Below are 144,179 nucleotides of genomic sequence, written 5' to 3'. Positions count from 1 at the left end.
GTTCAATTTTACTATTTAATGTTCTTCTGATTCACTCAATATCTCAATCAACCATTGATAACTACAGACAATCTTACTACTTTCAAGCGTGGAAGGTGTGATCCCTCAGTTCTTGGTAAATTCTATGAATGGAATGTAAATGTGTGAGTAGCTACTAGACAGCTACTATTGAACTAATGGCCTACTGTACTTGTAATCTTCTCAATGAACCAAGATCTTTGACTGCTCATTAATCATAGAGGAGCTAGGAGAGTCATCTATCATCAATTTACTAACGCTCACTCTATCTTAATTTTCGTCTATTGCTATTCTAATCTTTATACAAGATCACTAGCTGCGATGTATTTCAAATTTCAACATTTTTCGAGTACTAGAGTACTATTTTTATCACTTTTTGCTATTAGAAAAAACGAATAGCAGTCAGATATATGACTATATATAACGACTGCTAGTCGTTTTTTCTAACAGCAAAAAGTGATTTAATAATAAGCAGTTCGTGATGGAAAACAACATTGAAGAGTACTATTTTTATCGTTCACACGCAAAAATAGTACAAAAAATTTGTTTCACATAGTGCTATATTTCATAATGGACATTCTAGAATAAAAATGAAAAGTTATTCAGTTCTAAATTGAATTCACTCCTCCTATTTTTTGGTTTGTTACTATTTTCCTCTGATATATTATAAAGGTTTGAATAAAATACTTCAAAAAACAAGTCCCGTTGCGAACTGAAATGCATTTATAATGGTAGAGGTATGGAGCTTATTTTAGAAATATGAGTTTGTATTGATTGTTCTAAAGAAACCACTCTATCATTATCATAGTAATATAAGAGAAAACAAATTGATGGGTTCTCTCACACAATTGCACTCTATCAAGCAATCAAGACAAATTCATTATCCACCATCCAATGCTCATTGTTGAGCAATATTTTTAGCCACTGTCAACTCAACTTCAATAAAGAGAAGCCAAAAACAATAAACTCAATTAACAAAATTAATTCATGTGAATTATAAGTGCCCTTTGAAAGCACCATTCCTATTATCAATTATTCGACCCCCCTAATGATTTGGGGATTAAGCTCAACATAAATGAAAATGCCTACATATTGCAGTCTACTGAGATACCATTCCTTTGACAACGTTTGTAATTGAACATAAATTGATCAGAATAATTGATAAGAATGTTGTCGAATAGTAATTTTAATTACAAGTCCATTAACCAGCGTAGTTAATGAGAATATCAATATTAGTGATTGGCCAATTTTATAAAGGTACAAGATTGTAGTAAGTTTAGAAAGTGATTTCCAATGAACAGCTCTATTGAAGCAATGTCAACCGTACACCCAGTTCTCTAAATCAATTTGATTGCAACTCCAATATTCGATTGCACTATTTCAATGCTTTTCAAGTGACTGTTGCTATGAAGGTAGCAATTATAATTGTACTTTTATCTCCTATCTCCAGAGGAATAATATCCTACTTGAAATGTGTATTGACAGTGTAGCCTGTACATTAGAAGAGCCTGTATACTGTACCATGCAAGAGCATCAGTCATGACCAGCAATTTATAAAACCAATCTTATGGTGACTATAAAAAAATTCACAACTTTATATAACTATATCAAATCGTTGAATCGAAACAATCTGTCGAACTTATGTAAAAAAATTAATAATAAATTATTTAAGTACCTTTATGCAAATAGTTTGTCATGGAATGGAGGGGAGATTAAGAAATTGCTCTTTGAGTCAAGGATTGATTTTTTCAATTGTTGACTGAAGAGAATATGAATAACTTTGCCAATCCAACTGATAGGTCCTATGATAGAGTAGATGATGGTTTCGAAATGTGCTATCAAGATTATTTGCAATATTGCGTGGAGTGAACTGTAGTAGAAAAGCTCGTTGTGTTACGATCAAATCTTTATTGTCCAGTTTTTGTAATAACGGCGAAAGACGAAACCCAACATGAACCCCGGTCCAAATCGTGTTGCCTAAACAAATGTGCATGCATGATATTCACCATTAGCAAAATTCCAATTTTTAATATAGAACAGAATTCAATATTAAATGGGGTAAGAATAGAATGTGAATTGCGAAGGAAAATTAATCATACACAATTCATAAACAATAATTAAATGTTGAATATATAACAAATATGTATTTACCATAGCCTAGATACTATCAAGTTACTTGATTATTACAATACTGATGATTCATTGTCACCTAAAATAGAGAGTCACCTAAAGATGAGTGATAAATGTAATAGATTCTTCATAGAAGTGGAATGAAAATTGTAAAGTGTAATAGAAATAAAGAAAACACATTTTAGTGGGAGAGTGAAATGGACATATTCAAATATTTTCTCCCTCATATCCCACGCTGCTAGGTCAACGCTGGAGGGTGCTAGAGAGTTTGAGAAACAGAGAGAGGGAAAAAGAGTGAAAATTCCATTGTGTGTTTATGTTGTGACAAGCAGTCTCGAAACGCGAAATGTCATTAACAAAGTTTGAGTAACTGGCGGCTGTAATTGGAACAAATCATTGTACAATAATACTTTCCCAACGCTGTAGATAATACATTGAATTTGTAGACAGGTATAATATAAATATAGATGGATGTGCTTTTTGAAACATCAGTCGTCCTCTTCACGTTTTCTATTGTTTTTCTACCCAATTATTCGTCTGTTTGATGCAGGTGACTTTTCGAATCAGAACAGTGGGAGCAGAAGGAGAGAGCCAAAAATGAAAATGGAAGTATGTGAGGGAAAGTGAGAAAGATAATGGAAAGAGAGATGAGATTGCCTAACTACAGCTAACCGGGGAGCCTCCTCCGGTAACACCATAAATATAAGATACTCACTACAGCTATATTGATAACGCATAGGAAGCACTATTTTATCTGTTCTTGCATTCTTATGTGTACTACTGCATAGAACTATGCTCTACACTGCTCAAGGATGTGGGAAAGGAAAATGAACAAGAACAGCGCAATCCAAGATCGAGATTATTACGAATGCACTAAGGAGGGATAGAGAATAGAAGAAGAATGGAGGGTAAAGGATGCAGTTTCAGAAAAGGATAAAGACTAAGAAATGGAACATTGTAGAGAGAGAAAGAATAATAGGTTTCCGAGTCCGCGCTATTTCAATAATTGTTTATAAGAGACATCAGAAATTGAATTTTAACATGGCACAGATTGAGCCAGAAGAGCGGAAGGTCAAATTGCCTCAGATAGTGTGTAATGAGGATTATGCATTTATACACCCACGTTTACAGCGGGCTCTGATGCTTCTTCAATTAAAGGCGTAGTACAGTAAGTAATTACGTTATCACATTTTTGCCATATTCAAAATAAGATTTAAAAAGCTAGAAGATTTTGTAATTCTCAACTTTTTTGTGAAAAATATGAGATTCACACAAAAAGTAAGTAATTTTTTGAGACATGAAAAGAAAGTCTTCATTTAAATATTTGGTATTATTGTTTATTGTTTATTGTTTTTGAAGGGACGGATTCAAGAATCCAAAAGTTCAATGAACCCCACACGTCAACCGAAGCTTATTGTGTTCCCTGTTCCCAAGTAGTATGTTAGTTAGGTAAACCAATACCTGTGTTCTTTACATAAACCAGGAGTTTTCCCTATACTAACATCCCATTCATCACCCGGTTGCTTGTTGCAATCCAGTGTGATATGCTTGGCAGTCTCTTCAGACTGATTAGTCCTCGTGACCTACGTGAGTTCCACTCCTGGCCTACTTTGAAGGTCCTACCGCTGAGGAAGGGGTGGCCAAGTTGCTTCTGGGGCGCCGAGCCACCCTTGACTCAGCCTCTTGTCCCACATTTGTGCCTGGAGTTTCACCCATCTCTGGTTTCTTAGGTTCTCTCTTTTTGTCCCTCCGAAACTTCGCAGGGTCAGAAGCCTCACCTTTCCCAAGAAGTTTCGCCTAAATGGCCGTCCTTCTTTGAGCAGTGGTGAGGTTCGGTCACTCCACCCAAAACTCGTGACTCACGTGAGTTCCACTCCTGGTCTTTTTGTAGGTCCTTCCGCTGAGAAAGGGGACGCCGAACTGCCTCTAGGGCGTCCGGCGCCCGGCCACTCTCGACTCAGCCTCTTGAGCCACATTTGTGCCTGGAGTTTCACCCATCTCTGGTCTCTTGGGTTCTTCTTTTTGCCCCACCTGAACTCTACAGGGTCAGAAGCCTCACCTTTCCCAAGAAGTTTTGCCTGAATGGCCGCCCTTCTCTGTGCAATGGTGAGTTTTGGTCTCTCCACACACAAACTCGTGACCAACGTGAGTTCCACTCCTGGCTTCTTTGCTAGTCCTTCCGCTGAAGGAGGGGTCGACAAATTGCCTCCAGGGCACCTGGCCGCCCTCGACTTAGCCTCTTGACCTACATTTGTGCCTGGAGTTTAACCCATCTCTGGTCTCTTGGGTTTTTCTTTTTGCCCCTCCGAAACTGCCCTGATGGGGCAAATCCCGTGGGTTTGAAGGCAAGGCAACTTCTGGAGTTGCCTTGAGGCCCATTTTAGTCGCCTCCTACGACAAGCTTGGATACTGTGGGTGAATTCTGGTTTTCAACACATTCTTGAGTACGATGATCGATTCAAAGCTTCCCCAACCCACAGGGGGCAATATTTGGTCGTTACCAAGGCCAAGGACTTAAGGCAACTGAAAAATGACAATCTTTCTACAGCATAACTCTGGTCAGTATGTTTTGTGATTGTTCAAGATATGTCCCCGTGAGAGGATCCCCGAAATGGCCTATCTCCAAATATATTCTTAAGCTATGCTACGCTATTTGATTTGCTAATACTATAAATGTTTTGTGAAAATACTTATATAATAGTCTCACATTATATAGTGTTTTATAAATAACTACCAAAATCAATAAGCCTTTTGTTCGTGAGACTACTCTTCTCAATGAAGAGATCGTGAACAATCTTCCACTATTTTAGGTGAGCTAATGAAACACTAATTGAAATGGTATGACAAATGTTTATCCACATACAAATACCTCCCCACTAACTCTCTACCAAAACGTTAATTTCGTTATTTAAACTAAGGATTTATTTATTAATGGAAATATTGTAAAAGTTTTAATCAATATGAATATTGAAGAGAAAAAAACAGAAAATTGATAAAGTAAAATAATTATATAGGTAGATAAGATCAAATAATTGATTAATAAAATGAAGTAGGCTGAAAGTAGATCAGGGTTATCAAATTTCAGTAATATACAGCAGTATGCAGTGGATAATTGAAATAACATGAGTTTATATAATATATATATATATATATATATATATATATATATATATATTATATATATATATATATATATATATATATACAATTCGTTCTATAACATGGTTTAAAGGTTTATATTGGTGGAATGGGTGAGGGATGGTTGTCATGTGATCGTTCTAGGGCCGGACAGTTTCAGTCATTTGTTCCAAAATATGTTTTTTTAAAGTCAGGTTGAAGCTCGCTCGGCTCTCGATAGACCTGATAGAAACAGGAAGTGTATTCCATGCACGACAGGCACTGACTAAGAAGGATTTTGTGAAAATAGTAGTTCGATGATTGGGTATCCTTAAAGTACTTTCTCCGGTTCTAGTATGTGAAGCATCTATCCTCCTACCTTCAGAGACAAATTTGAAATCATCTTTAAAATAGTTCGGATTACCGTATTTCAAGATATCTCTAACAAGCTTGACTATTCGAAAAAGCCTCTGATCGGGAAGCTTCAATGTTGAACTAGCAATGTGGGCTGGGGTGATATGATCATGGCGTTGGAGAGAGTAGACGAAACGTAGACAATAATTTTGGCAACGCTGTAGTTTATCATTCAGAGTGACTTGCATATCATTAAGAACAGAATTACAATACATTAAATGTGGGAAGATGAGAGATTGAACCAATAATAATTTAATGTTTCTAGGGAGGATATCGTGCATTTTCTTCAATGCATGCATGGCTGAGAATACCTTTTTACAAGTTTTGTTCACTTGTTCTGACCAGTCAAGAGTATTATTCATAATAATGCCTAAATTTTTAACTGAGCTACAGTAAGGAATGTCATTACCGTCTACACTAACTTTGTGAATCGATTCAAGGTCAATATTGTTTATAAGACGAGAATATCCATTATAATGGGTTGTGTTTTGATGGGATTAAGCTTAAGGCCATTTTTCTTGTCCATTCCACTATCGAATTGATATCCTGATTCATTATTCCAACTGTTTCATTAATTTTTGTTATGGGACAGCTTAAATAGATTTGAAGGTCGTCTGCATAAGTATGGAAACTGGAGAATTTGATAATGGAAGAAAGGTCATTAGCATACAAAGTGAAGAGGAGAGGGCCTAAAATTGAACCTGTGGTACTCCATGCATAACGTTTTTCCAAGTTGACTTTTTGTCACCGACAGATACACATTGTTTCCTACCTAATAGATAGGATTTAAACCAAACTAACGAGTTGTGACTGAAACCAAGAATAGCCAACTTATTCAGAAGGACTGTATGATCAACAGTATCGAATGCTTTAGAAAAATCAAATAGGGTGAGGATGGTGCATTTTCTTTGGTCCATAGCTAACCTTATATCATCAGTGACACGAAGCAGAGCTGTCTCAGTTGAATGGAATTTTCTAAAGCCTGATTGAAAGTTATGAAGCTTACTATTGTTGTCTAGAAATTTTACAACTTGAGCATGAATGAGTCTTTCTAGCACTTTGGACAATGCAGGTAAAATACTGATTGGTCTAAAATCCTCAACTTTATTGGGTGATGGAACTTTATTTAGAGGGCGAACCAGAGCAAACTTCCAGTTTTCAGGGAAAATGCCTTCTTCAAGTGACTTGTTGAAAATGTATGTAATGGTTGGTAAAACAGCAAATAACATCTTCTTGATAAATTTAATAGGAATTTTGTCTACACCCGTAGCATCACTATGAATACGTTGAATTGCTCTGAAAGTGTCTTCTTCTGAGATTGGATGGAAATGAAATTGATCAGTGATTGGTAAATCTAAGTTTGTAACCTGCTCTTCAAGATCATCTATATGATTAGCAATGACAACTTCGTCGCGTTGGTTAGAGTGTGAAACGAAATGGTCATTTATATTATTCAATGGTAAGTCAATTTGTGGATTCGATTTCTGTTTGCCAAGCCCGAATTCTTTTATTCCCTGCCAAAGTGATTTAGAGTCTTGTCTATTGTTTGTCATAAACGAATTCAAGTACCTAATCTTTGAGTTCCGTAATTCCTGTTTAACCCTATTTCTAAGGCTCCTATACTCTATCAAACTGTCCAAGTCAAATGTCTTTTTAAATTTTCTATGTGCTTTGTCTCTACGTCCCATCATCTTAAGTATGTCTTCAGTCATCCACGGTACTCGTCGTTTTCTATTAATCCTCCTTGTCACATAAGGTGCATGTTTGTCATACAAAGTCAAAGTCCAATTCTCGAAAGTCTTGACCATGTCATCAACTGAGGGTAATGCTTCAATTTGATGCCATGGAGTCTGAGCCACATCAGTCAGGAAGGCGGCTTCATCAAAGTTTTTGAAGTCTCTATAAGTGATAATTTTCTGTTCTGGCTTGGGTATCTTATGGGAAAGTACACAGTAGATCAAATCATGTCTAGAAATAGCTGGGACTGAGATTTGGCCTGCTTGAACAACCTCATTGGGATCACTAACAATGAGAAGGTCAATGAGTGTGTCTGATTCATTAGTATGATGAGTTGGATCGAGGGGTAAAATAGTCATGTTTAGGCATTGGAAAATTGTAGTCAGTTGAAAGTAGTCAAAGTTACGATTCGTCATGTTCAAGTCGGTGTTCATATCCCCCATAACTAGTATACGGTTATAACAAGGCATAAGAGAAACCAAGGCATTTTCGAAATCTGTGAAATGACCTATTTTTGGTGGGCGATAACAGATACCAACGAGTAATTTATCATTACTAGATAAGGATAATTCAAGTAGCATAAACTCTGGTCTGGAACAATACTCTTGTTTAGATGTGATTAAAACTTTTGTTTTGATACCATCTTTCACATAAATTGCTACACCCCCACAAGCTTTATTTAATCTATCATTCCGGAAAAGATTATATCCAGGCAATGCAACAAAATTTGATGAAATACTAGGCTTCAAAAATGATTCGGAAATTCCGATTATATTGAAGTCCTGAAAACGGAAGATTGCTCTGAGTTCATCAATGTGGCAACTGTGGCAATGTGGCAATGTGGCAATGAGTGAGGGAGAAACAGATTCCGATCAAATAAAGTGATGGAAACCTGTTCGAATGATAGTGCGAGTACTTATCAAGTACATTTGTGTGAGTTTAGTATGGTTGATTCACTGTTCTTCATACTTGTAGCAGCAACACAACACAACACAACACAACACAACACGACTCCAGAGGATGATCACACTGTTGAACCGATCATCGAATAATAAATCAAGTGGCAGCGGATATTTCCTTATCTGGTCATTGGAATCCATCTTGATTTACTGTTGCAAAAGCTGAAGACGAAGTCTTGTGTTCAGTTGAGTTGGTCCATTTGTGAGTGAATTCTAACTCTCTTCTATTGGTGACGCAGTTGTCAGTGATTTCCCAATAATCTTATTCCCCTACTGATCTATGATCAACTCCGACCCATGAGAGAATCAAATGGAATAATCCAATGGGATTTATTTGGTCCATTCTATAAAGTTTATTGAATTCTGTAACAATGTTCTCACTGTTTTCCAATTTAACAACTTTATTTTCAATTACTCTCGAAGAGATCAAGATACCAGAAATTAGATTTCTCACTTAATCTCCTAACATACCCAAAATAACAATAAACTTTTTCACCCATATGAGGAATGCATTTAACTCATACTTTGACATTTAAAAGCAAAACTGCGCTATAGAAACATCGGAATTTTGCATTCACATTCAATAGAACCTTTTTTTCCCAGTAGAATCTCTAAGAAACATGCACTTGGAACAGTTTCAATTTCTTTCATTCCCCACACAAAACTTCACCAGAAATCAATGATCTTTTTGGAACAGTTTTACATTGAACAGTTTTATTTTACAATAACAAGTTTACATTATAATGTTGAAATTTGTTAAGCTCAGTGAGAATATTCCTTGTCAAATGATTTTAACATTTCTTCAAAATGAGAGTCAAGTTAGCGGTACAACCAACATTTTCCTTAGCTGGTCCAAAATACCATCTAAGCATGCTTATCTACGTTTGTATGTAGCTATAAAATTTGTATGAAATTTATTATAATGTGTTTCATTCCGAGTTAAAAGCGTCAGCCTCTTTCATACTGAGATAGTGTATGGTCCAAGTGTGTTGTTCTAGAAATACTAAACCAAAGAAGTTGAGATAGAATTATTGATATTTACTTATTGGTCTACTTTACTTTTAACGGTGTGCCCTGCCACTTGTTGGCTGCCTACCGCAGTCCCAATACTGATATAAATCTTTTCACTGTCGCTCTCCGGAATTATCTCTTAAATTTGAATAATGATAGAAAAACCTTACAATTTTTTTGTGGCGATATTAATATTAATATTCTGGGTGTTGCATTGAGCTCCGTGCAGGAGGGCTACCTGGATATGATGTATGAGTTGGGTTTTCATCAGCTTTATGAATCAGGTAAACACGTTCTGCGGGGAGTTCATGTATCGATCACTTTTTTGTAAAAAATGATAAAAATATGGAAGTGAAATCTGCAATCATGGAAACAGCTATAACTGACCATTATCCGACATTTATTGAATTAGCTTCCGGGGTGCCTGTAGACTCGAACAATTGTCGGCCAAACATACCTACAAATAGAGTAAAAAAGTAAATTCGTATGGCTTTTGTTGGTGGGGAGTCCCTTGCGGGAAGGTCCCACCGCCTGAATATATAATTTAAGCCGTCAATGGGCCTTACGAATGTCATACTTCAGCCGGGACCGACAGTTTAACGTGCCCATCCGATAACACGGGAGTGATCTGGTTAAAAAACTTTTGGTATTGAGAGGGTTTGTACCCGGGATCTCTATGCTGCTACGCAGGCACTCTATCCACTAGACCACGGATCACTCCACGGTACATATAGAGTTACCCAGTGGAATAATGTTGCGGCCGATCTGTTAGAAAAAGATTGGGGTGGTATCACTGCTGTTACAGACAACGTTGATTACTGTGCTGATACTTTCATAAATGAAATTACATCAACAATCGAACTGAACGATTTACTCAAATTAAATTAGTTTCAGCCAGGAATAGAAAGATTAAACCATGGATTACACAGGGGCTCATATTACTTACTCATATGACTTATTAATTCAATAAGACATAGAGACAAGTTGAGCAAAAAGGTGTTGAGGCAGCCGTTTAATGTAGGATGAAAGAGGAGTACAGGATATATAAGAACGCACTCAATGTTGCTATAAAGAATGCTAAAATACATTATTATAAGGATAAGGTGGATAAGTGTTGGGGGTGATTGTAGAAAATTTTGGTCTATAGTTAATGAGCTGGCTTGTAGGCCAGGTTCAGCTGAGCGATTCCCCTTGGCGCAGTTTCATCAGGGGGGCGCACCTTCTGATTTAGAAATAAAAAAATAGGTAACTCCTTTAATACATTTTTTTCAAAATGTAGGTGCTGAATTGGCTGATGCAATTCCTGAAAGTGGCCCTGAAGTGGTGAATGATGATGATTACATTGTTAATTCCACTTCAGGCTGCAACCACTTGACGAACAGGACATCCGGGAGATCTTGAAGGGGATGCGAGGTGGCTCTGCTCCGGGGCTTGATAACATTGATTCAAAATTCATAAAAGAACACATTGACGTGGTGATTGAGCCTCTTCTTCACATTATTAATGTCAGTATCCGAACAGGCCAGTTTCCAAATGCTTTTAAAATGACAAAAGTCATTCCTATTTTTAAATCTGGTACTAAAAATCTTATAAGTAATTACAGACCTATTTCTATGCTAAGCATATTTCCAAAGATCCTCGAAAAAGTAGTAAAAAACCAATTACAGAATTATTCAGAAACAAATAACATTATAGCAAATAATCAATATGGCTTTAGAAAGGATGAAAATACATCACATGCTCTGTTTTATATAACAAAAGAGATCACGCAGAGGGTGGAAGATCGGAAACATGTTTTAATTACATTTCTAGATCTTGCAAAAGCATTTGACTCTATGGATAGACTGAAGCTTTTGAGAAAAATGGAGCTCTATGGAATCAGAGATGGTTCATTGAGGTGGTTTGAGAGTTACTTCCAGAGCAGGAAACAGTCAGTTTATATAAATGGAATTGGTAGTGACTCTATGCCCGTTGATTATGGAGTTATACAAGGAAGCACACTAGGTCCTATACTCTTCCTAATTTATATAAATAATATAAGTAAATTGCAGTTGAATGGCAAACTGTTCCTGTTTGCCGACGATACTGCATTGGGTCCTGTGACGTACTTGGCGGACGCTTTCAGTGAGGCCTCAATAGACCTTTTTCATATGAAGAAGTGACTCGATCAAAATAAACTCACACTCAATGTTGTTAAAACCAAATATTTGCCAATATATTTTATGAAAATAGTATGCCAGTTCAAGAATGTCTCAAGCTTCACTCATGTAATGACCACCTGTCACTTACCTGTAATTGTGAGATGCTTGAAACTGTTGCAAAAGCCGAAGACGAAGTCTTGTGTTCAGTTCAGTTGGTCCAAGATATGAGTGAATTCGAATGCCTGCTTCTCTTCTATTGGTGATGACGTAGTTGTCAGTGATTTCCCAATAATCTTATTCCTTTACTGGTCTACGATCAAATCCGTCCCATGAGAGAATCAAATGGAATTATCCAATGGGATTTATTTGGTCCATTCTATAAAGTTTATTGAATTCTGTAACAATCTTCTCACTGTTTTCCAATTTAACAACTTTATTTTCAATTACTCTCGAAGAGATCAAGTTACCAGAAATTAAGTTTCTCACTTAATCTCCTAACTAACAATAATAACAATCTCCAATCTCCAAAATAACAATAAACATTTTCACCTATATGAGAAATGCATTTAACTCATACTTTGACATTTAAAAACAAAACTGCGCTATAAAAACATCGAAATTTTGCAGTCACATTCAATAGAACCTTTTTTTCTCAGTGGAGTCTCTATAGGTGCGTACAGATATACGCGCCGCGAACATGAGCAATTCACTTTTAATCAACTGACTATATCTGTATTTTTACAGAAACGGCAAGATACAGATATAGAAAGCTTGGCATCAGCTGATTAAAAGTGAATTGCTCATGTTCGCGGCGCATATATCTGTACGCACCTTAAGAAACGTGCACTTGAAACAGTTTCAATTTCTTTCATTCCCCACACAAGACTTTACCAGAAATCAATGATCTTTCTCGAACAGTTTTATATTATAATAACAAGTTTACATTATAATGTTGAAATTTGGTAAGCTCAGTTGAGAATATTCCTTGTCGAATGATTTTCACATTTCTTCAAAATGAGAGTTAAGTTAGCGGTACAACCAACATTTTCCTTAGCTGGTCCAAAATACCATCTAAGCATGCTTATCTACGTTTGTATGTAGCTATGATGAAATTTATTATAATGTGTTACATTCCGAGTTGAAAGCGCCAGCTTCTTTCATACTGAGATAGTGTACAGTCCAAGTGTGTTGTTCTAGAAATACTAAACCAAAAACCAAAGAAGTTGAGATAGAATTATTGATATTTTCTTATTGGTCTACTGTGGGTCCCAAATCCGAGTGGCAAAGATCACTAAGGTGTTACGCGTTACGGCGAGCGAAGTGAGTCTACCGACTACTAGTATAGAACTTTGAATTTGAAGAACGGAATGTCTGATAATTATTAGCTTATGTGGTCCGCCACAAATTGAGAATGGAGAAAACACGATTGAGTGGAACAGTCGAAGGAATAAAAGCCGAATGCAATCTAATTGAACAAGAGTGCAGTAACAGACGTCTCTCCTCCTACTTCTTGCTTGCTGCAAACAGTGCATCCTTATTTTGATCCATCTTATTGCTTCAGAGCACAGAGAACAGAATGAGTAGAGAGAACAGAGTTCATAAGAGAGATAAAAGAGTAAAAAGCAATTTACAGCTAATTGCCGACCGATATTATTCGGCTGCAGCAACGCAAGAACATTGCGATGGTCAGTAATAAACTTCTTGGAGAACAGAGAGAAAGAACACAGGTTCTTGGTTTGTTTCAACTTATATCAACTTCAGTAATGTATGATACCTTGAATGATGAGGTCAATCAACAAAATAAATGAAGATATGAAAACTATTATTGTCTCAACTTTTATTTCTATTTTCTTCCTTCATCTCACATATTCTCATTTCAATATTTTTCTGTCACATTACTTCCACTGAAACGTTTTGTCTTCCTTCTATCTTGTCTCTACTCTTTTGTCTTTCATTATAGTCAACATACATTTTAATGTTGCCTATTCATGATTTCTTATGTATCTACTGTTTCTCATTGATTCTTCTTTCATGCTCCCTATTCTCATCAAGTCGCTTGTTCTTTCCTCTTTGCCATGGATATTATTTTCCTTATTCATTGATTCTTCTTCACATCCCAATTCACTGTCCCTACTTCCTTACTTCTTCATTCTGTATACTCTTTTCTCCTCATATGCTTATTTTTTCTCTCCCATCATTTTCCTGACTCATTCGTCTCTTTTCCACTATCCTTCTCATTTTTCTCAATATTCCTCCTCATTTCTATTTTCTCCCACTTCTTTTTAATCTACTCCCATGTTTCTTCTCTCATTATTTTACCGACTCATACTTCCTCTTTTATCAAGATTCTCCTATTTCTTCAACCTTCTCTTTCCTCATATAAACTTTTCTCTCTTTTTATTCTACTTCTTAATTTTCCCTTCATTATTTTTGAGACTTCTCCCTCTCTATCTATAAATCCATCTTATACTCGCCCGGTGTACGTATTTATATCATACTCTCTCAATGAATTACAGTAGCTTATCACAAGATATCAACTTTAACTCGAGTTCAGTGCCTTGAAACAGCTCGGGAAACAACGCCTCCACGCACGAGAAAGCATTGATTGCATTATTTCATTGCAACGGTACTCACATGCGTGGCGTGGCTATCTACAACAAATAACACATCTGTCATCAATTCAATTTCGCACATCATTACTGTACCTCCAGCCAATCGAGGCAACCGTAATGATAACTAGACTTTTTGTGGTTTCTAATCACCAAAGGCTACTTTACAGACTCGATATAACTACTAGGCTCATGCGTCTTAGTACAGTAGTTTCATATTAGTTGTTTCAATCATCAAGTACCGTTCTGGATGCCTATTGAGATGCTGTAGCACCAGGCCTCGTCTATATATATCTGATAGGAACTATATAACTGTATTATTTATTTTGAATATATAATAAAAGTCCCCACCAATAAAAGTCATACGAATTTACTTTTTCGCAATCAAATTCTTTACGTATTTTTAATAAAATCTTTTTGAATGAAAAAGACTAAGAAATTGTCAAAAACCACAGATTTATTGATACTTAGAAAGACCGGCTTCGGTTATTACACCATTGTCAATCTCTGATAAACTAAAACTAAATACAAGAGCAGCAGAATTCATACTAGTAGTGAGTACTGCTATTGGTCAAGGGCATGAACGCCTGCCATTGGCCCAGCTAGACAGAGTCCTCCCACTCAACGGTGTGACAAAATGGCGGCTTAATCAACAGAATCGCCATGATAACAAAATTTACTTTCAGTACAAAATAAAAACCAAGAAAACAAGTGTGGAAGATAATAAAACAAATATGTAAATGGAAAAACTATTGACTAATGTATGCTTACAATTTTATGATAAAACTAAATTCGTAGTGTTGTATTGGTTGGAATGAATCTGGTCATTTAAACCATACTGGGAATTTTCCATAATTACTCTTGTTATTTCTAAAGCCTCTAGAATATTCGAAGATCTGCCTTTGTTATTAACATGCAGAAACTCAACATTCTCCTTAACTGTGAACTTGTGATTATTTGTTATCAAATGTTCTGCAAAGTTAGATTCCCCATTTTGTTTATTCCAATCTCTGGTGTGTTCTTTAATTCTACTTTTGAAACTTCTACCAGTTTGACCCACATAACAAGTATTATAATCACCACATTTAAGTTTGTACACCCCACTTTTATCCCAAATATCAATTTTGTCTTTACTCCAGCTAAATAGACTATTTAAAATCGGTTTGGTCTTGAAAGCAACATGAAATCCATTCCTCTTCAATTCCCTACCTATCTTATCAGATACAAGGCCTAAAGATGGGATTGTTATACAAGTCTTCTCCTCACAGTTTGAGCCTACAAAGCTAGAGTTGGTTGAAATTTGTCTATTAATTTAACTCAATAATCTGTCCACCATACTTTCTACCCATTTGTGACAGCTATCTGTTTAATTTTAGTGATCTCAATATCAAAATCATGATGGCTCATAGGTATTGTTAGTGCTCTATAGACCATGCTATTGAAAGCAGCAAGTTTGTGAGAAATAGGATGACAAGAATGAAGAGGAATGATAACATCAGTATGGGTTGGTTTTCTGAAAATAGAAAACTTGTGAAAACCAGTGCTATGATCTATTCTTAAATCTAGAAAATACAATACACAATCCTGTTCTACCTCTACAGTGGATTTTGACAATACTTAGTCTTTTTCATTCAATATGGATAATTACCACAATATCAACTTCTCAACTACACAAAAAGTATTATTTATTTGACAGATCGAAAGTTGTAGAGTATTTTTCCTAAGACTTAGTGTTTTGGTCCATGTGAGCTAAGTTGTATTCAATTACGATGATTGAACTTAAACTACATTATATAATAATATTTTATAGTAATTCACTTGTGTCTTTGACATCGATATTTTTTTAATTCGAATTCAACTAATAAGATATTGTTGCCTGATTACAAATAATATTCATAGAATGAATTTTCAACATGGTGACAACTGAGACGCAATGTGAATTTATGAAGTAAGAGAGCCAAATTCACTGAATTCTTTTTTGGTTGGGAATCTGATGATTGCTGATGGATTATTGATGATAGAATAGGAAGATTTTTCATCTCCAATTTAATATTGCGATAATTTAGAATGAATGTCAGGTTGGAATAAATTAATGTTAAACAGTATTAGACAACTATCATTGTATTAGCTTTGGCTAATCACTATTTTTATCGAACTCCTAATGCTGCATTTCTTTATCTCATCAAAATCAAATTTGAAAAATTGTACATTTTTATTAATTGAGAATATAAATATAAATAAAATATTTTATAACTCTTCGAAATGCATGGTTCACATAAATAAATGATCTCTCTGTTCACATAAATAAATGATTTCTCTATTCTAGTAAAACTATACTGTTACTCTTACTCTGATGAACATTGTCCTTAACAATGAAAATTGTGTCTACATTATTGGTATAGATTTGGAACCCCTTTACGGGAGCAAAGTCCCTGGAATCCCAATTCACACGAATCATATTTGATCAATAAATTTGATGCCCGAATGAACACAGATTAGTCCACGTGTTGGCAAGGAGTAAATCCCGTTGCTAGGCTACCATGCCTAGCGTATGTCAACAAATACGATCTTCAAATATTTGTTGTTTATTGGACCCAAAATTTAAACAGGATATTCACATGATACATAATATTCCATAATTATTGCAATATTTATATAACAATTCAGTATTTCCCTGTATATCACCATGTTATCAAGATATCAAATTAATCATCAAAATAGGTATACATTTTTACAATGGTCAAACTGCAACGGAATTTTAAACTCAATAAAATTATGTTTGTAATTCGAACTATAAAGCTGCGTTTACACCAAAGTTATAAACAGAATGTTAATAACTTAATACTTGTATATTCTATTAGATTGAACGGAGCTTGACATACACATATGTTCATCATTTGTATGATAAGTTATGTTCAATCTAATAGAATCTGTGAAGATTGAGTTATTAACATTTTGTTAATAACTTTGGTGTAAACGCAGCTTAATGGGATATGAACAACTCTGGAACATTCAAGCAATTTAACGTTTACAGATCTTATAAAAAAGTTATTACGGTACATGTTGATGTTGAAGACTCCTCAATTTTTTCAAAAATCAATAACTTGATCTAGAGCGAAACCTGTATACGTGATTTTTTGTGTCTTGATAGTAGAATAAAGGATCTTCTATGAAATCCTTGATTTATTTATATTCCAATATTATTTTGGTCACTACTGATTTATTTCAGTGGACTGAAATCTGACATCCTCATTATTTTGTTCTCATGTTTCTATGTGTGAATGGGAATAATTTGATAGTAGCTTACCAAGCTGATTCGGTGATGAATGAAGGAAATATAATAAATTCATGACAGAAGCATTCTTCTATAGTAAACTTATCAATATTGCAAACGTCATGAGGTCAAGCTAAGTTTATTATTACCAACTTATGCATCAATGTGAAAACACTATGCACTCCAAGCATAGATGGAGAGAGAAGCTGATAAGACGCTTGAGTACCAAAAGAGAGCTGAGTTTGCCAGATTGTACGATAAATTATTGATAACTCCACGACACGCTCATGATTTCCCACAGAAATCATTCATGAGTTTTGACATGGCTTGAACTATAATAATGAGTCATATAGTGTGACCGTGAAAAAGTGAAGCTACTTGATTAGACTCATGAGAAAACATAGAATATTGGTAAACATTTACTCGATTCGAATTGATATTGCCATTTCATATTGATTCTTCATTCTTTATTGATTAATACAATAAGTGCATCAATGATAGGGAGAGAAAAATAAGGTAACCTTGTGCTATTCCTCTCGCAAATTCAGATAAGGTTACACATACTCCGAAATAGGTTAAGTCTTGTTGTTCACAAAATTTTCTGTCCTTATTTTCACAAAGTATATTTTCAAAATTTAGATGCTTCAAAACCAAACATAAAAGGAATATTTCACATTATTATCACTAAAATAGGAAATATTCATATTCATCTATATAAATAAGAATGAATGGTGTTAACGTTCCCAACAATACTGAAAATACTTGACCAATTAGGATGCTGCTTCAATTTCTGTGAAGATTTTTGATAGGAAAATTTGGTAATATTTGAAAAAAAATCAAGGATGAATGCTCACTCTTTCTGTTAAAACAAACTGTGATGCGAGATAAACAGAAAATTGTGTGATAGAAAGTCATAAGAGCAATGAGAATTGATAACTTGGGTTTAGTGTAACCGGCTAACCGGATTTATTGATATAACATTGAAATTTCAATTGGAAATATGCTACACACTCATATTAGATTTGGCAGTTTCATTTTCAAGATCTATTGATTCAACCAGAATAAATAGGATAAGAGAAAAAATGATTCTATACTCTATGGGTAGAACCAACACCTAGAGAAAATAGAACAAAATTATGTCATTATTTACTAAATCTGTTCTATTCTCTGGTTTTAACTAATCATTCTGATGATGATGGATTGATAAATTAGTCAATAATATCAATACACATCATACTATGAATAATTACTTCTCAATACATTAAAATCAAAACTACAATTCGATTCGACAGGAAGTTGTTAAATCTCCCCTGAAAATGCCGCAATCGAATGCAGTACAGTGGGCCTACGTTGAATAGGCGCAGTTTTCTTGGGCGGAAGTAGAGTGCATGTGTATGTGTGTGAGTGTCAGTGTTTTCTCGGCCAAATAATCAATAGGAGCGGCCGAAATCTAGCGATGGGCGCGTCTGTCTTGTAAGTGAGGGTGCCAGAGTCACCATGCTAGGCTTACGTGCTAGAACTAGAACTCCTGCTGCACTGCTAAATTGCTTCGAGTCGTTCCCACTGCCTGTGAGTGTGTGTGTGTGTGTTTGCGAATTGAGCGTGTGAATGCGTGTTGTTGTAGACCGAATGCAGCGATGCAGAACACTGTCTGGCTGGAGGACAATAATGTTTTCTGCAGTGTAGGGACAAGAAAACTGTGGGGAGAGGTTGGGTTGAAGGGAGACGTGGGAGGAAAGAGATTGGAGAAAGATGATGAGAGAAAACGTTGGAGAAAAATTATGGGATAGGAATGGAAGTGGAAAAGTGTGGATAGGTTAAAAAAATAAATCAGAAAGAGATGAAGAAAATAAGGGTAAACAATAAGGGATTGGAGAAAGATGATGAGAGAAAACGTTGGAGAAAAATTATGGGATAGGAATGGAAGTGGAAAAGTGTGGATAGGTTAAAAAAATAAATCAGAAAGAGAGGAAGAAAATAAGGGTAAGCAAGAATATGGGAGAAATGAAAAAGAAGTGATTATTAAAGAAAAGAGGTATTATATATATGGAATAAATATGTTCGCGAGGGGGGTAGAAAGAGAAAAAAAGTAGGAGAGTCAGAGGAGAAATTCAAAAGAGCAAGTAAGAAAGTTAGGGTGTAAGAAAAACCAATGAAAAAAGGAAGTGAGAGAACTGAATTGAATTGAAGTGCTACCTTTATTAAAATCCTACAAGGAAGGAGCTAAGGCGCAGTCGGCCCTCTCTTACACTTATTCCTCCATTACAATTCTAAGTTGAAAACGAATTTTACTTTAAATAGAGATATTGAGAGAGATACAATTACACTTAATGAAAAATGGTAAACGAGTGGAAGAGGTTGATAAAGCTATGTAATGTATATAATATATAATTATTTGGATGATATTGTTGTGAATGAGAAGAAATGAACGAAAATCTACTTGAACAGAGAAGGGATAAGCCTAATAGGGAAAATGTGTAGATCATTACTTCGAGAAAAGAAAGAGGAAATGAGAGAGAATGACACCGCAAAGGAGAGCAAATTTTAGCAGGAGTCTTGCGAGAAAGACTCCTCAAACCTCTACAATCTTGACGTCATGAATTGGTGGCGCATGCGCAGAAGGTCCAATGGCTCTCACTCCACCTTTCCAAGATGCAACTGCAGCTGGATTGCATCTTGAATTGCAACTGCATTCGAACCGCGTTATCCGTTCAGGATGCAGCTGCACTTAAACTGCATACTGCAGTTGAATGCATCCTAGTGCACCTTCAACCTTGTACTAGTAGTTTCCCGCTGCAACGCCTGGCGTGATGCTTTTAATTTCTAGAGTTTGTTTACAGCTATATTTTCACGGATTAAGGGATTGTAATTATTGGTTGCGGATTAAGACAGTCTCTGAAATAGATGAACTAGGCTAGCAAGGATGGAACACTGGAATAAGAGATTAAGTTAATTTCATACTTGCAATTGTGGCAATATTGAAGATCTGAGTGGAGTAAAGGTTTCTTTTCGGACATTGTAAACCCTCAGAAACAATATTGATTGTGTTGAAAATTGATGGTTCAAATATGTTATATCCTATTTAATTCTATTGTAATTCTTCACACCAAATAGTTTCGCCTTATCACCTTATCAAAGTATTATTGTTTTCCATGTTCCAGGTTAAGTCAGCGCAGAATCTATTCTTAGATCCATCTCCATTGTAAGAGAGCAGCAGAAAATCTCATATGGTTTGATACTAATAATAAGAAAACAAAGATACTGTTGATACTGTTGGTTTGATACTAATAAAAATAAAACAAAGATACTGTTGATACTGTTGGTTTGATACTGTTGGTACCTGATTAAAATAAACTACAAATAGCAAAATAATTAGGCGGGGTGCACAACGGAGAAACGCATTTCGTGAAGCCCTTTCCATGAAACTTGTTTCATGCAATCCGTTTCACTCGCGCATGCATATAAAAGAAACGTTATCAGTCGATTGCGAGCAACTTTCGTTTCACGTTTCCTGAAACTTGTTTCATGAAACGCGTTTCTCCGGTGTGCACCCCGCCTCAGAATAGGAATTTTGAACGATAGTTCATGAAGATAATGTGGCATAGGCACGCCTAACTTACTTGGACTGTTGTATAAATTGGAATAGGAACAGTGTTTGGCTTGAAGCCATCAGTTGTGTCATTTTGAGATTTTTCTTATATTGCAGATTATTTCAATGAAATAACATTGCAGACAAAATTGTTATAATAATTTTTCTATACAGTATTTCCACTATTCTCTTTCATCTTTTGCAGACAATTTTTGTACTGAACGGTCTGGCTGTGTAGGTAGGCTTCATGTCTGAAACGACAGAGGCTTAGAATTTTTCTTTTTATTACGGCGTCGACCGTGCTTACGCAACGCAACGCAAAATCGTAATGAACTGAAGCCGAGGTTAACAATGCCGATGACGCTTCATTGAGGACACTAATAACTTCAGTCAACTATTATAACTCCAGCTATAAATTCTTTCAGCAGACAGAAATTTTAAGAGAATGACTGTTCCAAGCTACACTGTAGGCACTCGATTAGTTCTCAAGCTAGTGCAGGAAGAAAAAAATGCATTAACAGTTTCCTTATTTGTTTGATAACTATCGCGACATTAACATTTTATTCGGCATGATCTGTAGTATCTGAACAGGTACCTAGATGGGAAATCTCAGTTTATCCATCAATAATATACATGGATTTCTAGTACCTACATTTCTTTGAAGAATCATGTGATTACAAATAAATTGATGTTCATTATTATAATAATCATTTTATGGACTCATATCAAATCAGCTTATTGAATTGTAATACATTTTCTTATTTATTTATTATTTATTTATTTATTAAAAACACACATAACAAGACAAAACAAAATTAGAAAGAATTTGAAGCAAATAAAACACAATAAAATGTTACAAATATAAAAAAACCATGGGCTTTGTGGTTGGGTGTGTTGGAGAAGAGAAAAAAAAGAGAGGAAGATACCTAGCCAACTATGGTTTCCCATGTAATAGGCAGGCAAAGAAGAGAAGAGAAGTAATGAGGGAAAAAGGTAAGGGAGAAATGGGGGGAAGGAAGAAAACAGAGGAATAGGTACTCAAAATAAAGGTAAGCGAGTCCACTGAAAAATGAAAAAACAATGCTGGAGCAGAAATCTCGAGTCATATATCTAAATGGAAGAAGAAATTACTGTATGTCCAGTTTTTTATATCCAGTTTAATTTTTCCGCTGATCTTACTGTCCATGAGAAAGTGATTTGGAATGAGGTTTATTATTTTAGTACCTATGTAAATTAACTGCCTCCTTATACATTCAATATTAGTGTTATAGGTTACATATTTGTTAGCAGTGGCCCTTAGATTATAATAATTAAGTGTAGAGTTTATTGTGAGAGGAAAATCGGATCTATATTTTATTAAGTACTCAATTACGGTTTTTATGTATAATTGACGTATAGTCATGACCTCAAAATCACTAAAAACCATATCCGTTGGATAGAGCCTGGGTTTGCTTAATATAGTTTTAATTATCAGTTTTTGTGCTACAAATAATTCAGCAATATGACAGTTGAAACAGCCTCCCCAAACAACTATGCCATACTGCAGAATTGACTTGACTAGAGCATGATACATCATTTTCAGGTGGTTCTTATTAAGAATTCTGTTAACTTGGTAAAATTTAAAAGATAAATATCTAATTTTTCTACATATGTATTTAATATGAACATCCCATTTAAGGTTTTCATCAATTATGATTCTCAAGTACTTAGTATTATTGACTTTTTTAATGGTGGGACAATCACAATTACCCAAGTTTAAATTGCACTGAGAATGGAGTCTCAAATCTTGATTCTCGTTGGGCTGTCCTACTCTATTTGCAGAGAAAGTTATGTAATTCGTTTTTTCAATATTTAAACTCAAGGTATTCTTATCTAACCACTTCTTGATTAAAAGCATATTATTTTCAGCTATGGTATGAACTTCATTCCATGAATTACCGTGAAAAATAGCTGCAGTATCATCTGCAAAGGATATCACAGTTGAGTTTAGAAGTCTTAAATTTAAAAAGTCATTTACATAGAGTATGAAAAGGATGGGAGAAAGTACAGTACCTTGAGGAAGACCATAAGAAGTTAAGTTAGTTACACTAGATTGATCATTTATGGTTAGGGACTGGGTTCTATTACTCAGATAGCTTTTGAACAATTTAAGCGAGACTCCTCTGAAACCATAGGACTCCAGTTTATTGAACAAAGTATTCATATAAAGTATTCAGTATTTTATGTATTCATATAAAGTTAGCTTTTTTATTGTAATACACTCTCCATAAATTTTCTTGAAAGAGTTACATATATTTTTTGATTTTATTATAAGGATCGATTCATACGTAGCCTGGTTTTTATCAGTTAAAATGAATTATATTGAAATATAAATAAATGTGACTCTCTTAATTCATTTTTTTTTGTGATTTCATACATACTCGTGGTATCCCTATCACGGTTCAACCTCGGTAAACTTGGTTAGCTAGCAATATTATTTATTTTCAAATTTCAACTGGAAAAATAATTATTTTCCAATTTGGGCTTCCCAGAGCAGTAAAAATAAGACGGTTGTTTTTTGAAAAGTATACCTTGCAAAGCATGTGACAATATGCGCACTTCCACTTAGCGAACAATGAATTTCAATCATTCTTGAGGGGTGAATATGGATCTTGAAGAAATTTTAAATCCCCAATTCTGACTTCCCATAGCACGGCCCAAGTGGGAAGATTGCTTCCTCAAGGGGGAGACCACTCAAGATTGCTTCCCTGTGTATATATGACTTAAAAGTAATCGAAGATATATAGAAGTATGGCCTTTGTTCCTTGGAAAGCAATGGAATTCGCAGAGTCGCATAGTTCAAATAACTCTAAACGACCGCAATAATAGTTGAATGGTTGCCGACACTCTTTTCATTAAAAACAACGAGCAGCAACTAAACCAGCTTCGGCCAGCGGCAACCGGCAAACCATTGCAAAATGTTGTCAAGCGACTGAAAAACAGCCGAAACGTTATAAACCGGTAGCAACTTACAAGTTCAAACAGTTGGTGGAAAACTTATCTAAACTTTGAAAACCTCAAGTTCCAACAACATTACTTGTTTTGATATTTTATTATTTGTTCTAGTTCATAATATTAGATACAGTTTTATGACTTTATCATTTTATTTTATTCCATCCTTAATAGATATTATAAATTCAAAATCCACAATTTATTCCCAGATAGCTCCTATAATTTTATTAAAAATCTTAATAAGCTGGTTCTTATAATATATATCCAGCTTTTTTAATATCCAAAAATATAATTCAATTATGAATGTAATTGCTTGTACCTTCCACTTCTACTTTATGTGCTTTTTTCAATTAGATGTACCAAAATTGTGAATGATTCCATTATTTCGATTCATTGCGAATGCAAGATTCATCATCCATGAGTAACATGCAAATCATCATATTTTTGTAACTCAAAGGTTATAGTCTCGTTTGGGAATCATACTAAACTTGCGAAAAATTACACTTGGCCTAATATACTTCTCATCAATCAAGTGTGCGTTCAGAATTTCACTTCCGATATCTTGAATCTTTATAGAAATTATCTTTTGATAGATACTTTATTTTTCACTTCAACTAAGGTTTCCTATGAAGTTTGAATGAGGTATCAATGAGGGTTTGACATTGCTGATATTAATTTAATTGTGTATTTAATAATATTTATAGAAAAAACTGAGCCCAAAGAAAACATAATTTGGGGAAAAGTGAATTTGATGATATTTTCAGCATAAATTCAAAATCCAAAATTTATTCCCACATTTAAAGCTTCTGTAAGATCATTAAAAATAGAAATAACCTGGTTCTTATAATGTATATCCTAATTTTTCAATATCCAAAAAATATCATTCATTGTGAATGTAATTGCTTGTCCTATGAATATTCAAAATACACAATGGAATAATCATCAGTAATGTCAAACCCTCATTGATACCACATTCAAATCTCATAGGAAACCTTAGTTAGAGTAAAAGTATCGTAGCTCCTACGTCTACTCGAACAACTTACATCAATGCTTTACAACAGAGATTTCTTCAATTTGTGCTGCTTCCTGGGCAATATAGAACTGACAACAGTATGAAGTATTGCTGTCATATAATGATTTTATAAATTTGTCATAGGCTATGCCTGTTGTCTTCTCCCATTCATATTATATTTATTATAAATATGATTTGTAATTGTCAATGAAATGAATGAATAAATATATATGCTTTCCAAATAGTTCTAGTCAACTGAGAAAATGTGGATTGGGTATACTAGCATCAAAGTGTTGGGAACCAGTCATTTATTTTTCCGATTACGCGTTTCAGTGAGAGATTGATTCCAGCTATGAAGTGTTACAGTTGCTCAATGATTTACTTCAATGTGTATGTTGATGAAGTACAGTTAGATGTGATGAGGATGGAAAAATAATTGTCAGGGACAGTTGGAAATGGTGAGCAGCCGGTCAGGGTCAGGTACCACGGTGAGTACTCACTCTAAACTGTCAGCATCCCTTATGAACAGCTCCAATATGCTTCCCATTCAAACAATGCTGACAATTTAAAGTGGTTCTGACCGCATTGTAGTGTTCTAGTAGGACTGCACGGCTGAAGGAGCATGGCCCCGCTTCAATGCACCCACAGCAAGGACAATGCAGATTCCATAGATTGAATTATGCAATTTTTGTATCCAATGTAGTCTCCATAGGCTGGATAATGCATTTTTGGAGTAAAATGCAACATTAAGAATATATTGAATATATGCAGTTTCCATACAATTATTAATTGAATTATGCAATTTTCGAATCTAATGTAGTTTCCATAGGCTGGATAATGCATTTTTGGAGTGAATTGCAACAGTTGAGAATATTGAATAAAGAAGTTTTGAATACGACTATGGTTTATCTGTAGTTCACGAAACGATGTTTTCGACGTAGGCCTAAACCTACACGACTAGAGCACATGATACATGGTAGGACATCTTTTCCAAGTTGACAATGTACGGTACTTTGAGTATGAAAAGCCCTATGGCTTTCCTACGCCATGGGAGAATAGATGGATCTATACCTATTTTAAAGAGAAAAATTCAGTGACAGGTGGACATTTTCAAAGCATAGAATAAAAAGTCTAGAATTATTGATTGATGAGAGTATCTATGCTATAATTACTCATCAATAAAATCAATACTATAAGAAATATCAATGTCGATAGAGAGTATCAATACTCTCTCGTATCAGTCAAGCTGCTTAGAATATTATGAACTGAAAGAATTGAGAAGTAAAATGATTTTGTTATGGCCTTTGATATCTGAAGACTCTAGAATAAGACATTATTATTTGAACATGGGCGTCAATTCCGACCGATTGCAGCGTGCAAGCTGCAAGTGAGCGATTCACTATTTTACTACGTTATTCATAATCAGTATTCATTCAGCAGTGCAGAATTATTGTAAGCGATTACAACGTGATTACAACGAGCGAAATGAATATGTTCAATTTTATTCTGGGTCATCAATCAACTTTGTCACTAGTGGCTCCATTGTATGCGCAATGAGTGTGCATGTAACTGGGATTACTGTACTACATATATCTTACCTACACATATTGGGCTCGATGCTAGGTGAAAGAAGGAGGAGCAAGAAGAAGGAGCAAGAGAAAGAGAGAAGACGGTGGAAGAAGAAATAACGACAGCAGAGGAGGAGAAGGAAAAGAAGAAAAAGTAGAGATAAGAACCTAAGAGAAGAAGGGGAGAATCAGAAGTAAATTGCTATACAATGTAAGTTTGAAGAAAACGAAGAACAAGCACAAAAATGCGGAAGAAGGAAAATGAGTAAAATAAAGGAAGAATAACAATACAAAGAAAAAATTCGCTTGGAGAAGTATGAAAGAGGATAAAGAGAAATAACTACGATGGAATAGAGAAGTTAGGATGAATGGAGAAAAAATGAAATGATGAATACATGAACAGAAATGAGTGGAATGTCAAGAAGAATCAGATGAAAAGCGAAAAATCTAAGAGATGTGGAAAGGTAAAATGAAAGGAAATGGAGAAGAGAAGAGGAAACATGAGAAAAAGTAGCAAACGGAGAAATGAAAGGAATGAATAAAAAGTAATAAGAGAGAAGCAAAGAGAAGAATTTAATCTTGAGGAAGAGTAAGCAGTTTATGGGAGGGAAACAGAAGATTGAGTAGATGAAGAAGACGTTGTGAGGAAGGAGGTGGATGAGGAGAAGGAGGAGTTCTAGAACTAGTAGATAGATTCATAGACAAAGAAAACTATGTAGCTGTTGAGACCTTCCTTAGCTAGTCTCTCACCTATTAGCTATTATTACATGGTGGTGGTTTCAATTGAACTACGATCAAGGCCAAACTAGAACAAAAACAAAAATTGTCGAACCTAGTTTTAGACTTATTATTGTTGGTGTGAGTGACAGATGCATTGACTCGCACACTAATCTGAGAGAGAAAGACATGCTTGGCTCCAGTATAAATTATTGGAAGAAATAAAATTGCAGTTGGACGGAGATAGATATATGGATTGAGAGAAAGAGTGTAAGAGAGGGAAAGAGAGCAGTGCATAGTGATGCATTTCAAGGCTGCATCTCAACTGCACTTTGAATGCATTTCGTTCGTCGTAATTGCAATCTTGGACTGAGAATAATTTCGATGGTTTGGCTTTCGTTGTTTGTAATCGCAGCTCGATAATGTGCTCTTTTGCAATTTGGCTGCTTCAGATTCAGTTGGCCGAATAAGAGAATTATTCTTTGACTGGAGATCTACTGCAATAAAATATAAAATAACGGAATAAGACTGATTTTTGGCCACGAGAATGAGCTGCCTCCTGAAAATGCTATCTATAGAAAATATTGATTTATTCATATTCAGAGAAATCGGTCTGTTGGAAAATTATCGTGGTATCCAACGTTTTCAAAGATAAATTTTAGATTCGTGTAGACATTCGTTCGAAATTCATTATACCAATTTGATCCGTTAAATTATGAATTTATCTTTTAATGCATGCAACGTCAATCAACATTTTGCATTTGGTTGTGTATATAAATCAATTTGATCTTTATGGTACTGTACTCAATATCAAAATTCAATCCAATGCCAAATTCATTCCATTTATGTATTCCATATAACATTTAAATGCATGAATTCATTGCGAATCCGTTGTGATGTGAATTGTGAACACTTGAGTATAGAATAATTGAACTCAATTCCGCAGTAATGTGGATTAGACGCAACAAGATATTATCATTCTCGATAAAACTGACTAAATCCCCAAGTGACAAAACCGTTCTACATAGAATTTGACGACTAATCATGAGCCCTCATAATATGACTTCAGGTTTCCTGTTGAGAGTCTTTCCACTTACAAAAGCTATAGAAATCTTACATTTCTACGCATGTCTCTGAATATCTGATTCCTGTGAATATATTATGTATTCAAGTTATAAAATGAATTATTCAATATTATCATATACAAAACTCAACATAAGATACTCAAACTGATCTTAGAAAAAGAAAATTGGACATAGGATCAAATATGTGATACATCAATCTCACAGGCAAGACTTGTATCTGAGATCCTGAGATACAATATCGTCTGGAGTTTGAAACCTGTACTAGCAATATAATTTAGCAATGTATGGTAGAGGATCTATGTGCTCTCGTGTATATGTCCTTAATAAGAAATCGATGCTGTGTTTTTGGAGGGTTTACGCCGATAACAAATTGGGTGGGGCTCAAGGGAGAAAGGTAGAAAAAATAAGAAGTGAGAAGTGGAGAGTGTGCGTATGTGTGGAAGAGATTGTTGGAGAGAAAAAGTCCCCATGACAGAGAGAGGGAAGGGTGAGATGATATATACATCATGAATAGAGAGGAGATGACTGGGGATTGGTTGAGTGAGAGAGAGAGAGAGAGAGAGAGAGAGAGAGAGAGTGAGAGAGTCAGAAGGTTTGATGGAGTAAGATCATTGTCATTTTAAGCTGAGGTTGTACTAAAGGGGTATATAGTTGAGGAAAGTCAAAAGGAAAAAACAAAGAAATGAGGTCGATGGGAGAGGAGGAAGAGGAGGAAGAGGAGGAAGAGGAGGAAGAGGAGGAAGAGAAGGAAGAGGAGGATGAGGAGGGAGAAAAGGATGAGAAAGAAGGGAGAGCGAAGGAAAAGGAGGAGGAAGTAGTGGAAGAGAAGGAAAAAGAGAATGAAGACGAGGAAAATGTGTAATTTGTGAAAAGAGAATAAAACTTCACAAGAAATCACAGAACACGTAGAAAACATTCTGATAGAAAGCAGAAGAAGGACAAGAAAAATAGAAAACTGTGAAAAATTAAAAGAAATTTCCAGAGATGAACGAAAATGAGGGCAGTAAAAGCAGTTATAGGAGATGCCTAGATGTTCAAATAGGAAAACAGATTGATGAACATCGAAGGAGGACGAAGGAAGATGAATAGGTGTGTGACAGAGTAGGGAAAAGGATTGTTTGGTTAAGGGTGGAGGATGTGGTTGGTTGGAGAGAGAGAGACAGAACTGGGAGAAAACTGTAAAGACACAATGATACTGATGCTGCTGCTTCAATGACGGCAATGATGAAGATGATGATGATGATGGTGCAAGGAAAATACTTCCACTTCTACTTCCACTTCTACTTCCACTTCTACTTCCACTTCTACTTCCACTTCTACTTCCACTTCTACTTCCACTTCTACTTCCACTTCTACTTCCACTTCTACTTCCACTTCTACTTCCACTTCTACTTCCACTTCTACTTCCACTTCTTCTTCTTCTTCTTCTTCTTCTTCTTCTTCTTCTTCTCCTGCTGCTCAGCAACAGCGTTCTCCTTCCTCCTCCTTCACCTACTTCTTCTGCAAAAAAATGCCTGTTGGAAAAAATTGGGAGGGGCCGAGGGCCGAGCTGAGAATGTGTGTCAGTGTGCTACTGTTGTACGCGCACGTTCGCCCATGCGCCCGATCTATAAAAACCGAAAAGGTCATTAGTGCGAGAAAGAAGGCGACAGATTTTTTGGGTGTGAGAAAGACAAGTGCGGCGGCTTTTCCACTGGAGAAAAACCACCCTACTACTAAAGCCGCTGCAGACTATCTTGCCCTTCACAGTAACCCCCATCTTTTTTAGGGTTCCCCCACTTTTAGGACCCCCGGAAGAAAATCCCCCTCCGTTTTCGGACGTTGGAAAACACGTAGCGGGAAAGCTTCGTTCACACTGCCGCGCCGAAAGCTCATTCCCTTCTCCTCTCGTCTTTCTTTTTTCTCGCCTTTTTTGCCCCTTGTCTCAACCTTTTCCCTCTCCTCCTTCTCCTCTTACACTCCCCACACTTCCGCTTGCCCTTCTTTCTGCTTCTCATTCTACTCCCCCCTCCTCCTCAACCTCTCACTTTTCCTCATGCTCCTCATCTTTTTCTTCTTCTTCTTCCTTCTTCTTCTTCTTCTTCTCTTCTTCTTCTTCTTTCTTCTTCTTCTTCTCTTCTTCTTCTTCTCTTCTTCTTCTTCTTCTTCTTCTTCTTCCTTCTTCTTCTTCTTCTTCTTCTTCTTCTTCTTCTTCTTCTTCTTCTTCTTCTTCTTCTTCTTCTTCTTTCTTCTTCTTCTTCTTCTTCTTCTTCTTCTTCTTCTTCTTCTTCTCTTCTTCTTCTTCTTCTTCTTCTTCTTCTCTTCTTCTTCTTCTCTTCTTCTTCTTCTCTTCTTCTTCTTCTTCTTCTTCTCTTCTTCTTCTTCTTCTTCTTCTTCTTCTTCTTCTTCTTCTCTTCTTCTTCTTCTTCTTCTTCTTCTTCTCTTCTTCTTCTTCTTCTTCTTCTTCTTCTTCTTCTTCTTCTTCTTCTTCTTCTTCTTCTTCTTCTTCTTCTTCTTCTTCTTCTTCTTCTTCTCTTCTTCTTCTTCTTCTTCTTCTTCTTCTTCTTCTTCTTCTTCTTCTTCTTCTCCTGCTGCTCAGCAACAGCGTTCTCCTTCCTCCTTCTTCACCTACTTCTCCTGCAAAAAAATGCCTGTTGGAAAAAATTGGGAGGGGCCGAGGGCCGAGCTGAGAATGTGTGTCAGTGTGCTACTGTTGTACGCGCACGTTCGCCCATGCGCCCGATCTATAAAAACCGAAAAGGTCATTAGTGCGAGAAAGAAGGCGACAGATTTTTTGGGTGTGAGAAAGACAAGTGCGGCGGCTTTTCCACTGGAGAAAAACCACCCTACTACTAAAGCCCGCTGCAGACTATCTTGCCCTTCACAGTAACCCCCATCTTTTTTAGGGTTCCCCCACTTTTAGGACCCCCGGAAGAAAATCCCCCTCCGTTTTCGGACGTTGGAAAACACGTAGCGGGAAAGCTTCGTTCACACTGCCGCGCCGAAAGCTCATTCCCTTCTCCTCTCGTCTTTCTTTTTTCTCGCCTTTTTTGCCCCTTGTCTCAACCTTTTCCCTCTCCTCCTTCTCCTCTTACACTCCCCACACTTCCGCTTGCCCTTCTTTCTGCTTCTCATTCTACTCCCCCCTCCTCCTCAACCTCTCACTTTTCCTCATGCTCCTCATCTTTTTCTTCTTCTTTTCTTCCCCTCCTTATTATTCTTGCTTCGTTCGTCGTTCAGCAACACTTAAAAATACACACACCCTTTCGCCGTGCGCCAGTCGCTACCCGAAGTGTTGTCGTTCGCGAATTGCTGAGTTCACAACTCAAATGTGCGCCACTAATGAATATCAACATCACTCTCTAATGGTACTAGTTGCCAGGTGCACCCTCAACACGTGTCAGTGTTTACAAGTGGCATCTTGCAGCCAACATCTCCAATGTTGTCCGCACAACAGATCTGTGCAAATGTTTCACCGGTTAGCGGTTCAAGTGTAGGTTATTCGGAACAAATCGGGTGGAGTTGATTTTGGACTCGCAAGTACTTACCACGACCGGTGCGGTCGAAGTAGAGGCCTACAGATATTGACAAGGTGGGTATTCGAAAGCAGTGCACATAAACATTGTACATTGTTATGCTTCATGTCTATTTCTTCATGGAAAGTTGTTCCCACATCCACAAATTTTCCTGGAATCTGCTACTCACTTGCACCATCTTAGAAGCCGCAATTAGGTATTTCAGCTTGTCTCAGAGGTTAGGAGATGGAAACCTGTGTCTATTCCTTTGTGAAGATGATGCGAAAATTTCGGTGTGATAGCCAACAGTATTGTTTCTAACATCAATAATTAAATAATATTCGTTATTTAAATTTGAATTTGAAATATATTACGTTTCGAATAAGAACAAGCTTGAGTTTTCCACCAAGTTGTCTTTCATATTTTACTCATTGAAAGTGAAAAGAAAAGACATCTTAATAATCGGGAAATATTGATAATTTTCTGTTGGAATAAGGTTCTGGAAATTCAACTGAGGTGAATGGACAGGATGAAGATATAGAAGTTAGTTTTCCAAAGCACAACATGATTGTCTACAATCAACGAAAAAAATCATCTCGTTGATAATCTTCACCAATGCAGATGTCATGAATGACATTAACACTCGCCTTTCTTTATGCTTTGATCTAGAGCATCCACCAAATGAAAATAATTTCATTCATCATGATTGGAAAGAATATTATCAAAACACAAACTTGATGTTGTTCGTTGAAATAACATCATATCATTGAACAATCTCAACTTGATAGGAGTGTAGAAAAACTAGTAATAAACATTTTCTCACTCTCCAAATGAACTGATATATCTATCAAAAAGAGTCTCAGTATGGGAAATTTATAGTAAATTATGTAGCTCGTCAATATGAATGGATATTTGATGATCTTGAATCTTGTTTTTAATTAGAGAGCTGATAGTGAGAGACTAAAATGTGAAACTTCTTGCAAATCAATTTCAATACTGATTGATACTCTGAATATCCCAGATTCTTGAACGAGAGATGTCCAAATAATGTGATAAAATTTTCAATAATGCTTCATTTGAGAAGCACAACACATATACTCTCATTTGACCAAACAAACGATATGTAAATAATACTGTGATCACTATCACAATCAAAACTACTCCATCACTGATAACACAATTATTGTAGAGAACACAGGATTTGATCCGAGCACATATGTGCAAAATAAACACGGTCACATGCGTTGTGAATCCCAAATAGTGGCCGAATTTGACGCGGTTGGTGTGATAATGCTGGCGTGAGGGTGGGTCTGAAGGGGAGGGACCACGTCCAACAAGTGTTGCTGATCTGTTTTCCTTGTGCACAAACTACTCTATTTATCTACCCTGTCATTCTGTCTCGCTCCATCACATACAGTAACAGTACTACTTTACTAATCTCATCCCTGATCTGTTATCAACTATTGAATTTTGTATCTCCATCATACTATCCTTCTCCTATTTATATAAAATTCATTATATTCATTGTTGCTTACATCGTTGAGAGCACCGTGTATTAATTTAAAATGTTGAAAGGGGTCTTTGATTTTCACACAATTTTTGTAGCCCTAAACAAGAAAGTGAACATTATTTTTTCACAATAACTATTGACTACTGAAGAGTATCAACTCTCAATTCCTTATAATATACGAATCTGAAGGTGAAGTGATCAACAGACACTTTTGTAAGTTGAATTTGTTCTTCTAAATAATGTGTGTTATTGTTATACAGTTTTATTAGTCTGAATTTGGAGGGGAATAGTAATGAGTCCAACATTCCGCCTGTTTTTCTTCTCAATATCATTTCAAAGACACAGTAGCAGACAGACTTATGCAGACTTAACTCACACTCAACGCGACTCAGGTCGAGGTGACGTCGTGGAGACTAGAATCGACTGGTCGGTCCTGTGTCACCATTTGGAAACACATGCTCTCGACTAGAGTCGAGTCTCTTCTCGACCTGAGTCGCGTTAAGTGTGAGTTGAGCCTAAGGAGACAAAACAAACGATGCAGAAGTGAGCAGACATATGAAGTCGCGGACAGACGAATGTCGGTGTGCGTTGCAATATTCGAACACCTAGGGAAGTATTTTTCCTCCGTCTGTCTGCATTCGTCTGTCTGCTGCTGTGTGCGTTCGTTTAATGATGAGTGGCTTCTGTACGAATGAAAGAAGAAAATTATGTTATAAACAGTGGTATAGACAAAAATAATAGAATTCAAGGGATGCGGCTATCAAGGGATGCGGCTATGAGGAAGGAAGAATATCACCACAAGACAAATTTCATACTTGAACATTCTATTAGTTTATTTATGGAGACATCAAGTTACCCCTTATGTGTCTTCTTCACAAATTCAGCGATAAAAGTTTTTCATACAATGAAAATACAAAAACAATGAAAACTTTGCAAATATTATTGGAAAGAAATTTATAGAAATACAAACAAATAGAAAAATACAATTAAATAGGCTATATGAAATTATAATAGAATAGGATATAGTAATGGTACTTATACAAATTTTCACGCTGATGTTCTAGGTTTTATAACTAAAATTCCATAACCGATAATGGGCAGGAATCTGAGAGATTGAAATAATAATTAGACATCGCTTATAGATTTACAACAGCTACAGTCTAATTATACATACTACATAAGATTAATATAGAAAAAATTCTTGAACTGTTTTCATCAAACTTCATTCATTTATATTCTTCTCTCATGAATTATTATAAATTAATTTGGATTCCATCAAGTGTGTTGATGGTAATTTGGATCTTCTCCAATATCAGTACCCGATATTCTTATTTATCTGACTGTGCCTGGGTGTGACATCTCAAGGTATAATATACAGTAACATTCTTTAGACATATTCATGAAAATTGAACATCTCATTATTATTTGTATTATATTGATCCATTTGTAATTAGAAGAAACTTTCTAGTTAACTTTGATACGTTAACTTATCAAGTTAACGATTCCAATCGACAAAAGACCAAAATCACTCACAAATTACTATGAAGATTTTAGTTTCCCTGTACTAGATTGTTCTTTAATTAGATCTGCATTTTTAACTGAACATATACACTGTTCAATGAGTAAACACAGTTCAAAGTATGTGTGATTTATCGATACACGCCAGTCAACAATGTGTGTTTGGAGGGCTGTTTTGGTGTGTGACAGAATGTGTAAATGGTTCAACAGTCTCCACTCTCTATTGATCTTCGGGGCGGTGGGCAACAAGTGGCAACAACCCTCTCCCTCTCCAATCATCCCCTCACATCATGACCCCTTCCCTTAGCTCGGACTCCTCCTTATTTTCCTCCTCGATCCTACGGCATTTTCCACTTCTTTCCTCCTTCCGCCCTCCTCATCACATGCATCTTCCACTCAACCCCCACCCTCCTCCAACACCCTCAAGCTCTTGTTTTCCAGACAGCCAACTTTTCCCCTTTTTTCCCCGTTTCTGCTAACTCTCCCAACACCCGCTCGCTGTATTCCTTATCCGGCCACCTTTGCACTCTTAGCTCACCCATAAAAATCCTAACTCCTTTCCAAGGATAACCCTTCTTTATTATATCCTCCCACTTTTCCGATATCTCTCACCATACTCTCCTCCTCTCCCTATATCTCCTTCTCTTCCATGCTGTTTTTCCAGAACTTCTTCTTGTCCACTATGATCTTCAATATCTTCTACTCTACTATCATATTTTTTCTCAACCTTCCTTTGTCTCATCTTCCTTTTTTCCCAATTCCCACAATTGTGATGTCCTTAAAATCCCATAATGTATTCTTTATGCATTGAGTAAAAACTATTATGTCCTTCATTTGCCAAATTCAATATTCAATGTTTGATTTAATATCCAACTGTAATGTTTTTGTGATGGATGCGTTACATATCTCACTCTCCATCATATAAAAGTAATTGTATTCAAATTAATTGAAAATTAATCCTGAGTGGTGCACGTCGAAATCTATTAAATTTCAAATTAATTTGAAGTTGTATTCCAATCTATGCTTATTGTACGGTTCGGTATCTTGCATAGCGCTCTAGGTTGGTTAGCATTTTGATCACATTATTAAACATTACGATTATATCCCTTGTAATGATTCTCATATCTTCCCTCTTCACCATTAAGTCCCAGTGCTCTTATGATTACAATATACTTACTTTACTTACTTTACTTACTTTCGCTGGCTCTACAGTCCGGTGTGGACCTTGGCCTCCCTCACGATTTGCCTCCATGTTTCTCTGTCTTCTGCCTTCTCCTTCACGACCGCACTACCATATGATATGCAAGTCCTCCTCCACATCCCGTAGCCACCTCTTCCTTGGTCTTCCATGCTTTCTAATCCCCATCATTTGTGCGTTCATCAAGTTGTTGGGTAACCTGTCTATTCCCATTCTTGTCACGTGACCAAGCCACCTTATTCTTTGTGCTTTGATGAAACGCACAATATCTCCTCCATTCAGGAACACGGTTCACCTCTGCGTTACTCCTTGCTCGCCAACCTTCCGCTGTTCTCACTGGTCCCAGCACTCTCCTTATAATCTTCCTTTCGAAGATGCGCAGCGCATTTATTTCTTTAACATTTAATGTCCATGCTTCTGCGCCGTAGGTCACTACTGGTCTAATAAGGGTTTTGTAGATTTCAATTTCGTTCCTCGAGAAAGGATCTTGGACTTCATTAGTCTTAAGTTGGCGAAATACGCTCTATTTCCAGCTAAGATTCTGCTATGAATATCCTCTTGTATCAAATTCTCATTATTTATCATAGTGCCTAGATATTTAAATTCCCACACACCAATTAGCTTTTGACTCAGATTTGTAATGTCAGTTATTTGTCTGCGTCTATCTTCTGCCGTCATTTTGAGGTAGATTTTTCTGTCTTAATATCCATGCCTATCTTCTTTCCTTCTTCTTTTAATACTCCCAACATATCCAGTAGGTTTTGTTTTGACCGTGAAATGAGTACATCATCTGCGTAGGCACATACTTGGTCCGATTTAAATGTAATGTTGCCGTTTATCTTTAGAGCTTGGAGAACCGTATTCAACGCCAGATTTAATAACACTGCTGACAAGGCATCTCCTTGTCTCACACCACTTGTTACAGCATAGGGTCTACTTCATCTGTTCTCTATATTGACACAGGAATGAGCACCATCCATTGTAATAAGAATCAACTTTATCAGTTTGTGTGGTATTCCGACTTTCATAAGAATTTTTGGCAGTAGGCCTATATTTCTACTGATAGAATCAAAGGCTTGCCGGGAGTCTAAAAACATTCAGTGTAGATCAACATTATATTCGTAGCACTTTTCCAACATTTGTCTCATTACAAAAATTTGATCCATGGTTCCTCTGTTACTACGAAATCCACACTGCGCTTCACACATTACCTCCTCATAATATACTGATATCCTTTCCAATACCACAGTGGAAAAAAATTTGTAGGCAATATTGAGCAGCGTATATTAAATACAATATATCTTCCATAAAAAAATACGTTGTTTCCAATAATTATAGCTTAATAAACTTGTCCTATTGGATCCATACTTCCTCCCCCCCTTATTTATCATAACACAATTACGTACCCCACATTGATCAAATATTCCGTTTGTCACATTACTACTCGGAGCTTGAAATGACTATTAAATAATATTAACATATTAAATCTGGGTAGACAAAAAGCCCTAACAGAAACAGTAATAGGTCTGAAATAAAGTAACTGGCTAATATCGCCAAATAGATAATAACTAAGATTAGATAGCATCAGCTTATTCTGGCTAAATGGTACAAGAACCTAAAAAGGATTTGAAGGAAGTTTATTGCTCATAAATAGATTATTATATAAAATATTTGAAGATTGAGGTTATGTACATGTATTCACGGATCGGTGACCTAGAGATCGATCAAACCGAGGAACGTAGAATCTGACCAAAACCCCTTGGCAGAGCTTTATTGCAATCAGATGGTGTGCAATATGAAAAAACACCCGTCCACGTGGCTAATTATTAGGTAGCATGGAATTAATATTAATGTATAGAATATTAACTAGCATGCAAAGAGCATAAATAAAAAACCAAATAAAAATAATTTAATGTATTCAGGAAATAAGAGTTACCAGGCGCATGAATACCGAATAAAATTTGCATGCACCAATAGTAAAACGGCAGTTAATAGGCGGCAACTGTAGGCCAGTTCAAAAATATTTCTATATATTTATATAAATGTACTAGATTTTGTGTTAAAATTTTGTATAATCTATGTTATCGATATGGCTCGAATGCAAAGAAATTATTAATCATATAATCTAAGCAATATTTTGGTATTTTTTGTAAGATCTATTTGAACCTAATGGCGGAGGACTAAGATATTTAAATTTTATGCTAATTTGAAAGTCGGAAAGAGGATCTGTAAAACTTGAGAAGGAAGAACCAGCACTCGCCAGCCAAATGCCACCATAAGAGGACCCCAAATATTTTAGAGCGAAGTACCTTACTAATGATTTTGTAAAAGTTAAAGTTAAAGTAAATTATTAAATTTCTTAAAAGACTTCGTGATGCTATTGTGAAGCAGAAGTCATTTTCATTTTTAATTAAATTTATAACCCCTTGGAGGAGACGATTCCGGCTACCATATTCCCGGACCACATGGAGTTGGATCGACATCGGCGGCTTACAAGAAGATTTTCGACACGTGAGTGATTAAATTTGAATTAGTGATGGGCGCCCTAGTGCTTCGAATTAATCTGATGATCAAAGCTAGCTCGCCGAAAGGGTTATTATAAATTGAGAAATTAATAAGAGTAATACTTGCGCAAGTAAAATTAGTATTAAAGGTATTTAATTGAAAGAAAAATATAGATCAATATTTTAGAAATTTCTATTTAATCAAAGAAGTACGAAATCTAGGCTATTAAAACATATGCATATAATATTTAATTTTTTGCAATACAATTTGCGATAATTTATTATAGTTCTAATTCACTAGATGAATGGCTCTACCTATTCCGTCAGGTGCCGAATCTTGCACCCTGAGATAAAAATATATATTCGATACAAATAAATCTACTAAATACTAGAGATTTTAATATATATATATATTTGGATTATTAGTGGCTAATTTATCAAGCTGATCTTAGAGCACATATTTTTTGATTGAATTATCCAAGTCGACAAGTATTAGCAAGCGCATATCGCAGCTACATGCAACAGAATGCATATGATTTTAAGATAAAGGCACATGGTAATGATTCGTGCCATAAATCTAGAATATAAAGTTAGCCTGTGATATTTTTATTGATTTCAATTATTGTTCTATTTTTATATTATATTTTTATCGCTCTATATATATTTTTTGCCTCGATTGATCTTTGCATTATTTATGTAATATATGTATGAAACTTTCATGGTGTGCAATTTATTTTTTATTCCTCAACTCTATAGTATAAGTATCATTTATATATATATTTATTATTTATTGAATTACAAGAGTTATAGGAGAAGCCCATATCTAGGCCTATCAAGATTTTTTAAGACTGAATACTATTAGAAAACCACGACCTAATTATATCAAATCTCATGCTTTACCGACTGATGCCAAGCAGGAGGCTAATCGTTATTTAAATATAAATAATAACGTGACATAAAGACATGTCGCCAACGTGATAGGCCACGGATACGGCATAAAGACATGTCGTACCAACGTGGGACTGATGATGAGAGCCAAGCTCATTGAATAATTATTTGAAATTAAGTCAATAACCATATTGAAAATTATAGATAACTTATACGAGTTGTGAGGAAAACTGGCGAAGGAAAATTTGTATTACTTTTTGGGGAAACAATAGCTTTAAATAGAGAGAAATTATATGTTTTAAAGAAAATTTTATATTATTAGTACTGTGAAAAATTACATGTTTATAAAGAGAGATTATATTTTATAAGCCTAAACTGCTATTACTTTCTAGTCAAAAATATATTAGGTGTTTAAGCCGGTTGGAAAATAAGTCGCAGCCTGTAAACTAGCCAAGAATAAATCAACAAAACATTGGGGGCGCTAGAGCATTGTAAAAAACTTAAGTATAAATACCTTGTTGTAAGAGTATCCAAACACTTTACACATCACTGTTCACTGTAAGTCCCGGTTTGTGTCTCTTTTTTAAGCATCTTCGCTTATCATTTTTGTCACTGTTTAATTAGCATTTATCATATTTGACATAATGAATCACACTCCCGCAAACTCTGAAGTTTCATATATGTACGGCGGTTGCACAGATCCCACTTTGTCGACTCCAAGCACATCAAACCCCACCACGGTAGATGCCAATACGCCACGAGAAAGGGAACCAGGAAGCGTCGGGTCGATAGTCTTCGATCCACCAGGTCTGCAACCTCTATCATCCACTCGAATCGACGCCGCTGACACACCATTGAATCAACGGATAGTAGAGATCAACTTTGAAGGGGGCGAGGAGCAGCCTGCCGAACCCGCATCTCCAGAGGCCGAGTCACATCTGAGCAAACAAAGTCTATTTTCAGTCACAGAGCTAGATCCTTTTCAAAAGGTAATGATGGAACAAACTAGCAGTATGTTCAATATTATGCTACAAAACACAATGGACAAAATGATGCAGGAGATTAAAAAAGAGAATGTGGAAATGAAAGAGGCAAATAAGCAAACAATGGAACAGGGCATGAAAGAGACAGCGGGCGCTATAAAATCAGTAGAACGACGGTTGGATACTATTGAGGCTAAAGTAGAGAATCATAGGGAAGAATTAAAAGCAATGATAAATCTACAGAAAGAAAGTCAGGATAAAGTTACGGCAGGATTATCGGAAAGGTTGGATACGGTTACATGTGAGCTCAACGAAAGGATAGATAACCTAACCATACAAATCACTACACCCATTCAGGATATAACCAATAACATTAAGGCCGATTGCCACCAAGAAATCCACAAACAAATTACCGTTGCCAATCAAGCCTTAACCACTACAGTTGACAAAAATATTAACAGTATTAAAGAAATACAAAACAAACAGATTAATATGTCCACAAAAATGAACCAACTGCAAGGTAGCATCAACAAAATACAGAAACCTGTAAAGCTTTAAACGGAACTCTACTAATTCAAAAATCCACTCTGACTCAATTAAATCAAGAATAAACGCAAATAAAATTACACATAATAGTCAATGGCAGATAACACAGGAAAAAATAATAGCATTGGAAAATCATATTCAACAACAACCTCAAGGGACTCAAACAGACAACCTCAACGTACATAGTATATTACAAGGACTAGGAAAATTTGATAATACTGATCGCCATTTGCAACCTCAACCATTCATTGATCAGATAAAATTAGTACAAACTCTTGCACCTACCTCTTGGAATTTTTGGCGTCTCGTTTGACTAATTTATTGATTGGCGAACCCCTGATGTTCTTTCGGAGTAGAGCCCATGAATTTACATCATTGGATGAGTTTGTAGCTGTCTTCCTGGAACAGTATTGGAGCAGAAGTAAACAGTTGGATGTGCTAGCGGACATTATATCATGCGATTTCAACCCTAACTTAGACGGTGCATGTACCACTTTCGTCACTGCCCTACAGTTTAAAAATTCTCAATTGAGCGAGCCCATTAATGAATCGGCATTAGCAAGTATTATTTTAAAGAAGCTACCGTATCAAGTTAGAATGGCACTCGCCACACAACCCATTACTGATTGTAAGCAGCTGATAAATCATTTATATGGCATACAGTCTGCAATGGCAATATCAAACCACCGCTCAGACCAGAGATACGCACCAAATCAACATAATTCAAAATTTAATCAGTATAACAGCCAAAATTATGAACCGGTATCATATGATCGCTACCGATCTGCTCCTCAATTTGAACGCCGCTATGAGCACAGGCAAAATGGTAACTGGAATAATGAAAAATTTCAAAATCGCACAACCAACCACTATGCCCAGCAGAGCAATCGTAAGAATCACTATGATGGCCGTGATCGATTAAACTCACATAATAATCACACACAAAACAATTACAATAGAAATTATAAACCGCCACCTCAACAAGTAAGTACAAATTACACATTAGCACATGCAATAGGAATGAATCAACAAAAAACCCGGAACCCAACACCCAACGACCCGCCACCAGATATACAGGAAACTACAGCTAATAAACCAGGACTATATGATACCCCCGATATAACAAGCACAAGCTCAAATGAAACAAACCAAGAAAAGCAGGATATTTCAACGTCATACACCACATTCAGAAGTGTTTTACCGAAAACATTATTAGAAGAACCGAAAATATTAGAAAAACAGAAGTCAATACAAGACAGCCTACCATCAAAAACCGCCGCCCACCATGAAATTAAAACAACCCGCAAACATCAACCCATATTAAGTATCCTGTTTCCCACCGAAGTCCAATCACCGCAGGAAGAGCAGCCCGCATATCCAGAGACCGCCACCATACTACCTGTTTTGACCGCCACCATGCACCCGCGCACAGAATCCATGCACCCGCACCAATCGACCCCACCAAGGCACCCCAATGAACCCAAAATTTTTGACAAAGAGGCTGACACCAGGGAGGACGGACTACCGGATAAGAGGAGCGACCACCGCAAGGCCCGGAGACGGAGGCGCCCGAGGACACCCGACCGGCATCAGGACGAGGAGGACGGCATTCGGGAGAACATGCATCGCAAGGCCCGGAGGCGGAAGAAGCGACGAAGGAGGAACCGCGCGCGCGCATACCGGCCGCATGCACGCTTCAAAAGGCAAAGGAGGACATCGAACCAACACCGAGGAGAACAGGAACAGAGCATGCATCCGCGGCACATACGCTTCAAGAGGGCAAACCAGCTATGTGACCGGCAAAACGGACCAAATGAATGGAATAAAAACGGAGCTACTACAAGAACAAATATGGATTCGTGCATGGGCAACAATAATGGAATGGATTACTTGTGGATATTGATGGACAGAAAGTGGTCAATAAAATTAAGAGCAATAAGGAATTATATTAAGAAAGAGAAAGTACCTGGATATTATATGATGAGAGATAATACTATTAAAGAGATGATAAATGTTTTGTTATGGTGTTTGATGTTTGTAATAATGGCTGTGATATTAATAAAAGACTGTGTTGCAGATATAATGGAAAATATTGTATTATTATTGATAAATGAATCTATTATTGATGATTGGAAATTTAATATTATAAAAATGTTTATTGTTGTAAGCCTAATGAATTATAGTGAACCGAAAACAAGAATATTAGATGAAAATAAGAGGAATGATGAGTTAAGAGCGCAGGATGAATCGGAAAAGAACAGATTAAAAGAAATTATTATTAAAGGAACAAGGAGTTATTTGAAAGAATACACGAGATACAAGGGCTTTAAATTTATGATGAAAAAATTATCAATAGGACAGCCTCACAAATCAACAGCAAATAACCTAGCCAGCCTACAACAGCTACAAGCAGAAAACCAAAAGATACGGGAAAGCCACGAAATTTCTACAAACCACATCACAGAATTTGAAATAAATATGATAAGAAATCAAGGAAAACATTATTATCAAACCGATTACTAACCTTCCTTAATAATTTTAATCTTGGCATAGGACCGCGTGGCAACAATCCAATGTTTTAATTCCTTCCAGCCGTTAGAAGCCTGCAATAAGGAAAAGAACAATTTTTAAATATGTAATTAAATTATATACATCAGATAAAAAAGGACACAAGCGGGGATAATAAAATTAAAATTTGTTAATTACCTTTTTAAGAGAAAAAATTGAGCAGTTAGGTTAATAATTATGAAATTCAACAGCAAATTATGTAGAACCAGTGACCAGCTGGGCAAGGCCACCTGAATCAAATATGTAATGCCTGCAAACATATGATTATGAAAAAGTATGGTAACCCAAAATTGTTATTTATTATTGTTATTTATTATATTTATTAATGTCGGTATATTTATTTATATGTTTTATATTTATTACTTTTAATTATGCCACGTTTGTTACCTGAAAAAGACTTAAAGTGAATACCAGCTACCAAAACCAAAGAGCCATTAGCAAAAGAAAAGTATTGTACCTGATGTATAGAAAATTATTTATATTAAGACCTAAGAAATACTATAAGATATAAGCCCAGAAGTTTTGTGAATCGAAATTATTGTCTAAAAGGAATCATTTGTGAGAATTATGAAATGTGTGTAGTTAGGTTGGCGGCCCTGCAAGCGGCGAATTTAAAAATTACTATATGTTAAGTGTTGTCAGGAGGAGTACGTTTAGAAGTTTATATTTATGATATTTTATGTGTGTTGAGGAGGAGAATTTGTTATTGTATTTGATAAAGGTATAAAGGAGATGCAGCAAATATGTCTGCGAACTGTGATAGAAGTATGAGAGTATAATTTATAAATAAAGTATAGTGTATATCGATGTATTGAAGGGTGGGTTTTCATTAAAAACATTGCGATTCTCAAATATTTTGAATTCAAACCCAGGGGCGCGTGTAACATATTAAATCTGGGTAGACAAAAAGCCCTAACAGAAACAGTAATAGGTCTGAAATAAAGAAACTGGCTAATATCGCCAAATAGATAATAACTAAGATTAGATAGCATCAGCTTATTCTGGCTAAATGGTACAAGAACCTAAAAAGGATTTGAAGGAAGTTTATTGCTCATAAATAGATTATTATATAAAATATTTGAAGATTGAGGTTATGTACATGTATTCACGGATCGGTGACCTAGAGATCGATCAAACCGAGGAACGTAGAATCTGACCAAAACCCCTTGGCAGAGCTTTATTGCAATCAGATGGTGTGCAATATGAAAAAACACCCGTCCACGTGGCTAATTATTAGGTAGCATGGAATTAATATTAATGTATAGAATATTAACTAGCATGCAAAGAGCATAAATAAAAAACCAAATAAAAATAATTTAATGTATTCAGGAAATAAGAGTTACCAGGCGCATGAATACCGAATAAAATTTGCATGCACCAATAGTAAAACGGCAGTTAATAGGCGGCAACTGTAGGCCAGTTCAAAAATATTTCTATATATTTATATAAATGTACTAGTTTTCGTGTTAAAATTTTGTATAATCTATGTTATCGATATGGCTCGAATGCAAAGAAATTATTAATCATACAATCTAAGCAATATTTTGGAATTTTTTGTAAGATCTATTTGAACCTAATGGCGGAGGACTAAGATATTTAAATTTTATGCTAATTTGAAAGTCGGAAAGAGGATCTGTAAAACTTGAGAAGGAAGAACCAGCACTCGCCAGCCAAATGCCACCATAAGAGGACCCCAAATATTTTAGAGCGAAGTACCTTACTAATGATTTTGTAAAAATTAAAGTTAAAGTAAATTATTAAATTTCTTAAAGGACTTCGTGATGCTATTGTGAAGCAGAAGTCATTTTTCATTTTTAATTAAACTTATAATCCCTTGGAGGAGACGATTCCGGCTACCATATTCCCGGACCACATGGAGTTGGATCGACATCGGCGGCTTACAAGAAGATTTTCGACACGTGAGTGATTAAATTTGAATTAGTGATGGGCGCCCTAGTGCTTCGAATTAATCTGATGATCAAAGCTAGCTCGCCGAAAGGGTTATTATAAATTGAGAAATTGATAAGAGTAATACTTGCGCAAGTAAAAATTAGTATTAAAGGTATTTAATTGAAAGAAAAATATAGATCAATATTTTAGAAATTTCTATTTAATCAAAGAAGTACGAAATCTAGGCTATCAAAACATATGCATATAATATTTAATTTTTTTGCAATACAATTTGCGATAATTTATTATAGTTCTAATTCACTAGATGAATGGCTCTACCTATTCCGTCAGGTGCCGAATCTTGCACCCTGAGATAAAAATATATATTCGATACAAATAAATCTACTAAATACTAGAGATTTTAATATATATATATTTGGATTATTAGTGGCTAATTTATCAAGCTGATCTTAGAGCACATATTTTTTGATTGAATTATCCAAGTCGACAAGTATTAGCAAGCGCATATCGCAGCTACATGCAACAGAATGCATATGATTTTAAGATAAAGGCACATGGTAATGATTCGTGCCATAAATCTAGAATATAAAGTTAGCCTGTGTTATTTTTGATTTCAATTATTGTTCTATTTTTATATTATATTTTTTATCGCTCTATATATATTTTTTGCCTCGATTGATCTTTGCATTATTTATGTAATATATGTGTGAAACTTTCATGGTGTGCAATTTATTTTTTATTCCTCAACTCTATAGTATAAGTATCATTTACATATATATTTATTATCTATTGAATTACAAGAGTTATAGGAGAAGCCCATATCTAGGCCTATCAAGATTTTTTTGAGACTGAATACTATTAGAAAACCACGACCTAATTATATCAAATCTCATGCTTTACCGACTGATGCCAAGCAGGAGGCTAATCGTTATTTAAATATAAATAATAACGTGACAGCTAGTGACTGGATTTCTAGAATAGTTCCAAGAATCTTAGCTATTGTGACTCATTTGGAATGACCCGTGATGGAAACCATAAAATTTGAATCAAATAATTATTACAAAACTGTGCGGTGGTGAACTGGTAAATAATTTTGAGATAAGGTTTTGACAGAGACGTTTGACTCACAAGTAATAATTGATCATATTTGTGTTGTATGTATTGTACCAACAAGAAAGTTTGGACAATATTTTCACAAACGTTGATAAGGAGTTTGTTTTCACCTTTCTAACTGAAGAAGGAATAATCTCAGACCATGCAGCCGTTTGGGCAGTTATTTCATACAAGAAAACTGAAGAAAATTTATTATGATAGCTCTGGAACCAGTTTTTTCAAAAAATTCCTCCTCTCCCCCAATAGGCTTGATAATTTGAACTTCTATCTGATGTATTACGACTGGTCACCCCTGTATTTATTGGATGACATAAACACGGCCTTCAATTTTTTCCTGGATGTCATTGAGTTCTCGTTCAATATGAATTGTCCTGTAGTGAAAGTACGGAATCGGAATAATGAATCAGCAAGGCCTAAGAAAAAAGGCTAGTTCACTCCTGAACTTGCTGTCATGAAAACGTGGTTGTTGTGTCTCTATGACAGATGGAAACTTACCTCAAATATAGAAGATAAAATCAGATTCAACAAATTCAAAACGAAATATAATTTAGCAATCAGACAAGCAAAAATTTGTGCAAATGACAAGGCAATCATTGAGTCATCAAACAAATGTAAGGCAGCCTGGCGAGTTATTAGGGCTGAGACTGGCCAAAGAAAGGTCAGTGCAGATATCCCGATTTCCCCTGATATCCTAAACCAGTGCTTTGTTGATGCCGCTGATGCCAATTTAGATTTAGACTCTGGCACTTCGCATGCTGACTTGCTGGAAAACTTTCCATTCAATGAGCACCATAAAATTGACAGGGCCTTCAAATGGAGAGAGGTCAGTGTTCAAACAGTTACTGCAATTGTTACAGGACTTAGTAATTCTCATAGTGAAGATGTCTATGGTCTCAGCAATTATGCAGTGAAAAAACTCTTACCAGCCTCAATTCTACCTCTGACATATCTGATAAATTTTATCATGAGAAGCAGTACTTTTCCTGAATGTCTTAAACTATCAAAAATCACACCCATTTACAAAAGAGGTGATAAGAGCTGCCCAAAGAATTATCGTCCCATAGCTATTGTGCCTATTTTGAGCAAAATCATTGAAGCATGTCTTTTTGAACAGCTCTATGAATACTTCACATCAAATGGTCTACTCTACCAACATCAATATGGATTCAGACACAAGCACTCTACTGTTATGGCAGTGGAAAAGATAGTTGATGTAATACTAGAAAGTTTTGAAAAGAAGCATGTAGTCGGGACCTGTCTAGTAGATTTGAGTAGAGCTTTTGACACTATCTCTCATGACTTTCTCCTAGATAAATTGGCTTTTCATGGGATTTGCAATACTGAGCTACAATTGCTGAAGTCATATCTCCAAAACAGGAAACAAATGGTTGTGATCGGTAACTCCTCTTCCTAAATTATGAATGTAGCTGCGGGGGTACCACAGGGCTCAGTTTTGGGGCCTTTTCTGTTTCTTGTCTTCGTAAACGACTTCAGCTATAATGTTCCATATTTAAGTGTATTATATGCTGATGACACGACTATTGTTGCTACAGACCCATTGCTAGAAAGAGTACAGAATAAACTTGACAATGCTCTGTCTACGGCCAGGACTTGGTATGTGGCCAATGGACTGAAATTGAATGAAGATAAAACTGAGATATTGTTTTTCTCCCTCAAAGACAAGCTGAGTAATGTCCTGATTAAACCGGTCAAACTTCTTGGACTTTATATGGACTACAAGCTGAACTGGGATACACATATTGAGCACCTTTCAAAAAAATCATCTCGAATAGTCTATTTATTGAGAAAACTGAGAGGCTGCGTGAATTTGGATACACTCATATTGACCTATTTTGGGCTTTTCCACTCACATTTGAGTTATGGTGTGCGTCTATGGGGTAGTTCTGTTCATGCTAAAACAGTGTTCTTATGGCAAAAAAAGGCTCTTAGAGCTATCCTAGGACTAACACAGCGAGATTCATGCAGGCCACATTTCCCTAATTTGGGTATACTAACCCTTCCATCTCTCTTCATTTATTCCAATTTAATTCACGTCAAGGAAAAGGAACATTGTAGCACCACAAGAAAGACTCACTAAAACTATGAGAAGTCATACTTTCCAACAGTGTATATTGTATAATAAACTGCCTCAAACAACCAGGAATCTGCCTCCAAACAAATTTAAGAAAACTGTATACAGTTATCTAAAAAATAATGCCTTTTACTCACTTGAGGAATACCTGAGTACCTGAATTGAGTGTAATGTAGATATGCTTTATCTGTTCAATTTGTATCGATTTTCTGTTCAATTGTGTGTAGCCTACTTTTTAAAAGTATGTATTATGACTTGCCTAATGCTATAAGTGTAGCCTGATGGTTAATAAAACGAATCTTGAATCTTGAATCTACCAGTACAAGTTTTTCAATTATTTCTTTGAAAAATTGTGCTGTACATTTGGGAACAACCTATATAAATATTTTTTTATTCCAAGCGTTAAGCTGTCGGTCCCGGCAGCCTGAAAACAGTCCTTAGGTCAAGTCAGTGGCCTGAAATTAATCTGGTGTGACCTGAAAACTCTGACACCAGACCTGAGCCAGCCAGGCTACTCGATATTATTCTAATTCAACCATAATAGAATACTGTTAGTTAGCTTCCATAACTTTCATCACAGATTAAATAAAGACTTTTCTTACTTTATGCTTTCATTGACATGGATCAAAGATGCACACCATCAATAAATAATATCAAAATAACCTTCTCTCTCATGAAAAGTTTTCAATCAACATCTTCTCATTACAATTTCAATGATAAACTTAAATTTCCAGTTACTTCTGTATTTGTACCTAAGATCCAAGAATATTCTTTGAATCTTCCATTTTTTATGTGCATTGATTGATATATGAATAAGTTCATTCCGAATCCACTCATGCTACTATTGGTATGATAAAATTCAATGTATTTCCAATTATGAGCGATTGGAATGAGAAATTTTGAATTAGATTCATCTTCAAGTGCAACAGTATGCCGGTTTGAGGCTAGACGAAAGTTTAAAACGCAGACAGCATTTCATGTGCTGTGATGGTGGGGGTGGAGGTGGTTTTCACTGCACATTTTCGGCAGAGAATTGGGCGCAAGTGGTGCGGCGGGGGGTATGAGTAAGAGGGGTGGGCCAGACGCTTTTATCGACATATTTCGGAATAAGATCAGGGGTGCCAAACAGAGAGGAGGGATGTGATGAGGGAAGGGGATTCCAAGAGTGCTGAGGAGGAGTAGAAGGAGTAGGAGGAGGAGGAGGAGGAGAAGGAGTGAGAGAGAGCGGAGTGAGGAAGTCAGAGCTGGTAGGCCTAGGCCATTCCGCGTTATTTCGTTTTTCGACCGCCGCGCTTGAAAAAAAGGGATGAAAATCAAAGTAATGATGGCGGAAGAATAGGAGGATAACTGAGAAGATAAATTTATCAGAGGTTAACGGAGAATATATGATGGTGTGTAATTGAGAAGGACCAGAAGAATAGGGAAGAGAAATGATGAAGAGAGAGAATAGAGGGAAGAAGTCTGAAGAGGAGGTGAGTAGATGTAAGAGGAGGGATGAAGGGTAAAGAGTGCAAATAGAAGGGAAGAAGAGGTATAAAGAAGGAAGAAAAGATATAAAGAGGGAAGAAAAGAGAAAAAGTGGGAGAGAGAAAGAGAGCAGAATAGGAATATAGAGAAAGGAGGAGAGAAGAGGGAAGAGAAGGGAAGAAGGGGCAAGAGTAACGAAGGAGAGGGAAGAGGAAAAAATGAAAGGGAATAAGAGAGGAAGATAAGGAAGAAGAGAGAGGGAACAGAAGAGTGATTTCCGGAGGAAAGTACTACTACCCAAAGAAGACATACTTGGGTGAGACAAAATGTGGATTGAGAAGCTTGTTTGATAATACAATAAGAGAAAAAGATGAAATAAAAAAGAGAGATGTGAAGTGTAAGATGGTACACAAAAGAGAATAATGTAAACAAGAAGAAGGAAGAGAAAAAAAAGAAAGTAGGATGAGGGGAAGTGGTAATCTTAAATATTAAAAGGAAAGAACTGGCTTATACACGGAGGGGATAGGAAGTTCACACATCAAAACGTCTGAACTACTGGACTGATAAGCATGAAATTCTGCATATTGATTCTTAATTTACCGAGGATGGTTATAGGCCTATTTTTAATTCTTCAATAGCTCAGTAAGTCAAGTTTCCAGTTTGTCAAGTTTTTAATTGGACCCATGCCGAGCACGGGTTACCTGCTAGTAAGAAGTAAATCAAGAAGTTATTGCTAACGAAGCAGTGCAGTGGAAACCAGAAAGGAAGAAAGGTTGGGTTGGGGGTGAACGCAGGGAAGAGTTCTCCAAAAAATATTTGGAAGCAGGCTACGAGGTGACTAGGGACAGTGGAAGGGATGTCGAACGGAAGCAAAGGGTGAGAGAGGGAAAGAGAGGGTGTGAAGAGGGAAAGAACGGTTCAATTGGATAGTAGAGTAGCACAGAGTGTAGTGTGTAGTGTGAGAGAGATAAGAAGTGAGTGAGTGCCGTCGCTAAGGTGTGAATGTAGGTTGGTGAGTGCAGTCTGCTTCCAGGGTGAGTAAAAAGATGGCAGGGATGAAAGGGGAGGAACGTAAGAGGAAGAAGAGGTATAAAGAAGGAAGAAAAGATATAAAGAGGGATAAAAAGAGAAAAAGTGGGAGAGAGAAAGAGAGCAGAATAGGAATATAGAGAAAGGAGGAGAGAAGAGGGAAGAGAAGGGAAGAAGGGGCAAGAGTAACGAAGGAGAGGGAAGAGGAAAAAATGAAAGGGAATAAGAGAGGAAAATAAGGAAGAAGAGAGAGGGAACAGAAGAGTGATTTTCGGAGGAAAGTACTACTACCCAAAGAAGACATACTTGGGTGAGACAAAATGTGGATTGAGAAGCTTGTTTGATAATACAATAAGAGAAAAAGATGAAATAAAAAAGAGAGATGTGAAGTGTAAGATGGTACACAAAAGAGAATAATGTAAACAAGAAGAAGGAAGAGAAAAAAAGAAAGTAGGATGAGGGGAAGTGGTAATCTTAAATATAAAAAGGAAAGAACTGGCTTATACACGGAGGGGATAGGAAATTCACACATCAAAACATCATATTGATTCTTAATTTACCGAGGATGGTTATAGGCCTATTTTTAATTCTTCAATAGCTCAGTAAGTCAAGTTTCCAGTTTGTCAAGTTTTTAATTGGACCCATGCCGAGCACGGGTTACCTGCTAGTAAGAAGTAAATCAAGAAGTTATTGCTAACGAAGCAGTGCAGTGGAAACCAGAAAGGAAGAAAGGTTGGGTTGGGGGTGAACGCAGGGAAGAGTTCTCCAAAAAAATATTTGGAAGCAGGCTACGAGGTGACTAGGGACAGTGGAAGGGATGTCGAACGGAAGCAAAGGGTGAGAGAGGGAAAGAGAGGGTGTGAAGAGGGAAAGAACGGTTCAATTGGATAGTAGAGTAGCACAGAGTGTAGTGTGTAGTGTGAGAGAGATAAGAAGTGAGTGAGTGCCGTCGCTAAGGTGTGAATGTAGGTTGGTGAGTGCAGTCTGCTTCCAGGGTGAGTAAAAAGATGGCAGGGATGAAAGGGGAGGAACGTAAGAGGAAGAACAGGATGGACAAGATGAGAAGAATATGATAATGATAGGGAGGATGAATCGCTTAAGAGAGTGGAGAAGAAAGTAGAAGAATAGTAAGAACAATGAAAAGGATGTGATGAAGGAGAGATTGGAAGATGAGGATGAAAGGATTGGAGGTGGAAGAAGCTAGAAAAGATAGCGGTTGGTGTAAGAGGTAGATCGTGGAAGACGAAGAGAATGAGTAAGGAAAGGAAGAAGAAAATTAAGTAAAAGTATAAGAAGAAGATGTAAATGAGGAAATGTAAATGATGATAAGAAAGGATGATGAATAATATAGGAAGCAGTATTGAGGTTTGAGTGGTGGAAGAAGAATAAACATTTCAAGTAAGGGAAATGGGGAAATAATCGGATAATCGAGAAGAGAAAGAGGTTCAATAAGGAACAATGATAGGAATATTATAAGAAGGGCAATACCGTGATAAAATTTGAGGTGACATGAAAAAGGAAGAAATAGAACGAGAACAGAAGGAATCAATGAAAAGAAGAAGAGAAGCAGGAGTAAGGTGTTGCTAAAGATTAAAGAAGGAGGAATGATAAGAGGAGGAAGTGTAAGAATAAGGCGAGGAAGTAATGTGGAAAAGGCGTGGCAGCTCCCCCGCACCCCCTTTCCAGCCGGCGGCGGCAACGTATTGATTATCTTTTCTTTTTTTGGTTGCTAAGTGATTATAACATTTTTCGGGGGAGGTTTTCTGGCCCCTCTGTTGCCCCCTCCCGCCCACCTTACACCTACAGGGTGCTACATGCAACAAGGCGACGTTGCGTCACCGTAAGAGTGTGTGCGTGTGCATGTGACGTCACACAGATGGCGCCACCGCGGCGTTGGAAAAACTGAGTGAAAATTCACTGCTCTCGTCTGGCCCGAAAAAACAAAAATGGCCGACGTCCAAAGCAAAGTCTAGCATCAAGCTCAACATCAGACGTCGTCAGTCGGCGTTTCGGGTGAGCAGAAGTACCCTTCCCCTACTCACAGTATCCCCAAATTTTGAAAAGGGGGGAATAAAAATCACCCGCACTCCATGAGGAAACTGCAACCAGGAAGTGCAGCGCTCCGCTCTAACCTGTTGCCTGTACTCTCGCGATGCATCGCACTGCAATCTGCAATTGCACTTCCCACCCTCCCATCATCCTCCTCAACCACCCCCTCGACTATTACCACCTCATTTCATCCTCCTCCATCATCCGATTCTCATCCCACTCGTTATTCTTCCATACTCTTCCAGCGATAGTATCACGCGCAAGCGCACCAATCGAGGACACACAACACACAAACACACACACACACACACACACACACACACACACACACACACACACACACACACACACACAGCTGCAACGCGCGATTCTCGATATCTCACGTCTCACTCGCATCCATCAATTCCCACAAAGCACTCGTTCCCCGCGTTCACTCTATACATACCCTGAAGTAATTGGGCCAAGTTCTGACACAAACGTCAGTACTTGTTTGAGCATTTGTTGGACGTTCAGTTGGGCTCTAGTTAGATTCGAGCTTAGAGTAAAGATAATGTTTAATAAGATACTTGTATCAGTTGTCTCTGGTTCGAGTGAATTAAGATAGGTTATTTTGTTTACATATTATTCCATTATAGTGTGATAAGGAACTGCCTATTTTATCACCAATATTTCAAAGTGGATTTGTAGAGCAACATTATACTATGGATGCAGTGTAGAATGCTGGGATTACATGTTTTAAAAATTCTATTATTCTATTATTGGTTACGAAATTTTTGTTGTTGAAATATGCGTTGAATTTGTAATTTTTGTAATGTTAAGGAAGCACATTTGAGGTTTACCTGCTGCTTCCATTGAAAATTGTACCTTAATAGCCTAAATACATAGAAATTCGAAATTTCAATATCTAATATTCCAAACTTTGTTATCTCATTGACAATTATAATAAAGAAGGAGAAATAAGACATCTAATGCAGCATAATATGTCTAGTATACGCTGAATTCGAAGTCGCATGCAATGTATTACATTTTTATCTAATAATCCTTGCTGATAAGTTATAACTGCAAACCAACTGAATGGTTACTCTACTTAAAATTACTATCGTATTCCGTTTTGCTTCTCGATTTCAAAATACTGAGTCAATGAGGCCATTGGGTCAAGTGACTATATTAAAACAAGGGCCAGCTGTCCTATGTGTAGGTTTCATTAATATTGATCGAAGAACCCATTTATTTAACACATCTAAAATTTAATCTAGTGTATGAACTTCTTGGACTAACTCATTCAGCAGATGTATGAAATTTATTGGAACATAGCACAGACGGGGGCGCACATTATTAAAGGTAATATCATTATTTGGCTCATTGATTCTTCATAACTCTTTTATCAGGAAAACACCATTCATTTTGTGCAAATGATAATCATGTACGAAGCTCATTAAAACTACAATATTGGTAGGATGAAGCATATTGAATATTATTATGTATCCAACCCCGCTGAGATAAAGCACTCCCCTTGTATAACAAACTCTGTAAGCTCAAGTAATCTTTTGAAGTTGAGGTGATCTTTGATTTAATTCAAGAGTGCTGAGAAATTACATAATGATTTGTTGAGAGTTGCATCATAATTGTTTATTGCAGCTGTAATAATGTAACCGAATTTCTTCCGGTGCATTTTCGTTCCACTGCTCTACTTTTATATCTTTCTGGGTCAAAAAATGCAATATTTTATCTCATATTTGTCTCGAATTGGCCCCGAAATTCGCAGCTCAATTTCTAGCAAGCAGTAATGATAATAATAGTTATTGGAATACAACTGCTTGTTTAATCAATAATACCATAGAATGAACAATCTATATTCTTTATTCTATGATAATGCTCTAGCCTAATTAATGCTAGAAAATCTTATTTCCTGTCCAAAATGAATTTGTCCTATCAGGAGAAATCCTCTTCATTATATATGACTAAAATACACATTTATCTTTCTGGCCTTGACTTTTCAAGCACATTACATTCCATAAATCATTCTTATTTCTTGTGGGGGGGGGGGTTACAAGTTAAGTTTTTGTGGTTAGGTAAATTTCAAAATATATAAAATGTATATGCAACTTGAGTAACTACGTAAATATAACTAATAGATTAGATACATAAAACATTCTAGATAAATGGAACATATCCTTGTATAATTAACTCAGTTAATTGAAGTGCATTCTCATGGTCACAAGCTTTTTAATGTGAGACGAACATTTTCTACAGGATTTGTAAATGGTTGTTGATTGCCATAGCATAGTCACTTTTCATTTCCTTTTCGATAGCTGATGACTCACTGTCTCTCAAAATGCCGTTATTTCAAGACAGCGAACGGGAAATTTCGTATTTCAAGGTCTAAAAGTTATTACTTTTGAAATCATAAAACACAATGACTGGTAATATTGGTAGGAACTTAGTGAATTGCAGTTAAAAGTCTAGAATGCGCTTTGCCCTTTTCTTCTGAACGTTTTGAAGCATTTTTATTTAATTATTGGATCACGGGCATCCATTTTACTGTTTGATTTGTTCCAATCTTATATTTGCCTGACAGTACAAGGAATTGTTCATTATATTATCCAGTACAGAAATGCTTCATCTCAATAAAAATAAAGTATTCCCATAGTATTTTTTTATTAAAATCAAATCTACAATAGATTCATACTAGTATATTTATACACTCTTCTTTTTACAGTAATGCCCTGTCACACATTCACAATACTATTTAGCAGACAATTTGAAATAATGGAAAGTGATTCTGTTAGTAATTTTTCATGGAGGAAAAAATCTTCTCAGTTCCAATTTTCATGGTTTTTTAAGGAACAACTTTGACAAGGACATGCCACAGTTATGAAACCTTCAATTACTATCATTGGGGTAATTTCAACGTTATCTATTTCCCAGAAGAATTCTTTTAATAACTTAGTTTATCAATTATTATTTTGATTGTGCATTCAGGATATGCAACGAGCATCAACTGCATAATTTAATAATATTTAATTACTTTGACATGTGAATTACCTTGTTTGAAAGTTGGGAAGTGCAATAAACAATAGCTCACCAATCCGTTGAAGCCAATTAAAAGATTCAGCCAGTAACTTATGTGTTGATTTCCATATTATAATAATTGATAGAGATAAGCAACAACTCTGAACAATCGTTAAGGCTATGGGTTTGAAAACCGTGTTCCTATTCGACAGTAGGATGATTGTGAGAATTCGGTCAAGAAAATAACTTTTCCCAATACTTACCTATTTTTATTCCTCGTTCAAGGATTTTTCGATATTATTTCCTTCGCTCCTGAATGTAGAAGAAGCAAAATGTTCTATTTGATAATATTAAGTTTTTTATCGTTATTCCTGCAAATATATTACTATCTTGAAGCTACTTCAGCTTCTCAAAATGAAAGGAACTAATGAGATGCTAAATAACCACGCTTTTCCATCTATGGAATATGCTTATAAGGATTTGGTCCAAGTATTTATAACTTTCGTCTCACTTCAATGTAATTGTGATAGGAGTGGTTTAAAAATTGAAATGACGACCGATGAAAAATCAACTATGCTTTGCACTCATAGAATCAAACATCTCATAAATAATGTGGTAACTGTTTGAACGTGTGAGTACATAAAAGTTTCAATTTTATGTTTATTTCATCCTATGTTTCAAGTCAATCAGCGTTTGTCTGTCTGTTTGTTTGTTTGTAGCGCAGTTACAGTCGCAGTTATGGTCCGATTTGGATGAAATTTGGTATTGAAACAAGGCGTAGAAAGGTATATATTTAAATTTTTTCTATTCATCCCCGTTTCAAGATGGCGGCCCTTTATTCGGAAATTTCACCCTAAAAATCAAGCCAAATTATGAATACTTTATCGGATCAGGTTCAAATTGGGCCAATTCTTCTCAACGCTTCAAAGCGGTAGGCTATTATCTCATGTATCATAAGTTCAAATTTTTTTAATTTTTGGAATTAGAATTTTTTTCCATGTCCCAAATTTCAAGTTCGAGATTTTTTATCTCTTCAACCGTGCATCCTAGCTTAAATGTGTAAAAAACTTCAATTTGTCAGTGTCCTCCACCGATCCTATTGCATATATAATCATACTCTATATATCCATTTTGTATGTGTTTGTGTGTAAATTGGCTGGCGTGTGTGAGTAGTGATGTTAGTGTGTCCTCTGTCTACAGCCAAATAGCATGTGGGTGACAGTCTCAATTTAGAATCTGAAGTTTCTAAACTTCGATGAACTTTAACGATTTTATTGAAATTGAAATACCGTTTACAATAATTACACTTTAATTTTCCATCGATGGAATGACCTTTCACTTTGTTGACGTGTCAAAGTTCGGACAATATTGTGCACTCAGGCAATTGAACAGCAACACTGAAAATCTTCATATTATAGTTATGTTGATAATTTGAGTCTAGTGGTCGATAACTAGTTTAGTCAATAGTCAATTGTAGAGTTGTATTCAGTGAAGCAAGGGCATCAAAAGCATGCTAATCTCGGTGTGCATTACTTTCAGTCGAGTTCACATGGCAGGACGCAGGCCGACCAAACAATAATGTTGCAAATTATACAAATTAATTATTACCGCAGCCGAATTGCTAATTATATTCATGTGACAGTGATATAGCACTGATATTATAATCATCAGCACTGGGTGGATTTGCACCTATTATACCTATACACACAAGCACCTATCCCCAATGATAAATATGGCGGACCATCGAAAACCACAGAAGCCCTAAGCTCGAGTCCTTTGTCGTTGTTTATTGACACTTGTGCTGGACACATTTATTTATTTACACAATTGGCATTGAGTCAATGTGTGCAGATCTTCTGTCCAATTAATCAGGCGAACTCAGTCGAATCACCGATTTTCGTAGAGTTGCTTTACCCTTTACCCTTCATACTGGTCACAGTCACATCTAACCCAGTTTTGTAGCTGCAAATCTGAGCTTCAGTGATAGTTCACATGGTTTTGTCTATTCCACCAGGACTTCCTATATATAGTGAGGTCCACTTTATAATGACAGTATTTGATCAACTTTGGTTTTGCTATCCTTGTCTTTCATTCCACAAAGCCGGTGGTACTATCCTTTTCTAGGTCCACAACGATGCCAATTATGTTTTTGACAATGTAGAAATATAATTAATCAATGCAGAGAATCGGCATCGCTATTCTTCTATCTTTATGCACTGCCATTATAACGTGGACCTCACTATAGTAGTATATAGGAGGTCCTCATTCCACTCTATAATGTTTTCAATTATTCTCTGTTAAGGTTGATATGGTGAAAGTTTCTGATGATGTATGCAGGTAGATACTACGTAGTATTAGATCTAACTGATAATTTCGAAAGTTCAGTTTTGTAAAATATTTTATTTTCCATGTTATTTGATGGATATTTTTCGTCTCCCATTTCTCATAGTAAGAACAAAATGATTATGTAAATTTCTGTTTGGCTTGTTTTTTACTTGGAAATCATGCATTGAAATTTTCAGAATCGAAAATGAATAATAAAAAAATAAAGTAATAATAATAAATAAAAAGATACGAGTGATGAAGGAAAAAAAATTATTCACTTTGAAAGGAATATGTTATTTCGATATCTTGAGACTGCCGTATCTCATCGTAGAGATTGTGGGTTGAGCACTCTTGTATTTCAAAAATTCTTGGTTTGAATATTTGGTCTTGTTCATCCAAATTAACTATACCACAAGATTTCCCAAAACATAATATTATGGCTCGAATTATCAGCGAAAACGCGGAATGAGATCATTGATGAGATCTTATGTTTGCCCATTATTGAGTATTTGGTTCAGTTTGAAGATATTTAAAGCCAAATTAGACTCTCCATGAATATCACTACTCAGGAAAGGAATTCGATGGGGTAAAATGTGTTCTACAATTTAGTTTTTTGTACAAATGATTGTACTTTTTGTGGTTTTCAGAGTGCTCATTCTCTACAACGCTTGTTTGTCTGCAGGCAGATGAAATCAAAATACAATAATCGTACATTCACCATTACCTTGCTACTTCTGTAACTTGCTAAATATTTAACTTTAAATATTTCAATAAACATAGAAGTTCATTTTCAAGAATCAATGTAACTCATAGAACAAGATACAATCTACATAGATATGTTACTTATGATTCTAATTCAACGGTCATTCATAAGCAGCTGGTATACATCGCTCCAAAGATTGTAAACTGCATCCCGAACGAGCTCATCGGTGTACCTATTAAGTTAGTTCCAATAAATATTAAAAACTGGATACTTCACAACTATTACTTCAATCTTAATATTTTTTATGAGTTCAAAATTTTTTCTTCTTTTGAAACTATTCATTATTCTCAGGATCAATTCACAATTGATAGCATTTATTTTAAATATACTTGCCATTGTTTGAATAAAAAGATTCCATTTTAAATTATTAGTTTAAGATTTAGAAACAATTAAGTCTCTACTCCTACTGGCGAACAAGTGTTTCACTTATGCCAGTAGTTCTTCACCTCCAGCCGTATTTTTCAGATAGTTGATATAGATATTTGGAATATTTTTTTTCTCTGATTGTCACATCTTTGTACTGTTTTCTGTGTTTCGGTGAAATAAATTGAATTGAAGCTAATGCAAACTATCGAAGCTAATGCTCGATATGACTTCAGTCCTTGCAGTTCATAAACATTGAATATTCCCAAACACTAATCAGAATAAAATTTACTATAATCGGAATGAAATTAACTTGAAATTTAAGTTTCAGATTCCAACTTGAAATTCCGCTGAGCCTCCATCACTACTTCAAACCGTAGATGCCTACATCTACCTTCCTTTTCGTTTTCCTTGTTCTTTACGTTTCTTTCTCGTTCTGTGCAATCGATACGAGGACTCACGTGCACATCTCACTCACACTCCTATCTTACTCACTCTCAACAAACTACTCACTCATTCTCTCTCACTCACCTTTCCAGGCTCATTTTTTCAATCTTCTTTCATCACTCTATGTGTCTCACTCAGATTGATATCTCAAACTCCTTCTTTCGTTATCGTTGCTTTTCCTTGTGTGCTTCTTTTTCTTTCCTACTCATCCTATCCTACTCTTCTACTAAGCTTCTCCTGTAAGTTGCTCAGTTGTGCAACTCTCCCAGCTGCTTTCTCGCTTCTCCTCTCCAGTACTCATTCTCATACGTTTCTCTCACACTCTCGCTCATTCTCTGTCTCTCTCCAACGCTCTCACACACATTCTCTCTCTCTCTCATACACATTGATGCAGCTGTACTCTGTGCTGCATCACGTTGCTGCTTGATGTCAGAGTCAGAGTTAGCGTATACGGCATGCACTCCCAGTTTTAGGTAAGGTCAGGATTTTGGAGTGTGTGCACCAGTATTTTTGGTCTCCCTCGCACTCCTCCCCACCCCACGCCATATTTGTGACTCCCGTCCACTCTTCCTCATCGGCTCCTCATCCTCCTCCTCATCCTACTCCTCCTCATCATCATCTTTTCACACACACCTTCACAGAATTACGTTGCGCTTCCTCCTCAACCCACTCACGCCACTGCACCAACCAAACTTCTCCTCTTTCGGCAGTTTTGCATTCTTTTTTCATTAAAACATTTCTTCTTCTTCATCTCCTTATCCTTATTCTCCCTTTTTTCCTCTTCTTCGCCCCCTTCATATTCTTTCTCACTCTTTTGTCTTTTCTTTCTCCTTTCTCATTTTTTTCTCATGTACGGTACCGAGGAATAAAAATGATTGCGTAGTCGATTCTGCAGTCAGTTTTGGTCAACTGAGGGTGTGACTCGAACCAATCTATTAGATCTAATTTAGCAGATTTCACTGCTATGGTCCTCAGTGACTATTTATTTATTTGACAGCTGTGTATTGAAATTAAAAATAAATTTTGTGTTAGTGGAATATGATTTCACAGTCACCAGTTCATGAATGTCTCAATCACTATTTATCTGATGAATTCTTTGATGTATACTACAATATTTTTAATGAAACAAAATAAATCTTATAGCACCCTTTATTCTTTAGAAAACATTAAAATTGTTGAACAACTAGTTTCGGTTTACACCATCTTCAGGTTCTAAAACAAAATAAAATTCAATAACTGTTTACAAATTTATATAAAACGAACATATGCTTAAATTCATACGACCAATTATTTTTGGTAAAAGTTATTAAATTTAAATTTAGACTATATTTTGAGATTTTCTTAAAATTTTAAAAATTCTAATATTTTTTATTCACTTTTAATTTTAGCAAAAATTGGATAAAATTTTTATTTAGGATATAAAACAACAAATAATGCTTTTGATTCAATAAAGAAGATTTCTAATGAAAAAATACAACAGGAACAATTTAAAAAATCAGGCGTTATAAACTGGAATGTAGTAATATTGTGAAAAATTTTACATTGGTCAAACACGAAGATGTTTTCAAAAAAGATTCAATGAACATATTCAGGCTTTAAATTCAAAAAATACTACTCAAAAATCAGCGTTTTCTGAGCATTTAATTGAGAATAATCATAATTATATCTATATAAATTCTAATATGAAAATATTTGGCTTTGGTAGTGAAAGTAATAAATTGAATGTAAAAGAAGAATTTTATATCTATAAAACTGCAAAATTGAATAGGAATAATTCAATAAATATAATCCAATTTGACTTGAATAATCCTATTTTTGATAAAATTAAAAGTGAATAAATAGTCTAATATTTCAAATAAAAAAAAAATTAAATATAAATTTAAATTTAATAACTTTTACCAAAAATAATTAGTCATATGAATTTAAACATATGTTCGTTTTATATCAATTTGTTATTGAATTTTATTTTATTTTAGAACCTGAAGATGGTGTAAACCGAAACTAGTTGTTCAACTATTTTAACGTTTTTTAAAGAATGAAGGGTGCTATAAGATTTATTTTGTTTTATTAATTTAAAAGCAGCCCATGTCAATAAATGTCTTATAATATTTTTTTATTTTACATGCACAAGAAGTAGAAATTTATTCATATGAATTGTCATTATTATATAATTTCTATTGTTATTGAAATAATGAATTTTATAAGAATTTAAAATTTTAGTTAAATTAAGAATTTTAGTAGGAGTTAGCAGTCGTATTTTCGTTAATGCGATTATTGACAACAGAGAAAACAGTTGGCAAATCATTCGCTCACTTATATAATATCGCTTTGAGAGGCTAAAAAAATTGTACCTTCTCCCCCTTCAACCATAATTTGGACACTAACTTGGTCCCACGCAGTTCCAACCAGTGGTCAGAGGGCTTTGAGTACACCTCCTATGATAAGTTTACCTTCTAACTATACCAAAGCAATCTGAAAAACTTGAATTTGTAGAATTTTCCTTCGTCCATTCTAAAATGAATTCTTTTACTGGTCAGTAAAAAATTCTGAAAGTCTATGTAGAGTAACCAAACTTCGAGCACATCAAATTTGGTAATACACTTATATATAAACACTAGCAGGGCACCCGTGCTTCGCTACGGGAATTGAAAGATAAGTTTATTTCTGTGAAACATTTATAATCTGAATTCTATAAAAATTGTTATAATCGTTTTTGAGATTAGGCCACAACTTGGCATGAAAATTATTGAGTCAAATCATTCGAATAATTAATATTGATGTGTTGGAACTGCTCTGTAGAATAGTAGTTCAATTGCTGCGAATTTTGTAGAATATTGGGCAGGGCTTAACAATCGACCTCGACTTTATTCATTGGCAATTAATATTCCCCGTTGACAGTTATCAAATTAGCAGCGATCATGTTATTTTGTTTTGCTTAATGCAATTATAGATTGAATTCTAAATTAAGTTGATTCAGTATTTAATGACTCTGGTTTCCATGGATCTCTTGCTTAGTCTGGAATTTTTGGCATAGCCGGTCGCTTACTTTTCGTTTCACTTATCCAAAAGTGTAAAAGCAGCCAATTCACTGATTCTTTCTCCCATAAAAGTCCATTCACACATAATATTTAGTTAGTATAATATTTATTGTGGCTGATTTCTCATGTCCTAAACTTTACAATCATAAATATTAAAGTGGGATGATTTTAATGTGAATTTGCATAGATCTGAATAGAGTTTATTCAATAACTTTGATTATTGACCATTATATGATTTCTTTCTTCGATCTTAGCTTGAAACCAAAAGCTTAGGAATGAAAATTTGGATGTTAACTGACATATAACTCAATTTAATTTCTATCTAAAATATCGGGGCACCGAGCTCCGCTCGATTGATGTTTCAATATCAATAGGTTTGTCTTGTGTCATTTAATGACATCATGAAAGGAAATAGGAGCAGCTGATGGAAAATTATGTTTTTTCGATTTAGTTTTTAGCTGATATTGAAACATGAAAATGTCAGACCCAGTAGCACAAAAGTCTGTTCAATTTCAATCAAGATTAAATTTCATGAGAATTAATCAGAGCAGGGCTCTTTTTTAATAGAAGGCTTCTCTCATTGGTTCCCGTGGTATTTAGTCCGGATTATGAATTAACAGACAGTGCAACTGGCTCTCTCAATGCCATTGCTGCGTACAAACATAGAGAAACAGAGGAACCAATACAACAGAAGCTGAAGAAATTAATCGCATTTCTATCACCTCACAATGAACATTACATTCAACTACCATAATATGTTTGGAGAGATCGGTTTTACATTTCTTTTGCTATCATCCGGTCACTTTCTGAACCTATTCTTCCAGATGTTCCATGAATACTGCAATGTTTTAAATTCAGGTCGCCAAATTTGTTAACTCAACTACAGCTATTGTAATCTTTTACATTTGCTCACACTCTCTTACGTTCTCAACAGACTATGGAAAACTTTTTCTGATCAGCTGCTACTTGAGGGACTAATAATCCTTTCTCAAAAAACTTCAGCGAATTTTTCCAGAGTTGAGTATAGTTTTTATATTATTGTATCATGATAATATTTTTAGCTATCATACTCGACTGATAACAAAATCATTCATATGTGTTCTAGGCACCTGGGAAACATTGATAGTTATCCTTCTATCCAATTATCATTAAATATAAATGCTCAACCTAAATACTCATGATACCTTCTATATCAATACTCTTATCACAAATAATATTGTCTCATGAATAATATTGAACACATGTGATTGAATTTGTAAGTCTGAATTTATTTTTCAATTTTCAATTTTTTCAATTAGTACAGTATTTTCCATTTACAGTGATGATTTTGTAAAATATTTTAATTTGTTTTGCTTTGCAACCCATCTAGATTTCAAATATTTGGTTTCCATATATTTTGTACTCAACATTAGTCAGAAGTTATGAAATGATAAACTAGTTTTTGACTATTTTGAAACTCAAATTTGGGAAAGCAACAGTTTTGAGTTTTCAGCCTGTTGTTCCTTTTCCAATCATTCATATTGAGTTAAGAATGATATTGTATCTGTGAATGTATTGATATCCTTTTATATTAAGCGAGCAATTTCTGAATAATATTTATTTGTATGGTTATCAGGTTATCTGGTTATATGGTTAAAACCATAGAGAAACAATAGCGTTAGTAGATATCCCATGGTATAGAGAATTTATGTCGCAACTTTCACTGTTATCTCAAACCGATTACTGTCGATTATTGTCAATTTTTACTGTTTTGTTGGGGTGATAGTGTAAGACCGGCACAATTTGAGAGACTACCAGCATCACACAGCTGCATAGAAACGAACAATGTGAACTATCGGCTTGGGATAACAGTAAAACTTGCGACATAAACGCCCTATACCATGGGATATCTATGCTATCGTTTCTCTATGGTAAAACCCATATAATCAACGGGGTATAATACCCATTATACCCATATAATGGGTATAACCCATATATGTCAACGGATCTCGAAAACGGCTCTAACGATTTTCACGAAATTTGGAACAAAGTAGGTTTATGATATGAAGATTCGATTGCTCTAGGTCAACCCTTGGATAACTCGCTGGAGGAAATTAAAAGGATAAATACGTCCTTGGAAAAACAGCTGGAAATTTTGTCGTCTGTCGATACCGTATATGGAAGAGAGTGAACGAGTGCATGTATGTTGGATCATCAAGCTGATCTCACGATTATCTAGAAATTTTAATCAACTTGATCAAAATATCTGATTTGTTGACATGATATCATTCAAAATGGAAGTAGGCTATATCAAAATTTTCAAAGTTAATTATTATTTTACAGTTTTAAGTGATTAGTGAGTGCTATTTTGTTATTCAATTTGGTTTGTAGACAATCTAAATTAAAACATTTCTGTTTTTAAATGTTTTGACTAAAAACTGGACCTGAATTCAAGTGTATGGAACATACCTAACCTAATTTTTGGACCATTTATAGTGTATAGATCAAAATTCGGGGAGAAACCGTTCTGGGCTGTGCCTGTTAGTACCGGTACTTCCCCAATCATTTTAAAGAATCATGTTCTGTTTATCAATAAATAAATAACGAGCAAAGCTTGGTGCCCCGATATTATAAATATAAATAAAATGAAGTCAATTATGTTGATCAACTTTTTAATCTTTAACATTTCTCTTATGCACATGGACCTATAATCTCCGTAGCTTTTGTATTTTTGGAAGAGACACACAACCCGATGATAACAGTACCGGAGTTGGATTCTGATATTTGAAACTTTGATGGCTATCAAATTACGTGTTTCGGTAGAAATCATGCATATTTTTCTGCAACCCATCTTACACTGGAACGTAACCCAGACAACTCACTGATTGGAGGTGAGAGGTAATTTAGAATTTTGACTGAGCAGTGTAAATTATGCATGAAAAGCAGAAAGCATTTTCGAGTTGAGTGAGTAAAAAGAGAGAAGTTGAAGTGGTTAGCGCAAATAATAGGGCTACTGAATACATTGAGGGCTTGGCTTGGAATATTAATTCACTTCACCCTCACACTCTTTCTCACTCCATCCATCTTATCATTTCCTTCATTATCAATCTCTAGTTCACTTTCTCTCTCTCCCTCTTCATTTCTCTCTTATCAATCTCTCTCTCTAACCTCCAAGCTCATTCCCCTACTCTTCTTATTCATTATCATTCGATCCCTAACTCTCTACGCACTTGCTCATCTCTTTTTATCACCCTCTTATATTATTGTTTTCTACATTCCGCTCCTTTACTCTGTTCTTCTTTTCATTGCCCTCTGCATTCTGTTGACATCAAGTTGGCCTCATCCTTAATAGAATTTACAAGACAATAATTACTTCCTGCCACTTTTTGGTTTGCTGGAGATCTTGTTTGACACTAAATCTGAATATTCATCTCTACCAACCAGTTAGTTGTCTTAGATTTTCAATTATCAATGAGAATTAACATTTTTAAAGATGTTGTGTGATTTCCAATTATTACCAAAAAATGAAAAAGTAAGCTAAGTGAATACCTGACATAGAAATATGTTGTGCCGGGAACCAAGCAATCGGGTTCGAAGTTTCAATTCATCAATCGATGGAAATAGCCTCATTCAGGATCTGAGAATCATGAGAAATATGCCATCATTGCCAATGTAATCATTGCTCCACTCACTGTAGTACAGTTGATTGTTATTGAAAATAACCTGAGTGAAGTATTTGAATATTCTAATAAAGAATAGAGGGTAGAGCTGCTTAACATTTTTCTGGATGGCTCAATAATATTGTAATGTTCTTATGTCCGTTGGATGAATAGTCAAGTTTCTCTCTCTTTATGGCAGTTGTTACTTCTCACATTTATATACTAATTTATCTCTCCTCAGAATAAAGAATGATGCATTATTCCCTCAATAACAATTATTACACAAATAAATTAATCTAAATTCAATCATAGACTTTTTTGACAATAATAGACTTGAATTATTTTGAGCTTGGCTTTTGTCATCAGCTTGTTTTTGTCACTAGTTTGGCTGTGAAAATTCGATAGCAATAAGTTAGAGGGTTGATTACTGAATCCACCAATAAACAATATCAAATCAGCAAGCGTTTGCTGTTTCATCATTTGAATTCCAACTTATTCGAATTCTCAGCTGAAAAATTACAATGAAAGTCATCTTGACGGCCCCAAACCATAGAGAAAGAATGCAAGAAGCGAATGCTAGCTTCTATGGTAATTTTTCAATAATACACTCCACCACGTGGGACAAGCATGGTGATAAGTTAGTGCGTCAGCGACCGTATGCATTCTGGCCGGAGTTGGATGAACGAGTGTGCAGTGTGAATGAGTGACAGCGTCGCGACGCTGCTGAGGGGAAGGACCCCCAGGGGGGAGAGGTGTTCGAAAGGGGTAAGGGGGGCCTGGTGGGAGGCAAAAGCCAGACAGCGTCGGCGCTTATTAAAGCAGCGAGTGGAGGGGGTAGCCAACGACCGAAGAATGCCGAAGTGCAGCCAAGTGCATTCTCGGATCTGCACGAAGGAGCGACTGCAGTTGGCCGACTGCACGTTGCACATTTTCTGCAAGTTTATAACAACGTAGTCCGCTGACAACAGACGTTACGGTACGGTCTCTCTTGGAGCGGTTCTCTCTCCGCACTTGCGCGCGTCAAAACTGCAGGACAATAAATTGCCAGAAAAGTTTTTCACACCTCCAAAAATTTCAGTGCAATTAATAATATTATCGTGAACCAGTGCTGTTTATCCGATCGCTATCAACTGAACTTGGACAAGAAAAGCATATTCAAGTTTCTTTTCAAATGAATGCGTTTCAAAGTGTACGCGAAAACTCTATATCACTCGAATTAATCACCACCATAGGCCTACAGCACTCAACAATACTTGGCTGCTATGAAAAATGTTAACCGCTGTGTTCCGGAAATCATCTGACAAAAATAGACTATCAGTTCGCGAAGTTGAGATTGAGAATAATTGTAGGTTATTTTGTGGCACATTTTCGAGGAGTGGTGTCGCTTGTTTCACCGTAGATTGTGAAAGTGTTACTGGATTTGTAATAGTGGCTGAAAAATTGTTATTGAAAAATTTGGACTTACTTCGCTCAAGATTTCTTCTGGCACGTCAACGGACTCGTCTCGCAGGAAATTTCCAGAAGTTTCGCCAGCTGTCGAGTTGCATAAATACGGTAAATACTGTTCAATAAAATTCATCTCCCTTGAAAAATTGGTTATTTTCTTAACTATTTTGAAAGCTTATAATTTTTTTTAGGAAGCATTCACTCAAAACGAACGATTTTATAATATTTATGTTGATATTTTTACAATTTCTACAAAAGAATAATGCCTTTAAAGTTGAGTGATATTTGAAAATCTCAACTGGCATAATAGCTTACTAAAATAAGAGTTTTGAGGCATAAACTTTTTTATCTTTACCTTTACCGCTTAAGTTTTTGATTAAGTAATTTAGTATTCTTTCAAGAAGCTCCAGCATGAAGAAACACTCTTCTCTCTATAATTTTGGTTCTCTCAGAGAAAATCATGAGGGAAATCTTGTTTCAATACAACCAATTTATGAAATTCACATTCACATCAGCTTATTCATCAAAGTGGTATAGTAATTAGTTTTATTCATAACAGGAAATAAAAAAGATTACAATACTTCCCTTATAAATAATGCTTATTTTTAAGAATCGAAGATCTCATTATTACCAAGTTTTATTCGATTATCGGATTGTTGTGCTGTATTTTGATTAGCTTTTTATGGAAACTCAATGTTGCTATCCAGCTTGAGAAAGAATAAGATAATTAGAATAGTGATATTCTTCCAATTGAAAAACAATAGAGTATGGATGACTTATAAAAATTACATGGGTACAGTATGAGCTGTCGAGCGAGATAGTGCCGAGGTAGGATATCTTTAGATTATGAAAACAAAGATATTAACTGGATGAAGATTTGTAATGAAGAGGTCGAGCCCTAAGCCATCTTACTTATTTCCGATAGTCAGTTAAGAGTATTTGTAATTGCAGGCCCATTTCTCTAGATAACAGTAACATTTTCATTCACTCTTTTACAAATAGTAGAGATTATTGACTTTGGGCTTTGTGCTGAAGTGTTCACTATAATTTTCAGGTTTCTTGGATCTCCATGATATATAATCAATCGTAGGCTGCAATATCTCAAACAAATCAGCTATGGTAGAATGCGAAAATGTTTACACATTTGTTCATTTCAAGCTATTTGTATAGTTTGAGAAGGATAACAGAAAATTCAATGTTGAACTTCAATTACTATTTCGAACTTTGAGAGGGATGTGAATGTTATATAAAAGATAATGATGATAATAATATATGAGTACATATTGGAAAAACTATAGGAAACACAAGGAAGATTCAATCATGGCATTACTATCCATTCTGTGAGGAATCTATATCGTTTTAATTTATCTATTAGGAATTTTGTTCCATTTCACGGTCATAATGATGATAGGAGTGCTATCAGGAAATTAATCATACAATACTATTTCATATACAGAATTTCCAACATGCACGTTTTCATCGTGTTCATTCTACACATGTCATATCAAAATAATTGCACATGCATTCACCATTGTATCAACCGATAAGTAATTCAATATCTAAAAAATTGTTGGAATTCTCTATAATTTTCAAAGTGAGAATCAGCTATCAAGATACCCTGATTATCGACTGGATTATATCCACTTCACTACAAACTTACTGACAAAGGTAAGTTACAGGCGCAAAATGTGGAATAAACTAGCCTAGTGATTTATTTCTTATTCTAATCTTCCACAAGTGAACAGTTTTTCGCGGCTTCAATTATCAAGATCTAGAATAGTTCTATAATTTTAGTTCAATAAAGAAGTACTACACATTCAGATAAACGCCACCAATTCACTCGTGGCGAGACTCTCCACACCACTGAGCTAGAACATAATTGAGAATTTGGAGCACCCATCAATCCACTGTAACATGGATTATAATTTTAGGAATGAAGAATTGTAAACTACCTTGGAAACAAAACTCTTCACCAGAGGAGCTGGCAAATTCAAATTGACTACTTCGATTATGAGAGACATTTTTCAATATCAAATTCCTAGAGTAGCAGCCTATTTTTTCATGCATCTACCTACATTGGAGTAAATCATCCATCCACATTATATCGAAAAATGTGATTACGATATGAATGGGCAATCCAGATGTCGAATTCCCTTTTTTCTATCTATCATTATTTGAAGGAAGGTACAAATTCTTCGTTGGCTCCTGATTGAGAAGCAACAATTTGAAATTTATGATTTTCCGGTAACGGTTCTTGAGAAGAGAGAATTTTTCTTTCAAATTTATGATACAAACTAGTGATCTCCACATAAAAACTTGAGTGCAATTACAGATTTTATGGAACTTATTACCTTTACGGATAAGAAGCGCACAGTTATTAAAATCTTTATAGGGGATTTGATGGTCAATTTATGTGTACTATGAATTTACGTTGTACACTTGATTATTTCAAATACTACGATCGACTAGCAAAACAAGAAAGTCCTTGAAACTGATTGAAATAAATAATGATTTATTATGGTGCTGGATACAGTGCTTATTTTAAGATGACTTTCAGTGTTGTATGTAGGCCTAACCAAGTTGAGAGCATGAAGATATAGGCCTACTTTTTGTAATCTATGCATTGGGCTTTGCTGTGTAACTATGACTGAAAATCCCATAAAACTTCAATATTTCAATACTTCAACTTCTTAGTACGATCGGTTACACAACCGTCTAAACTCAAGTAACAAAAATCAAGTATCGTAAACCAAGGGATGAAATCAATCCGAGTAGTAACCAATCAATCGCATCACTAAAATGGAAATGCAACATTTTACTCAGAGAATTTTGAACATCTCCTTGAACTTCATCCAATGAATTTTCTTTTAACTTGCAGTCAATTCGGATTTAATTGGAGGACTGTACTATTTCTGTGCTTATCTCATTTTAAAACATTAAATTTTGCTAAAGAATTGATTCAGGTGTTGGAAGCATTGAGATTCAGAAAAAAATTATCAATCGCTTAGATCAAATACGGTAACTGAAGTGCGAAAAGCATCAACAGTGATAGAATCGGTAGATAGACTCATAACTTGGGAGAAAATTTTTATTTATTATAGTTTGTAGTCAACAAAAATTCAAGTAAATATAATCATCAAATTAATGTCAAATCTACAATCAAATGATTATTGGAAAGCTCTCATGTTATTGTGAATATGATTTATGATAATACGAATAAAGGAACTCTCTCAATTTTGTCAGCTGAAGAGCGTTTTCATGATTCCATTAGCGATAATTTTTTTAGTAGGCTGTGTTTGAACTTGTAATAGTTCAAGTGTATCAACGTCAACTCTATAATTGATTGAGTAATAAAGGTGAAATCGTATTTTAATAAGCCTAACACCTTGTAGTTGTCGGTTAGGCTAACATTTTGTGCATAGCATTGTCATGAAATTGAGAGGTTTCCAATGATTCCATAAGTTGACACAACATGAGGGAATATGGAATCTGCTACTTAAAAAGTAAGTTTAATATTCATTCCATGTTACACTTAGTTGTATTCTAGAAAAATATAGCAATATCTTCAAAGCTCTTCTAGTAGCCATGTAAAACTTATCTTTCAATATTTTAATGCAATACTTCAATCAATTGAATATTTCTGAACATTGCTATTTTCGGTAATCAATATGTACTTAGTAGCAATAAGTACAGTACTAAATATGTAACAAATACAATGTACATTGTACTGAAGTTGCTAGGTATGAGAGAGCTCAGTTTTAGGACTATGAATATAACAGCAATTTTCTTGTAACTTAATCAATTTTTTCATATTTCAAATAAATTATGATTAGGTATAGATTATCGATACAGCCAGTTTTCAATTTCTATTCATTTTTCGGACAGGGAAATCATGAACTTCGCGCAGTATATTCATTGTAATGCTCAGCTTGCCAGCCTATCAAGCTAAAAAGAGCTGTGCAATGGATTAGAATTAATTGATATGCAGTCATTTGAAAATTAGGATGCATACTTTATGATTTTCGCTTGAAATGTGGAGCGTGCCACTTTTGCGATGACGCAATATTAAGTTTGTAATGCTTTCAAATTCGTTGTTTTATCACGTTTTCACAACTTTATAATGATGACTGGGATTTTCGATAGTCAAAATAATTGATCTAATTCGCAAAATCAACGTACGTATAATGGATCATAAAAAAAGGATTTGACTAAGACGTGAGAAACGGTTCAATTTTATTCCTTCCCAAGGCGAGAAACAATTAAAATTATCCGGAAAATCATTTCTCATAACATTTTGAAAGCCTGTTCGAGCTAGATATTCCACATTATACATCACTCCACAATTACAACTTTGTGATTATTCACTTGATATTTACTGTAACTACGGCATCCATTGTATTTTTCCTATCTTAACCTCTCATAATAAATATATGGAACTGCTATGCCATACACATAATAATATAGAAATTTGAATTCTATCAACACATTTTAATCTCCACATAAACTTGGTAGCTGTTCTAGTAAGAATGTGCATTTTTGAACTTTTTTCACTGGATAATCATTAGCATGATTAGAGGATCGCACCACCCTAATAAATATGTTTAACCCTAATTAACTTGATTTTAATCTGTTGGTATCTGATTCAATACATACTTTCATAGTATGGCCTTTACTGGTAGACTGTGATTCTACTTTATAAGAATAAAATTTGCGTTCCTGTTAGTATGTTTCCAAAAAAAAAAAAAAAAAAAACAGTAAATTGTTTGAATTTAAAACAAATCGTTTCAAATTTTCTGTCAACCGTTTTTGTCTTCATATCAATTAGGGATAGGGTTACATCGTAACTATTCCTACTCAATTAATATCCTTATTATTCTTCAACCAATGATCAATATGAAGTATTTGTTCATTTATGTCCAATTCCTCCCACATTACTTCAAGTTTGTAATGTTACTTAAAAAAACCAATACTCCAGTTTGCATTGTTAATAATTGAAAATTTTGAAGCTGTTCAGCTTAGCCGCTTCTTTGTGGGAAGAATCGTGTATTTATCCATAGTCGTAAGACTGGATGGGAGAAAGCTGTTATTCTACTAAATATTTAGAGAAAAAATGTGTGAACTTAATTTCCTGGATCTTTGATTTTGAAAACATCGGTCCCTGGCGTGATTTATCATCAATATATCTGATTTGTAGCTGTTCCTATAATCATTCCTTCAAAATCTTACCACACATTGCTTACTCCAAAACTGCTGGCTGTTCCAAGAACTATTTTGTGTACCGAACATTGGTAGATGTAAGCCTTTCAGGAAAAATTGACTTCAGTCTGGCTTTAGTTGGGTAAAATTGACATTTTTCGCTGTGATTATAAATTATGACGCGAGGACAAGCAAGCTCGCCAAAAATCGACAAAGTTCCGAACTCCTGTGAATTATTCAATCCAGTCTGAATGCAAGTAACAATAAATAAAGGATGTGAAAAGTGATTACCCATAGACATGAAGAAAGACAACTGGTGAAATTGCTTTAGATGCTAAAGCAATGCTAACTTTACTAACTTTGCTTTTCTATGCTAACTTTGAAAGCAAGCATAAGTTGTACCATGTTATGGAAATGTCTCCATATATCGTGAATTATAAAAATATTCAACTGTAACATAACTGTTACAGTTCCACCTGGGCTACACGTTCAGTCCACTCCAGTGAGTATAGAATGTAACATTCTATATACATTCTATAGTGTACTCACTGGTCCACTCTTGTGAGTGATGGTGGATAATGGTAAAGAATAAGCGCGCCATTTCAGTTGGATTCCGAATCATATCAATTTTGAAACTAGATCCTTCAATAGACTTGTTTCATATTTATTGTCTCCAGTATTCCAATATTTCATGGAACATTAAACTTGTTGACTCCAAAGACGTGGACTGAAACGGACGAGCAATTCCTTTTCCGAAAAATTACTGTTAGTGAATTTTAAGTGAAGATTTCCGGTGCCAATGCTCCTTTCTGATCGATTGAAATAGAGACATTAAGCACTCTAGGAACATCCTATTGCAATTCAATTGCAGTATTTCAAAAGAGTTCTTTAAATCTGGAAATATTTATGGTAGTTTTGAATAGGAATCAGAATAGTATCAGTCAAATAAGATTACTGCGAGATGCAATTATGGTTAAGATGTAGGTGTATGAGTCTCTCCGAAGTCTGAATAGCGTAATTCATCATCAAATTCACGCAAATTGAATTTTAGTATGTTTAATTGAGGAATCATTTCTTGTTCGACAATATAGAATATCCCATTCTCCAAAGATCTAATTCGTCATTTTCGCATGGTGTAATTAGCAACCTTGTGATTTACAGTCAATTCAAAGTTTTCTACTCGAATTTGAAATTGTAATTGTACTGTTCCTATCCATAAGCTATTAAAGGAGAAAACTTCCCCAACAAAATAAGTTATATTGCAACGCGGTACTCAGTATACATAAGAAGCATTTTTATACTTATCTGATTATATTTATACTACTATACTTATCTTACCGAACCTTTATAGCCTTTAGAGATTTGGATAACAATTCAAACTGTTAGATTGTGGGCAATGGACGTGCTGTAGAATTCTTATCTGCTTTCCAAAAATGTTTATGCTCTCCTCTCAATCACTCTGCAAATTGAATAGAATTATTCTTTTGTAGGATTACTGTTAATATCCCCCTCCTTACAGACAGAACCTATTGGGGAAGAGGTAAGTCCTGTTTTTTTAGGGATGGTCAAGGTCCATTGTTGAAAACGTTTTCCAATACTGGACTGGCTAAATAGTTGCCAAACTCATTCGTAATAGGTTTTAATGAGTGAAGGGTGAGAATTTTCGGACCTACCCCAGTTGTTCCTGTTTGAGTTATTCACGTTTTGCTCAACTTCAAAGAAGAACGACGTGATGAGACGGTTATATTTTGCACGTAGTTTTTGTGTTTGGGATTCTGTTTCCTATCAAGCCAGTCATTATTTTGGAGGAACTCTCAAGATATCGCCCAGACTATTCGAGAGTTATAAAAATTCCTTTTAGATTCCCGAGCGATGGACTGCAAACTTATCAAGACTAACAAAAACGTGTTACACTCTTTTTCAACAGACTTTCAAGATATAGATAGATAGATATAGATATAAAAGTGCTCTATTGAAAAAACAATATTTCACAAGAAGTATTACTTAAAATATTGCATACACTATAGGGATTGGTCTAAGACCGTCAGCCGGAAATTCCGAATAACTAAAAATATCGGGGGACCGAGCTTTGCTCTGGAGTGTAAAAGCATAGAAAATTCGTAAGGAGAGATTGAATTTATAGTTTATATTTATTCTCAGTCATACAATTATTTTTACAGTTATATGAGGAGGCACAAAAGGCTTATGCCCAAAACTGTCCATTTCAAATTTATTCTACAGTCCAAATCAAACTCTAGGTTAAGCTACTATCACTCAAAATAACAATATTTATTCACACTTCAAAAAACAAACACATCATCAATAACAAATAGATATACTATGAATTCGATTAAGAATGATATACTACGTTTGCTACAATATTTGTTAATATACTATGTACTATTCTACACTAACAGCATCTAGTTACTATTTTGGACTTTCTGAAGTAAACATGTTTTCTAAAAAAAGAGAAATAAATGAAAATAAGTTTTTCTTGCTGAATTTTTCTTCTCGTGAGATCAGCTGGATGATCCCACACATGCACTCGTTCACTCTCTTCCATTACGGTATCGACAGACGACAAAATTTCCAGCTGTTTTTCTAAGGACGTATTCATCCTTTTAATGTTCTTCAGCGAGTTATCTCAGGGTTGAGACCTAGAGCAATCGAATTTTCATATCATAAACCTACTTTGTTCCAAATTTCGTGAGAATCGTTAGAGCCGTTTTCGAGATCCGGTCACATACAGATGTAAATATAAACATATAAACTATGAACAGAAATTGCTCGTTTAATAGTATAGGATAAATGAACAACAGACTTTCAACAACAGCCCGATTCAAAATTGTTTTTAATGCATATTCATCATGTTCTCATCATAAACATGATATTTTTAAAACTGTTTCTCAGTTAAAACTGTAGTTTTCATGAGATTGAATCAAAAAGTTAAATTGATAAACCGAAGTATAAATCAAGAAATGTTCTCAGAGTATTAGAGACAATGATAAACTCCCGATTTAAGAAACCTTTATGAAGGATAAATACTTGAAAGATTCAGGTTTTATGTTGTTCATGACTAAATTTCATTGCGGATTTGCTATTATGATTCATCACAGAGCAAGACTCCAAATAAATGTATTGCTTCAGCCAATTATCGCTAGAAACGCAATGATGTGTTTGAAGTGACTAATATTCTGGTATTCGACCTTGAAATCCTGTGTGGGAAAACCTTGTGGAAATCGTCCAAATTGTTTTAAGAATCAGTAGGCTACTCTGTGAGGAATTTTTCATGGAATCCTGGAAAACTAAATCGAAAACCCTTCTTCATATAACTACCTTGAAATCTTCAAATTTCATCATCATGATAATAATTATTTCCGGACTCAGGATAAAGCGTCATTTTCTGTTTTCTATCGTCAATATTCGAAATAAGGAGTAGACCTAGACAAATCAAGTTACCTAAATATCCTGTTCCAATGTAATTATCTAGTACACATATGGAAGAGACTTGTTCACTTATTTTATTGCATGTCAAGTGTCTTATGCATGTTTTATTTCATATCTATGTAATTTAAGTACTTGTTAGTTTCACTATGAAGCTGGCTATAGTTAGTCCTGCGTCATCATGTTCCATTGCAACAACATGCCCTATCATAGTTTACTTGTTTTATTATTAGAAAAGTGATTTGATAAATAGTTTGCAGTTGAATATTCATAATTGAAAATCAACTCAACACTCGAAAACGATTCTCCACCTCCTCGAAAAGTCAAGTTTGGACAAGAAAATATTATAGGACATTTTCATTGAAATTATAGTAGAATTCTTCCTCATGCTAGAATAACTTCCTCATTATGATAGAACTATGAACTGCGATTCTATGATGAAATTCAATTCTTTGCAACAATGGATGATGATAGGCTATACAAAAACAATACTATATTCATATATTGAAAAGACTACGATAAGTTTGAATGTGCTAATTTTTGAAATAGATCTTTGAAGAGTTCAACTGAGTTACAAATAAATCATGAATATCTGGAAACAGACGAGTTCAGCCCAGAGGACTCACTAGTTTATACTCGTAGAGCATGGTTGCCACGTGACCATATTGATTGGAGTGCATTTGAAATTGAATTAAATACTCAATTATCAACTATATATTGTCAAAATCCAGAGCTGAAACCTGGATGCACATCTCATTCATTTCCTTCTTGCAGTATATAGGCAATAGGTCAGTCAGAGCTGTTTTGAAACCTGTTTGAAGTGGAGTCCATAGAATACTGGTTCTGCATACTCATAACAATAATTATCCACATTCAGTACTATACGCTACAAGGTTACATCTGTAATACTTATCCTGAAATTTATATTTTTGAAAAGTTTTTCAAGTCATATTTCAACTATAATTTCCAGGCTAAGAATAAAGAATCTATGATAATACTCAATATTAAATTGCATTAAAAAATCCATCACTTTAAACAATCATCAATCAATTTCCGTAATGGAGAATTTTGATATGCTTTTATTGTTTTATTCTCCATTCTTGTGCTAGGGACAACGTGTTCCTATGATGGAACACTCTCTCCTAGGGACAATTTCTTCCACGATGTTCACCAGCTTTTCTTCATCAAATTCTGGACAATTGGATTATTGAATAGTTTTTATTAAAATTCCTTGTGAATCTTCAAGATGAAACATTTTTTGATTCCATGTTCGAATAATTAATCATGCGAATTGATCAAAACTCATCGTTAAATGGTACTTCAAATACCAAGATAATTTATTATTGAAATTATCATCAAGAAGATTGATTCAACTAGTATTGATAATTTATACAATCATCAATCCTAATAATACTATAGGAGCATTTAGCTCTCAAAATATTCACAGGCTTAGTCGTAATCTATAAGAAAATGTCCAATTGGAAATTGAATGAGCGTTGCGAGTTCTTACTTTCGACTTGAGGCTCGAATCTTTGTGTGCAAGTATGTTCGACGATAACTTTAAAATGCTGTCATCAGTCAACTTGGAATTTTTAACTGATATTCTTTGAACCATTTCATAGATTGAGCTCGTTGTTCAACATATTCATTCGTCCAATTTGAGGATATAACCACAGTATAACATTGAAAGCGCATAAAGATAAAAAAGTATTACTTTATCAACTGACAGTTGGATTTCCAATTGCATGCAATCAATGCAACTTGGATTATTACTTTCCACTGTTTTCATCAGGTTACAGAATATCAGCTCTATTTTGAGCTAGTTCTTCAGCCCGGTGGGCTCACTAGTCTATTATAACAGGGTGAAAACATTTTCACTATCAATACAATCAAGTTGATAGAATATCTCCAATTTTATTAAGCATAGAATCTGAATTTTCTCAGATTTCTATAATAAAGGTCATAGTTAGTTGTACTGGTTATGGATCAAGTGCATGCTGTGACATAAATGTCAAATGACATGGTTTCAAGCTAAACAGCTGTGGCGAGTGGCGAGCAGGCGGATTGAGTGTGGGATTATATTATGGGTTGCATTTGATCGACCAAGGAGAAGAAGAAGATAGCAGAGAGACAAGACGGAGAAGCAATGAGAGTGAATTGAGAGTTGAGAAAGAGCGACTGAGAGAGTGAGCTTGTTGGAGAGAGACGTGATAATGAGTTGTGATGATGGAGAAGACGGAGGAGGAGTATTTATTGTCTAGCACTGGACTCCGACTGAGAGAGTGCAATTGCAATTGCACTGTTGCACCGAGAGTCGAGACTGCACTTTGTCTATTAGCCTTCACTGCACTCTAGACTAGCGGGGAAATGCAACACTGTGAAGGCCATAGGGGCCTTGAGCACTATTATTACTTTAAATGCATTTTAACGCCGCCTAGGGAAGGGATAGATAGGAGACGCGTAGAATGCATTTTGTTTGTTTTTCTAACGCCTCTATTTCCTCAATAACCACATAAAATTTGCTGTCAATGCCAAGAATATTTAGACAGTGCATCAATCTTAATCCAATAATTTTACTACTCTATATGCATCATTAAAAGTGTTCGACATGCCATCTCAATTGCTCTTTGTTTCTACTACTACACGAAAACAAGTGTTTGCTTTGTCTACGTTCTCTTTGTCCAGTACCGTTGTACAGTGCAGTTCATATGATTTGGCAGCGCGTACTGTAGTGATGGGGAATGGGCGACGTCAACCTACATTACAAACTTTTACGCCGCAAACACTTTACGACTGTCCCCCAAAATACTCTCACAACATGATTCTTCAATATGTTGGATATGGTTGTCTGAAACAGCATTGTACTAGTCCATAATATACATACCAACTCACAAAATTCATACAGAAGAGTCGGATACCTTTGCTGGAAAATTAAATTATAGGAAAATTTTAATTTATCAGAAAAGTAAGAACCGACAATTTGGAGTATCACTGATTTCTTATACTGATCCACAAGTCAATTCAAAAATGTTCTAATAAACTCATTCACGGGAAATATTTTAAAATCTGATGGATTATTTGAAATAGCCATACAGAAAACAATGTGGGTGCATAATTTATGTTAAATATTTTTTGTTGTTTGTGACTGATGAGATTTATCTCTATTGACCTGAATAGAAATCTTTCAAGTACGCAGTAGCTTATCATTCGCCGGTCTTTTTATTAATTTTTAATTTTGATTACTTTACAATTTATTGCTCATACTCATTCATACTACTGTACTAAGCTTGCCTCTCAAGAATGTCGATTCGATATGATAACACATGTCGTGAAGAAATACTTCTGAACTGTCCTATGTCAACTTGAAAATTATTCATCTCAATTAAGCACGTTCCATATTACTCTTGAACAGCTTTCAATTGCCTCTCTTATTAAGAGCACTGTACTCTACATTTGTTTTTTCAATTCATCCAAGTATTATTAACGAAAGAAAATCTTGATGCTAACGAGGATGACTCGAAATCGATTAGTATTCACAGATTAGATATAACAAAATGATTACAAAATTAACAATAATTCATTAAAAATGTTATACAGTGTAACAGACAATCAGTTCTAGAGTCAGAAAATAATAGCTTGATATGTTCAAAATGACATTTTGTAGATTTCGAAGACTGATTATGATGAGGGATGAATGAAGCTTCTTCAGGAATGTTCCAAACCACCAGGTAGCGATTTTTAAACCCATAAATTATATTTAGAGGAGTCGGCTCTTCAAGTGGTCACCCTTCCAGTGAAGTAGTAGGTACATGCATCAAAACATCTTCGATAGCTTATCAGCGAGACAGTGGAGCTACCCGCTACCCAACGCGGTTGATATAAAAATGGAAAAATAGTTTAAATAGAAAACATCACTTTCAGACATGGTTAGTTACGCGGCATTTAGGGAAACCATTCAACTAGATATGACAGTAGAAACATAACCTATTTTTTGGAAATTTGTTAATTTATCAAAATTTGGGAATGGAATAGATTTGGGCCAAGCCTGTTGTTCCTTTCTAATCATATTTATATGATTTGTGATTCTGTCCACAAATAAATGAATGAATAAAGTAATCATACTATTACTGGTATGATTAACAAATTTTGTTCAGGAAGCAGGAGCATTATTGAAGCTCATATTATCGTAATTTATTCAATTTTGTAATATGTAATTTATTTATTTCTACGTGATATTTATGTTATTTATATCTCTTCGAAGTTAACAAATAAGGTTAGTGACTATTTCCACAATACGCGTTTATACTATGGAAGAAGATAGGCTAAGCAAACAGGAGTATAACAAATGAGTTGAAAGAACTGTAGTTTGACATAATAGACTATTTATATTACTCACAGATTGAACCTTATATATTTACGTGTGATATTCTCAAAAATAATACTATTCTTCAAGTTTCTGAGTGAATTAGCCATAAATAAGTATGAAATAAGTAGCTTGTCACATAATTGCGATGCACTAAAGCACACAGTAGGTGATATGACAAGCGGGTCATGGTGAACAATATTATTGAAAGTAACCCGTATTCTGGAGACCTCACAGCTACTGCTCAGACCAAGCCCCTCAAATTTTCCAATTTCCTCAATAAATGATCTATATATTTTGAAATTCAACGCCAATATTATGTTACAATTCGGCCAGTAATGACACGTAAACATCGCGTTATAATAATGAGTTCTCCAAAATATCTATGCGCGCTCATAATGCTCTTCAAATGATGGAATGTACTGTTGGTCATCCACTGCTCATTAAATCGTGTTGTTATGATACGTGGGCTGAAGACTGCGAAATTAATTCCTGTTCTAATTTATTGGGCCTGGTTTCTCAGTCGTTAAGACTGAATTTATCTTTCAAAAATTCATGAATCAGTTGCATTGGTGAAAATAATTGAGGCTTCTTTGCAGGTCTTACGATACTCAAGTCTTCATAGTGTTTCCCAAACAATTTTGAAACTTATTCAATTGCCCCATATTCATAAAGATTGAGTTTGATAGTATTGAATCATGTTGAAGGTCTTCAATTATACGTTTTTGAGGTCTCCAAGTTCAAAGTGCTCTCAGGCAGCCCACAAGCAGTTGAACTACAACTGTGGAATCAATCAGTATTCGAGGGAGAACGAGATCAATCTAAAATATTGTTCTATTGATCGGATTCTGATTGTGGTTTTTGTTTGTTTGTTCTAGGTGAGGGATCTAGATTGATTCTGTTTGCTGTGCCAACAAAATGTTAAGTGAGTATTAAAGCTAATGAGATTTAAAATGTCTTACAGAATAATGAATCATTCTTTCCCAAATTCACATAGAAGGGTAATAACTCTTTGAACATTTAGTGGCTGGTCGAGATGATTTTGACAGTTTTTCTATCACAAATTGGGATTCGTATACAATGGAAGAATATATTGTAACAGTTACTTGTTTGTTACTTGATAGTAATGACTCAATAAGTGACAAATCCACATACCCCTCCATAGGTGGTCAATGGATAAATGAAATTGAATGGAAGTTATAAATTTATTATTCTATACTGCACATTGTCACAGTATGAATCTGATGGATGGCATCTGTTTACGGAGGTAGTGCTATGATGCTGATGTATTCTCCGTTTCCAATGTGGAAAAACAGTGGAAAAATTCAATAGGTCTACATATTACAATCTCAATGCAGTACTGAATTCACTCAACACAAATGATGTGCGAGAGTATGGTTAGAAAATGTTTTTCGATCTTCAAACTCCTGAAATATTCCTGTATGAATAATTTTGCAGAGATTCTATAAAATACTCTAAAATGTTTCTTCAGACTTTTCCGTGACCAGGAAACTATCAAGGAAAGACTTCTGGAATTTAACTGGAAACATCATTACAAAATTATGCATTGATTGAAATGGAATAGGATTTGACAGAGACAGTAATTGTTGAGGAATCCATTCTTCAGGGTGGTTAAATTGAATTCAATAGAATGCTTGATTAACTAACTCACAATGATATGATGCTGTTCCCTATTTTAATGGAAAATCAGTACAATTCATTGAATCAACTGACGTACAAGTCTTCCACATTTTCCTCTCTCCTTCCTTTATTAATTTCTGAGTACAAGTTTGGAATTCCTAATGGAACTACATGAAAAAGTGACTCTGGGAATAATAATCTCTGGAAGTGATCATCGTAATCATGCTACCAAAGTTGACCTTGTGGAAGCGCTCTCACTATTTCACTCCAATCATGCAACTTTAACATAAATTTATCATTCATGATTCACGAGTAAGAATAAAAGTTTATGATTCATTGGAAGCTGTCCTCCTATTTTGGAAGTTGACGTAATTTGAGCTATTTTTCAGCACTATTCGCTTATGGAGAATAAACAAGTGATACCAATTACCTACGGTACTGCGATTATCTTGATATAGAACATTTCATAATCTAGGTGATCTAGCATCCATACAACATAGTTTTTTGTAACCTTTTCTTTAATATTCAATCAAATCATTCATTCGAATGTTTCATATCATATCTAACGCATCATATCTAACATTCGAATGAATGAATAAATTGATGAAGGAATTTTTAACTGGACTAAAAACATAATTCACTCATCCATGATGCTATTCATAACAGAGTAACGCGAATAATCAATCCATTATACAAGGAAATAGAGAAGTTACTAATGAAATACACGCCTTTCCCAAAAAAAACTATAGGCCCTATTAATATCACAAGCTGGTGAAAAGTCAGCATAGAAAGAGAAAATTACATCACACCCTGAAAGAAACCGGATGAAAATACGAATAAAATATGAAGAAACTTACGATGGTAGACGAACGTATTCATATAGTTGTTTTACTCAATGGACAATAATCCTATAAACGCAATTTCGAAGGGTATAGTTATCATAGCAATCACAAAACTAGGAACTTCTTAATTGAAGTTGCTTTCCATGATGAAACACTAAGTTATATAATAACTTTGTTGTAGTTCAGACACTGTGTTACTTGTAAATATTTGAAAAACACTTACTTTTGTTGGAGTCAGCTCCATGAGGCTGATGAGGCTCCTCTTCAGGAGTGAAATGCATTCCTCAATACTCCAACAAAAGTAAGTGTTTTTTCAAATATTTACAAGTAACACAGTGTCTGAACTACAACAAAGTTACTTCTTAATTGTTTACAATAATTAGCTCTCTTGAAACCTATTTAGTGTGAAGAGATTATTAAATTTGTGTCCTAGTTTATCGAAATCGTTTAGATATTCATTCATCAAAAACATTACAATCGAAAAAGTTTTTGGAGGGGGAGTTATGGTCTACAATGTATGTAGGATTTTCAAAACAATTGTGAACGTATTGACTCCAATGGATTGAAAACGTTCTTGGTCGCATGCTGTGGGGTGGACGTGGACTGTACATAATATTTTTCCATTATGTATTCATAATCTATCCAGAGGTCGATCTTCCAATGAAAACAAGCTATTCGAATAAATTTGTACTCAAATAGAATAATAGGCCTAACAAGAGCGATTACATAATATATTATATTCATTAATAGTATTTTTGGATGTAATTTACCTCCTACTAACCCATGAGAAGGGTTAACAGGGAAAGATAATGAAGACTGGCCTTTCCACTACCTTCAAAACCTTGATAAAAATAAAAGTATTATTGGAGCACTTGCTGTTGATTGAAGAATATTTCATTCTCATACCACAGTTCAGTGAGATCCACGTTATGAAGTTAGCACCTGATTAACATTGGTGTTAATATCCTGGTCTGTCATTAGACAAAGCAGATAGCTCTAGCCTTCCTTGCTCCGTTTTTGGACCATGTTGAAATATAATTGATTGCCAAAAACTTTAAACTCATCATCAAAAAATAATTGAAGAATGATTGAAATTTCTTGACGAGTAAGATATACAGTAATTGATTATTATTAACAAGAATCTTCTTCTTCATGTGCCGTCTCCATGGGGGAGGTTGGCTATCATGATGGCAATTTTCACCCTGCTTACAGCCGACTTGAAAAGTTCATTTGAGGTGCACTTGAACCAATCCCTTAATTTGAGCAACCAAGATAATCCTTCTTCGCCCCACTGACCTCCTACCTGTTATTTTGTCTTGCATAATGAGGGGCAATATTCAATACTTGTGTCCTCTCATTATGTGACCCAGGTACCTTAAATTGCGCTCCTTAATTTCTCCCAACTAACAAGAATGAACAATTAATATTATATCGGATATACTGGGAATGCTATCTACTATAGAAGGCAGGGATAATGCAGAGAATCGGCAACTCTGTACCTTGTAGTCCTCTTCCCCACTGACTTTATAACGTGGATTTCACTACAGTAAATAAATATTTGAAGATGATTTGGGTATTCTTATTTTTATTTTTTCTAACGGTCTCCAGATTGGTTTATCAGAGACTAGGCTTATCTAAACAAGTAATATGGCTAACAAGGTGGATAAACAAGATTCCTTGATCTTCTGTCATTGACAACATTTTCCATTAATGTTATTTTTGTTCTTTTACTGAATTAATTACTGGGTCCGTCCTTCAACTGTACCTAGACCTTTTCATCCCAGGATTTGTCTAAATCACGTATTCATATTTTTTGTAATCCTATAATGTTCTAATGGTTATTACCAAGTACAGAATTATTGTGTTGAAGCCTAAAGCTGGCTGACTAGTCAGAATTATTTTCTTTTTTAATCTGGTCTCTTATTCTTGTACCAGTTACTAGAGTATCAAACAATACAGCACAATACTTGAAACAATACTTCGAACAATTCTTGAAAATGAAAAACTACTGGATGTGGATAGAGAATTATAAAGCTATAGGGAAAGTTTATCGTATTACACACTTTCAGATATTGAATTTTTCTCTTGACATTTCTATTATTAATTTTACTGAGAGCATAAATACATTTTAGTAATCCAAAATTAAATAATCTTGTTAATTTAGATAAAATTAATGCCTGCAAGTCGACTTAAACAAGCTGGTAGGTCCTTCAATGCCAACTTTGTTTATTTTTGAATAGATAAACACATTTTTTACAGCTCCCTGGAGAGGGAGCTGTAGTAACACTATAACTCCGCATTTTGTGATTGATCAATGAATTGATTGTTCTCATTATTTAATCAAAAGTGTTGATCAAATCCACCAAAGAGAATAGTATATAGCGATTCTTATCGCTATTAGTACAATATATCTATAATGAGCTATCTTATTAGACAAGACGTGAAGTCTGATTCAGTGCAAGATGATAACTTCTTTTTGATTCCATAGTAATATTAGTGATTTGGTTCTTCTTAAACCATTGCATAAAAGATAACCGGAATAATTCGGTTTATCCAGTCAACAGGCTAACTCACGCAGCTCAATTAGTGCTCTAGTTGCATGCTATTCTGTTTAATTCCTTCCTCCTTCTTCGCCACCCTGACCTCCTACCTGTTATTTTGCCTTGCATAATGAGGTGCAATATTCCATCCTTGGGTCCTCTCATTTTGTGATCCAGGTACCTTAAATTGCGCTACTTAATTTCTCCCAACTAACAAGAATGAACAATTAATATTATATCGGATATACTGGGAATGCTATCTACTATAGAAGGCAGGGATAATGCAGAGAATCGGCAACTCTGTACCTTGTAGTCCTCTTCCCCACTGACTTTATAACGTGGATTTCACTACAGTGAATAAATATTTGAAGATGATTTGGGTATTCTTATTTTTATTTTTTCTAACGGTCTCCAGATTGGTTTTTCAGAGACTAGGCTTATCTAAACAATTAATATGGCTAACAAGGTGGATAAACAAGATTCCTTGATCTTCTGTCATTGACAACATTTTCCATTAATGTTATTTTTGTTCTTTTACTGAATTAATTACTGGGTCCGTCCTTCAACTGTACCTAGACCTTTTCATCACAGGATTTGTCTAAATCACGTATTCATATTTTTTGTAATCCTATAATGTTCTAATGGTTATTACCAAGTACAGAATTATTGTGTTGAAGCCTAAAGCTGGCTGACTAGTCAGAATTATTTTCTTTTTTAATCTGGTCTCTTATTCTTGTACCAGTTACTAGAGTATCAAACAATACAGCACAATACTTGAAACAATACTTCGAACAATTCTTGAAAATGAAAAACTACTGGATGTGGATAGATAATTAAAAAGCTATAGGGAAAGTTTATCGTATTACGCACTTTCAGATATTGAATTTTTCTCTTGACATTTCTATTATTAATTTTACTGAGAGCATAAATACATTTTAGTAATCCAAAATAAAATAATCTTGTTAATTTAGATAAAATTAATGCCTGCAAGTCGACTTAAACAAGCTGGTAGGTCCTTCAATGCCAACTTTGTTTATTTTTGAATAGATAAACACATTTTTTACAGCTCCCTGGAGAGGGAGCTGTAGTAACACTATAACTCCGCATTTTGTGATTGATCAATGAATTGATTGTTCTCATTATTCAATCAAAAGTGTTGATCAAATCCACCAAAGAGAATAGTATATAGCGATTCTTATCGCTATTAGTACAATATATCTATAATGAGCTATCTTATTAGACAAGACGTGAAGTCTGATTCAGTGCAAGATGATAACTTCTTTTTGATTCCATAGTAATATTAGTGATTTGGTTCTTCTTAAACCATTGCATAAAAGATAACCGGGAATAATTCGGTTTATCCAGTCAACAGGCTAACTCACGCAGCTCAATTAGTGCTCTAGTTGCATGCTATTCTGTTTAATTCGTTGGTCTACAATCTACTCGACCACCAACACCGGAAGCCGAATTTTTGCCAAAATATGGCATCAACTCTCCTTTTCATCGTTCCCCCTATCTTCCATGCACTGCACACTTAAATGCTCCACAACCCTTTCCCTGCCCAAATTCACAAGGGCGGCCATTTTGTTTTTATTTTGTGTGGTAAACTAACTCATTATTTTTTGTGGTTCCGTTGATGACGGAGCGTGTATGACAGCTGTGCCATTGTTATAGGCCAGGGAGCTGGCACCTTTCAATTTGCATTATCTAGAAGTCGGCTAGAAGAATACTAGTCAAAAGTTTAGCCCACGTGAAGTCCATGTATTTCACTAATCAGTCAATTTTTGAGGCTATTTTTGTTGAGAATCATTGTTTTGCATGTTAATCTTCTCATTGTAGTAATTCACCTACGTATATTCTCATATAATGCCTTCAGTTCTTTCTGTCAGTTGTCTTCGTATTAGTGAATCGATCTCCCTAAAATCTACAATGTGTGTCTGTTGTGGAGCGGAAGGTGAGTGTGGTTACTACTCCAGTCACTCCGAGCTACATTAATATATTGAAATACTGAATAATTGAAAAAGATACAGTTGAAAATTTTATACTATGCTTGGAAAAATTATAGAATGGAAATATAAGTTTTACATTTTTTTGTAATTAATTAACGCTTTCAAAAACCATAATTTTACTATTATGTAGATCAAAGTTATTCTCAATCGATTATGGATTCAATTGAGTTCCAGCATTTTTTTTTCTCCGCTGATTCCTCGAATCAGTACGGTCTACTGAAGCTCTTGTTTATTCCAAAATGTAATATGATGACCATTGATAATATTCAACTGTATGATTTGAGAGCGAAAGAAGTTGCATAGCATGGATCACAATCTGAACTTATTTTTACCCAATATTCTCATCGCCATGTATTGTACATGGTTCACCACTTTCCGCTTTTTACAGTTACATAATACATCATTATACGAGTATTCCAGTTGGAATTAGCTTTGACTATTTTCCATATAACTTCAAATTTTGAAATAATCACATAACTTTGAACTTTCCTGAATAATAATTAGTTGTTGCTCTCCAAAAGAAACTTTTCAAGAATTTTTCCTTTTCCAGTGGCCTCTCTCTAATGATCACTCTTGTAATAAGTTGGATGCTTTATGAGAAACAAAATTGTTCCAAGTTGGAAATCCCTTTGATGCACACAATTACCTAAAAAACTGGGTTGTTTTCTGTATTGAAGGGTTAATTGTCTTCTTGTTCACTCAATTACATTTTATTCACTTTTAATAATTGTACAAGATCGCTAAAAAGAGAATGAGACACTTTCTATTCTTGAACTTTATTTTTTCATTCTTAAATTTCTCTTCTCTTGGAACATTTTAATTATTACAGTTTTAAGCATCTTCACAAACTGGATGGACAGTTGGATACTGATAAACTTTATAATAATATTGTGAACATGATGAGAGATTTTTCAACCTATTACATTTACACAGTGTTCCATCTTTGGGAAAGAATGATAGAAAATACCACCTATTTAGGACAGTATTTATGGAATTTGGAATTATGAATTTATTCTAATTGTGAATAGGAAATGCTCCAAACCGTATTATTAAAATCCAATCTTCGCTTGTCAGCCCTTATCACGTACCCTTAGCTAAAATATATTTGAAGTTTCTAGGATTTAAATTTTATTTGAAGTTGGCTTCCCAACTTTGTATATGGTCACCGAGAAATTGAAATTCAGGAAACGAAAACAGTTCTAGACCCAATACTATCATGTCTATGGCTTCATAAATAGAGTCGGAAATAGCTATCTAATTGAACTTGTTTTTCATGCCACTTTCACTCACATTCACAATAGCTTCATCAAAATATAATTTCGTGAATGATTTCAAATTAGAGGCTTTTAATATGCTTTACCTTGATAGGGGTGATCAATTCCTGATTATTTACATCTGTACTGATGTGAAAAGTATCCTGAACTTTGTTGAGGCACATAATAAGGCAATGAAATTTCGTATACAATTTATTTTCAACAATCATCCCAAAATTCTGAACAATTTGTTTTTCATAATGTTGGTTTATTCTCATTTCTGTTCACATCGAATCAAAAAGGTGCATCATTTTCCAATCGCCACCACTTGTTGTCTACGGACTCTCCTGCTGTATTGACCACGTGTGTTACCAATGATTGCTTGTCGGGTGATCATCCCTCCCCTTTTCCTTCATATTATCATTCTCCTATGTCTGAAACACAGCTGTGACTTGCATCACCTTCAGGTTCACGTCAGTTTGTGTGCAGATCACATAGTGAGTGGATGCGCCGAGTCTTCAATCTTGTTATATTTCATAGCAACATAGTTTTCTGCGCAGTTATTTATAATTTATATTTTAAGAGATTTGTGATTTCAATTTTGGTGATTGAAGAATGCTGCAACGTCCACAACTGATTCCTCGTTGGTTGAAGGAGAAGCGTCGTGTGAAATCCATGCGAGGTATAACATCTTCGAGCTGTGAATACCATATTATAATAAATCAGGATATCAGAGTAGCTTTCTCTGAAAGTAGTTCTCACAAGAATAAAGGTTTTGTGATAAAAGTTTATCAATTGATAGGAGAAAATGAGTCACCCATAACAGATTTGAAAATATCCCTTAGATTGAGCCGAAGATACTCAACATAACCATGAAATGTCGATCTATGCTGTGATGATTATTCTTCTTCAACATTTGCATAGTTTTCCTTATACTATATACTAAATTTCCGAGGTGCCCGGCCAACAAACCGCAGCCTAATAGAACAGTTAGCGGTTTGGAAAAAACTCAATTTTTTGTTGAAATATAATGGATGACTGACCATTGAACCGCTAGTGAACTGGACCAAACATCACTGAACCATACTAGTCGGTGGCTACTGAGAACAATATTTTTGCACTTGAAGAAGTTTCAAGTCTGCAAATCTAGTATTACTGCTGTACCAACATAACAAGACGCGTTACGAGATTGGTGAGACATAGAGAAATCACTAGCGTTATCAACCATCAACCCAATACGCGAATGGGATGACAGCATGGCACTATAGACTAGCAGACTAGTCCTTTTTTGTAAACTTATATGTACTTACATAGTCAAAGTTCGAGGTTATGCAATGTTCGCTTTCAACAATGGATAGCCCTGATTTTAATAGTTTTATTACAAATTGATGTTGTTTATACTCTCATTTGCCAAGTTTTACAACATCTCATCTCAATAAAAATGTAATTTGACATAATCCACTTGAACTTCAGCTTCATGAAGTCAAATTATTGAAGTTGTGATGAGTTTGGACTCTGCAGATCAATAACGTAATTCTAGATGGTTATGCTCAAGGGTGCATTTCGCGAGAGTAGCGTGTGATTGGAGAGCAGTATGCAACCATTTCACCATATTATGGATTCAGTATGTTTACGACACATGCGATCTTTCACCCAGGTGGATGAAGCAGACCAATAATAATTGTAGCTCATCTGAACAGTGTGACACGGTTTTTGGGTCACACCACTGGTAGTCGGCAGAGTGGGGCTCTCAACACCTGATAATACGAGAGCTGAGGATGCTTGGACAGAGAGCGATCCTCTTGAGACATCTCCCTTGCTCTACCTCGTTCTTCCTCATCACTTTGCTACAACAGACTGCTTTTCCAAATTCTTCATCTCATTTTTCCCTGCATTCACTTCTCTTTTAATTCTTCTCCATTCTTTTTCTTTTTTCTCCTCCTCCCTCTTCACGTGCTTTCATCACTTCATTCTTTATCGTGATTATACCATTACTATTTCTTGAGACTCATCTCATTCTTGTTCAAATTTTCAAATTATTTCTCTTCATTATTCCTCTCTCTTTATCGATCTTGTTTCTTCCTCAGTTTTTCTACATTTTCTATCTTTCTTTATTATTCATCTCCTTTATATCCGTCTTCGTCCCCTTCTTCTACCCTGTTTCTTGTTCTTCTACCTCATTATTTTTATTCTCCTCATTACAGTTTCTTCTTCGTCCTCATCTCTCTCATCTCTACTTCCCTTCCTCCCCCATTCATCTTTCTTCCTGATTCGGATTTTTTAAAAATGTTATGAAGCTGAATTTTATCTTCTCATATTCTCAGTCTCCTTTTCTTATTATCCTGCTGTATCATATAGCTTTCTTTTCTTTGAGCTTCCCTCTCTGGTTCTTGTTGTTGATTTTTCTTTCTTGCTCTTCCTCATTTTTCCATCGATACTCTCCCCAATTCACCTCTATTCTTTCCTTTCTCTTTTCCTTCAATCTTCCTTCAATCTTATTTTCCTTTCTTCTTCTCATCTTTTTCCTTCCTCCTTCTTCGCCACCCCTCCTTCGCCAACTTCTGTTTCTCTGCTTCTTTCCTTCTTACTTTCTCTCCTCTTACTTTTTCTTCTACTCCTCTTTCCAGTCAATCTCCTCCTCCCCTCTGTCTTAGGGTTGACTTGAATCTCAGCATCACCCACTTCTCAGCCTTGTTGCATACTGGGCCAAGTCAGAAGGCAGAAGGAAGAAAGCACACTTCAATTCCCAAGTGCAGTCTGCCTGCCCTCCGCTCCCCTCATCTCTCCAATCAAGTGTATACACCAAACGAGAAAATATTTTATCTTCTCATATCGTAGCAATTCAAATTTTTCAAAAAAGCTTTTAAACTCAACAAACATTTTTTCAATTCAATCAAATCATTGTTTTATAACTGTTTCTAATCTCCCAATCTTTGATAAAAATTATATGTAACATCAAATAGTGAGATCATATTTCAGGGATTATAGTTGTATGAGTTCCTGGGTGTGCCCTGTCCAATTAAAACAAAATTAGGCTTTATTGAAATTTTCATAATATTTGATTTCAAGACGAGAAAAACAGTTTAATCTTACTTATTTCCATCTTGAATGAATAAGATGGTTTTGAATAAATACATCGTCAATTATAATCAAGAAATGGCATAATCAATGTACAGTAAAAGTATCTATATTATAATTCAGTTGAGTGTGATCAATATCAGAACTTCCACAATTCGAGAAAATTACAATATCAGTAAATAAAAAACATTGACTTGAAGAGATAAAAAGCATTGTGGTAGGTTCACGGAAAGATGGTATAGTTTCAACCAGTATTTTGTATCCGTATGCACAACTAAATGCCAGAAGTGCATGATGGGATACTAGCCGAGGAATGTTGGAGTCCAGTGGTGCAGTTAGAAGTGCAGCTAGCTGTTCTGCGACCAAGACGTTTTCTCACGACAATGGATGAAGAAGGAGAAGAAAAAGAAGTAGGAGAGGAGTAAAGAAAATCTTTCAAGGTTATCTCAGTCTGACAACTCCGGTCCGTCACGCTATCTAATCCTTCTCAACCAAACCCGAAAACTTATTCCCCTTCATAATAATTTCCCCCTACCGCCACCCAACAGAGGAGGAACTACCTCTCCTTCCCCTGTTGTCAAATTCGCCGTTGTGCATTCGCTCGATTGCATGCATGATCTGCATGTGTGTGTGTGTTGTGTGCATGCATGCACCCAGCCCCGCGTCATTCATGAACAGAACACTTTGCCGAAACGCAAACCCAACCTGCAATTTCCAGTATTGTATAACCATGTATGTGCACCGATATACATACAAGTCCACCCCATGTCAAACATCACGGAATCGGCTTGTAATTGTACACCCCAAGCAGCCAGACATCATTTTTTGGTAGGATGTCATCGACCATTTACATGATTGCTTATGCCTGTGGAAGAAGCGACTTCCATACTTTTGAAATCGTTGAGCTTGCTTGAACTAACTCAAAAATAAGCGGAAAGTACTTGTCAAATTCATGGGCTGAGTTCAAACATGCAAAGAAAAAGAAACATGATTATCAATTTTTTTGGTGGATGGAGTCGGAGGATGTTTTGTTGAGAGAACACAATAAAAACATGACAGTAATCAAACTGCGGCAAATGATATCATGATGGATATAACTTTTACTATTTATACCACTCTACTACATATTACCATTTACCACTCTTATCTTGATTATACAGAAGATTATAATTCTTTTCTCGATAAGTTGGTAATACTAGTGCTAGGTTTGTGGAAGACTTGTCATTTTTTCAGAAAACTATAAATATTTCTATAGATGAAAATTAATTTGTAAATAATACCAAGAATTGAAAGTAAGTGCTGACACCCAAATAGCAATTCTGAAAAATCGGTTGAGATAGTTTTTTTAAAGCATGAATACTTCGAAATGATCACGCCTCTACAGAACATTGTTATGACTAAAATTTTTCAAACCTGTATTTTACTAGAATTTTCGCCTGTATTAATCAGAATATCGTTATTTTTTACAACTCATTGTTGATTTCGAATATAGGTTTTTTCATGGAACTATGAAATGTTGTTCATGATCTGGCGATTGAATATTCAAAATAATATTGTTTGGCTATTGTTTAAAGAGAGTTTTACTGGTAACAGGTTCTGTTGAATTATATGCTACTATATGCCACAGTTATAATAGGATATCTTAATTGTTTTTGTGAGTATTGTCCGGGAAGTAATCAATTTTGATCATCACTGTAGTCATGGAAAACCATCGGAATCAATTCAATGCATTTGATTAAAAGTTGGATTGCTGTGCGACCAACATATTACTTAATTCCAATTTCCGTATATTTACAAAACATAACGGTAGCTTTAGGTAGGTATAGGTACTCAGTGATATCATATCGAGATGATATGTGGCAATCTACTTTCACAGAGTTATTGGAAATTATTAATCCATTTTCTCAATTCTTTTCAATTGAAGTACAAATCCGTAGCTGACTTTCTGACTATCTTTATCATAACTGAAAGTTTTGTTTTACGGTAAACATTCATGCGTTGAGTTCCGGAACACAGAAAACTGGTGTTTCTGCTTCAAATCATGCAATAGTTGTGGATGCGGGCCTTAATTACCCTTTCCAACCTTTCATAATATCACTTTCTTACCCTTTTCATACCTTTCCTATAAGGAATAGTCACATTGAATTGAATCAGGTGATCTTGGTGGTCAGAAGCCAACAATAGGAGTTTACAGCCAGGTGGGTCTTCAATGTACTCGCGTCTACCCAGAGCAATTCAATTAAAAAAATGTCAGTTGACATTATTGAGAGAAATCTTTAAATTTTTGTCATGAAATTAGATGAGAGATTATCAAATGTGGATTTTTGTTTATAAATCCAAAATTTAGATGGAAAAAACGCGCACTTCCACCTCTCTATATTCTACTACAACCATCCTCTTCATCCTTTTAACCCATGCACTCCTCCCTTGTTCCTCCTCCTTATCCGTCTTCTCCTTCTCCTTTTTCTCCTCCTCCTCCTCCTACTCCTCCTCCTCCTCTTCCTCCTACTCCTCCTCCTAACTCTCCAATAACTCCTCTTTTACATTACCTAACTATAATACAATCACCCCATCAATTTCAAATAGAAGAAATCACACTCAAAAACTTTTTACGAAGATTTTGAAACTTGTCTCCTTATCATGCCTGCCTATTACATGGGAAACCATAGTTGGCCAGGTATTTTTCCTCCTTTCTCTCTTTCCAGCGAACCCCGCCATGAAGCCTGTTTTTGTATTTCATGGGAAATTTATTTATGATTGTGATTTTTTGTGTTTTGAATTTTTTTATGTATATTGTATTGTGTTGATTGTAATAAAAATTGATTGATTAAAAATCATGATAAACCCCTTGTGGAACGCTGCAAAGATATCGATTATCCTCCTATACATCTTAATAGTAGTAAGAAGCTGGATGGAGCGTATGCTCATCCAATCGAGACACAAGAAATTCATGTTCATTTTTTCAAGTGAACCTTCCCCAAATTTCCAGTTCATCTGGCTGATTGGTATTGAACATTTTGAAATAATAAAACATCGCAGTACACGGCATTAGAAATTACAGCATAAAACTCATCTTTCTGGTAATCGAGAAGTTCACTTGTCGAATTGACAGAGTCTGTTCTTTGTTCATGTAGTATGAGCATGCGCATTGAGTATCGAATTCCCCAATATGTTATCCAACAGGATCACGCATCTTTATGCAAAAATGTGCTTGCATGACAAACTTTACAAGTGAGCACTTGATCTTGTTCGAAGTCTGTTCCCATGTCAATGGGTATTTGGTGTTTTGAGAATGGATTTTGGGAATTGTCTCTGGTTAACTACAAACTTAAAATACATTAAGTCAATTAATGTGTATTATTCATATCACTTGAATAAGAAATTCATCTGTGGGGAGTTTATAGTCTGGTGTGGTACTAAGGTCTCTCACAGTTCAAAACTCTCAAGTTGAATCTCAATTGCCTCAGATTAAGTTACCGCATCAATTGAAAGAATATCAAATGAGCTTCATCATAACAATCTAATATCAGCTTATCAATTGGATCATCACTAGGTCTTCCTATATTGTGAAAAGCTTTTGACATATTGAAATTCCTCATTTTTCAAGTATTTCTCTATGTAGAAGTAGTATAAACTACAAGTATACATGATTATACAGAGAACCCAATCTATGTATTCGGCGAAATTGTGTCTTCTCTTGAGAACCTGTATATTTTGTTCAATAGTTCCAATATTATTTTTATAATGTTTTTAGTAAATAGTAATTATGATCCAGGATGAATAATTCATTTTTTAAATGCATAAAGCAAATTTAACCTAGTTGACTACTTATGGAACTATGTATCAATACAATTTGTTCTGAGCTTCTAAAAAGTTTTTTCATCTATTTCTTCATTCTTCTGAATGCCCAAGTGACCCACTGAAGACGTTACTGATCTCTGTTATCAACAAAATGAGAGGAATATCTGCTGGTGTAGTTCAAAGGGACCATTTTGATCCAGTCCGTTTTTGACGTGAGATGTGAGCAGGAGTGTCAATGGCTGTCACTTTCCGATTCGCTGATTCGCTCTCGGTCCATTGCACATCTGACCAATCACAGACCTTCAAATTCTTTGCCCCTTATCCAGAGACGACCTACATTCGGCTCATCCTGACCTAGTAGGCGCTTGCCGTTCTCACACATGTTAGCACAACATGCTATGCTCACTCAGCTTCATCCAACCTCAAAACCGACTGATAAAAAGTTCACCAGCCGACAAAAAACTGTTGATATTATAGTCTACTATTGAAAACATTCCAACCTTCTAGAAATTGTTTTCTCTGGTGCAGTAATAAATGTTTGTTATGATGGAGTTCCTCTTTGAATTCAATGGTTCATTCCCCATTCTCAGTAGTTCAGAAATTATAATTCATGACCAAATCAAACAACTTTAAAGAATTCTTCGTGAGTATTTCCAGATTTTTGCAGGGGAAGGATTTCTCTCCATTACATTCTCCTCTGAAACTCTAAATCATTCTCGTTTGAATGCCAGTTTTACAATGTCCAGATCATATTTTCATGCACGTTCATTCTAATTTTGATCACACCTCGCTAATGAAAACTATCAGGTTGCTAAATTAATTACTCGATTCGAATTTCTTGTGCCAGAGAGAAATTTTAGACTACAGAATTTATTATAATTTTGCATAATTTTGATCGTGGGTAGAATGTTTACACATCTGAACAGGACCTATCTCCATTCTGGTTTCAAGTGATCATTCTCTTCTCAGTGAGAAACGAGATGGAAGTGTTACCCTGCATTCAAATTACTCAATTAGTGAAGAGCTCGACTCTATCGAGGATTTCTGGCGAGAAGCTATTCCATAACCACACTTGAACTGCAACAAGCATTAGAACTGGTTCTTGTCGATCGATTTTTATTAGAATCATATTTTTCAATTTAAACATTGCTAGCAATCGATGCAGGCTGTGGCGACGTCTTATATTCATATTTAAATAATTTATCATGGAGTTGTTTCCCTAGTTTTAAAGCATGTTGTAGGAGAAGACTTGAATGAAATGGGATTTGAATCATAATATTGATTCCTAGTAAGTATGACTTATCATGTCGCTCTTCCAATCTCTACAATTATGTAGAGACCTAATTATTAGAATAGGTAAATACCATTAGGTATTTTCTACTATAATACTATATTTACTTCCTTTAATACTACTACTATAATACTACCTTCATAAGGTATTCCTATAGTTTCAAGTGATGAAATGATATTGATTCCTCTTTAGCATAATCGAAGATCTACAATATATATTTTTTAATTATCTATCATGTCTATTCTAATTCTTATCCAATCTTGTCTATTCTAACTTTCGTATGTCCCAAGTTAACATCTGATATAACACAGTTTCTGTATTGTGTGGGTGTCGTAAACTTTTTAATAGATTTCCATACAAATTTTTCGTAGAATAATGATGAATAGGACGAGATCAATGCAATTTGATAACTGACTCAATTGGATTCCAGTTTCCTGGCTCTATCGTCGGAAAAAAATCAAAGTTGAACTTAGTTTGATCACTCGAATATGCAAGCAGTATTTTTAGAGGTAATCGGTCTGGAATGTTTTTATTGTGATTTGAATTCCTCCTGGGAAATTTGCTGCTGGTTAATATCATCAAACTAAAGGTAGGCATACTGGTCGTGTCTTCTCCCACCGTTCGGTTTCCATACATTTTTCTGTACCTCTGTTCTGATTCAAAGAACCGATGCCACTGGTCTCATCCCGTGTCGCTCACTGGGTGAACTAACTCCATTTCAAATCCAATTTTCCGCCTCTCAAATCATGTAACGAATGAACTGCAATTGAAGTGGAGAAATTAATGCTTGAAAATTGTGGTTATTGACATTCTGATGATCTGCACCCTGGTAACACTGGGGATGCTTCTAGAACTTCATTTCCCTTAGCAATATGCTATTTTAATTCTTTAATTATTCCTTCTCTGCGTTAAAATTAATACAAACAAATACATATTCAAATACATTCACATCATACACCCATTTGAACGACTCAATTCGAACGCACACAGCAGCAGACAGACGTGTGCAGACAGATGGAGAACAAAATAATGCAATGTCTTCATGCAGCCGTGAGCAGACATAATGGACTATGGAGACAAACGGACGTATGCGTTGCAACATTCGAACACCTGTGGAGAGATTTTTGCCCCTTCTGTCTGCATTCGTCTGTCTGCTGCTGAATGCGTTCGCCTTTACAGTACTCATAAAAGTTGTACATTAGATTCTTTAGAGATTTTTGATTAATGTGATAATACTCTCTTGTGCTACTAGTCTGAAATCAGAGTTAAATTGAGTGTCTAAATTTAAGAATTAAAGCTGAAGGATAAAACTATTTGTTACGATTTTATATTGTTCACTTAACTAAAAATATCAATGACTGGTTCGGGATAATTTATCTTCGTATTTGAATGCAATATTATTTACAGGTATTTTATTTTTTTAACAATTGAAATGCGTGAAATACTGGTAGAAAATTTTGATGGATCAAAATTTATGCTATTCTATAAGTTACTTGCTATATTCTACAGATGGAATTGAATAGAGATTGCATCTGTAGACTGGTTGGCCGCTATGGCTTCGTATAAAATGAGCGCTGCTATCCAGAGATTGTCAATTTGGTGTAAGGGTAAGCATTCCTGACTAGCAATTAGGAGGTACCGGGTTCGATTCCCGGGCTGGCAAATAATTTTTGGATACTAGTTCTCATCGAATTTTCATCAAGCTGTTGACAACCCTGTTGTCAATGTTCGCAGTAGCAAAAGTCTTCGGGGTGATTTACAGCATTTAATTAGGATTTTCGTTAAATAATAATAATAAATAATATATTCGTCTGAAATAGATGTTTTCAGAACTTCATGAGGTACATAGAAAAATTGGTGAATTCATGAGTTATCAGTTATCTGGCCACTAGAATCCTAAAAGGTTAGTGTGTAAGTGAAAAATAAATGGGAGAGAGAATGAGATACAGAAAGAGAAATTGAAATAACAGAGAGAAAGATATAGTGTTGGTAAAGTAGAAGAGAGAAACCTCTTACGAGTAGGAAAAAGAACTGTGAGTGGAGAATGAAGCATAGATAGAGAGGATGAGAAGAGTTGAATATACAAAGAGGAAGAAAGAGTGAGAGGGGAAGAAAGAAAGAACGATTGAGGAAGTGAGCTGGTGAGAGCTTTGTAATTATTATTGATGGTATGCACGCGACGCTCATATGAAATTAGGGGACCGAAATGGCCAAAATTAAATGGATAGACCGGTGGCACTGGCAAGACGACTGTTCACATGAAAAGAATTGACAAGCCTGGTTGGTTGGACTATTTGCAAAAAACTCCACCGAACGGCTATTAGTGCAAAAATTACAGGTTGACTGAACCACGCTGTGACAGCCGAAGATACGACAGCAGTCCATTAAAACGGCCCCGCAGCAACATGGTTGTTTGCCACTGCATGCGTTTCACTGCAGTACACGCAGCCGAAAAGAAAATAGGGCTCAAAAAGCTATAATTATTTCGTCTCTTTTGAGGGGTTTACCGTCAACCCCTAAAAAATTGACCCACCATGTTAATTCGCTTCATTTCCTCAGCGGGTTACAGCTAGCGTAATAATTGAACTAAATTCATAAAACTGACCAAACAAATTCTAAAACTCCGTGTTGCACGACTACACGAGATCTGATAAACTGCGACTACCTCCCCTCTACTAATAATATGTCTACCCGTTTGATAAGAAACATATTCAAGCAGTATCATAGTATGTAACGATTTCATAATAGAACTCAGTCATTGTGTATCATTTATCATTATTAATAGGCTACAATGAAAATAGTAAACGGTCAGTTTAAGAAAATGTTGAGGTATATCATTATCAACAACTTAAGCCCCGCACACACACATCGATTTTTGTTCGTACGTTATTTTGCCGTCCTTATAATTCCTTTTCAATTAAACAGATGATTCCAAACAGATGATGTTTGTCAAGTTCCATTTAATCTGACAGAATCCATAAGGACGGCAAAATATCGTACGAACGAAAATCGATGTGTGTATGCGGGGCTTAACTGTTTCTTTTCTATCGATAGCTATCATTTTGCATAACGTTTATCCACTTCTAATGAGAGTTTGTTTCGTCACAGACTAATTATAAGCCTACTCTAGACCAAATACTATTTTGATTATTGATAGATGTACGGGAGATGCTGACTTTGTCCAACTCAACTTTGAGAGAAGTGGGCCTAGGGCATGATATCCAACACTTCTTAAATTCACTTTGCAAGATTCAATGGATAGCTCTATAATAATTATGAATTGCCCATTTATTCTTCCCTATCAAATTCCAGTAGATTGGTTATGTTCACTATGATATCAAGATATACAATATTGCTAAACTCTATAGACCTTGTGGATTAACAATTTCGTCATTTTTCGATACGATTTCCCAATAACTTTCTTTCTTATTTATTCTTCCAGTTTCTTTCCCATTAAATGAACCAATCTGCAAAAACTGTATCTGCGTTTCACAAAATCTTTTTTAGGGTTGAAATCTATTCAAAACTAATTACTCCAAGGTGACTTACTCTTTAAAAAAGGTTCATTTAAACGATGATAACCTTCCTTACACTCATAAATGCCTACTCTAAATTAATCATGAAAATATTTGACATCATTGCATTTCGAGTATTATCTAAACAGGAACTATCTCTCTATTTCGATGAAATATTCAGATTTTTAATTTTGCAATCTATGTCATTTTTTGCTGTGTTCATAGATGCGTAATAGATGGCATTTTTGTCAGCGAATAACTTTTGAACGATTTCGGTCTCCGAATTTTTCAACGTTCAAGGCGAAATCTGTCAAGAATAATGAGCTAAATAAATGAGTGCAGCTGATAATGCATTTCATCACTAACCTATCCCAACCAAAGCTGTGTTGTCTCTTTTTTATTTTAATCTTCTTTTGACGCCGTTTCATGTTGGCTGACTGATAACATTAGAGGAGTCTATTGTTATTTCAAGTACGTTGTTGATATATGATCGAATTTTTCCGAATTTTTTCAACAAGCAATGTTTGTTATCTCAAGCCTTTTTTGAGCATAGTGTCAGTAGCCTACTTGCCTCTAGAATGCTATTTCGACAAGATTTGACAGTGCACTGAGCGGAAATCTGTGTGATTAATTGAAGTAGTGTGAATAGTTTTTATAGGTTACTCAGCAGTCTCATCCGATGTACAGTATATGTGAGCACACTTTTATTATTCTTTAACTGACGAATACTAATTAAAAAAATGCAAGTATTATAAAATAACTAATGAATGAAAATGCACCTACTTATAAAATGATTAGTAATATTATAATACTTCCGATCCATTGAACTCTCACAAGTTCCTTAAGTTTGATTAATTCAACTCAACCATTTAATTTTTAATTCTCAACTATTCGACTCAAACCTTACACATGCTAAGAAAAAGTGATGCCCTCCATTTTATATAAAAATTTTCCGAAGAATTCTATAATTTATCTCATCCCACGAATAAAATTCCAACCATACTACAGTATAAGAACCCGCTTTTAGATAGCTGAAGATCTTCATAATGTCCTATTCAACTTTTCCCGTCGTGGGGCGGGCAGTACCTGTGATAACGATTAATCATGGATCATGATCATTGTTTCAGTTTCTTAGCAACAAGAATTGAATCCTAAACCAGAATGAAAAATATAGCTGATGAGATGCCAAACATGTTGGCCAATCATCCAGAGGTGTTCACTTAATTATTATTAATTTGAAATTTTAATTTGAACATTTTAATTTGAACATTATGTGTCAAAGATTTTTGTACAATACTGAAATTTTCCATTCTGGAATTCTTAGTGAATGTGTCAGTTGTTTGTTGATATTGAATTTTTTCCTTCCCAGTATACAATATTAATTCAAGATAGTCTTTCACAATAAAATGCATTGCAACATAAATAATAAATGAAAAACTTGACTCACACACGAATTTAGATGCTCACTTTATTGACTGAAACATTTCGTGAATAACGTTCTTACAGGAAAAATGTGTATTGTTGGATTGTTTTTGTCTAAAAGTATTCAGGTGACAACTTGGAAAATGAAATACTGTGATTGGAATATTATACTGCACTTGAACTTTCCTGGATCAGTGAGGTTTTAGACAAGCAAAATAATTTTTTCGAAGAAAACAAAAACAAGAGAATACTGTATCATAAAACGCTTACTCTTTATTCGTAAAATGATAAGCACGCCTATAATAGAAACTCAATTATATCAAAATTATTCATGATCAAAACAGATTTGAATAGACTTAGTTAGCTGGCCTCATTATCAGGTAGGGGTGTGATTTCAAGAAAGAGAGAGAGAGAATAGTTTCGAAATAATGATTTGCAGTTGAATGGAGAGTGAAAAGACAGAGAAGAAGAAATGGGAAGGGGTAAGAATAGCATGAGGAAGAATTAGGGACAGAGGAAATAGGGGTGTGATTTGTCAGTCTACGGTAATAGACCATAATTCCTAGCGATGGATAAACTGTGGTCGGGCGGGCCTTGTCTGTCAGGCGCCCGAAACGTGGAAAAATGCTATAATTAGCGGCTGGTTTATTCGGTGAGGAAATATACATTGAATAAATCAGTATAAAGCTGAAGAATAGCGAAACCAATGATTAGATGGTGTCAGTGTCAACCAAGTACCGCTGTGATGCAATCGGTAGGAAAATAGTTGAAAGTAGAATTTGGTAGAGGAGAGTAGAAGAGAGAGACGCCTTTGATAATTGCTGTACGCTCATTTTGAGCCCTGAATCACTAGCTGTCTTTCTCTAAGATCCATCACAACCTTTTCCTTTCTCACTCCAACTTATATTTTTATCAGCTTCAAATCATAACTACTGTCGCTCGATTCCTCTCTCACTCACTTTCTCTTCCTCTTTGCCCGTGTGTATTTGTCTCCCTTGATCACAGTTCTTTCAATTAAAAATTCCCTCACTTTATTTCTTTAATTTCTAATCTCTACTCTTATCATACGTAACATTTTGTTTAAATTCAATATTTATGATTAGGAAGTTATGAACTGAAAATTCTTATATTATTTTAATCTACGATTTGTTAAATCATATTTCATATACTTTCTTCCCCTAGTTTATTTTTGTCTACATATCTCCCTTTTATGTACATTTTCTCTCTCTTCAGTTTATTTCTAACTTTCACTCCCTCACTTTCTCGTTATCATTCCATTTCGACTGATTGCAGGGCTCCTAGTCCTGGAAAACACTGGGAACTCTCTCAAATCCCCCATGAAAAACTAATGCTCAACCACAGGCGCCTTACTGCTTTTCCACTTTTTCCCTACCCTTCCCTTCAACCAATCATTCCAACACCCATCATCAACATCACCACCTGTCGCTCACCCACTTATTTCTCTCCCTCTTGCTTCTTCACTAGTTCTTCTCCTCCTTCTTTTTCCGCTTCTCAGCTCTCCACTTACCTTCTCCTCCTTTTTCTCTTCATCCTATTCATATCTTCTCTTTCACTCTCCCTCTTCTTCTCACTTTTCACCACCTCCTCCAGTCCTCTAATTCCTCCTCTTCCTATTCCTCCTCCTCCTCCTCCTCCTCATCCTCCTCCTCTTCCTCCTTCTCCTCCTTCTCCTTCTTCACCTTCTCCTCGATCTTTCCACGCCCTTCTACTACTCTTCTACCGCATCCTCATATCTCTCTCACGTTTATATCTACCTTTCTTTTCCTCTAAATCCAGATATCCTGATTTTTCTTCTGAAATATTTTTATTCCCTTCTCCTTATTTTCCAAACTCTCCTTCATAATCTCTTCCACCTCTTCTCTCCTTCTTTTATCTACGTTTTCTCACTACTAATTCATCCTTTTCCATGTTTTCCTCATTTCCTTCACTCATTTTCCCATTTTTACCCATCATATTATGCTCTCTTTAATCTTTAATCAAATAGTGCCCGATTCCACTCTTTTTTCTCCGATATTTCCTCTTCCGCTTCATTTCTTCTTCAGATTCTCTCTCCTTCTCCACCCGTCCCATGTTTTTAACTCTTTCTCTCTCCACCGCCTCCGTCACGACATCCATTCCACCGTTCCCTGTCCCATCACTATATTCGGGTGGCCAAATAATGACAGGTTTCAGTGGAGCGACCGCTCCCCTCTCCACGCCCCCTTATTGACGATCGTCGCTTCAAACCGCCAGCCGCCGCCTTACTTACTTTGCAAAACTTCCACAATGTTTTATTACATCATTGCGCCGCGCGTAACCCTCCCCCCTCTCCACAACGGCGGCTGCTCTTCCCTTCTTGCCTTTCCCTGAAAGCAAATGTACAACTTGACCAGATTACGTTATGCGGCTGATGAAAAACGTCTCATTTTCCCTCCTATATTCCAGCTCTGTTTTGACAGTTCACCACTCAATCAAACTGCAGTCTGTTTTCGTACCTGTCACGTTACCAGTCTCTCCAGTCCAGTGCACCCTCTAATTAATTACTTCTTATCAATGGAATAAAATGTTGAATTGAATTTTACTTCCAAAGTGTTGGGTGACGACATCTCAATTATAAATTACAAATTTATCTAAAACATTCATCAAAAAACAACTCTGTGTTCAAACGAAATTCCGAAGTGAGAAGCATTTTGGTCCTCGAATTCTAAATTGACCACTCTCCCTTAATGTTTGAAAGTGTAGTAATAATTCATCTGAATCTGTCATTTCAAAAATAGGCCTACCCCGCGTTTGTTGAATTCCTGAGTGTTGGACAAGATTCTCAAGTCGTGAACATTCTATTTTCATCATCAGTTGTGTGGAAATTCGAATTTCAATAGTTGCTCATTCTCTAGAATGTGTTTTGTGATTTCGTTGGAATATATAATTGCAAGTTTTAAAAGTGTCTCTCATCTGTGTCAATCTTTCCTTTGGCTATTCTAGCCATCCACAGAAGAGTATCGCTAAAGTGTCATTTCAAGCTATCCCGGAGATTCTACAAGATATTCTCAAATTTTATTTATAACGCTCTTTTATATAAATCTCAACAGATACGAAAAGTTTCGAAGTGATTTTTTTTTAATAATTGGAGAAACGTTAACATTGAACAGCTTCTTCATATCCACAAAGAAACTGCTCTGATTCTCCCAATCATCTAGAGATCAGCGTCTATGGTTAACCAGCTGAAGTTTTTGGGGGAATTCACGAGACTGTCGTCATCAATCCATTTCACTGTGTCTACGAAAAAGTTTCCAGGTAATTTTCTTTTCTAAATATTGATGATGTATTAAGAAAGACGTGAATTGATGATATGATAACTAATTTGAAATCTAAAAAATTGTTTCTGATTTTATAATGAGCATTCTATATGATAGATCAATGGTAGTTTAGATGGATTTTCTGAGAGTAATACTTTGATGAGCTGTTCCCCGTTCTGTTGAGTATAACAGTTCAACAAATTATCCTCAAAAACTAGGCAATTGTTTCTCATAATATAGTTTAGTACTCCTAGACTTGACCTCAATCTGTTTCTGTATGGCTTCTCTCTTCATCTATAATCTAAAAAGTCATCTTTAATCTAAAAGTGATAGTTGAATGAAAAACTTCAATCTTCTAAATAGATTTTGAATTTCCGCCAACAAATAATATGTATCAATCATGTGACATGAAAGGATAAGCTGCTAGCTCGTGTACCAGGCTCATCATCAGTGGTGCACACAAGTAAATAATTGACGACAATAATTATTTGCGGCTCATATCATATTAAATCATGTTGGTCGTCTCCAAGGAGCGGCGCGCCGTTCTCCTTACGGCTATTAAATATGCTATTTACCGATGACATATCCTGGCCTAAGGGGTGTGTGCGTGCGTGCGCGCAAGGGACCGCGTCGTCATTACGCTTGTCTCATATCTGTATTATCAATACATATAGATCTGATCTGATCTGTTCTGTTGGTCCGAGATGCCTTCTCAATATTGTAATAGAGAGCCATTACTATTACTATTGGACGTTAGGAGTGGCTCCCGAGGAGGTTGAAGATGTCAGTGTAGGGGGAAGGGGGCTAATTCCGGCTCACGGGTCCCCCGAGACGTGCGCCTCCGTCCCCCGGGGCATCTGCTCTGCCCTATGTCAAATGGCTCGCTCGTTCAATCAGCCAACTACTCAGCTAATGTGTCGATTGAGGACGGCAACACACACACACACTCACACTCACACACCCAAGAACAGGGGTCCACTGATGGTAGATTTGTCTGAATATTCTACCCTATACAACCCACAAACATATATATCTGTATACCCTTGATATGTCGCCAATATATTATATATTACGCTGTGACCTATTAGTTGTGGCCCATTAGTAACGGACTCCTGTAATCACAATGTTCTCTGGTTTCCCCTTTAGACCTTCCCTCCCTCCCTTAAGACTCAGCTGTACCCTCTCGTCAATCTCAAGTCCACCTTCATCCCTCAAGACAGCCTACTCCGCTTCTCTGCTCAACTTGTAGCTGTTGCCCTATTACAAATATCTTGCTGCTTGACAATAACGATTATTCCGCCAAATTGATCTTTTGACAGGATCAAATCAGATAATACATCGTAGGTTTGCCCATTTATAGTGTTTATAGTATTTATGAATTCACAAGAACTTTGTTTAAATTTGGTACTTGATAAATAAATGTTATTATTCCCGTTGATATTGCGGATAAATTGATAATGTAAAAAATAAATGAAACTGATGTCGACTACACTTCTCAATTTTAAAGTACGGTACAAGCGTTTGGAATTGTTTAAATATCCATCCATCTCTGAGAGTAAGGAAACAGAAGACTTCTCCACTTTTCTATTTTTTTCACCTACAGTACTTGTGTTTGAAATTGTTAAAATAGGCCTATCTATTTTGTGAAGTAAGAAAACAAACGATTTTCACCATTCGTTGACATTTCATCATTCATGATTCACTGAGCTGTTATAGTAGACATGTACCTGATTAGACATGATTGATTTGATATTTGATTTGAACCTTGATACTTGAATAGCATTACACTGCTTAACTCTGCAAATTGATAACAATCTCTTTGTCAATACCAACACACTCAATTCGTGATTGATGCGAATCATAAATTGAACTAAGTTTAACTAAGCTATCGTTCTAAACCAGCATGATTATTGTAATGGAAACGTTCTTCAGATTACTTTCGCTTTAAAAATTATTTGAGAATCCAAATTTTAAAAAGATAATTAATTACAGAGTTTTGATGAAGATTATTACCATTCTTTGATATTCCATCATTCAAGATTTACTAAAATGGTATAGACATGAACCTTGATACTTCAATAGCATTACACTGCTATAGCAACAAATGAATATCAACCGGGCTATTCCTATTTGGTTTAATCAGAGGGACTTATTCAACAAAAAAGAGGATTCAAAGACTTTAATTTGAATTCGAATCACAGTTTTCATTATGCGTTTTCTTGACGAAGCTTGTACCATCCTCTAGGCTCTGGTACATTTTCAACGTGATCTGTACGTGCGAATTCGGTTTGATCAAGGTTTTCAATGTATGATATTTCCCTTGTCGAAGCTGATCATTTCCTCTTGTACTTTCTCAAAGTTATTTGTACGTGTGTTCCAAACTTCTATATTAAAATGGGGTGCTGAAGGAAGAAGAGACGTGGAGCAATCGTTACCTGAACGTCCGTCATCATTGCTGGGAAAAAGGTACGCCTGTCAGCCGGCGTTTTCAATGCGTTCTATTAACGCCGAAGTTTGTCCGGCGTTAGCGCAAACGTCTAATCATCGCATATTTTATTAACGTCTTCTGCACGCTGTCGGGCGTCCGTCGCTTGCCGCGTTTGCTTGGATGGCAATTTGTCGTTAAACAAGGGGAATCACTCACTGATGATAATTTACCTTTCGGATTACCACTCGATCTGTATCAATAACAACGCTTTTTTACGTAATAACAACACCCAACACTTGGAGCATAGCCTTCTATTGAGGTAACAGGCTTTGTCTATTGCGTTTACTATGGAACCCACAAACACTGATTTGATTGACAGTAGGTATTACTTTGGGTCGATTGCTGCGCTTTCCCACCAGTAGATTACAAACTAGGGTTGTCTCGATTTGCAGTTGCTGATCTATTTTAGGCCTTCAATCGGCTAGCTTGACGTGGGGAGGGCTGTCTCATCCAAAAATAATAATTATTAATTAGAAAATCGTCGTTCCATGTCCAACCCTCATCAATCATTTATCAAATTTATAAAATATGTTTTCATGATTCCTGATATGACTGTTCAGTGGATAATAACCATGTAAGTGATGAGTAGGAGATATATCTTGTTCGCAATTTATGGAGAGAAATGAAACAGATATTACACTTCAATATTTTAGGAAAATTAGAATATTTCAAAGTTGATGTATTTGTCCCTGCTGTTGTCCTGCAGTATGAAGTTAACAACTGAGACGATCCTATTACTTTAACCAAATCAAAAGATAATATGATTTGGGGGATGATTTTATTAAGTTATTTATTTGAAATATGGATGTTTGAATAACAACTGGAATATTTTCTCGATAAATGATAATTCATCGGATTACGGAATAAACTCGTTTGTCTGTCAAATTTTCAAATAATCCATTTTTCCATACGATTCATTTCCAATATTTCCATCGTGGAATCTCATTGAAATAAAATCCTGATGTATATTTTCCGAGATACAGGGTTATTATAATATATCTTGAATAACACTTTTTCACCAACTGGAAAATTGGATAACTTTCAATCGCTTACTTTCTTCATCAATATTATGTTATTTATTTCTAAAATCCCTTCATTTGATCACTTAAAAATGCACCGTATTTGGTCGGACAGCTAAATTTTTTAGAATAGTCGGTTACACGCATCACTGATGTGGATAAAGGTTTACTGCAAAGTTACTATCCTCATTGAATCGAAATGATTTTTTCCTCGTAACAACTTATTTTTTATTCTAAAATTAGAACTGTCCAATCTTGTACTATCCCACGCTTATGAGAACAATAGCTTTAAATTCCACGATAATGAGTATGATCTGATTTTGCATAAAGTTCACAGTCTAAATGAAAACAAAATGAAGCTACTGAATTCAAGAAAATATAAGTACTATGACCGTTACTAGAAGAAAGCTTTCTTCATCGATCAAATTCTGAAAAATTTGCTGGAATATTGAGTTGGAAAGTCCTGGGAAAAACAATACTTGGAAGGAATTTGCTGTATAGCATGATTTTTCGTGTTCACTATAATAATAGATAATAGGCCCTACTATTATATTGGTGTGATTGCACTTACGATTTTCAGCATAGCTCATCTCATATTTCATCTGAAATGACAAACTTTTCAAGTTCCCATGCTTTTATTGACCTGATTAATGAACTATCAGAGTTCATCAGTCTCTTCACAATGGATTCTAAAACTATTGACCGTGTTGAGAGACTGTTTTCTCAACACACAATAAATACAGTCATTGATGCCAATGTATTCCTCTATTTTATTCGAAAATAAGAGATATATTTAATAAAATTTTATCAGGCGATGAGAATGTAGCCTGATAATGGATTAATGGAATCGAAATCACTTGAATAATGATGATTATTGTATGGGATTGAGAATAACATTATTTGTACAATAGAAATCTCTGTGCTCTTTCACTGTTGAATGTGAAGTTGTTTCAACTTTCAACTTCCATTCTTATATTTTTCGAGTGGCTTAACTTAAACCATCGCTGGCCCTGTGGTGTGGGGGGTCCGAGCTGCTAGGGACCCTGGGGAAGAGCGAAGAGCCCGAATTAATATCTTATATTTGCTCATGGCCCCGGGCCTAGACTGATAATAATATTATCTGAAGATTCAAACAATTGAAATAAAAATTAATGAAGAAATACTAAAAGAATTATTCGTCATTGATGAAAGAGTAATGACTTGATTTATCATGATAGCCTGGTATCATGATGAGAAAATATATTGAATGAAAGAAATAGGACTCGTTACTACTCGTTTACTTAGTAGACAAACAGCTGCTCTCTTATTATCATAATAATTATTATTTCTTCTTAAAGCTATATTATTCCTTGATATAATATTTCTCCTTGTGGAACTGATTTAAAAAAAAATCTGGTGTGGCGCACTCACACAACTTTCTTTGCCGTTATGAAAATTTATCTATCACCTGACGCTAGTGTTCCCGCGCATCTCAAGTCTACTACTATTCAAAGATCTGAGCCAGCTGGTGACAGGACAATAACGCTGGATACACACGAGGTGTGCTATCTCTTCATAGTGAATGATTTAATAGAATCAACAGTTGTCAACAGTTTGCAATTGAAATAATCACATTTCTCGAATTTCGAGCTTATTTCTAATTTTCGTGAAAATGTTACTGAACATTAATTGTAGAGATTTTCATGCTCAATCTTTTTCATTTTCGAGAAAATCGCGAAAAACCCTGTTTTTGACAACATTTTCGCCATTTTAGCCGCCATATTTAATTGAATTTGATCGAAATTGTTCGTGTCGGATCCTTATATTGTAAGGACCTTAAGTTCCAAATTTCAAGTCATTCCGTTAATTGGGAGATGAGATATCGTGTACACACACACACACACACACACACACACACACACACACACACACACACACACACACACACACACACACATACAGACCAATACCCAAAAACCACTTTTTTTGAAATTTACAAATTGGGGTACCTTAATTTTTTTCGGTAAGCAATACTTTCCTTACCTGGTAATAGGGCAATGAAAGTAAAATTATGCTATTATGAAGAAGTCAATATCAATATTACTATGATAGAATAGATAAATTATACAATACATGACACGAAGGGAATCGAATTCTCGGATAACTCTAACAAACTGCAAAATCCATGTTATTCTTCAATTATTGTATTTTTAATAACGATTTTTTAAATTTTTTATTCGTATTAGAATAGTTTCTATTCAGCGGAATAAATTATCACTACGGCAATTTGTCTAGGGTGTATGATATGGTAATCGAAGACAGTTGATTCCGGTTAATAGAGCCTATTATAAGATTGTTTGATCACAGCTCGGGCTTGGGCGAAAATAGTGAGAGAACAGTTCTAAACGGGTGTTAAACAAACGGCTTCGCCTTTATACGGTAATGAGCTTAAATGCTATTAGTGAGTAGTCGTCACACTGCTGCACTCACCACTCACCACTCAGCGCCTGCAGCCAAAAGCCAGGCAAGCACGTTGACTTGCAATGGCGCACACAAATCCAACCCCCTTCAACACCCAATGTAATAATACCATCACAACTTTATATTCTTGACCCTCTATATCGATTTGTCACATTTCAAACCCTACTAAACTAGTTAGAGAATCTCGTGTGAGAATATTTCAGAAATAGTTCCTACCCTACGTAACAACAGCATACCCACATAGAACTACATACATAACTTATTCGTTATTTTTGTAGGCATTCATGTAATTAAGAGACTCAAGAAGTGAACATCTTGCTATTCTTGAGGCGCTGTTATTACATGACAGCCGAAATCACGTGCTAAGTCATACGCTTTGGTACTCGGTTTAACGTGAAGTTTTTTAGCACCTTGTATAACGAAAATAATCTATTAATAGTATTCTGTTCTCACCCTGGCACATCGCAGTGTACAGTCTCGCACCTTGAAGGTGGATTTCGCTTTAGATATTTGTTTTTGGTCGTTTGAAAAGCAAATGCAATCAATGGATTCAACGAATAAATTCAGTTCAATCATTGAACAATTGATGGACAATTGTGTTTTTTAGTAACAACAGGGTTTATTTTCCCTTAAGAAAATTAGATATTATGAATTAATACGCATGAAATTATTTCCAATCTGACTTCATTTTCCGCTCATATAATATCAATTATCACTCAATTGAATACGGAATATAGTTTGAAATTGAATGATAAGTTATCTAAATCAGAGTATGTTGTATTTTAATTATGCTGTCAAACACAGTTTAATATTAAAAATAATATAGATGACAACATTCAGTTGTGATCAGAGCTCTCTTCAGAGAAGAACTCAAATATTCGAGTGCTACAACTGAATATGCTGAAGTGAAAAATATAAGCGATGAAAAATACAATACTTAGGCCCGGTTGCACAAATGCCGGTTAAATCTCAATCGTGATTATTTTCACGAAAACAAATCAGAGAAGGCTTTTTCGAAAAACAGGCTTCTCTGATTGGTTCTCTTGAAATTATTCACGGTTAAAATTTAACAGGCTTTAAATGATATGCTTAACTTATTACGTACTTAATATTAGTACGTATTAAATAATCCATGCTATTCAAAATGCCAGCCAACAAATATATCTCATCAACTAATCTGGAACGCGAACTTCATCATTGTTAAAACCAGGCGCACACCGACGCGAATATATTGCGAAGTTTTGTTGCGTTGCGAATTTAATTCGGAGAACTTGCCGTGCGGAGATTTAATACCATTGCGGTGTATGTGCTGGCGCAAACCAATGTGTTGCGAAATATTCGCAACTTTTGCAGCGCTTTTTCGCGTTGCGAATTTTGTGGCGAGTTCTGGAACTAAACTAGTTTCGTCTGTCTTGTAAACAGTAACAGACATTGCACGATCACGAGTGGGAGAATAGCGAACACAGAACAATTGTTGGAGATTATTTATACTTATACCTATCCAATATTGTATGATCTTAGTCATGCAGATCATAAGAATATAAGGATAGCTGTCTATCCTTCCTCAATTGTGGTACAATAGTACAGGTATGGTATTCTACAAATTAAAGTCTATCTTTATTAATAGCATGCACCCACATTTTTTTGGCCTTTCATCTTATTCAGAGTCTGCCGCCACAGCAAGTAATAGTAGGGCTTCTTCTTCATATGATGAACTTCAGTAAATTGAGATGAAGTAGCCTCCAGTAGTACCATAAATTTTAGATGATAAAAGTGCTGAACTGTTAAGACAACTCGAATATTCCCGCGCTCCACATTGCGATTATTTCGCTTCTTAGTGTGCGTGCCCCAGCGCTGCGAATATTTCGCAACGAAAACTTCGTTTGGAAACCGCAGTCTGAATTCTTGAAAATTCCGTAACGAGTTTGTGCGCATCGGTGTGTGCGCATACCTTAAGAGTCGGACATTATTGTTAAAACTTTTGCCGACAGATAGCGCTGTCGGCTGTGAACTCTTAACAGCCGGTTCAGAATTATTGTTTACTTTTTAGGTTATGTTGTAACAGATTTCTACTGGGCACTTAAGTTTTCAAAATTAATATGTTTGCATTTTTATAAAATGTAGGTGGGGGAAAAATTTTGTGTTTTTTGTGAAAAAAAATTGTTAATTACTGACTACTGAGATTTACTAGCCTACTTACGAATATATTTGTACTACTTACTATCCACCACTATTTTAGTTATTGACAAATTACAAGTCATTATAATATACAATAATATGATTGAGAGAAAGTACAGCCCAAAACTGTCTTTCTCAAATTTTGATGAAATAAAGCTTTGAAAAAAGTATGAGGTTATGTTTTCACTTCCAAGTCAATAATGAGTCTTAGCCACCACCACAAAGCCTATCAATAAATCTTCATCCGCTATTCAATCATCTCTTTCTCATGATCATGATGACTAGGACGTTATCGATACATTTTTCCTTCAAACCTGCTTTTTTAACCTTTTTTTCGCCTACCTTGACCACTTGAAAACAGCCTGTATTTGTATCAATTTGTATGAACGGGTAGTTTATTAAAAACAGCCTGTAAGACTTTTTGAAAACAGCCTGTATTTGTATCTCTTGGTATGAACGGATTGTTTATTGATTGATCAATTAATTTTATTTGTTTGTCATAGGCGTGGAAAGGATCGCCGGGGAGTTGATGGGGAGAACGAAATGGCGAGAATATCAGGAGACAGCGCTGAGCAGTTTTGGATCCGAAGACTCGATACCGATGGACAGCAAGGCCTGGCATCAGCCGTCAGCCGCCGCCGACCACAAGACACCCGCCACTAATCTCTTTCAACACTCGGTTTGCATCGATGAACATCAATCACCTCCAGTGAGTTACACCTTTCTCATTCCTCTATCAATTCACAGCTCTCATCTATGTACTGTTCATAAGTTGAATTCAACGGAAATACAACCAGGGATCTATTACAGAGTGAATAATATTTATGGGAACCCTTCAATAAGTTGGAGGCTATTGTAGATTTAATACTGTAACTTCCAGGATAAGTTATTGGTCGAATACTCTACCTTTTGACGTACAACTAAATTTCCCCTAATAAGGGGGTGACTTAGGGATTATAACTCGAATATTTTAAATGTAAACACCCATTGTGTGGTACATCATTTTAAAGGCCTTTTCAAAAAAAGAAAGATGACATCAATGAAAATGTTCTTTGATACTTGTATTCAAAATGGTTTCAAGTGAAAACTAAAACTTCAATTAGCCGCCATTTTAGATACAAGTATAAGATAAGATAAGATAAGATTCTTTATTTCGCATCCAATTTACAACAACAGAACAGCGCACAAAACTAAAAAAAAGATAGCAAATAAGAATAATAAAACAATACTTAAGACAACTTTTTAACCGAATAAATATGAAACTTGCTGATAATACTAATTGTATTAATTCTCATTATAGGATGATGAAATGTAATCTAGCACAGCTACTCTGTTTTAAAAACATACAATCATAGAATATTTTGATTGATGTCATCTTTTTTGCTTTGAAAAGGCTTTTAAAATGATGTACCACACAATGGGTGTTCACGTTTAAAATATTTGAGTTACAACCCCTCATTTCTTTAAAAAAACTAAAACCTCAATCAGCCGGCATTTTGGATACAGATATTATAAAACATTTTTATTAATGCCATCTTTCTTGTTTTAAGAAGGCCTTTGAAATGATGTACCACACAATGCGTGTTTACATTTAAAATATTCGAGTTACAATCCCTAAGTCACCTCCTTATTAGGGGAAATTCAGTTGTACGTCAAAAGGTGGAGTATTCGACCAATAACTTATCCTGGAAGTTACAGTATTAAATCTACTATAAGTTATCCTACAACTTATTGAAGGGTTCCCATACATATGACTCACTCTGTATGATATATTACTTCAACAATGAAAATAATTGATTTATTTCATTCTCTCATGCCCTGTTGCTTGAGAAAATGACTTACCAGATGACAGTCTAATAATGTCCTATTCTAATAACCAGCTGACTACCAATATTATTATATTAGTTCATATAGTTAGGCTATTAGTTCTAGTTTATATTCTCTCATTCAAATTCAAATTCAAATTTTATTTATTCAAACTCACAATATTCACATTCAGAATCAATAAGAAAAACAAAACACTCAGCTCAGTAAGATAAAAAATAATTAATGGGAGATTAATAAAATAAATACTTGTATGTTTAATTAGAAATACGGTAAATTTGTGAATTGGAATAAAATATACTACCTGCTGGAAGTATACAATACTCCACGTTTGCAAGCAGGAATGAATATCACTTCAACTAATTTTAAATGCATGAATAAAAGGAGAAAGAAAAAGAAAAGAGAAAGAAAAGACTAGCAACCATTCACTCTCACATTCACTCACCTTGCACACTTTCCAATAACAGCTCATCTTACTAATGCTTATTGCCAGCCTCCAAAATTACATTAAAACTACGAAATAACATTAAATAAGGATTCTAAATGGTCAGGCATAAGACCTCTGAGCCATCTAAGAATTCTTTTTTTGAAAACAAGTTGATTTTGAACCCTCTTGATGTTATTAAAAAACTTGGGGCCAAGAAATACAAACGATTTCTGGAAACAAGTGGTATACGATTTGGGAAGTCTCAGTAAATCAGCTGTCACTCTCCTAGTTTGATAGCTGGGAACATCCCTGAGCAACGTATGACCACCGTTTCCAGGCATTACAAAGAACATATACAGGACCTTAAACACATACATATATCTAAGAGGCAAACATCCAAGGCACTGAAATAGAGGAAAAGAATGTTCATATCTACCCTTTCTATTTATAACACGGACTATCGATTTCTGCACCGTTATCAATGGCTTCAAGTGACAAATATAGGTGGAGCCCCAACAATTAATACCATAACTTATTTTTGGATCAACAAATGCAAAATATAACTGCCTAAGAACATTTAAAGGGAGAAATTTATTCAAGAAATAGAATTTTCGCAGGACGAGTAACAGATAGGTTTTTATGATAGATATATGCTGAGACCAGTTAAGCTTTTCATCAACAATCACACCTAAATATTTAATGGCATTGGTCTGACCAACGACCTCACAGTCACAGTCATTCCGATCACAGGCACCATGAAACTTCAGTGCAGAAGGCAGTGTCCATGGTGTTGTTAATGTGAACAATATATATTTTGATATTGTCATCATGAGATCTAGTTTTTCTCGGATTTCCACACAGTTTATTTAGAACTAGCCATTTTTTCCGAGGGGGCATTTGATCTAATGTAGAATAATACTTTTGTTTTTCAATTTTAAACCATGCAATCGATCAATAGGCCCTTGGTTATCATTAAAATAGGAAATTATTAGAATTAAATATCAGCTTGCATTTTTTATGCAACTGGGCCCAGGATTCTTCTCATTGTTAAAGAGTGGTAGTTGTTCCTTGGAGAAACTCAATTAAAAAAAAAAGATACTTCCCCAAATATGGAGTTTTATCAAGCTTTTCGTTTTTCTCTTTGTCAGTGCATAATATTACGTGTGCTACTTGTTACTTTATCATTCTGTAAAAGCAAGTTAAAAAAAATTATGCTCATTTTTTATCTTATGTAGTTCATAAATTGTAACTATGATAGAATAGATGGAAATCAGAAATTTATTTACTTTTCCATTGTGTAATTTCTCCTTCTTTGTTCATCATTACTCAAGCAACCAGTACTTGGACGGTTCATGGTTGAAAAACATCATAATATACATATAATATGCCCCTTGTGGCAAACTTCTATGGGCCTTTTCACTTTGATATAATATCGTTTGTTAACTAAGGTTTCTTTTGTATTTCAAATTTACCACATAGATGTTTTTCAATTATTGTATATTATTTATCTATATTATTATTTATGTATGTTATTTTCATGTAAAATTGGTGTACCGTTGGAAGTTGAATAAATAAACAAATAAATATTAACTTCAACACAACTTGAGTGAAACTGAAGATTATACAAATTATACAGCACTATCTTCTATCATGAAAAAGTTTATTATTCGTGTTCACCATGACTCTGGCTCGCTTTAAACTTTCAAAACGATTGGACTAATTTAAGCTCACTTGAATTTCGCTAAAAGTGAAAAGCTTTTAGTGCAGTCAATGGGTGCCAAAATATCCTTAATGGGGTAAATTATTCATGAAATGATTTTGAATGTATTTTCCACTCGAGGGTATATAAATTTACTTTCAATTACGCCTGAGATTCAGGAATGAATGTTGACTTGTTGATTGCTCAGAAACTGTGTGAAACTCATTATTATGTTTAAATTAAGATCCTTTGCGTGGTCCAAACCAATGTGAGACTAAGCATTTAAAGTGCAAGCAAATTTTGTGTCCCTCTTTACGAATTCATGCAAGCTTAAAGTCTTATTTGAAGCAGTTATTAGTTGTGCTTTTACCATCCCCGCCCTTGAAAACTTCGATATGAAAACTCTTCCTCGAAAGCAAAAATGACATCAAATAACAGTGAATTGAATTTTTTAGTATCCCATGAACATCAATTTTCTACTTTGTGATGTAATATCCCATTCAAAAAGTCAGATGATGAGTAACTTTCTACTCTTCTTGCCTTTGCCCTAACTACTACCTTAGGCAAGGAAAGTATTGCTTTCCAAAAAATTCAAGGTACCTAGATTTCAAGTTTTCTGTAGGTTTCAAGGTCCCCTGAGTACAAAAACATTTTGTTGTCTTGACCTTTCAAATAATGAATCCTAATTTGATGAGTTGAAATTTGGTTGACAGTGTCCACAAATATGCGTGTTGTTGTGTTTGCAGCAGAGCAGTCGTCGCCTCTCAGATTCAGGAGGTAGCAGCGTGAGCGGCAGCAGCGGAGGCGGCGTTGGAGGCGGCGAGGAGGCAGTCGCCATGACCACACTGGAGAATGCAGTTGCCTCTTCAATGGCAGCCAGTCTGGCGGCCGCTCTGTCATCGAGTGGCAAGCCGCCCCCTTCCCTCTTTGCCCAGCAAGCGACCATGCTCTTGCCGCCTCCATGGTATCATCTGGTGTCGTCGCCCCCTGAGGCAGTATCACCTCAGTCGCCAGTCGCAGTTCCTCTGCCGCCTTCAGCCACCTCCTCCGAACAGCCGCTCGACCTCAGCGCCAAGCCAGCCGCCTCTAAGTCCACGTCGCCGCCACCCTCACCTCTCGATCTGCCCGCTGGCTTCCAAGGTCTTCTGCCGCCGTCACCCGGCGCCGCCAACCAGTCTCTCAAGGTTCCTTCGCTTAGCAGACATATATTCAAGTGAGTGGTCCAACTCGAACATCCTCTCATTCTTCTAATCATGCATTCTCCTTCATAGAGAACTGTCATGTTTCTATTTCCAACTGCGTATCCTATTATTACATCTATTATTAAAGCAACTTACAGTTTCTCCATACACTTTGAAAATTTCAGTTATTTATCAGTGAATGTCGCATGTAATTTTTCGAAAAATTTGTTCAATAAATACGTTTGAATATTGTTTTGAATAATGATTGACTTGACACACATATATGGAAGAAACAACTTGAGCAGAAGCGGTACAATTTGATTTCATGAAAGTAATATGAATTTGAATTGAAATGAAATTAATTTGTGTGTTCAGTTCTATTTATTCAATACCTCAAATTTCGATGTCTACAATTCCATTTTGATAGGAACTGAATTCAAATATCAATCAAGTAATAATAATAATAATAATAAATTTGACTTTATTCCTGCGTGAAAATATACAAAACAAGTGAAAGTAGAATCCATTTCATTCATTCAATGAAAAACAATTCAAAATGATATTGTTCTTAAAATAGAGTGTAATTAATAATTTCAAATCACCACTTTGAATACTTGAATTCAAATTGATTTCTTTATTTGCAATGAATCAGGGCGAAGCCACGACTGAGCGCAGTGGCTGGACGCCGGACATACACTGAGGACGAGCTGCAAGCGGCACTGCGCGACATCCAGAGCGGCAAGCTGGGCACGCGACGGGCGGCCGTGCTCTACGGCATCCCGCGATCCACGCTGCGCAACAAAGTCTACAAGTTGGCCCTGGAGCGTGATCGCGACTCACATCTGCCTCTTGCCTCCAGCCAGGTCGAGCTGGCTGGGCGCGCCGCCAGCTTACATGACGAAGATGCTGATGAGGATGACGGCGGCGAGGAGTTATCCGGTGCTGAGGAAGAGCGCGAAGTTGAGAGGGCTCTCATGAAGCCTCTGGTTACCGTCGAGGACCTCGTTCGCCTCTCAGCCTCAGTCGACTCCCACCCTCCCCCCGACGAGAACTGCCTGAGAGGGCTACTCCAGCAAGGCGGCTTCCCCCTCCTCCTCCCTCCAGAGCCATGGGCAGGTCTCGACCGCGCCGCCCTTGTTGCTCAGCTGCTCGCGCTTCAAAGGCCACCAGCCGCTTCTCAAGCTGCCACCATTCCACCCAACGATGGGTCAGAGCCAGACTTTCTGCCCAAGTTCCTTCAGCCAGTACCTGACTTATTTCGTCGCATGATGAACGTAAATGAGCTTGAAAAGCAATCAGCTCCTAAAAAAGAGAGAAACTTCCAGTTGAATGGCTCTCGGATAATGACATCCGTCGACCCCGGGCCTTCGTCATCATCCTCTCGACTCTCCCCAGCTGATGATCTATCCGGATCTGGCACTCCTTCACCCAATGTTATTCTAAAAATTCCGTCCTACCGACCCACCTCGCGCAATGGCGCCGAGTCATCAGCTGTGGGTGGCGGCGGCGGCAGTGCATCGTCATCCATCCTGCACTCTGCGTTCAACATGAAACTAGCAGCAGGAGATTCTAGTCAGCACTCGATCACTTCATCACCACCCATCGGCAGCACTCGCAGCAGTGAGTCCTCGTCTCCACCAGTCGCCGCTAGCCTCACCCTCAAAGGTACAGTCACTCTCAACGATGTTATTGCAAAGAGCATCAGTCAGAAGTTCCAACAACCTCCCGAAATGCATCACATTCCACAACAACCTCCTCAACATACACTGGATTTCAGAAGAGCTCAAGAACTGTCTTCACACCACCACCATCATATGCACCCTGCTGGTGGCCTCCCATTCATTTCCAGGAACCACAACAATAATCACCTTGATGAAAGAAAAATGAACATGCAATCGGCCTCCAAGTGTGTTTCTGGTGTCTCCACAATGAGCTCCAACACAACAACAACCAGCAATCCTTCATCATCGGCAGCCGGTGGCAAGGGCACAAGGCCAAAACGGGGCAAGTACAGGAACTATGACCGTGACAGCCTAGTGGAGGCTGTGCGAGCTGTGCAGCGAGGTGAAATGAGTGTGCATAGAGCTGGCTCCTACTATGGTGTTCCCCACTCAACCCTTGAATACAAGGTGAAAGAGCGGCACTTGATGAGACCTAGGAAACGTGAGCCAAAGCCAACTCCACAGGATGAACTAAAGAGAAAAGATGAGAGTAACAGTGCTCTCAGAATGTCTCCTGGTAGTGAAAAATCCAAGCCTCTCCCTCCAAAGCCCCCAAAGACAACTCCTTTCTCCCCCTCATCACCCTTATCAACTGGACCAAACGGTCTTAAAATCTCACCAGTTTTTGACCCAACTCCATTGGGATACCCATCACCTTCTTTCTCATTCTGGAATCCTTTTCATCACATTCCTGTCGACTACCCCAGAGGACCAAACTTTTCACCCAGTCCTGAACATTTTTTCGCCTCACAAATGATCCAGAGGCTGCAGGAAGATTCAGCTGCAGCAGCAGCTGTTAAGAAACAACCAGTGACAACATCAACGGCATTGGTTCAAAGTCCACCACCAGCTCCTGTTCTTGGTAAATCGACCAGAGAGATAGCAGAGAGCCTCTACGATGGAACGGGAACAAATGGCAGTTTTCTCGATGGAATAATACGTTCGAGTTTGGAGACTGGCTTGAAAGCGGGGGCGGCGAGTTCTGAACGACCACCTCTTTCGAGTAAATCGCTACTCGATCAGTTGTGCAGGAACAGCTCCAGATTAGCTCCACTTGTTTGTGACCCGGTGAAGAATGCTGCTACGACAGAACAGCAACGTGTTGAGCATCAATTGGACGACAGAAGTGAGGATCAGGTGGAGAGCATGTCGCAGACGACAGATGACAAAGTAGCGGTGAAGGGGTCGACTTCAGTGAACAATGTTGTGCCAACAAATGACAATTCGACTGTTGAGGAGGATCGAGGAGCAGTTGATAGTGAAAGTGCCTGTGATAGATTACAAGAAACTGTTGATAGTAGGAATGTAGTTGAGAGTACTGCTCTAGCCAAAGAAGATGAACAGAGATTAGCAGCAGAAGCAGCAGCAGCAACCGAACCGATGGAGACCGAAGAGGGCGATCGATCAGAACGGCAAGAGTCATAGATCCATAGATTTTATCATTCTACTGTAACTTTGACTTTCAGAGAGACTGACTATACTAGCGATAGTTGACTATTAGAGTAATAGCAATGCGCCATATCAGCCACGAAAATGGTGGCTGTCACCAAGTATACAAACACAATATTTTCTTATTGCTATCTTGACTAACTATAGAAGCACATTGACAGCCTTCACTATAAGGATTATGAAAAACGAGTGCCGTTATTAATTAAATTGTCCTGTTCAATCTAATCGTTATCATAAAGCCTTCTTGGATTAATGTTGTCTGAAAGTTAGCTTCAAGCGAATAATCTAGGACATTCAACCAGCCCACCAATTATTATAATTATTATGATTAGACCGAAATGATAAATATCAAAAATTTTCTGTTAAAATTCAAGACGGATTCCAGTGTAAAAATGTGTACAGATGTGTTGATATATCTTATCCAGTCTAATTCTTGTGATCGTCTATTATTTCTTAAGAGCTTATTTATCCAGTCTACACAATTAATCCATGACCAATGTACGATGTTTTTGTCAATAAAAGTCCAACACTATTTTGGTCTTTTAACTAATTTTGAAGTTTATTCACTGGTCTAGTAGCCGAAATATTAGAGATAGCTCCTTATTTAGCTAGCAGTACCGACAGAAGCTTCCCAACTAAACATTTGAATCTTCTTGAATATTTTTTATTGATGATCATGCTAAATGATTCAATGAATGAATAAACTCATAGGCTACTCAATTCTTTACAGGAATATTTTTAAACGTATAAATTGAGAAGTTTTTTTAGATTGCTAATGAATAGCAAGTATGTTTCATGTACTAATTGGGGCTTTTCATTTTTAGATTGATAAATAAATATATAAAGTTGTACGATCCGTTTTATAGGATTAGTTTGATTAAATATTCATTCAATAGCAATCCATTGTTGTTATTATTATAGTGTTGTTTTTTTTGTATCCTATTCATCGATTTCGAACTTGAATGTATATTTCCATTATTACCAGCAAATTTAGAACGATCAGATCTTTCTGGTGGAGAAAAAATCACTCCATTTTTTCTTTCCTTTTTTGTATTTTTCAATACATTTTTTATTGATTGATTTCTACCGACCGAATAACAAACCGTATTCCTCTCAGTGGTGGTGATTTTGTTTTTTAGAATCTCTTCAAACTTTCAACATTTCTTATGAATAACATCAACACTCCTCATCCGATCCATGCTGACAGTTAGAAGTGAATTTCTTTTCATAATGAAGTAAATTTTCAAAACATAATAACATTTTTAATTCTTATTTACTCCATTTTTTCATGAACGATTCAAGCATTTTGTTGAGACTGTCATTATAGAATGTAATATATTTCATGAATTGAAGAAATTGCTTCACCCTTGTTTCTAGCAAGAAAATTGAAAGCCTGATGAATTGATACATAATAATAATTATGAATTTATTAATAAAATGACTATACATTTTCAACTCATACTTTTTCTAACCCTCTCTTAACATTCCCAAATGACCAGTGTATATTAAAATTATGTAACATTGTTATTGATAATGTAAAAATTAAAATTAGTGTGGTCGTTCATTAAATGTGATCTATTCAATTAATTATGGATAAATTAATGTTGAATTGATGTTGATTGGATATAAAATATTTTAAACTAATATTAATATTGATGTGAATCTACATCACGTGTCTTCATATTGTAAGTGGATGTTGAAAGTGACTAATTATTATCATTATTATCAATACAGCATGTGTTCAATATAGAAAGTATACATTTTTTGTCAAATCAATTGAAATTTTAAAAAAGAGGTAATTCGAGAATTTAGAATGGCTATAGTGAGAATCAGTGTTTTTGTGCTACTTTGGTATTTATATATATATGTATGTATGCATGTATACAGTACTAAAATATGGAAGAGTTATGTAAATGTAAGAGATAAGCGAAAATTTCTTCTCAGAGGTTCAGACATTGATTACTGAATACTGATCAGCCAGGAACAGGAGATGTAATTTTGTAATGTTGGAGTTGGAATGAATTATTTGCTTACCTTGAATCTATCTATGATAAACTGCTTTGATGTGATATAATCAATATTAACACTTATTAATATATCGCAATTTTAAGTACACTACTTGAAGTGTTTGAGACTTAATTATGGTTTAGTTTGAAATGAATTTAAAATTTATTCTTGAGACGTTTTTTACTCCTTGAAAAACATCCATAGAATTTTGACTATCTGTGATGAAGCCAAATTTTGAATGTATATTTTCTCTATTCGTATCTCTAAAGTGTATTATAGTTGATAAACTGAATATTCAATATCGCAATTAACAATGAAACTATGAAATTATTACAATATCAAGTATGTATCAAATTCTTCTAATATAATTGGAAATTTTATTGATTTTTTTGTTAGTGATCAATCAATCTTAAAATTGATAACTGAAGTGCAATTAGATAAAAGTGATTTTAAAATGTTCTGATGATGAAAAATTGAATTTATTATGTGCTTTGATCATTTAAAATGATCACTTTCGTATTTGATCAATATTGATAATTGGTCGTCCAACGATAAAAACGTTGAAATATTTTCTGGAATACAATCGATCACGTCGAAAAAATGCACTGATAATCCCCCTTCTAATGATAAGATGATCTTGTTTAAACAAACTTGATTCTTTATTCTATTAGAAGGCAGAAGATTCTAGGTTAGACGGCGAAAGCATTTATTTAAACGTGTTTAAAATGATAAATTTATTGAATAAATTCTAAATAATCTATTCATATAATTTTCAATGACATTCTTGCAATTGCATAGAATGGCTCTGATGAATGATTTTGATCAATTCCTAGAGAAGTATTCGAGCGGGTGAACTAATTTTATTATACAACCAGATTTTTTTTATTTGTAGAGAATTTGTGTCTTTAGACAAATGAAGAATGTTTTAGGTATATAACAAAGATCGATAAATCAAGTGAAAAAATTACAGATTGAGTAATGGAATAATTCCATGTATTTTCAATCCAGAATGTGTTCATGAATCGAAAAAAAATTGAATAATTTATTCCTTGGTGTTACTGGGTTTGATTTTAATCGAACATGATTACTTTCATAATCTGTCGATTCGCCTCAAATCTTCCTTTATTGTACTCTTCTATTAAGAATCTCATTTTGAACATAGTCCAATAAATTATACTGGAAATATTTTCAGGCATTGAAGCTGTTGATAAATCATTTAAATCCAATGACTTATCAATTTGAGTTTATTGACTGACTGTATCAATCTTTACTGAATAGGGAAGTCTCCAAATAATAGTGACACTATGATAGCTATAATTAACATTAATTAAAAGAGGAATAATATTGATCGACCCTACAAGTGTCACATTTGTTGTAATGGAGCCAACGTTCCAATACCAATGAAATTCAAACTATAATTTTTATAATATCTCAATCCAAGCAACCCAACACCTGTTCACAAGTCGAGTTTAAAATGTGATGAAACGACTACCGTAGAGGAAAATCAAGAGTAAAGTTCTTTATTTATGCTGTACTTATGTGAAATATTAATTTCAACGTTCAAATTTGGACGGTTTTCTTTTTATGAGAATGTTTATAGGTGGAACAAAATAGCTTGAGAAAGGTATTCCCTGATTGAATAAGAATGCAGAGAGATACAAGTATTGTAGGTCTTCAGAACAAGAGTACGGTACCTACGGTAACTCAACATTTTTATTAGTCTTGATAATTTCGTGATGGCAGTGTTTTCATTACTGTAATTTGATTGACAAATTTCAAAATGCAGGGGAATAATAATCGTAATTATCTGTATTATAGCAAGATACTCAATGCCTCAAGTTTGAATCCTTCGACTATTGAATTGTAATTCTCTAAATATTCCTAAACATGAAACACTCTCTGTTGAATACTCTACTGTTGAACATTGAATTTGACATTACATTTTCCTTTCACTTCTTTTAAGAAAACTCTTGTTTTGAATAGGTTTTATTGTATGATAGAACAAATAATTTTAATGTGGGTTTACTTCAAATATTCAAAGAATTGATGTAGTTTTAAAAACTTTTATACATTCCAAATTAATAAATTAGGTATTGGTTGACTGAATATTATATAATTTTCTTTTCCAATACATGATTCCATTTCAGAGTTACACCAATTCCAAAATTTAACTTTTTTGAATCTCTTTTAAACAATTTTAACATCAATTTGTGAATCAACAGAGTCAAATCAACTGCTTTACTTTCATCAAGAATCTCATAATTTTCAACTCGCTATTGAAAATTCTTATTTCACGATTCAATTCACGTTCAATATACGAGTACCTGGGTCATGTTTTTTCACAATCTTGTTTTTATTGAAAAAAGCCGATAACTTTTATTCATGAGGAACAATGATTAGAAACTAATACATTGAATAAATTCTGGTGGATGATAATAATTGAAAAATAATTCAGTAAGTGCTCCTTCCGCTAATTGTTTGTGTAACACCAAATACTTGAAATATCACCATGATAAAATAGTAATAGCCTATACCAACATTTCCATCGACATGAATATACAAAAGTACGGTATGCATGATTTGATAGGTAACTTATTCAAAGTGAAAATATAAATGTTCACGTTTCACTTGCACTATACACTATACTGGAAAACCCATAATTTGAAACTAAGTACTCTGCAGAAGCATATCACTTTGTTGTATAGAATTATACTGACTATTGAAAGCTTGAAGTTGAACAAGTATACCATTATAAATGTACGTCTTATATTGTAACTTCTAAGTAGACTCAAATCAAATAATCTTGTGTTCAGCCCAAAAATACCTGAAAGGCTCACAAATTTATGTGTAAATTAATATTATTTTGTTATCCATGCATATAAACATATGAACATGATTATAATATAGGTAGCCTACTCTAAGTAATATAAATGCATATATTTTTTTTACAGTGGATATTAAATAAGTAAATACGTTATCATAATCTTTGTGTAGCTTTCGCTATAGTCTTAATGTTTTAGTGTCTCATTGTTATCATTATCGATAGTAATAGTATCTGTTGAAGTTTCTTATAAATAGTTTTTATGGTCTCAATGTGTTCGATTGTTTGTATAATGTTTATTATTTTGTTTATTTGAGGAAGGACTGATGATCAACATTCATAACTTTGTTCTTTAGCATAATGTATAGATTTTTGTATATTTACATCCTCTTCATTGATTAAAGTAGGAAGAAATGTTAACAATTTTGAAAGTAGTAGTTAACAATTTATCATTTTCAAAAAGGATACATAACAGTTTTGTTATAAAATTAGCACAGTTCATGGTGTTACAGTTAGGTAACTGAAACTGACAGGTTCCATAAACTCTGATGGTAATAAAATCCAATTTTCTTTATTTGTAGAAGTTTTCTATATTCAATCTTCCATAAAACACGTTTACTTTATCTTTGAGGTGTTTCATTCATTTCTTTATCATCTATAGTTACAGTATACTATTCATTTACTGTCATTTCATAGCTGTGCAATTGCCCTAGTGCTTTTTGAAATATTAGAATATTGTAAATACGTTCCAGTTCAATCATAACATGGTACACAATAGAATAAAATACGATCAATGTAACAATACAGGCTTTAGATGTTCACTATTGAGTTTATTGAACTAACATTAAGTTGATTATTGATTAAAATAATTCGGTCGAAAAATGAATGATTGATTGCTGAAGTGAGTGATTAAAATTTGATCGATATTTTTTTTAGCTAGGAAAAATGAAAACCCTTTTTTTTACTATGATTATTGACAATTCTCATTAATGCATTCCCCGTGTCTATGTTCATTTTTGAACACTCAAGTGTAAAGTTATTACAAAAAAGAAATTTTAAGAAAACTAATAACTATTTTAGAGCTGAATGATTATGTTCACTGTATGATAAAAAATCATATCCATTCCTGTGTTTTGTCTATAACATACTATAATTGATTTTTCATATTCCAATAATTTATTGTTTTCAACTTTTCTGAATAGATACCTTGAAATAATTATTCATTTCACATTATAATGAAACTTCTTGCTATAGATCTAGTTTTAATTACGGCCAGTCTTTGAAAATATCGCTTTGAAGTTTCTATTATAAAAGTCTGATATCATCTAATATTTTTGCATTTGAATAGGAAATCTTATTTATTCAATTTACTTATTCTTCATCCTTTTTTGTTTCTGTAATCAACAGTACTTGTAGTGACTGTTGAAAGTTCAAATTTGAATGCATATTGAATTGTAAATAAGGGACCAATCTGTTATCCAACCCTGAATATATTTTTCTTTATTTCAACTTCAGGAGATTCATCCAAACTTATTCATTCCATTCCTTATTCAGGGTTTTCAATTTTTACTCTTCATTATCTTTATTATTTCATACCTGTAACCATATTGAGATATATTGAGTATCAAAATTGTATTTCAAATGCATAAAAACTTGAAAAAAAGACTTGAAAAATTCTTAACTATATCAAAATTGATCAGTAGAACGATTTTTGGAGTACCTATTATCAATTTTCAAGAACATACTATTTCAGTTTGTAGTACAATTCCTCATGTGTATTATTATTGTTATTATTTATTTTATTTCAGTTATTACCGTACCTTCATGAGAAGAGGTATTCATAAATAAAAATGAAGTTGATCTAAAAAAATTTTGCGCCTTCTCTTTTATAACACGTCCTTTTTTTTAAATAAGAATTTAATTAGATTCACCACTAGATATTTGTAATTCTGTAAAAAATATTTTATATTGAATGTTTTCAATGGAAAAATTTCTTGTTTTTATATAAGAGTATAAATTAAAAGTTACAATATTAATATTGAACTGGTGTTTTATTATCCCATCATAAAAATACCGGTATTCATCCATTTTTTTCTTAAATTTGATTTCATTTACAGTGGATTCTTCAAACAAGAGTTGACTTATTAATTTGGAGAATATAATTGATGACAAATCAGTTGAAATAAAAATACCGATAATATTAGTTATTTAAAATGTTCTTATTATATTTTTACTTCAATTGAAACAAATTATTCCATTATCTTCGGATATTTTTCATAGAAATTGGGAGGTTTTCCAGTATATAGCTTGGAAGAGATCTACAAACTGGTAGGCCTATGCATTACTGCATAGCATTGCAGCATTTAAGTATCTCTATTCTATATTAAAGAACCTCCCAACTTTTCTCGAAACACTTCCAATTTCTCTTTTCAGCATAGCAGAATCTGGAATCGATTGACTGCAGAAGGTTCTTTTAATTTGATAGGATAGAAATATAAAAACTTGAAGACAACTTGCAGAATTTAGTGATTAGACAATACTGCTCTCAAAAATTCAATTTATTGTCCATCAAAATAGGCTAAATATATTTAGAAAATATTACAATAATTTATAGCATAAATTTGGAGCTAGTACGAGTACGGTATATAAATGATATTAATTGAAATTTAGTATAATTGATTCGAAACTACCATCTCAAACTCCTTTACCAAGAACTATTATTTCAGTCCCAACCGCCTGTGAATCAACCGAAATACTTTTCTACTTTTGTTTTGCGTTTAACAGTTGTTGTCTGCCGAATAAGGGGGTAATGGCACATGGCAGCATAGCGGAGATGTAACGCTACCAACCAAAAAAGTCGGTTTCAAGGTCGGTCGAATTATTTCGATTTGTGCCTTGCGCACGCACCCGAAAAAAGCCAGACGAGGTGCACACAATCACACTCGCGCCCACACACACACAGACACACATCATTTACCGGCATATTCTCTCTCACTCCTCCTCCATTATTATTATTCATCCTTCAGGTCCTTCTTCCTCTTTTTGGTGCGCCAAAAGCAGCACGAAATTGCAGCTGCAGCAGACAAAAGACAAAACAAGTTTTTGAAAACGATGATAATATTCCCGCCAGCCAACAGACAGCACAGAATGTCCCCCCCCCGCCAGAAAAGCGTCTAAAAACTCGTAAAATCGCTGCATTCTTGCTGTCCCCTTCACTCACTCTCCTTCTTGTACTTGATCTTCTTCTTTTCCATCTTTGTTCCTTGTTTTATTTATTCCTCTTCTTTATCTTAAATTGTGTACGGCTGCATCTGCAAGAAACATTCACAAAAAGTGGGCTAAAAGTTATTGCAGTGGATAATTCCACTTCTACCGAGCTCAGAGCTATTCCCTGACCTACCACACTTCACAAAGAGCTTCTCCACCTAAAAAAGGATTGCTCGAAACGAGTTTCGACATTTTTGTCGGTTCTGCTTTCTGCACAATTTTATTGCACTGGGCTTGCATATTGGAAAATTGATATCCCACTATTTTGTAATTCATCAAAAGAATTTGGAGTTTGAAAGAAAAATTATTTTCTTCTCTAAATAGATTCTCTGATTTCTCTCATAACGAGAAGTCATCAATCAGTTCCAAACTGATGCACAAAAATCTGGTGTGGCGCACTCACACAACAACTTTCCTTGCCGTTATGAAAATTAATCACCTGACGCTAGTGTACACGCGCATCTCAAGTCTACTATTCAAAGATTTGAGCCAGCTGGTGACAGGACAATAACGCTGGAGACATACGAGGTCTGCTATCTCTTCATAGTGAATTATCTAATAGAATCAACAGTTGCCAACAGTTTGCAATTGGATAATCACATTTTCTCGAATTTCGAGCTTATTTTCAATTTTAGGTGGAAATGTTATTGAACATTAATTGTAGAGATTTCCATGCTGAATCTTTTCCACCTAAAATTTTTTGTTCAAATTGTATCTGAAGCCTGATAATTGAGAATCTGAAATCAAACTTTGCATAGATGAGGCGAAGCTCCTGAAATTTTTACAGACATGAAACTTGTGGCAGTTGGTAGAGCTTATCAATGACTATTCTAGGTATGAATTTGATCAAAATCGTTGGAGCCGTTTTCGAGAAAATCACGAAAAACGCTGTTTCTGACAACATTTTTGCCATTTTAGGCGCCATGTTGAATTGCATTTGATTGAAATTGTTCATGTCGGATCCTTATATTGTAAGGACCTTAAGTTCCAAATTTCAAGTCATTCCGTTAATTGTGAGGTGAGATATCGTGTACACAGACGCACATACATACACACACACACACACACACACACACACACACACACACACACACACACACACACACACAACACACACACACACACACACACACACACACACACACACACACACACACACACACACACACACATACAGACCAATACCCAAAAACCACTTTTTTGGACTCAGGGGACCTTGAAACGTATAGAAATTTGGGTACCTTAATTTTTTTCGGAAAGCAATACTTTCCTTACCTATGGTAATAGGGCATAAGGAAAGTAAAAATTAACCAACAAAAACTGCCACCTATATAACAGAGAAAAAATGTCGGATTTTTCTTGCATTGAGCACTGCACCCAAAATAATAATTGATTGTATTTTTGGAATTGCTCATTGAGCAGTTGGCTGATCAACCCATCCAATCTGAAGGTGGTAGGTTAAGGTTCTTCAATGAATATGCTTATCATCATCCTATCACAATAGTCATTTTTCATTCAATAAATTAATAAAGTTCGCCAAAAGTCGCATCAAAATAAATTTGGAGTTAGAAAACTGAGAGCTGTTCAGATTGCGAAAAAATTGACCTTTACTAATAAATTATCGCTTTGATTGAAATTCAGTTCAGCTTATCTTTTTTCATAGCCTAGAGAGAGAGAAATTGGCTTTTCAACATACTTTCCCAAAAATCAATTAGTTTTATAATAATATAATTCCAGAATGAATTTTATGATTTTTGTCATTTTTGTTAAATTGCCTTGTAGGAATAAAAATCTTTCTCTAGTGTATGCGGTCAACCGTATATAAAGAACTGTGTTCTCCAATAAGCTGGAATTTCATATTGAAACAAATAAGAGTATCACCAGTACAATAATCTTGATGAATCAACTCTAAAGGTGAATTAGTGGCCAATCCTAGATCTGATAGTGACCCATCAGGTATTTAGAATAAAATTGTTGGAAGATTTGAATACATTCATGATAAAAGTACAATGAGAATAGAAGTAAACAAAATACAAGATGGAAATCCCTGGATTGATAACACTAGCAATCAACTAATCATTCATACAATCACATTACTGCTTCATTTCCACTCAACCCGCCCTTGTGAATTAAAACTTTTCTGTTATATTATTCCTCTGATTTTTAACGATACCATGAAAATACCTATATCAAACCTATACCATTATTTCATATACAGTAATTCTCACCCCATTTCTATGGTTTTAAACTCAATTGATGATCATTTTTATTCAATCGAATATTCCTTTCCTTATTCCTCTCATATTTTTTCTTCCCTCTCACTTTTGTCCATTCAAATCATTTTATCACTTCATCCGATATGATTCATTATCTGCATATCAGTTCTTTACAAAAGTATAACATATTTGAATGAATGTATTTAATTAATTATTAGCATCAAAGTGTTATTTTCTGAATAGGCATTATCAAACCTGGCTATGTCGAGTTTATCAAATACATATTAAATATCTGATCACTATTCAAACGATACCTTTTGATATGCCATGCTAAGAGATTGGAAAAAGATAAATAAGAAATAAATCAGAATAGTTATTTGAATTTCAATAATTTATTTATTAAAAAATCCCTACCCAAAAAAGCCACAGAATAGATTAAGTTTTTTTTTCATTTAAATTTGAGCATTAAAGTTTAAAAAAAATGTTAACGAGGCTTTTTGAGAAATCTGAATGATGGTGAAATGATATGGAACACGGGTTACCAATGGTACCATACATTCAAATTTTATCCAACATTTTTGAAACAGATTTTCAGTAATAACCCCGATAACAAACACTTCTTTCCAAGAGCATTGAACTCTCATGATCTCACGTAATTAATTTTATGCCTTATCCAGAGTTATTATTCAAATTGTTTTTTTTCATACGACCTTCACTGCATATCTCTAAATGTTACTGATACAGAATTATTTTTGAGAAGTGTGATCATTTTTAATCTATTCAACTCAAAGTTTGGCTTGATTGTTCTTTTTTAGTTGTTGAACGTTGGAAGAGGAGTGTGTTTTCTGTTGTTTTTATTTGAACTGTGTAATGCCGAACTGGTTGTCTTAGGTCACGGAAGTTGTATTGCCAAAACTGATACGGGTCCACTTCTCTCTCACTCTCTTTCTCTCTTTCTAATCCGTTCTCTCCCTCTCATTTACTCACCAATCATGACCACAGTCAAGTTTTCTAATCGGAGTAGAATAATGGCGCCTGCACGTTGTTTCGTTCAACTCCACTCGCGCGAGGATGGGACCTGGTACCCCTTCCGCCCCCCAACCTCACACACCAATCACCGAATCCACTATCCAAGGTCAAGTTTCGGCTGTTGGACCATAACCTGCCTCAAGGACACGAGGTCGATTCACAGTCGATTCTCACTCCACTCAAGTCTGTAGAATAAGCTCGAAATTTTATTTAATACTCGTGAATTAGAATTTCTGTTCAATTTTGAACGTTGAATCAAGTTTTTGGAGGGATGAAATGATAATGTATAAATGAAATATAATAAACATAGTATATAATATTATGGAAATGAACAAGAAATTGCATTTGCTCAAATGCTTATTATAAGAAAATATTGACAGTTTCCATTTGAATTATCGCTAACAATTTGTATTTAATAATAAATAACAATTCTATCCGAATCCATTGATAGTTTCATGAAGTATTGATGATTATATTATTATGATATTATGATAATTCTTCACTGAATTGATACGGAGTCAATGAATAATATAATATCTGATATGAAGAGCCTATTTTAGTAATTTCATGTTCTCACACATTCATTTTTATGTACGTTATCTTAAATGAAAAATTGTAATACAACATTCAATTTGAAGTGAGATTCAGTTTATAGGGTCGACATCTTATGAACATTGATTTGATATCCTTTTCTGTCATTGGACAAAGCAAGAAGCTCTATCCTTCTCTAACTCTGCACCGTTGTCAAATTGTTTCCACACTAACTTATGTATAAGTATGATGATCTACCAGAATATTCCATCTCAATAATGAAAATTGATCATTGAAAATCAGGAAAATATAAAAATTAATATCAGATCAGATTTACCGGGATAAGCCCGGGGGGGTTGTGGGTTGGGGGAGCTTTGAGTCGATCATCGTACTCAAGAATGTGTTGGAAGCCAGAATTCACCCACAGTATCCATTCTTGTCATAGGAGGCGACTAAAATGGACCTCAAGGCAACTCCAGATGTTGCCTTGCCTTCAAACCTACGGGATCTCCCCCATCAGGCCAGTTTCGGAGGGGCAAAAAGAAAAACCCAAGAGACCAGAGATGGGCGAAACTCCAGGCACAAATGCGGGTCAAGAGGCTGAGTCAAGGGTGACCAGGTGCCCTGGAGGCAATTTGGCGACCCCTCCTTCAGCGAAAGGACCTACAAAAAAGTCAGGAGTGGAACTCACGTAGGTCACGAGTTTGTGGGTGGAGAGTCCAAAACTCACCACTGCTCAAAGAAGGGCGGACATTTAGGCAATATAAATTAAATATGTTAGAATATTCAAATATACATAAAAATAGTTTTCAATATAATAATAAGTTCAAAATCATGCACGATGATTAACGATAATCATTTCTTTCAAGGAACATGTTTCAGGAATTACAAGGTTTCCACTACTGTAATGACATAATAAGTTATTTTAGTTCTGTTCTGCTCATTAACTGTTATAATATGAACATTGCAATTGAAGAAATTATGAAGAAACTACATTATTTGATGATTGGAATCATCGAGGCTTTATTTTGACGCTAACATAAAAACATTACACTACAATACTTCCATAAGAATAACATTGGAAAATGGGATCATTGTTCTCTTGTCCAGAGAAATACTGACAAATAAAGGAGTAAAACAGGGATGCCCAATTTCACCTGCCCTCTTCAATATTTATGTTGATGAGCTTATGCATGTGTGGCAGCAACGCGTTGACAAGGGCATTTCTCTCACCCGCACTTATATGAACCATTTAATGTTTGCGGACGACACAGTAATCATACAGGAATCTGAGGACAAGCTACAAATTGCAATGCATATTAAACTCATCAAAACGAAAATCATGACTTTTCATAGCAAGTGGCCGATACGGTCAAAAATAGTATTAGGGGAGAGGATTTTGGAACAGATTTCAAATTTCAAATATCAAGGCTGCGACATCACATATGATTACGATCAGGATGTCCAAAAAATATATCAAAATTTAACCTGGTATGCGGAGCAACAACTCGATCTCTAAAAGGTAGAGCCAGAAAGAACACCTTGATCAAATTTTATAGAGTCTAGCGGTACCTACTTTGACTTACGGAAGTGAAGCATGGATGCTAACAAGAAAGAATACAGTCAGCAGAGATGCGATTCCTTATACAAGTCAAAGGATGCACAAGAGAGGATCGGATTCGAAATGAAAATATAAGAAGAGAATGTGATGTCCGACCAGTGTTGAGTTTGATAAAAACATATAGAAAAAAGTGGTCAGATCATGTCCTTAGTCTTGAAGACATTGAATGCTCTACTCCACAAGCCAATAGGCAGAAGAAGTATCGTTAGACCAAGGAAGAAACGGACGCCGGAACAGGCTTGAAAAGCCTAATCCACTACGACGATGATGATGATGACTATGATGGAATCATCGAATGATACAAATTGAATTGAGACTCCTGAATAATAAAAAAATGTAACATATTTTTATAATATTGTCGTTACCACTGACTAGGAATTTGCTAATTGTTGAGCTGTCTGGGAAAAGTACTTGCTTATTAGGTAGTGGTAGGATTTGATAATAATTGGTAGTCAACATTTTCAAGTTGCATTTTTATGGCTTGAAAGGTGGTGGCTGGGCCTGCTCACCTTCAACAAGCAGTCAAAAATGAACAAAGAACAGAGATTGCCAAAATAAAGCCGAGCACTGATCATGGACTTGAGTAATGTTAGTGAAGAAGACAGGGAGGAAGAGAATGAGAGCAGAGAATGAAAAGAGAGAATAAGAGGAGAGAATGAAGCAACAGATGACAAAGAAGTGAACTGCCTCCGTCTCCAACTCCAACTCTTTTGCACTCTTTTGAAAGTAATTCTAAAATATATAATGGAAGTTTGTTGCAATTCAATTGGTCTGAATAATACACGAATTCACAATAAATAACCAATCAAAACTCAGAAAAATAAAAAAATCATAATACAGTCGAATATTGAAAATGAAAACATTGACCGTGCTTGATAGGATAAATAATTGATAAGATAAACATTCATTTCTCACCTATTTTTACTGGAACTGACTTCCGAGGAAAGTTTATTACTATCTGTCAACTTGGAAAGCGTTTTCTTCATAATAATGTGAAAAGATCCTTCTACAAAGACATCACACTATAATACTCGTACATGATAATTTTACATCACATTCAGTTCTTAAAAATGCGGTATATTCTTGAAATCACATTCAGTTCTTATAAATGTGGTATATTTCTTAAAATAAGATGAGATTTCACCAAGAACATCTCTTGGAAATTTCATAGAAGTTATATTTTTAAATACTACAGGCATATTGAGCGGTTTTGGAGAATCGTGTCATGTGTCATGACTTTTCTATTTTTCCGCTATCCTAATCACCGGTCAGCACATCCTAATCACAGTGGAGGAATACTCTCATCCCTCTCAAGAATTACCCATCAAAATTCATGGAAAAATCTTATTTAACTTCTGTGGAGTAGAATTGTGATTCCCCTCCTCAGCTCATTTTGCTGATGCTCCATCACCTACTAGCAACAATGAGAGAATGCCCTCAACTAGCACGTCTGCAAATGCATGGAGGAGCCTGATTCAGCTGTAGTGAAAGTGGAAACATCGAATATATTTTCGACTTGAATAAACTAATGTTATAGGAATAAGAAATCATGAATCTAGTAATTTTCACTATTATTTCACTAGTATACTATACATATTAAACTTTCATTATGTTGTTGCTTTTTTGGAATTGAGAAAAATGTATTTTCTTCTAAAAATTACGAAAAAACTAACTAATTATTTGATTTCATCGGATAAGAAATAACATTACTAGTAGTTCTGTGAACAGCAGACCTCGCGCTCAGTAAGTTACATTTACCTGTTGTTATGTTTTCTCAAAAATTAATAAATAATTTATCAAATTAAAATGTCTAGAAAAAATCCTAAATAAACATAGAGCTTTCTGTCCTATCGTACCATGACGTGTCATCCCGGAATGTGAGTGTGAGCGCTGTTATCAGGTCCGACTGCAACTGTCTATAACGTTGATGGAGAGAGACACACGACCGGTTAGATACATTGACATATTTTATGTCGACGCAAGAACTTTTGTGAGAGATGCGAATCTAATCTGAAAAATGGAATTATTACTCAGTTTGTATTCAACAGATATTGGAGTAAAAATGTCGAACCAACAAAGCCAAGTGGTGAGAAACGCCAAAGCTTCAGTCTGTATCACTGTGTCAATCATGGTCTCCATTCTCATTGCATTTAATTCATTCATCCCTATCTTACTCACACATTATCCACGCACACAGTCTCATGTGGCAAACATCTGCAGAAAAACAATCTGTTATAGCGTTCTTCAATTATTATGATACGAATCCTGTTCGTTTCATCTCAATTATTTACACAAGCACCAAATCAAATCATTGGTTGAAAGAGAAACTACACAATTAGATCTAATCAACATTTTTTCTTAGTTAATGTATTAAGTAGTCTGAATGAAGTTATGTTTGTTTATACTTCTCCACATCACATAATTTACAGTTCGAGTAGGCCTAAATATATTATACTAAGATTTAACATAATAATAATGATGAAATACGGGGAGGAGGAGGTAGGAGAAAGAGACGTAAACCCCACAAAACTGAACAGCTGAGAAAGGATAGATCGGAAAGAATGAAATATTGATGTGGGCACAGAGGCGAATGGAGAAGCGGAACGAACAAAATAGTGACTCAAAATAATTGATGAAACTCTTTCAAACGAACTATTCGGAAAAAATATAATAATATTGCGGATTGCAGATTAACATTAGATTCATTAAATATATTTGTCAATCAGAATATAGGCTAAAATTTTTGTTCAAGTACTCCACGAGTCTCTTCAAGTAAGTACGGTGACCGACAATACTTTCAGTTTCAACGTGAAAATAATAACCAGATTCACTTTCCTTTGTGTCTCGTTGCAGCCGAGAGGTGTTAGGCCTACATCCAATAACTTTTCCAAGGTTGTCGAAAATTTATTTCCAGTCTGAGGAGCGCAAACCGAGTTTAGCCTGTAATAATAATGCCAGTGCATTGCAAACTGCACGCAGACCTTCCGAAAAAAGAAGAGTTGGTTCAGGTGGGCAGGCACAAAAAATTCGAATGCAATTTTGTGGCCGAAGGACCTCTGTCGTGGTGTGGTGAGGGGAATGGGCGGTCCTCGTCTGGAGATGCACAAATGCAGCAGCTTTGTTCTTGTCTCGGCAAACGAAATAAACGCTGGACAATAAAGTTCAATTCAAGGTCCCAGACTGGGCACTGGGGTGCCCTGCTATGTTCACCAGGCCAATGGGTCAAAATTCCCAATCCTCTCCTCCTCTCCTTCCTTCTCAAAAAAAAACCACAACGGTTTTTTGGTACGGATATAAAAATAATAACTGAGATGTGTGGAACCGAAAAGGGGGAGGAGGAGAAGGAGGAGAAGGAGGAGAAGGAGGAGAAGGAGGAGAAGAGGAGAAGGAGGAGGAGAAGGAGGAGAAGGAGGAGAAGGACGAGAAGGATGAGAAGGAGGAAAAGGACGAGAAGGAGGAGAAGGAGGAGATGGAGGAGAATGAAGAGAAAGAGGATGAAGAGGAATTGGAGGAGGAGGAGAGGGAGAAAAATAGGGAGAAAGAGGATAAATATGAGTAAGAAGAGAAGGAGAAAAAAGTTAAAGAGGGCAAGAGGAAGGAAAAGAGAAAAATAGGAGGAGGAGGAGGGGAAGGAGAAGTTGGAGGAGAAGGAGGAGGAGGAGAAGGAAGAGGAGGAGAGGGAAGGAGGAGGAGAAGGAAGAGAAGGAGAATAATAAGGAGAAGAAGGATAAATATGAGTGAGAGGAGAAGGAGAAAAAAGTTAGAGGATGAGAAGATGGAGAAGAGTAGAAGTGGGAGAAGGAAGATGAGGAGGAGGAGGAGAAAAAGGAGAAGGGAAAGAAGTAGAAGGAGGAGGCAAAAACTGGACAGAGTGGAATAGAGGAATCAAGAAAAAAATTGAAATTGAAAACTCGAGAGGAAAAAGTGGTTAGGGAGTAGATAAATGGAGAAATAAGGAAGAGATGGTTTCTCAAGGAAAGGGGAAGACAGAAGAAGGAGAAAAATAAATCAGAAGGGAATGAAAAAATAAGCAGAAGATCGTAGGAATTAATTGTAGAGGAAAGGAAGTGGGCTGATGGAGAAGAAAAAAGAAGCTAGAATAAAAAATAGAGAAGAGAAAGAAGAAAAATAGCAGGATGAAGAATGAGAAGAAGAAAGGAGACAAGGCATGAGTAAGAAGGAAAAGAAGAAGATCACATGCAGTAAGGCGTGTTGTAAGTACAGTACAGACGGCGAGACAGATTGCTTATTGGTATTGACCATTATGTACTTGGATGGTTGGCATTGACCATTTGGATTTGGATGGTGTTCACTCAGCATCCAACACCATCTCATATCTCTCTCGTCTGGGCCAACTCGATCATCATTTGCAAAACAAAAAGAATGAAGCAGCCAAGGTCCCCATACTGGGCCAAATAATCTTGGACGGTCGGTTAAGTATTCGAGAAATAAATTTTTATTTATGTAGAACACCATTTTCAACCTGGTTGGTAGAAGGTAATATTTCCAATCACATTTTGTGGAAACTAGGGATGGGTATCGAAAGACAAAACATCGATGTTTTGAACATCGATGTTTTTTCATCCTAACATCGATAAGTGAAAAACATCGAACAGTAAACATCGATGTTTTTAAACATCGTTTATCGCCCTACGTTTTTATGGATGATACTATTAGTCCAGTCAATAATGGAAACATAACGTTTGTGATTGGGAAAATGTAGGATATTATGATAGCCTATCTTGATGAAAAAATTGATAGTTGAGTTGAAGATTTTAGTGAGTTCTATTCAAGCAAGAAGTAAATGTAAAGCTAGATGGATCTCCTATCCTGCACAATCGATTTTCAAAAATTATATTTTGAAAGTGATCATTGGAGGTCCGGTCTTCTTTTTTATCCGATATCTGAACATCCAACGATATCAGAACTAGTAAATTAGTTCAAACATTAAACGACCTAAATCATTCTAATTTTTGTATAAAGCTTTTCATTATCCTATACTATTAAACGAGCAATTTCTGTTTATATGTTTGGATGTTTATATGTTTGTATTTCACCGGATCTCGAAAACGGCTCTAACGATTCTCACGAAATTCAGAACATAGTAGGTTTATAATATAAAATTTCAATTGCACTAGGTCTCATCCCTGGGAAAACTCACTGAAGTACATTAAAAGGATAATTATCATTCATCCTTGGAAAAACAGCTGATAATAATAATTATTATTTCAGCTACTAATGGAAGTGAGTGTGGGACTGTGTCAAAATTATGAGTCAGCTGTTCAACTTTTGTAATCATTCAATCAGGTACTTAGTGCCGGTTCCAAAAAAGCCGGGTTGTTTTCAATCCTGATCAATTCCAGTAGATCAATCTTTTTGAAATGGTCTTCTCTGATTTGGTTCACGTGAAATCAATCAGGATTAAAATTTAACCGGCTTTTGTGCAACCGGGCCTTTGTGAGGGAAATTTTTGCATTCCTCTGGGAATTAATCTCAATTTACTGTGATTAGATAGAACATTTCTGTATGGACTATGAATGTTATTATAATTTCTTCTTTCGTAATAATTTTTTTATGCTCTTGTACTCCAGAGCGAAGCTCGGTCCCCGATATTATGTATAAATCATGAAGAATGATTACAGACGATACGTCTGTATTATTAATATATTCCTCATAATGGATTAAATGTTTCGAGTATAATACAACTTATTTTATTGCTCAGAGGACAGAGGCTGGGACCCGTGTAAGAAATATCTATAATAATCATTATTACAATTTTGAAATTATGTCTCTATTTCAAGATAAATGTATAGATTAATCGGTGTTCAAAGATGAAAAGTTGTTTTTTCACTCTTTTACACAGTGTAAACCTTCAAGATGAAAGACACGGAATGAAGGAAATAAAGGGAGAAATCCCATGAAATCACTTTTTGTTATTAAATATAACGGCTAGCAGTCAAATTTCTTCAAAAAATTGATTTATCCACTTAATGTGACAACGAGATCTTTCGGCAGGTCCGCCATCTTCATCGCCGCCTTGTACTCGTAGACAAGTAGCCTAGAAGGTTAGTGTGCTGTTATTGGTGTCTATTGGGTTTGTCCCACATCCTCTTTGATTCGCCACAACAAACAAACCCACTAAAAATTGCAATAACAACACACTAAATGCCACATTGCCATGCAAACCTTCCACTTGTCTATGAGTACAACCATGGAGATGGCAGACCTGCCGAAAGATCTCGTTGTCACAGTAAGTGAATAAATTCATTAATTTATTGAAGAAATTTGACTACTAGTCATTCTATTTAATGACAAAAAAGTGATTTAAGCAGTTCGTGATGGAAAACAACATTGAAAGAATACTATGAATTTTGACAGCTGGGAAATAAACACGCCAACCAATACTGCTCAAATATCTGACAGAAGTAGGAATACGATGACCACCTTGGTACACTAACTTGTGATAGTAGCTCATTCTAATACATATTTTTGTTACATTAATTTTGAAGTTCTACTGCGGGATCACCTATCTTTCATGAATTAATCTTGATTATTACAACAATAGTATAAAAATATTATTCTCTACTTGTTCAACATTACAGTGATGAACATTACTTCACAATATAGCATAGCGTAATGTATGTCATTACAGTCATACAGCCAGTAATGGGGTTTGCCTTGAAATTATAATTATAATTTTATTTTTTAGATTTCCTTTTCTGTCGGATTTATTTAAACTGATTAACTCAATGCATCCATCAATCAGATCAACATCATCCAACCAAAAACTAACCAACAAAGTCTAGCATGCAACCTCTTGACCGTGAGAAAATGTTTTTTAGTAATTTTTCCCCCAGTATCTTTCAAAACAATGACTACTGAACTGTTTTTAAAATGTTGGTGGTTTGGATGAAGCAGCAGCAGCAGTCGATGTGATCTGCAGACTCTTTCGTGAGATGTGAAGTGGGCTTGGTGAGTGCAGAGCTATGTTTTTAGGCCTAAAACGGCATCAGGTGCAACATATAGAGGCGGCGGGTAAGCGCACACAGTCGAGTTAAAAATCGATGATTGCGTGTCTGCCCTTGCCTTGCCTTCAACCCTTCTCCTTCTCCTTTTCCTCTGTAACACAAGAAGCTGCCGGTGTGGAGGAGGTGAAGGAGGAAGAGGTCTTGTGAGCATCCCTCCCGTCACCACCCAGACAGGCCTACACCCACCCACCCACTGCTTGCATCGATTTCGGCCTCTCCGCTGTCATGCCGAAAATTCCACGCAAATTAATCACACCTGACGACTCGGCGAGAGTCAATCACTGGTCATGCAACCCACCACCCAAAAACAAAAGATCGTTCTCATCACCAGAAGCCTGTTTCGTAACAAAGAGTAAGATGACACCTCTCTCATTAAAAAAACTTGGCTACTGTTTTGAGAAACAAAATCACTGAATATCCAGTTGGATAGATTAACAAAAATGAATTCATGTACCGAAGGCTATGCCATGACATTATCTTACTGTTCCAAACAGAAGTGACAGCCGCATGCATTGTTATACAAAATTGAAAAGTGAAGTGACTTGATATTATCTTAACTATTCCATCTATTTTTAGAGAATGAAAATTATGGTACAATCACTGCATTCATTCTAAGATTCATGTTCCTTTAACTCAATTCATTCACTGCCAGCTTCATGGACAATGAGTCTGATAAGAAAAAGAGAAGATTTATTTCTTTTCAAATTCAATCCACTTAAAAATGGAAAAAAAAAAATTTCATAACCAATTAATTTGGATTTCAGTACAGGAAGAGCAGAGACAATATCGAAGGTTTAGAAATACTCTACTTTGGTCGATATTGAATACACATTCTTGAGGGCTGCTACAACTCGTATAGGATAGGGCGGCTAGGCGCATATTGAGACGAGACTGGTGCATGTAAACGCGCGATATGACGCGAGTGATATGAATAGCCATTGACATATGCTTTAACTGACAAACGGATTTGTTTGCATGACCATAATTGGTACAAGTACCTACTGACAGTCAATGAGGAATATTATTACGAAATATATACAGTATATCTTTATGACAATCGAATTGATAATTATTGTAGGTAGCTTGCCAAATTAACATCGGTAGTTCACTGATGACCTGCAAGACTTGGACAATTGAGGCTGATTTGTAATGTTTTGAAATTAGGATTATTTATATTGCTTGAAGCAATGTTATGCAATAATGAATAATATCAAAATTTATCTTGACAGTGTTCATTCCTCAAAGAGA

At 35.4% G+C, this 144,179-nt stretch overlaps 1 protein-coding gene across 4 annotated transcripts; it reads left to right on the top strand.

Annotated features, from left to right (window-relative positions):
* Positions 1–67,704: 67,704 nt before the first annotated feature.
* Positions 67,705–129,282, top strand: LOC111052728 (mushroom body large-type Kenyon cell-specific protein 1). Of its 4 annotated transcripts, XM_022339482.2 has the most exons (5): positions 67,705–68,382; positions 82,156–82,202; positions 114,614–114,819; positions 118,807–119,273; positions 119,894–129,282. In XM_022339482.2, the coding sequence occupies exons 2-5, from the start codon at positions 82,196–82,198 to the stop codon at positions 122,385–122,387; spliced, it is 3,174 nt and encodes a 1,057-aa protein (XP_022195174.2). In that variant the 5' UTR covers positions 67,705–68,382; positions 82,156–82,195; the 3' UTR covers positions 122,388–129,282. The 4 variants fall into 4 exon arrangements, with proteins under 4 accessions (XP_022195174.2, XP_022195175.2, XP_039298584.1 ...); XM_022339483.2 differs by lacking the exon at positions 82,156–82,202; XM_039442650.1 differs by lacking the exons at positions 67,705–68,382; positions 82,156–82,202 and adding an exon at positions 101,219–101,939 and having other exon boundaries at positions 118,810–119,273.
* Positions 129,283–144,179: the final 14,897 nt, after the last annotated feature.

Source organism: Nilaparvata lugens, chromosome 1, assembly GCF_014356525.2.
Source record: "Nilaparvata lugens isolate BPH chromosome 1, ASM1435652v1, whole genome shotgun sequence".
NCBI lineage: Eukaryota > Metazoa > Arthropoda > Insecta > Hemiptera > Delphacidae > Nilaparvata > Nilaparvata lugens.
Note: the sequence above shows the minus strand (reverse complement) of the source record. Positions and strands in the feature narration are given on the sequence as shown.

Coding starts and splice junctions, on each gene's coding strand:
- LOC111052728 (XM_039442645.1), top strand. Junction 114,820..118,806: donor ATGAACATCAATCACCTCCA/GTGAGTTACACC, acceptor TTGTGTTTGCAG/CAGAGCAGTCGTCGCCTCTC. Junction 119,274..119,893: donor CTTAGCAGACATATATTCAA/GTGAGTGGTCCA, acceptor GCAATGAATCAG/GGCGAAGCCACGACTGAGCG.